The 126709-nt window shown below is 33.9% G+C and overlaps 4 protein-coding genes across 5 annotated transcripts; 2 read left to right on the top strand and 2 right to left on the bottom strand.

Annotated features, from left to right (window-relative positions):
• Positions 1 to 18165: 18165 nt before the first annotated feature.
• LOC128230289 (uncharacterized) lies at positions 18166 to 36533 on the bottom strand. Its single transcript, XM_052942437.1, has 6 exons — positions 36468 to 36533; positions 29078 to 29219; positions 25357 to 25548; positions 21820 to 21951; positions 19781 to 20058; positions 18166 to 19433 (listed from the first exon to the last, which is right to left on the bottom strand). The coding sequence occupies exons 2-6, from the start codon at positions 29180 to 29182 to the stop codon at positions 19331 to 19333; spliced, it is 810 nt and encodes a 269-aa protein (XP_052798397.1). The 5' UTR covers positions 29183 to 29219; positions 36468 to 36533; the 3' UTR covers positions 18166 to 19330.
• A 4270-nt stretch (positions 36534 to 40803) lies between these two features.
• On the bottom strand, positions 40804 to 69759 carry LOC128231324 (importin-7-like). 2 transcript variants are annotated; one of them, XM_052943987.1, is made up of 25 exons: positions 69575 to 69759; positions 68748 to 68829; positions 66850 to 67006; positions 65684 to 65842; positions 65157 to 65313; positions 62281 to 62370; positions 61812 to 61906; positions 61277 to 61347; positions 60780 to 60882; positions 60355 to 60500; positions 59584 to 59777; positions 59312 to 59401; positions 58238 to 58403; positions 57772 to 57932; positions 57076 to 57198; positions 56674 to 56740; positions 55162 to 55287; positions 54804 to 54901; positions 54340 to 54432; positions 53236 to 53456; positions 52677 to 52825; positions 51149 to 51288; positions 46379 to 46520; positions 44646 to 44762; positions 40804 to 43820 (listed from the first exon to the last, which is right to left on the bottom strand). In XM_052943987.1, the coding sequence occupies exons 1-25, from the start codon at positions 69656 to 69658 to the stop codon at positions 43735 to 43737; spliced, it is 3117 nt and encodes a 1038-aa protein (XP_052799947.1). In that variant the 5' UTR covers positions 69659 to 69759; the 3' UTR covers positions 40804 to 43734. The 2 variants fall into 2 exon arrangements, with proteins under 2 accessions (XP_052799947.1, XP_052799946.1); XM_052943986.1 differs by lacking the exon at positions 56674 to 56740 and adding an exon at positions 56079 to 56145.
• A 6653-nt stretch (positions 69760 to 76412) lies between these two features.
• On the top strand, positions 76413 to 82300 carry LOC128230342 (uncharacterized). The gene is made up of 5 exons (XM_052942532.1): positions 76413 to 76533; positions 79582 to 79658; positions 80289 to 80540; positions 80911 to 81054; positions 81811 to 82300. Coding segments are annotated over exons 1-5 (495 nt in total). The 5' UTR covers positions 76413 to 76531; the 3' UTR covers positions 81831 to 82300.
• Positions 82301 to 83525: 1225 nt separating this feature from the next.
• Positions 83526 to 86089, top strand: LOC128230705 (transcription initiation factor TFIID subunit 1-like). The gene is made up of 2 exons (XM_052943149.1): positions 83526 to 83560; positions 84901 to 86089. Exons 1-2 carry the CDS (start codon positions 83526 to 83528, stop codon positions 86087 to 86089), a joined length of 1224 nt encoding a protein of 407 aa, XP_052799109.1.
• Positions 86090 to 126709: the final 40620 nt, after the last annotated feature.

Below are 126709 nucleotides of genomic sequence, written 5' to 3'. Positions count from 1 at the left end.
ATTTCAGTGCATAGACGGACACTGTAAGAAATTTCTGACGCAAGCAAATATACCTGTTATGCATAGTACATTAAATACGCTAGCACACATCAAAACGTACAAGCTCTCTCATTAAATCAAAGTACTGAAAATTCTGCTGGAATTTGATTTGTATAATGAATATAAAATTTTGAATCTCGTTTTCGCCAGTAATTTATTCATATCATGGGACCAATCTAATATTGTTCTGAATGTTTTTTATGCTTCTTCAATGAAAATGGACGACATTGGTATATAAATCATTAAATTATGTTTATTCAATAGTTTTTATTGATCTTTAAAATCACACATTAACTAGAAAAAATCATGTTAGTCTCTGAAATGGAGGTTTCACACATTTCCAGTGAATACTGAATGCATCCAAAATGGATGAGTAAACCAAATCCAGTTCAAGTTTCATCTCAGCAAAAAAAAATGTCATATGTATTTTTCTTTATACTAAACTGTACTCTAAAATTCTGTCTGTATTTTCAACCTGACCAAAAGCTTTAAGTATCTAAGATTAGCGGTACACTGTTCCTGGAATTATGAGTTTTGTATTTAATTCAGTTTTGAATCGAACTGGAGTCTGAAACGGTCAGTTTTATGGTAAAATACACGGCCTACTGTTTTGGGGATTATTTTCAATTTCGTTAAGATATTTCGCATGGCCTATTGTACGTTTTTGATGTGTAACACCGTAAGTACTATTTATAACATTCATATTTGCATGCGCCAGAATGATCTTATGGTATGTTTATGCACCGAAGTGTAGTTAAAATGCTGGGAATCTCAAAATATGCATAAGTCCAAATTTGGAGAAAAGCTCCTGGCATCACAGTTTGTACAAAAATATGAAACGAAATCGTAACCAACCTGCAGTAAAAAGCAATCTTACACGAATCACGATGTCCGGTTTTCAAAGTATGAACATTTAATAACAATATCAGATGAATTATTTTATTCGCACATGTGTACAAAGAAGGACACAGCTGCACCACGAAAGTGTCGACAGTCCATTTTATTTTCACCACCGATAAGTGGTGGAGCTGGCGTTTAGTAGGAATGCATTATAAAAGCATTGTATAATACACTGATGTTTAAATACTTCAGAATATGTCTTAAATTCATATTAACAACGTTTCATGAAAATTTCGAAGCCTTAATATTTAAACGCATCATAAGTGAAATAGATTTCGATGCGTTGCGAAAATATTGGCATTGTTTGACGCTAACATCAGAACACATTCAGTAGTTAGAGCGTAGCAAAAGCAAAAAATAGTGCAGTAAAAGCTTAAATAAACATCAATTATATATACCTTTCGGGTTAACTTTGTAAAATAACAACAACAAAAATTACTTTCGTTGCATAGACGATCAAAATATTGCAACAGCAATTGATTGCTACAACATAAATAGTCACGTAAGGGTACCAAAACCTACACAGATGTGACATAAATAAACTAATTAACTACTTTTCATAAACAGATGTGATATTGAAAAATTCTGACGAGGACAGTGATAATTACTTATATAATGGTTAAATAATTACTATGCATTAGTTTTAAATTAAAGACGTCATACAAGTTTTACGTTCATGACTTAATATAGTCCATCTCCATTGGTTACACCATCTTGTATATATATATATACATATACATATATGTGTATTCTGTCTTTGCTGTCATGTGACGTTGATCGCCTGATAGGATTGGAACAACGCGCCTCCAAACATACGTCATCAATACATTGTTGGCTACTGATCCTGTCCTTTAATTTGCATTGTATGATTGATTTATACAGACACACACTCTGACCAAATATCATGAATACTAGCTAATTAGAAAACGTGACTGCTCGAATGTTAAAATACATATTTTGATGACGGGCAAAAGAAAACCGCAAGTTATACTACTGTACAAATCCGCATAAACATTATATCTCAGCAAGGAGAAAAACGCATGTGTATCATGTAGATTAATCATCTTTACACATTTATCAAACGGAGCAATTAAGTTTTATTTAAAGCCACACCTTGGAAGATGAAAGAGATAAAGTTTTATATGACATTTAATAAAGATGCAAAGACCTTTTTCACGTTCATCGCGCGAACAGCTCTAAAGAAATCTAATTAAAACAATATTCTAAATACATGCTTGGTGCAAGCCAGGTAGATCGAGTATTTATGTCATAAACTACTCTTATAACATATTTTATAACATAACTGGTGCGCATGAGTAATATAAATCCAAGCACTATTTTTTTATTTCAAGATTACTCCCAAATAAGTTGTACCACAGTTAATACAATGTTTTCAATCTACTGAAAAGGATGAAAAAATAACGAAAATAATGGTTTCTTAAGGCTTCCGTATTTGATTTGTAAGGAAAGATGCATAAAACACTGTATTTCTTCCTTTAGGGACGATAGTTGTTCACTGTTTATCTTTTAAGACCCACCGGTCATGTAATATTTGTGCATTTTCAGCCATTAAATACAGGGTTACAAATTTGTTACCAGTAATAAATATTTTCCATAAATGCATTATTTAATAAGTAGTTAAAGGGTTATCACTCAAAATTAATGTTTATTATACATGTGTATGTATTGATTTTAAATACGAGTATCACATAAAGACAAATGACTTAGATTGAAGACCAATCAAATATTTAATCTGATCCATTATGTAGAAAAAATAAAGGAAATGAACCGCTTTGATTGGTTTAAAGTTAAGTCGGTTAACTACTGAGAGACACTAATAAGATAAAGCAATGATTTAAAAAATAACAATCTGGATATTGGCTTCTAATTGGCTTCCTTAATAAAGACCTGTCTGTGAAAACACATGAAATGTTATATTTAAGTGCACACTATCAATTTATTGTTTAAACATTATATGTTTTTTTTTAGTAATTTATCATCAAAACAGACTTATAACCCTCCATATAACTATGCCATTAATATTATTGAGTAAAAAAGTTAAAAAAAAAAAAAAAAAATGACCTCAGCAAAACATCTTTGATATTCAAATGAAACTTTATGCACTTCATGACCATGTTTAAAAATTGATCGCCGTTTATTTTTTTCTTCAAAGATATTTCTTGTTATATATAATTAGTGTAACAACTATGCAAATAATGTAACCGCATCAACGACAAAGTGGGCTAAGATTGCCCTGTATCGCTCACCTGAGTGGATCTTTAGTTATTGCTATAATGAAAGGCCTTTAACTCTCAGTTGATTACAGCGATTTGGCTAGTTATCGAAACCGTCCGAGGTAATGAGCCCATACACACTCTGATCAAATTTGGTGATGATTGGACACATGCTTATAATACGTCCCGTCTTCTAACGGGCCTATAAAACATAACAAATGTGTATTTGTTACAAAGGGCCAAAACTCTTTTAATATTTAAGTTGGAGTTACAGAACTCACAAAAGAGCACATTTTTACTGTAGATAAGTTCATGAAGTTGATATCTTCAATGATTGTACAACAGAAAACTATCAAATTAATAATAATTAAAAATAATAATAATAATAATAATAATAATAATAATAATAATAATAATAATAATAAATAAATAAATAAATAAATAAATAAATAAATAAATAAATAAATAAATAAATAAATAAATAAATAAAATTAAAACTGTTTCATGTAACGGTCACATAAAGCACATGCGGTTTTATTGTCAATGGTTTCTAAAGAGAAGGGTTCGAAGTTTTCTTCATGCATTTTTTTATGAATCAACATAGAGTGAAGCAATTTAATTGAGGGTCACTTGGGGAAGATTTTTGTAAAGTCAAGTTTTTCAAAGCTTCAAAGTTGTTAATAATGACACCATATAGACATACATAGTGAAAAGTAGCCCCGCCCCTGGAAGCCATGTTAACGCATCAGCATGGGGTGATGGAATTTGACTCAGGGTCACCTAAGGAACATGTCTATGAAATTATTTTGAAATTTTGCCGACAGTTTCTGGGGAATTTTTGTTTGTTTTCATTTTGGTTTCCATGCTCTGCATGGAACCACTTTTATTAAAGAAATACGGAAGAGGATCACCCAAGGAACATTCCTGTAAAGTTAGGGTGTAATTTTCCTAGTTGTTTAGAAGGTGTTTAATGGAAAATGTTGACGGCGACGGCTGGCGGACAATCACCCTATCACAATAGTCTTCGTTCAGTAATTTGTACTCAGGTGAGCTAAAATCAGCAATGCTGAAGTTCACACATCTACTATTCAACATCAAATCACTCTGTTTCTGGAGGATGTTACTACATTTTTGGTTCTTGCATTCACGGATGTAATATCTATGTGCGCATCAATCAAAAAGACAAAACACCATGTGGTAATCCACCAGCTAGAAAGCAAATTCGCATCATTGAAAGCGATAGTGACACTGACTAAAGGTCTTTTAAAACTCCATCCTTAAGGAGACTTGAATCCAGATTACGTCACGCATTGCTCTTAGTATAGATTCTGTTGATTTGAATGAAAAGTTGGGTACAGCTCAGTTAATATTCATTTTCTTACTCCTTTCTTTTGGATTTTTAGAAAATATCACTAACGGACTTACTTTTATTTTCACAAGGAAACGATGACCAACTGACCTCAAAATTGAAAGGTTTCATCTGCTGGTCATGACCAACCTGTTTTCGCGGTTTTTGAACCCAGGGCCTAGGCCTTTTTCAGACATTGATTGGAAACCGTGGTGACGAACGGATGGACGGACAGACGATCAGATAGCGAGCTTAAATCAGCAATTCTTTGACAAGCTAGATGAAACAGCCGGATGCAGCCCAAGACTTTTCTGGAGATTGCTCAAGAAAAAAAGCATTCCAGATAACAAAGTTAATGAATTAGCATACGAATACACCAAAACAATAGACCCGTTTGTTAAAAGTGACCTATTTAAAACATATTAGTTTTATTATTAGTGAAGTATTCTTAAACCAAAATACAAAGACGAATTCGATAATTCAGTTTGCAACATTTAACATAATTAAACGAAGTGACGAATGATCCAAATTTGACAAAAAATCCTTAAGCTTACATCAATTAAATATTGCAATCAAATAGACAAAAACACGAAAAGCACCCAGGCATGACCATATTACTGCGGAGCACATCAAACATGGTGGATAAGCATTACGGACGTACACGATATACTGTGCAATAAGCGATACATATGCCTTTACCTACAGAAAGTTTTACAGAATTGTTCCATGTCAATTATTTCAGCTAAACACTAATAACATTACAATACATGTGAATGTGATTTTAGACTCAAAAGACTTGCTTTTGTAACGGTCCGCTGTAGGCGGCGGATGTGCGTTCATAATATTGTAACGGTCAGCTGTAGGCGGCGGATGTGCGTTCATCATAATGTAACGATCCGCTTTAGGCGGCGGATGTGCGTTCATAGTATAGCATTCCGTTATAGACGGAAGTACGTTTACAGTACGTATGTTAACTTGGTTGGTGTTATGCAAATTAGCAAAGCCCGGGCTCTGTGTGCATTGAGAATTTACCCTTCAGGGTCCAGCATGCTTTTCTCTGAAGGGATCTGTTGGCCTTGTTGACGTCGCACGTTACACTCTTAGATGTTATGGACGATATATATATATATATATATATATATATATATATATATATATATATATATATATATATATATATATATATATATATATATATAGTAACAAATTACTTCACAGGTGAAATTATGCAGATATATGGAATCAGGTTTTAATCCACATTTTCAACTTGTTATAGGATTTCAGTCCGCCTGTTATCAATATACAGATAATTGCTGTCTTTAATTATGGTATAACTTAAGTTCCGCTTACGATTAAACAACAATATCTTAAAGGCAATACACATATCAAGACGACGACTGATGGAAGACACCCTAAAGATATATGTTGTCCTTATTATTTGTAAATATGTTGTTATTACACATGATTGATTAAATTTTTCATTATTCTATACCATGCATTTCTGTAAATTGTATATATGATTTAATATTACTAATTACTGATTTACAATTAGTATTAAACACCGTTATAAATTTGGCAAATAGGTGCAATTCGACCTGATTTGCATGAATAAATGACATTTCTTTTCTATTTTCGGTAAATACATCGTAACCATTAATCTCTACAAATCTAAGGTATCAATATGATTTTCTTGTTATCCTAGACTATCATGTTGGTTTAAAAGATCAACTGATCCGGGACATTTAAGTTTTGATTTTAAACCGCATACATTGCGAGTCAAAAACTGCAAGGTTCTCGTGATCATAATATTTTTCATATTCTATTTTCCAGTTATTCTAGCTTCATTTAAATAATATGACGATACATTATACTCATAAACACACAATTTCACTACTAACGTATTAGGAAAACTTGTTTTATTTCCATTAGACAAAGAATTAGTATGCATGTATCCATCGGCTCAACACTTGATATTATATGGATTAACGTATAAATCATCCGTCAAAAAGTAATTATTACAGATTTTAAAAGGCAATCCATTTACTTATAAAAAAAATAAAGTTCGATTGATGTACATTGAAATTGTAAACATAATTATTATTGCAATTAACGGGATCAGACTCATTTAGTTTAGGGTTAATGTAATTCAATACAGAGCGATGATGCTATGCGTACAACAGATTTACCATTATAAAACATCTGATGAATGAGAATGCTATTACAGCAATAGGGGTCATAGATCAACAGTACCTTTCCATGCCTGTCCTAATATTGGAGACAGCCCACTGTGAGTGGAGGTTTGGCGGCGTATTTGTTGTTACAGTTTCAAATAAAACCAAAACCAGTTTAAATCGTGTTTTTTAAAGAAAACCGAAACCGATTTTTTAAACTATCGAAACCCCTACCAGTTGCAGTTTCATCGCTTCGTTCCATCCGAAAATTAGTTTACTTCGAAAACAACATGGCGAAAAGTGATCAACCACGTTTGTTGAAACCCAATATTTTTTATAACAATGCCTTATGATGTACCAATGAGCTAAATGAAAATGGTTATATTAGTAATTCACGGTGCAGCTCAGTAGCTACAGTAGCTCCGTCATGTTGCTGAAGCTGTACACAAAAACATGCATTTGTTACTTCAAGCAAAACTATCAAAACCGTTCCCGTTACTGCTGAAACCATTGAAACCAAAACTGAAACTGGTTCGGTTTCAACAAAAAGATTTCATGTGGCATCTTCAAAAAATTTGTGTATTGAGATGCAATCGTCATAATGTTTTAGTTTCTTTTGATATTGCAGATTTAAATCGTAAAACATTGTGATAAGTTGTGACTTCAACGACTAAATCATACTCAAACAATTTCACCCGAACATTAGCAGTGAAAAAACCCTTAATGAATCACATTCAGTTTGTTTACTGTAATTGGCACCTGATGTGTGTATAAATGTTCAATATTTTATTGTACAATGAATAACAATGCCATCGGAATGATATTTGTATATTCAATAAACAAACGTACGATCATTGACTGTTTTTTCATTGATCGGTATTTAAAACAAATACTTACCTGATAAAATTTCCTTTATTGTCATAATGCAAGTATGTTTTATTTTGAAAAAACAAACAAACCTAAATTTACTTCATAACAAACGTTCATCAATTACTGCTCTCTTAAACATAAACAGTCGATTCATTAAATAAGTTCAAGTTGACTTTTATTTGAACAATATTATGTTTGGTTAATAAGTTGTGTTAATACCAGACCTTTTTATCATAATGGTAATATTGTTTTAGAAAAAGTGTTTATGACCCCTGATCCGAAATACACAGCGCGGCATCGTGGCGCAGCAGATAACGCTATAAGGTAGAGCTAAAACAACATATCGTTAGTCAGTGCAAGAAATCAATATTTGGCTCGATGGTCTCAAAAGTTGGCTATGTTTTTTTTCAGGATAGATTTTCGAACTATGGGTTTATGCTAAACATAGAAAAAACAATTTGGTATGGCCTTATTGAAATAAAGCATCCAAACGAGTTCGGATTTGGGCCTCACCTAGTACAGTAGAATGAAACAGAAACAAACTAGAGCTGTCACAGGAGTGACGTATACCCCCAAATGCCGCCTGGACACAGGAATGGCAAAACATTCCTTTGAAAAGAGGCCATAACTCCAAGGTTACTGCCAAAACATGTTCAAATCTGTCAAGCCTTTCATGAGTTATCGTCCGGAAACCATTTTTCTATTTTTAGTAACAGTGACCTTGACCCCACCAGCCCCAATATCGAACTTGATCTGTATCTTCTGATGTTACACCTGTGTACCAAAAATTGTTCAAATCCGTTTAGCCTTTCATGAGTTATCGTCCGGAAACCGTTTTTCTTTTTTTAGTAACAGTGACCTTGACCTTGGCCCCACCAGCCCCAATATCGAACTTGACCTGTATCTTCTGATGTTACACCTGTGTACCATTTTTTTTTCAAATCTGTCAAGCCTTTCATGAGTTATCGTCCGGAAACCGTTTTTCTATTTTTAGTAACAGTTACCTTGACCTTGGCCCCACCAGCCCTAATATCGAACTTGACCTGTATCTTCTGATGTTACACCTGTGTACCAAATTATTTTTATATCTGTATAGCCTTTCATGAGTTATCGTCCGGAAACCATGAAAACCGACCGACCGTCCGACCGACAAGCTCACTAACTTGATCTGTATCTTCTGATGTTACACCTGTGTACCAAAAATTGTTCAAATCCGTCTAGCCTTTCATGAGTTATCGTCTGGAAACCGTTTTTCTTTTTTTAGTAACAGTGACCTTGACCTTGGCCCCACCAGCCCCAATATCGAACTTGACCTGTTTCTTCTGATGTTACACCCGTGTACTAAAACATTTTCAAATCTGTCAAGCCTTTCATGAGTTATCGTCCGGAAACCGTTTTTCTATTTTTAGTAACAGTGACCTTGACCTTGGCCCCACCAGCCCCAATATCGAACTTGACCTGTATCTTCTGATGTTACACCTGTGTACCAAAGTTTTTTCAAATCTGTCTAGCCTTTCGTGAGTTATCGTCCGGAAACCATGAAAACCGACCGACCGACAGACAGACCGACAGACAGACAGACCGACCGACCGACCGACCGACCGACCGACCGACAAGCTCACTCCTATATACCCCCTCAAACTTCGTTTGTGGGGGTATAATGAAACTGCTACAGATTTATAAACATTATAAATGTCTTTCAAATTGATGTATCATAGAAGAACACAAAAACTTCCCCCATTCATTTTTACTCTACCTCGATGCTTCACAGCAGCGTATTCATCAAAACCAAGCTTTAAACAACCAAATTCATATAAGATGATAGTGGATATGCATGCAAGAATTTAAATTATGTACTACTCTGTATAATGGTCTTTATTTATTAAACAATGTAATTCCACGAACTAAAGAAATATAATAATAACTTTAACCTGTATGTCTAAAAAAGAACAATAATTACCTGAGAAGTGTCTTATTTGAATAATTAATAAAGCAGCAATATATTCACTCTCGTTGCTAAAAATAGACAATAATTCCGATGTGACCTTTGAGAGCAAGGGAGACAATAAAGCAAGATTTGATGCCCTTGCTTTTAGAGTAAAGTTAACATAACTGTCAATGTTAACGATACGGAATTTTCACTCTGATAATTAAGAAGATAATGACCTTTTTTGTGTCTTTAATATATACAGCTAGAGGAATATGATATTTCAAATAGATTTATAAAACGTAAAACAGTAAGTCAGCTACTTTTTCCGTTCATGTCGGACAATCGGGACGCCTTGTAGTTTTGTGGATGGGCAACAAAGCTTCTTGGGACGATTCAATAAATTTTACTCAGTAGTTTCAGAAGAGATGGTGTGTTTTTCATAATCACAATTATACTTAAAACATTATCAATGTTCATATGACAGATAGATTCCGCATCGGTGCCGGGTAGAACCCACAATTGCCAAATGCAAATGTTGACGGAAATAATCCGCTATGCATCAGCACCGTGATGACGAAATTTAAATATGTGCAAATATGTCCCGCTTCTGGAGGTGGGGTAAATTTGCCTCCATTGTGTATTCTACGATTATAAACGCAAAACCTAATTCGCTTATGGGTTTATTTGGACTTTCGAATGAGTTTCCAGAAATTATTCGATATATTAAAATACAAAATTTTAGGAAGGAAAATAGTATGAATTATATATTATATTCAAACTTTTATCGAAATATCTCTGCAGAGTATTTTTTTATAAAATCGATAAACTACTTTTTTAACATTTTTTTGTTAATGTCTAATTTGACTATTTCTTTCTCAAATATTCAGAACTGCTCTAGCTTGAACCCGCATCCCTGAGACGGACGAAACGACTGAGCTAGCCGAGCAACTATGAGGCATTGATAATTAAGAGAAATACGTAATATTGTCTATTTGTGTTTACAAGTTTACCTCTGAGGTTCGTATAAAGCTATCAAATGAAGTGCTAATCTTTTGATGCTGTATGCAATACGTTGAAAGGAGCTGTCAACCTATTGCATATACACTCCATTCAGCATCTTCATTTAACTTTTGAAGTATTTAAGAAAAAAACTAACTTGATATTTATTTTGTTATTGCCGAAATAAACGCGTCCAAAATACCCCTAGAGAAAATTTGATTCCCTTGGGTATATCTAACCCCATGACCGCATGCCTACAGCCTTTCGTACTGTAAATTAATATGAGGTATCGTCAGAGCTCCTTTTTGACATGGCATGTTAAAAGAATGCATGCGCTGGAATTTCAAAATGGGTCGTCTGTTGTTTTGTGGTTTAATTGATTGCAATGTAAACGAGAATTTGAACGAAAGCGGAAGAATTTTCAATAGATCTTAGTTAGGAATTGAGGGGAATAGATATGTATAGATACGCAGAAAATGGAAATGCGTTGACTAAAAGGTACAGTCTAATGTTACCTACTACAAAAAGTCAAAACGTCCTCAGCCAATATCGGGTTTCATTCACAAGCAATAAACTTGCGATATGAAAGATGTTCATATATCCTAGTATATGTATAGATTTATAAGTTAGTGTTAGGAAACTAGATAATGATATTAACAATTAATCAATTTACATTACTTATTCTTAGGTAATGACAAGCACTTATCGGAAACAGTTTTGGGCCACTCAAAAAAAAATGGAATCGATTTTTAATGCCTGTGAACATAATTGTAAAAAAGTAAAATCACTGGCACTAAACTGAACAGAATTTGATAAATTATATCAACGTGTTCGCATTAATATAGCATTTTCTTAAATCATTAATAACAAAGTTTTTTTCATTCTTTTTTATTTTGTTCAAATTTCACTTTTTGCCCGATGTCTGACTCTACAAACATGAATTTTTATCAAGAGATGATAGATACAAATGTTCGAATTCATGGCTTAAACTTGATGGTTGTATAAGGTAAATGGTATACGATAATGATTTATTAAAATTGTGATATTTTATAACTTGTCCACCCAAATGACAATTTTATGCCGCTCTCACATATGGATCTTATCAAACTAAAATAACCTTGATAAGATTTCACGGTGCTCATGCCAAACGGCTTCTAGCGCTAAAAATGTATATTACATCCGCGACTTTATTTTACCAAGTATCACTCAATAAATAGTTTTATCTTTAGAAGTAATTATTGTGGAACTAATATCCCCAAAAACCACAAATTTAGTGAATATAATGAAGTGTTGTTATTGGAATTGCTTGTATCGTAAATACATTAAACATCTGTTGTACTGTCAAAAGTTTTAGTTCAACCAAATTATTTCAAGATTAAGAAAGAAATACTAGTTCTTATATTTAATGTTGGTGTAGCAATAATATCCCTCTACTCTTGTCGCTTTTTTATCAACGTGTCAGGGATAATTTTATTCAAAACCATGAAGGTAGAATTAACAGTGTTATACCATATGATAAATCACGTCACAAATGCTTCGTCTGAAGGCAACATTAAGCTTCGAATACTGAATTAAAACAAAGATAACTTTTCTTTTTCTTCACCATTTTAAATGAAACGAATTGCCGCTTAAAGAGCCCCGTTGTCGTTTTATATCCGGATAATTATTAGGTGATTAGGTTCCTCAAACACTTCGACAAACCTGTTTCCAAAATAATGTTTTGGCAGTGCTCCATCAGGCGGCTGTTTTGTGAAAAGGTTTGTCTAAGTGTATCAGGCGGCGGTTTTCTGAAAAGGTTTGTCTTAGTGTTATACTCAACTTTCCATCAAACCCTAGTAAAAGACCGAACGCGGGGCTAGGGAAGAGGTGTAGACTGCACCATGTTTCATTTAATATGGTGAATAAATGGTAAAGTTATCTTTGTTTAAAGTATTCACTTACGTAATTTACCACGTGGTATACACACACTGATTAATGACTCATCAACAGTAATATTTTAAAGATTTTTTTTGTGTTTGGATTTCAACCATATCTTCGCCTCTGGTAACAGTATTTCCCTCATGTTGACAATATGTACTGTCACACTGGAAGCCATGCAATATTTATATAATAATGCTTCTCGCTATATTTATATATATATATATATATATATATATATATATATATATATATATATATATATATATATATATATATATATATATATATATATATATAAGATAAATAAGAATGAAACTGGAATATTTAGCAAAGTTAAAATTGAAATAAATTGTTAAACTACTAAAACAAGTTATTTTTACTCGCTATATATAAGATAAATTAGAATGAAGCTGATATATTTAGCAAATTTAAAATTGAAATGTAATGTAAACTACTAAAACACGTTTTTTTTTTTAAATATGTCTGCTTCATTATAAACAACAATTTGTGATCGATCGCTATGTTTTCATGCACATAATTACATTTACAATTGGTCCTGGGCCATGTTTACCTAAATCATCGTGTAAATGTGGTACAACAGTTTAAAACGAAATAAATTGTGTTCTGTTCTGTAGTAACACTCTTTATAAAGGACCATGTAAATATGGCCGACAAGGCGCCATCTTGAAAACGAATGTCAGCCGATCCTGGATCTCAATATGTTTTCTAGTTCAAGAATTTGTAAACTCCGAACTATTAGCATTTTGCCAAGAAAATGATAAAGCATCACATTTTTTTATATATTGTTACCAGTGCAACCGATAAATACCATTGCACAATGCAACATTCGTACATCCATGTTTTCATTTAGTTTAATTTCTGGTTGGTCAAGGTGCTATATCTTCACGATTTGGTTACAGTTAATAAAAAAATGAACATATTGTCTTATTGATACAACTTAAAAAGGTTATGAATGTACGTAATAATGTTATAAAACGCAGTGTAAAAGAATTCATTTTGTGGATGATTGGCAAAATATCACAAAATAGAAGCCATTTATTATATGCTTTCCGGCGATTTGTAGAAATAATAAAAATGATATGTCAATTGGCAGTTGAAGCTGCTAGTAGCATACAATACGGAATACAAGTAGGCGCAACATTATGGTATATAATTTATATTTTCATGGACACCCCTCTTACCACAATGTAATGATTGGCACAATACTGTTTCTTGGTGTGTGGGATAATGTTGTCCATAATGTTAAGATAGATAAATAGGAAAATGGAAACACATTTGTGTTTTATATCTTTGAACATATTGCATGTTTTACTACAAACAATCGAATCGTATTTACCTTGGCTATGATCCAATGTTACCTTGTAAAAATCATGTATTTTGGATGCACACTTATTCTTTTTTAGAAAATATCGAAATAAGTATGATCAAAACTATCGTTTCATTGAATATAATGGGTTTTTTTTCCTTGAACGAGTATTTGAAACAAAAACAACAATTGTTGACAAACATCTAGACAAAAATACATACAGTTAAAGAAAGGAACACAGCTTCGGACAGACCTAAAGTCCGTTAACGCTAAACACTTTGATCACCCCTTTGTACTACACCGTGATAGAAACCTGAACGCATTGTGTAATTTTGATCAGCACAGATTGAAAATAAATAACATTCATTATGAAGCATAGTGAGTTTGTTTTGTCAAATGAAAAATTCACCAAATATTACGCATCAATTTCTATTTAAGGTGAGTCACAAGAGAAAAATCAATATAATAGCCGAAATATTTTGTAATAAATTATATCCCTAATCATCAAATAAAAATTAACGTGGCTACGGCATTTAGTAGTGGATTAAATAAATACAATATTTTCTAATTTAGATACAACGATTCAATACCAATAAAGGACAAATGCTTATTTTAAAACTTCTCAAATTTAAAACCAAAAAGAAACTCGGAGGGTAGCGAATAGAGAAGCAAGTTACAGCTCGTTGTGATAATTTAGGTGATTCTAAAACATTCAATAGAATTTACAAATAATCATGGTTTACTTTTATAAATATATTATTTACATCATCAGATAGATGACAAACCATATATAACACAAAGGCATCCATTGATCAACTAATTATTTGAATATTATTGTTTCACACCTTTTTGAGCCTTAACACTTTATATCTTTTATCCCATAAATAGTTTAAGTTAATTTCAAAACGCTGATGCATCTCAATTAAATTATAAATAAAATGCTCCAAAATTGTATAATTTTAATTCCCATCAACCATAATGGCTTAATAAATGCAATTTTGTCCTTTTTTATAATATAAAGATAAATTAGATCAAAGAGGCAACTACTAATTTCCTTTTTTTAAATTATTGTTTAACCTAAAATACAAGTCTGCTTTAACCTTCAAAAAGTATTAATTTATAGTGGCATATATATTTAGTTGTAGATTACGAATTATGCATAATTGAGTGACAAATGAATGTGATATCAATTTTAAAAGTGTTTTAGTAAATAATCTAGTCGACAATTCATAATTTAAATTAAAGTACATACAATTAAAGTACATAAGTTAAGAATACGTTTAAACATTTGTTAGCAAAATATTGTTTAAAAACAGTTAAAGATATGTAAAATTTGTATAGAAATAAATGAAAGTACTGCCTCGTGGATTAGCAATATGTGTATGTCAATTCCACTATGTTTGTTTACATTGTAAATTGGCATCTTCTTAAAGGGATTCGCTCATAGTTTGTACAATGCAATTTCTACAAAAAAAGTAATTACGGAATAAAGTGTGGCAAATCATAATGAGTGTCAAAATTAAGATATGGACAGCTGGAACCCCTCAACAAATATTGTCTTTAAAGATCACACTTTCGAATACCTTTACGCAAAACCATCAACTGTTAGGGTTCTTCTATCGTCCTCCAGTATTAAAGTATAACAGATACCCTCGTTACTGGAGATCATATTCTCGATTGTGTCAAGCAACTCTCAAAATACAAGATCGAAAATATTTGTACGCAATATGGTTTGTCACCACTGATTAAAATTGACACTCAATTCACAGAACATTTTCAATCACTTACTTTCTGATATACGAAGATAACCAGTCCTGCCTTTAAGAGGTAATTTGGAAAATCTCGGAAGGTTATTTTGAAGGCCTGCGTCTCTTATTGCAGATTTTAACTGGGATTCATGTATTGACCCTATTATAGATGTGTGCACGTCTAATTTTGCACACCAATTAATGCTGTTGTTTCGCGAATATATACTTTACAAAACTGTCAACATTCGATCATCAGATCTTCCTTGGTTCCACAGTGAAATCCGTACGTTTGTGTGTGCATGTTGGAAAATAGTCTTGTTTATATCTGATGGGGCATTCTTATCCCCAAATAGCAAAAGTTTTTAAGTGACGCAAATTTGTGGTTGAAGGCTAGTAAGCAATGCGATTCACTTGTCTTCTATTTGCCGACCAGAGAATCGCACTGCTTACTAGCATTAGGCCACAATTTTACGTCACTTGTGTAAGAAGTTATATTATTACAGCATACTGCCATAATTGGCGTAAAACGCATATCGTACCAGTTATTTTCGTATATTTCAATCACTTCGTACCAGCAGTAGTGTATCAAACAATTCCTGAAACATTTGTTTTCAATTATTTGTTCTCGCCATATCTCTAACAATGAAAACAGAAGAGAGACTTAGTAAAACCAATTATGGTTTATTCTCAATTCTGTGATTTACTCACTGTTTATGCATTTCATCACTCCTTATTTTGTATGTATGTTATGCATTTCTGTAGTTCAAATGCTTATTGACTCAATATTTGATGTACGTGAATTTAGCGGCCTAGCGGCGTGAAGTTAGCGGCCTAGCGGCGTGAAGTTGGCGGCATAGCGGCCTATTTTTTTCTCTATTTCCAAGCAATTGTTAATGCGTTTTTTTTAAAAACAATGATAAATCAAAGATTTTTATTCATACAGTTACATAGCGGCCTTAAATTGTTTTTTTATTCAGAACCTGTTTCTATACGTTTTAATTTAAAACAATAATAATTAACTGTTTTATGCACAAGCTACCACTCTGAAGCGTTTTTAACTTTTTTCAAAAAAGTCGATCAAGCACTTCAGCGGCCTAGCGGCGTGAAGTTAGCGGCCTGGCGGCCTAGCGGCCTAAAATAGTTTCCTATTTCAAAGCATGTAAACATCCATTTTCTTCTAAAACGCTTTTTTGAGAAAAAAAAATGAAAAACGCTTCAGTCATCTTCATCACTGTTGTAGAAGTCGTTGTTGACTTCACTGCAGTGGGTTGATACTCCACTAAAACCAAAATATTATTTTATACTTTAATTGCATCATTTCCTGCAATTCCGATATCATAGGAACTGGGAAAACTAATTTTGGTAAAAACATGAGCGAGTCCTTCTAAGCGAATGTTGTTTACCAACATTTAACCTATTAATACGTCTTCAATGGATAACCAAATGCTATTCCAGAATAGTTTATGCTTTAGTTAAAAAAGCGTGTGGATGTTTATTAACCAAATGTTTCTGAGTGTTTCCTTTCATAAAACAAATATAAGGCATAAACACTGTTGCAGCATTGCGCCGTGCCGATAAATGTTTCTAGAATTTTGATGTCATTTTAAATGACACCACCTTATTTTGATGCATCATATGATCCTAAAAGTATTTCTAATACATTATATTCTATATAGACGTGAAGAATAAATAAAAAGAGCTATACTTCATGTAGTTAGCAGTAAAGTCGACCCTTGGTTGCCTGGGCGACAAGTTTTACAGCACTTTTGTATTGGAACTAAGTTTAAAACGCAGGTGTTAACTTCATATAAATTGTTTAATGTATTATCTTACATTGGAAAATGATAACATGTTTTTCTTTTAGTCTTAGAACTTAGCGACTGCTCTTCGTAGAAAGAATTTGTCCTTCATCGCGATTGCACAAAATGTTGGTTTCTAAATTACTTGGCTTAAACCCCACCCACATGTGGAAGTAATCTTCCTCTTTTCGGCGACCATCTTTCTCAACAAGTCAAACGGGTTAGTAGACGGGGTCAAACCATAATGTAGCGCTTTAAGCGAGGGCTGACTCAAATGACTGACTGATGTTTTACTTTTCCACTTGAAAAATAATGGTTTTCAAACACTACGTGCAAACCAAGAAAAATAACTTCAATTATGCAATAAAGCTCAATCATGTTCTTTTTATAATGTGATATTTAGAAATTGAGGGAAGTTTAGAATATTTTCTTATTATGTAAATTGCGCTATTTTTAATGCATTCTAACTAAACGGTAGCTGGTTTTGGTGGGGGAATTATAAAGAGCATTGCCCTGAATATGGAAATTTATAGTGTAGTCTCTTTAAGGGACTCCCTCATGTTTTGTAAAATGCATTTGTTTTTATGACAAAATAAAGTGTGGCAATCAATAGGAGTGTTTAAACTAATATATACTGACGGCTGGAAGTCCACGATTTTGAATAGCGTCAGAAGAAGGTGATCAGTTTTGTTTTCAGTGTTCTCATTTTAAAACCAGGTTTTTAACATTATTTTTTTCGACAATTTCGATAACAAAGAGTAAAATAAGTGTAGTTTTAGTGTTTTCAGATGCATTACTGTGTAAAAAAATTCGGTCCAAATACATGAGCAAGTCCCTTTAAAATAGATGCCAAGGTGGGGCTAAATAAAAATAAATGTCATAAAGTCAAAACATTTTTAAAGCCTCATTCACATATATCTTCAAAATATATTGCATATCATCCATATATTGAAGGTCCTCAATAACTTATGACATATATTTCAATTGTTAAAGTAAGAAATACAACAACTTAAGACCTGATGTAACTGTTTTCTGGTTCCTGTTTTACAAATGATTTGATTTTATAAAATATTTAACATATGGTAATCTTGAACACAATATAGTAAAATTCAGTATGTTACAAATGAATGAGGATTATAATGAACCTTTCACAAAATGTTAAAGCATACATGTCCTGCCAAAATACACTTTACATTAATGAGCTTATAGATTATAAGCTATACTAAGCCATAAAGGTATGAAACCTTGTAGAATACATGCATAAATTAAACCTTTAAACAAGAAACTTGCATGAGTAATGCTGCACTCTCACAGATTCAACGTTTTGACAACTTTTTAATTTGTTGTCTTGGAACGAGCCAATTTTTGCGAAAATCCATGGAAACCAGTTATATAAGACTGCTGACAAAAAATTAGATCGCAGATTTTTATATTTAAGTTCAAAAATTGATGTTTTATGCATTTTTCTTAAACCGTTAATAATGGTTCAAGCCATAAAACATTAATTTTCGCACGGAAATATGAAAACCTACGATCTGATTTTTTGTCGGCAAACTTATATCATTGGTTTGCAGATCTTTTTACGCAAAAATTTGCTCTTTCCAAGACAAAAAATAAAAAAGTTGCAAAAATGGTAAATCTGTGAGAGTGCAACCTTTAAGCCTAAATCTATCTTTCTTTTATATTGGCAGATTTGCATGTTTGCAAGAATTAAACATTACTACTGGTACAATACAAATCTATATACTAAACTCGTATTACTAAATTTATACAACAAAAAACCAATATCGCAGTTTTAGTGACATTGATTAAGACAGACATCAAGTTGTCTGAAATAAGATTAAATTACAAAGTTAGCACAATATTTACAAACAAACCATTAACTATCAACAATAAAGTCATCAACTCATAACTATTAAAACCTTGAACTGAGACAACATCCAACAGTATAAAAAGTAAAAACCCAATAAAACTGTCAATATAAAACACTGTGCGCGAAGAAGCAAACGAGTGAACACAACGAGTGAACACTTTGATGAGTGAGATCAATAGTAGTCAGAGACATACGGACGGACATCGTGTAGGCCTTCCCAGGAAGGCTTACATTGGCAGCGTACAGTTCCCGATGAAGGACTTCTGTGACCCCCTCTGAAAATTATGGATATGAAAAACTTATAAACCTCAGATGATAAGGATATGTTAAACACATGAAGATGTTCAAGATGCTGTAGACTTGTGATCAAATAAACAGTGCATTTATGCTGACAGTTATACAAATCAGTGCATGTTCACAAAATTAAAATACAACAATATTAATTAAATACTTAAACGAAAATTCTATGAATAAAGTGAGCAAATGCTTATATCAAGTTATATGTACACTGTATGATTGTTATTTTGAAATTTTCTAAAGAAAACATTGAAAGAGGACCCATTTAAAGGCTACATTTTAATTTGAAGGAAGTTTCAACATCCTAGATATCGTATAAACTTACACACAGAACTGGTCACAATAGGCTGTGTTATACTGTTGAGGGTTTGGTGCCCCCTCTCCTTCCATAGATGCCATCATATTGCAAGCTGCCTCATACTCTGCATCCGTTTGAGGGTTTAGGGGGAGGATTGAGCCGGAGGGGTGGGGGAGGAACAAAGGGTTACTGTGAGCTCCGGGGATGTGAGGAGGGATGGGGGTGGTATTGGGAAAGGGGTTGAGATTCTGGGGAGGGGCGGCTGTAGAATACACCTCATCATTCAGATCCATGATCATGTCGTTCTGGAATATAAATTGTTCAATTTTAACGAGCACTTTGATATATCTTGAAGGTTGATTTAAGAAAGAAAGTTATGGATCAATCACTATTCTATTCCAGTTGTTCATAATAAATTAAATGACAAGTAAAGCTTTGTGGTTTACATAAATATTTGCCTTAAATGAGTTTGCTTATGTTTATGAATTATAATAATAGCCCTTACATTATAACAAATTGCTGGTACATGAATTGCATATTTTATTACAGTTTAATCATCAGGGCTTCTAAAAGTTTGAAATCTCAATAAGCCCAGTTGTGTGTTCAACAGGCACACCACCCAGTGTTATGGGGATGTGTGAATGACAAATCAGGTTTTTGTATTACAATTTTTACTGACTTGGTGGTTTTGGACCGAATATATATAAAAAATATATATATACAAATTTTTTCACCATTTTTGTTACTGAAATTGGTCGGGTGTGATGAAAATCAGTCCAATCTGGCAAATTGTCAGTTTTTAGAAGCCCTGATTATCATGAAAAATACACAGATTTTCTCAGTTAACAAATTTAAAAGCCATCAAAATAAAATGAAATTTAGATTTGGATGAAAAGTAACAAAAGCCGCCGTAAGACAGCATGCTCAACTACGCCGCTTTGACTTAGAAGGGAATACAATAATGATGTAATATTACCAAGTTTGGTCTCTTTATGTTAAACCTAACTAAAATTATTCGATAAAATGATAAAAACTGATATTGTTCAATTGTACAAATAATCAAGGACCTCTTTTTTATTCCTGACCAAACTATAAGCCGTAAACATTAATACCTCAAACTGCATTGCCAACACCACAATCCCCATATTTCAAACCCAACTCATCATTAAATAACACCTGAACACCTCGGCTATCTCCGCCATCCAACATCAGCCTCGGATGTTAAAGTAATTAATAATAATTAAATCAATGAATTTTAGTGTTTAACATGTAATTTTAATTAATGCATTTAAACTGATTCACAATATAATGCATTTTGGCATAAATCATTTAGTTTCCCAACTTAAACTTCACTGCAAAATTGAAATTACTACACCATCTACTCCTACTACTTATTATTATTATTTTATTATTAATAATAATAATAATAATAATAATAAAAATAATAATAATAATAATAATAATAATAATTAATAATAATTATAATAAAATAATATTAATAATTATCATCTTTATTTTGAAAAGGTAATTACACACTCTTGTCATAATCATAGAAAAAATCCTTAAACATTACATTAATTAACATTGTGGCCTTCTGCTTACAAAAAACATGCATTTCAAATATGATTGAAACGATTTCCACTACGCTCAAACATTCATTTAAATAAAATATATACGCAATTTTTCTGATTTTATTATCTAATATAATAATTCAATTCAATTTACTTCATGTACTTCTGACTTAGTATGAACTTAGTATATGTCATAAATATGCAACGTAATCTCTGCTTAATGGATACATTTTTGGGATTTAAATTTAAATGTTAACTTTTGTGCACTTGAATAACATCAGAATAATGACAAACACAGAGGGGCCATAAGGTAATTGAGCTAATACATATATATCACTGTAATATATGCATATATCTGAGACAAATTGCATTTTATCAAATGAATTAGGTTATTATTACGATACAAATTTAAATTTGAAAACATGTTGAAACATAGAAGTTTGCACATAATTAGTGTTTACTTATTATTTAACGCCCAAAAAAACTTATATGTACCTGATTGTTGTTAAGTTCTGCTCCTGCATTAAAACCAGAGACATTGTTGTTGAATATGCCGCAGTTGTTGTTGTTGTTGTTTCCATGGTCACCCGAAGAATCAGGAAGAGGTGGAACACGTGTATTCCAAACCTGAGAAGAGAAAGAAATGTTGAGAATGCAACATCGGCTTCCTACCTTGAGTAGTTCAGAATTGTCGTATAATGTATGGAATAATATCAGTCTATAATAAGAATAAAGCCTTGTAGTGCTTAATGCTTTATTGAATCCGATTTTATCCTTATAGATCTATCCCCTGCTCTTTGCTGGCCGTTCTAAGGGGACAAGGCGAACATGTATTGAATAGATAAAAAAATAGTTAATTATTGATGCAATATGTGTTTGTTGTCGGGTTTGTCTCTGATTGTCTTTTTGGTTTTAACCTTTGATCCTTGTTGCAAATAAACAAGATCAAGGTTACAGATCTTTGATGCTGGGCATGTGTGATTGTAGCAATACTCCACACTGCGGTTACTTCCCTTACAGTACAGTTATTCACTAGCAGCACAGAAATCACACGATGATAATCAAAATCCTGAGCAATATTGCATAAATACACTGTGTAAACAAACTTTAGAGCTGCCATAGGACAGCGCAATGAACTATACACACTTTGTTTTAGAAATTGATGCATAAATGATGTTATATATGCCGGTCAAAAACAATCAGAAAAAAAGAGTTAAAAACAGTCAATCAAGGGCCATAATCTCTATTTAGGTTAATACGGAGTTAAATAAACTAATATATTGTGTGATGGCCTTGAACAACAGTTCCTGTGTGAAGTATGAAGTCCAATGAATGAACATTTATTGAGATCTGTGAAGAAACCCCAATTTGCCCTAAAACATAAAACAAACTTTCAAAGTCAATCAAAGGCCATAATTTGTATTTAGGATAACATGGAGTTATGTAACCTAATTGTTTGATGGCCTGCAACAATTGTGTAACGTATGAAGTCCATTGAATAAAGGAGTAATTAGTGAAAATCTAAACTTGCTCTAAAACTATAACCTGACACTAAGTGCCCTAGAACTTTAAACTTAGTTTCCAAATCAATCAGGGGCCATAATTTGTATTTAGGATGATATGGAGTTACGGAACCTAATTATGTGAAGCGTGAAGTGAATTGAATGAACAGTATTGGGAGTTTGGAGTGAAAATGCCAACTTGCCCTAAAACTCTACCCAGACACCAACACTGAGATGAGTACTATAGCCCTCCTTCTTTTTTTAATAGTCATTATTATGTCAAATGACTGTTTCACTTTTAACCACATTGTTATTGTTGAATTCAGGCACCCCTCAATGAATGCCATTTATCAACACATTACCTAATTTACATGAAGGAACACATCATTTTTGTTTATCCTAATATTTGTGAAAAGATGATAACACAATGAAGAATTGATAATAGGTACACAGGGATACACAGTTATGTCCTAGAAGTTGGAACTGCCCATTGTCAATGGACAGTATTTTGCTCTATAAAGTATTTACTGAACAGTTATACCTATACAACATGTGACATAAAAAAGTATTGTCAGTTTTAATGGCCTCTTATTCCTTATTTCTGATCAAATAATAAAGTTTAATGGTAGAAATAAGAAGATGTGAATCAACTTCAAGCTCTAGGTAGAAGTACGGTAAGCTTCATTTTAGAGACCAAGAGAACTATGCCTAATGGATTTCAATTCACGACATCTTTGGTGAGGTGAAAACGGAGGACACATATACCACTAGTAGGCATTAGGCACTAGGGGCATTGTGAACTTGTAGCTGCTGGACTTTTTTCTATAATTTACATTTGTACTACTAAAATCTAAGAGGCAAGACCTTAGATTTTAGAAGTACAAATGTAAATTATAGAAAAAAGCCCAGCAGCTACAAGTTTACAATGTCTCTGTTTCAAGGCGCAAGTCTAAGGCCCAACAGACACTTCAACAATGGACAAACCCTATCCACAAGTTTGGATAAATGTTTTCCTTTACGAACAGGGTTTATAGGCTGACAATCAGCGTGGACATACCTTAAAACCTTTAAACTTAACTCTGTGCTCAACTACAATATGCAAACCCTTGAACAATAAAGTTATTCTTCATCTCAAAGTGTTTTCATTTTAATGAATTAAACAAAAATGTTGTTTGCTATTAACCGCTTTAAAGAAATTGATTTGCATATTTAACGTTTCAAATACATTTTATGGTTTAGTTTTGAAATATATGAGGGCCAATGAGTTCTTAATTCATTACAGTGAAATTGTTCTGCATTGGTTCCCTCTTTGCATAAGCAAAATACTGTTCTGTTCATAATATGCCAGGATAAAAACTGTTGAATTGTCGCCACAATTATGTAACATTTTGTTCTCACATGGTTTTCCAAGTATCGTCAATCAAATTAATACATCCATGGATGCATCTTACTTAAGCTTTCGTTAAAAAGGAACATACCATTTGTTGAACATTGTGTTTGACAAAAGCAAAGTTTTTGTGATCATATAAAGCTTTTTTCACAACTTAAATAAAGTTTGTCAGGGTGATTTTACTTCTTGTAAAATTTCAACTTAAACATGCTCAAGATGGCACTTATCGCTCCCCTGATTAGACAAAGGGGTCAAAAGTTATTGATCGGACAATATACTGGATGCCGCCTGCACCTAGATTGAAAAGTAGCCGAGCCCCTGGCAACCATGTTTGGTTTTTTTTTAAGAATCCACACAAACTTCATATAACTTTTGTATATTATCTTTGAACCTGCACATTAAAGTATGACAATAAATGTTTATGTTTTTAGATGTACTGATTAGAGTAACACCAACATCTTATAGAAAAAACATCATAAACTAGATTCCTAATTCGTGTACTAAAATAATCATAAAAACAGCCTGTTGTGCAATTAAATCTGAATACCTAATCATTGATGTGAACCATTCATTTCCTTGAAAGTACGTCAATATGGTTTGCGGTTGAGACATTTTTGCTTGAGGTAAGAGTTGTGAGAATGCGGCAATTTTATGGAAAAATATTTTATAAATCATATAAGAATACAACTTATTATGGACAATTGATTTATTTGCAAATAATGACGTCAATTAACTGAACCATGTCTGCAATCTCTTTTATAAAATATTTTTGTTGTTTCAAGTGCGTATATATTAATTATTATTATTTAGATTTGAACAACAGCTTTTGATAAATAAAGACATCAATCTTAACTGGGTTCTAATGGACGCACACACTGTCAGTACAAATAAACCAATATACCCATAAATATAGCTGATCCCAATCATTTTGACTTCACAATTCAGTGACAGAGGTTATTAATATGAAAGATTTCAATAAACTTTCTTTTCCAGCTTGAATGTTATTGATTTGATCACATGGTGTGTGCCAAAAAAAACAGGGAAAACCCATTATTTATTATAAGAAGATCCAGTAGTTTACATGCAAAATCATTATACATTTTAAAGGTATTTGTAAAGTGACATGTATGTATGTCATACCTGAGACTCCGCAAGGTGTCTGCATGGTTGTACCATGTCTGGACATGCCATATAGCCGTACTGACCATTGGGTATTCCCTGATCAGTGGGGCGGGGCTGGGTGTCTAGGGATTCCATTTCTGACTCCTCCCCCCCTTTACAGCTAAGCGATGTCACATGGTACTCCGTACATTGGCGCTTGCTTTTGGTAGTCTGAAATGTTGAGTGAATATGTTTTTGAAATTGGGTGGATTTAATGGTAATAACAAGTTTGCTTAGCATGAATGAATGTCGAAGCCTCCCATAGTCAGCATATGTATCTGTAATAGTATTTTTTAGGTATTACAATTGTGTATATAATAAATGTAAATGGACTGCAACAAATGCCCATGCCTGCAAATTACATTATGACAAACTGAGATGGCTAGAGAGGTCTGAAATAGAATTATACAAATAAATAAACGGTGTAAGATTTTTTCATTCTCAACATTTGTAACATTAAAATGGCATTTAAAATTCAATTTCAATTGATCGATCGATTTGCTTTACCTACTCAATTATGACTGTTTACAATGCCCTTGTAAACAAATGTAACTTAATCAGCAACAACAAACAACCAAAACATATGTTTTCCCATTTAAGATGTCTGTGGTTTTTTCATCAGTGCAAACTGTTAAAAACAATGCTGCTATCAATAATTCCTGCTCTTAAGCGAATCATCAAATTAAATATATGTTAAGTTTTGCCTTTGATAAAAAAAAAATCAACCTTACTGATGATAAAAATACCCATTAGTAAATGTCACAAACGAAAAAATCATCGATTGTTCTTAACGTAGACATTAGACACGAAATCAATAATGAAGAAAACTCTTGTCATTATTTAATTGCAATTATTCCTCATTTGATTCATCTTAAAATAAGTATGGTATAAAGATGTTCCTTAATGAAGCGGAAATACATTCCTACATTGTTTGACAGGAATGACATATGCAAAAACGTGTGGTGAACTGGAAGGCGTTTAAGGCATTAAAATTTTACAGAAATTCTTGCAATTTATCTAAAACCATAATAAGGTTTTTAAATATTCATTTCAAAGACCATTATTTGGTTAGATCAGGTTATCAAATAAGTTTTATCTTAGGTCTAAAGTCCAACAAATTTTTCATTTGAACAACATTTTCAAATGAGTGATTCTTACGTAACTGGATGGTGATAGATCTAGCACCTAAGTAGCTATTCATAATCTGATGGTGGTAATACATTTATTTTCATGTGACTTTTTTAAGATCTTAAAATAGCCAAATAGCCTTAAAGTAGGACTGTTGACCCAAAACAGCAAAAAATAGAACAACGTTTAATAAAAATGACCTACAAAAACCCAGTGATTTCCTCTCACAAGCATCGAATATTTCAATTAAAAGGGAGGGAACTCAATGTGATGTTTGATTTGATAAGTGTCAACATTTGTACACGTACGCTGATATTGTACTGAACATATGTGCCAATATAATATATAATACAATATAGTTGATAGAATGGTAAAATTGGATTATTCTTTGAAATAATTTAAGCACTGTTGCGTATGAAACTCACATCTGAAAAACCTTATAATAATAATATTCAATGGCATATATTGTGTCCAGTATTTTCAATCAGTTGAAAACTTGTATGACTAAGAAGAATGCATCAATATGCCATTTGTCCTTTTTGATGTACAAAGAGTACAGTAACTTTTCAACATGTAGCTTTAAATAAAAATAATAATAAAAACACCGAGAAAAACACAGTTCAACATCGTTTTTATTTTAGCATAATCATAATTATATGAAAAGCGTTTTTGTTTTTTTAAATCAATAAAAAATGCCAGCTTTCTTCGGATTTTTTAAAAAATATGAGAATATGTATAATTAATATTTTCCAACTGGCATGAAGCTAAACCAGTAAGGACTGTCCTCAATATTTACATACCCCGGTATATATTTATGTGCATTTATATGTCCAGGGATATTATGTGACTAGAAAATTTCTCCATTGGTTTAACAACTGTGAATATCTATATCAAGGTTGTTCAGCATCATGTCAATTGATATACAAAGTGAAAATCTTTAAATCACGACTTCATGATAATCACAGTTATATATTATATAAAAATGGTAATTATGAAGCATATAATTATAAGGATAATCTTTGAATTTATCTTCTTGTCATCTGACAATTTTATTTTATTTTATCAAAACAATGCAGTCTTCTTAAAACACAATAATTAAGATAATGGGTTATTCACTCAGTTTGTTATCACTCATATGAGAACATTCATCTTGCATCAAACAGTTTAACACATTTTGCTTATCTAAAAAAGGATCCGATTTTTTATAATACAGATGTAGCCACATTGATGCCATGAATCATTAATTTCATAACACACACAGAAAGACACGTATGTGTCCTGTTAATGTTCATTCTATCATTTGTAAGAACATAGATTAATTGATTTCGTTAAAGTCTTTGTTTATAATCATAAAATAATAATGATGTATTGTTTTTGGTTAAAAAAGAAAGAAGTACATGATCAACGCATGGCACCTATATACAATAGTTCATGCATTTCATTCAATCAATCAGGTATTTGAACTGGTTTTTTATAACTCTTGTAACTGTCAAAGTTCATATTAAATAGGATATTAAGATATCAATAAACAATTCCAGTTACAGTAAATATAATTCTTTAAATATGAACAAAATATACTGGTATCATTTTTGATAGAAACCAAATATTATCAAGAACACTTTCTGACTCATGAAATATATATATGTAACAATACACTCAAAGCTGAAAATTTATAATTATCTCATATAATAAATAACCAGGGATAATTCTAGTAAGCGATTTCAGTGAATTCTCGCATAAAAAAAACGTCCAAATCGCACGCAAATCACATAAATGCGAGATATTCTCACACTTGATGGCAGTTAGTGTATTTTGTGCCTTTTCACTTTTGTTGTTTTACAAAATTAAGCATATACGCTGATGGCTACTTGTTGTTAAATGAATAACGGACAAATTGCCTCCCCTACATTGAATGCCTTTGTCTTATCAAATATTTTGATTAATATCGTCCACATACTTGTTATCAAGCCTTATTTTGACCTGGAATAATTTTGCTTGTGAGGGTTACAACTGCATTTTAAAAGCGTCTACAATATTGGAAGCTTCAAAATATCAAATCAGAAAACGTGAAAATAATGGCTTAAATCCTATTTTTGCTCAATTATGATGACAGTAAAAATCAGATGATGAGAATCCATGCACCTAGTCTACAAGGTTTTGATATTAAAGTGTAAAAAAAAAAATGTCCAGGAAAATGTTTAATGTTCATGATGTCTGAACTGTTAACAAGTGTTTCCTTCTAGTCAAACAAGTGTGTATATATATAGAGAGAGAGAGATAGATACATTGATATATATTGTAAATATATTGATATTCATGAATAAAGCTACTGTTATATATTGTTTAATCACTGCATTATCCATGTATTATAAAAACCTCACTGAAATAAAAATTCTCTCACCAATTTTGGACAAATGGGGCCAATTCTCTCTTTGAATATCTGACAGAATTATCCCTGAATAACTAACATGACAATTATATTTTTTAAGAAATTTAATACATGGTTGGTTAAACTATTGTCCAATATAGTTGCTCCATTCATGCCAAACAAAAACAAATACATTCAACTTACAATGCTAGAATCCTGTTCTCCTAAGGAGCTTTTCCTCTTGCCACCAAAAACTTGAAATATCGGGGAATCTTCGCTTCTTCCCCAGGTGAAATTGGTTGCTGGCATGGTGTGGTCACCGGATTATACATGTACTGCAGCAAACCTGAAATATATTATCTAAATTAAGTTTTACTATCAGTAATCTGGCCCCAAAATTTCTCAAAAGTTTGTTAGCATTACAAGCTTAAGTAGCTATATTTCTTACTTAATCTTGAGTTTACTTAATAAAAATTAGTTTATCCTAATTATCATAAATAAAATTTCCCTTTAAAGTTCCATTATCCAAGGGCAGTAATGTCAGGTGCGTCCATGCTTCCCGGTTCATTGTTTTGAGTGGAAAACGTCCTCGATTCGGTGAGTATTACCACTGTTTTCTATATGTTTCAACGATAATTTTTAGAAAAGACCTTGTGCACCGAATGAAGAGCAATTGCTCGTTTACGAAAACACTTGTTTTAAATCAAAACAATGTTTGTATTAAAATATCTTGTGAAAACAATGCAGGTTCTTACTATGCTTCCCGACTCACTCAATGCATTTTTTGCTTTAAAACAACTATTTAATACCGTTTTCTTGTGTTCAAACCCCACCCGATGCTTTGTTTTGGACAATAACAGTATTGCTATTGTTTTCCGAATGCAGACAGCCAATTTTGGAGTTAAATCGGCTCATTTACGAAAATGCTTGCTGGTTCATTCTGTACTTTTTTAGAACCTATAGGTTCATCCCAAATTTGGAAGATCTTTGGCACATTGAAATAACAAATAAAAGGCGTCGATTTTTTTTAAAACTCATGTTTATGTTCCATAGCACCTCTAAAAAGGGTAATTTTGTGTAGGCAGTGTGTGAACAACACCTGATAAATCACGTCATATATGCTATGTCGGAAGGTAACATTTTGCTTAAAATGAAGACTTAAGTCGAAGATAACTTTTCAATCACAACACCATTTTAAATGTAACAAAGGGCAGTCTATGCCACCTTAGAGCCCCGCCTTCGTTGTATTACCGGAGTTTGATAATGTGATTAGTTTCAACAAACACCACGACAAACCTGTGTCCAAAATAATGTTTTGACAGTGCTCTGTCAGGCGGCCGTATTGTGAAAAGTTTTGTCGAAGTGTTTTAAGAAACTAAACTCTCAATCAAACACTGGTAAACGACCGCACGCGGGGCTCTGTTAGCGGCGTAGACTGCGCTATATTTCATTTAAAATGGTGAAGAAATAGGAAAGTTGTCTTTGTTAAAGTCTTCATTCGAAGCAAAAGTTTGTTTTTGGACGTAGCATTTATAACGTTATTTATCACGTGGTATACACTCACTGACAGGGCTCTCTATTTAAAGTAGAACTGTCATTATTTTAAAGGTTATATAGTAAGTCGAGACACGGTTATGTCCTTATATAAAACAGTTTTATCAACTAAGGTGTAACTTACAACATTTAAGACCTTAAATTGTTGACTGTTTCTTGCAGGTTGTCTCCCTTTTCATTTTGATTGCCAAAGTAAACATATAGCACACTGTTTAAGGTTAACTCTTAGTTCCTTTTCATTGTTATTTCCTAAAAAGGTAGTTTTAATTAATCCACAATTTTACCTTACATTATTACATAAGCAATTTTTAAAGGGGCTGTACTCTGTATGATGAAATAGCGAAAAAAAGAGAAAATTGTCGAAACCTGACATAAACTTCGTATCGATTTGTACAATGCATTGAAACTTACTAACTGAAGTATCACATAGTTCAAAACTAATTTATTTTTTCGCAGTTTTTCTATTAAAAAAGATTACTAGGTATGTCTACCTAGTGGAATTCTCTCTTGTAATGCGTGACTGGTTAGTCCATGTAATCACGTGATATGACCAAGTTAGGTATTTAGCTTAAATATTCCAACAGTTTAGGGTAAGCCTTCGTAGCACAGTGGATACCACACTGGACTACAATTTTGGCGACACCGGTTCCAACCCAGTCTCCTACTCGTTTTTTTTCTACAAATGTGATATGAAAGAGTAAAACATTTCTTAATAATTGTCCTGAATTTCTTCCCAGAAAAAAAAAACTTTTTGGTGCCAATCTGGTGTATAGTCTCTTTAATATATAAAGAACCTATATTTTTATTTTATCATCAAGTATGCAGAGTTCATTTATTATGCCGTTTATGTGGACTACCAGATTTGGGATGAACCTAGGTTCTAAAAATGTACAGAATGAACCAGCAAGCATTTTTGTAAATGAGCCGATTTAACTCCAAAATTGGCTGTCTGCATTCGGAAAACAATAGCAATACTGTTATTGTCCAAAACAAAGCATCGGGTGGGGTTTGTACACAAGAAAACGGTATTAAATAGTTGTTTTAAAGCAAAAAATGCATTGAGTGAGTCGGGAAGCATAGTAAGAACCTGCATTGTTTTCACAAGATATTTTAATACAAACATTATTTTGATCTAAAACAAGCGTTTTCATAAACGAGCAATTGCTCTTCATTCGGTGCACAAGGTCGTTTCTAAAAATTATCGTTGAAACATATAGAAAACAGTGGTAATACTCACCGAATCGAGGACGTTTTCCACTCAAAACAATGAACCGGGAAGCATGGACGCACCTGACATTACTGCCCTTGTTATCTTAAGAATGTAAATATTTCACAATTAAAACCAAAACAAAAATAAAGAGCTGAGCTTTATCCTATTAGAAGGGACTTAAGATGTTCTGAGAAATTAGGGCCACAATTCAAATTTTTGTGGATTGTTTTTTTTTTACAGTCAAGCTAGGGACATAACCTAACTTTTATTAAATACAGAATCATGGTCATTGCAAACATGTTAATATTGTCAGACAGGTTACAGGTGTACATAGTTCAATGTGATTATCTTCAATGGCTATAGACTTATGGCCAAGTTCAAGTTTGAGCATGGCTTTTTCGCTTTATCAAGGGGCATAACTTCAAAATCTTAGGCAGAGTTATGGGTCTTGCTACCCATGTGCATATCTGCACAATTAAAAATCGTGACAGTTTACAAATTATTGCAAGGTTGTTTTGTGCATGACGCTGGCGCCACCAAGGCTAGGACAATAAATACAAAGAAATCTTTGAATAATGGATGAGATCAAATACAAATGATCATTGATCATACATTGTTTTTACTTATAAATGAAATTCAAATTAATATTTAGATTATAGAACAAAAGAATTTGCATAATTTATGTTAATGATCTATAGCTATAAAAATATTGCTTTTGTATAGAATAATTATTAAATTCAAACATCCTTTCATTACACGTTCAAAACAAGGAAGATACAAATAAAAGCACTAAATTGTATTGGAATGAAAAGAACAAGTAAACAGAAAGAATTTGTAAACTAAAAATTAAAAAATATAAGGAAATCACAGTTTCCAATTTAATATTTATTGCTTGAAAAGTATATTATGATGACTTCTGAGTAATAATGATATCAAATGTCTTCAACATTATTGGAGAATGGAGGTTAATCATGATTGCATGTACGGGAAGTTAATCTTTTGCAGTTCAAACTAAAACAAATTTAAACAGTTATATAGGAAATAAAAAATATCTTTCTAGATTAGTTTCCTGTCTAGTTTGGCATTGGGTTACATGGACGTCAACATGGTAACCGTCACTACGGTACTACCGTGAAAAACGTCTTACTTAACATACAACTGAAGTGAGTAAAGCAAGTTCGTACAACCACAGTTATTTGAGAAATAATGATTCTTTTATACAGTTTATTTAAGTATTGATTATGCAAAAAACAATATTTTCACAATTTTCTAATAGCACAGATAAAAGGGAAGAGGTTATTTATAGACCAATTCATTTGATTGAAAAATCTGACAGTTGTTCAATAATGTTTGGATTTGATATGATTAATCATTCTTTAATTGTAATAAAACTGTCCAAAAATGATTTTTACTTTTAAAGCTGCACTCTCACAGATTGACCATTTTAACAACTTTTTTATTTTTTGTCTTGGAAAGAGCAAATTTTTGCATAAATATCTGCAAACCAATGATATAACAATGCTGACAAAAAATCAGATCGTTTCTGTTCGAAAATTAATGTTTTATGGCTTAAACCGTTACTAACCGTTTAAGAAAAATGCATAAAACATCAATTTTTTAACTGAAATATAAAAATCTGCGATCTTATTTTTGTAAGCAGTCTTATATAACTGGTTTCCATGGATTTTCGCAAAAAATGGCTCGTTCCAAGACTGTTAGACAAAAAATAAAAAAGTTGTCAAAACGTTCAAATTGTGAGAGTGCAGCTTTAAATTTGAATAAATCTGATTTACATAATAATAATATTGAAAAGTTAAGCAATAAGTTTTATTCTAAATCATTATTCATTTTTTGGTAAGAAGATGACCAAGAGAGAAAATATCTTTCATTTCATGAATAAAAGGTTTATTCTTCGGTTTGGTTTAAGTTATTCAATACGTAAATTGAATGGTCAATAATTATCCAACAAAGACTGTTGACCAATTAAATTGCTTACAATAACTAACCAAAAGATATCCTGTTGCAGTGAATTGTATAAACTGGGTAAGTCTTTGGTTAGGTTAAAGTTGCCAAAATATTTGTTGATTGGTCAATATTTATCCAAAAATCAATATTAACCAATGAAATTATTTAAAAGTGCAAACTAGCAAGTGTTCTTTATTTATTATTGGAAACTGTTTTTCCCCCTCAAAGTCATTGTGTCATTGACCTTAACTGATCCCAAAATAAATAAGGATCATCAACAAGTCATGACAAACTGGCATACCAAGTATGAAAATCCTGGATGCAAGCATTATTGAGTGGAATCCATTTTCCAGCTTAAGGTCCCCACCAACATACTGTTTATTTCACCTGAAGGTCATCGCAACCTCATATATGCCATATCCCCTCCGCAAGAGAAAAAATCCCCTGGAATTTTGAATCTTCCCCGGTCCCCTAGCGGAGATAAAAATTTAAAGAAGAAATGAAAAAAAAAAGACAATAATGACAAAGTGAAACCAAAGTCTGTGAGTGAGTTAAAATTGAAAGTAACAAACAACTCCAGTTGAGATCAAATGCCTTCAAGTTTTACAATAAATAACTAAGTTTTTTTGATATATGCCAAAAGGAACCATGATTATCAAGTGATAAAAATAAAAAGTATTTGTAATAATAATCAAAGGCAAACAAATGACTACTTGGAATTGAAATAAATAAATAATATTTATAATATCTATTTCAGTTTCTATTTGTCTGAAAGTCATCATTACTGATACTGATAGTAAGCAAATTTTCTCAATTAATTGACTTTGGAAGATAAGCTAATTAAATTGATTACCGTATTTCCTCGACTATAAGACAGGGAAAATTGGCCCCGATTTTTAACCTTAAAGTAGGGGGCCTGTCTTATAGGCAAGTCTATAAGAAATTCAAACTGAAGAATTAGAGTCAGAATCAGGAATATTCAACATAAGGTATTTGACTGACTGATTTATTGTCTGTTGATGACACCCCAATAAAAGTGACACGATCACACCCATCGGATTAAGACGACCATCTGCTTTGTTTCGCTACGATGAACACTCGATATAACGCTCGTTATCGGTCCAAAAACTTTGTTTTTCACAGGAAACATATTTTGCTACCTTTAAAATTAAAATATCTTGAACAAAAAATATTTAAAAAAATCAATTGTTATTTTTTCTACGTCGTCAATAAAACTTACTTTTTCCTTACTATAAGGCTTTGCATATATCATGCACATACATGTAACTGGCAGATTTCAATGCACATTTTATTAATCTTAACATTAAATTATCCGCAATCATCAATTGTTATTTATTTCTCAAAATTTAAGTCCCATCAACAATTTACTGCAATCCAAACAAACAGCTGCGAAAATTTAACTTATTAACACATGTAATGGAATTTATCCTGTTCGTCGGCTGCAGATCAAACAGTACAATTTGTGACGTAACAGCACGAGCTGTCTAAAGATCAAAGATGCACTGCAATGGTTTGTATGTAAATAGGTCAATCAAATACTGTGTGAACCCACTTAACTCACAAAATTGCGTCTAGGCTGGTTCATACATACCATACGATCGGAAAATAAAAATCAATAATCCTAAGCAAATGAACACATTTAGTTGATAATTGACTGTTTAGCTTGAACATTATCACAGACTTGGAGAATTTCAAGTGCTGAATTTGCTTTAAAAATCCACCTCGTCTTATAAAAGAGTCAAGACAAAAACGCCAGATTTCATGGGCAAAGTAAGGGGGTCGTCTTATAAGCGGATTGCCTTATAGTTGGGGAAATACGGTACATTTTATTTTTTATGACATATTTTGTTCTGCGAGTGCATTACACTATACAGTATTTCCATATGATATAACATGTACATGACCAACTAGCAAACCAAGTATAGTTAACTGTTTTTTCCCCTCTAGGTCATGGCGACCTTGACCTTTGACTTTCTGATCTCAACATCAATAGGGGTCATCTACTTGTCATGACCAAACTTCATATTATTTATTATGTACCTGGTATAAGACTACTCAAGTTATTGTGCAGAAACAAAGTGTGAGGTACAGACAGACTGACTGACTAATGGACAGGACAGAAACAATATGTCTCCCCAATTTTGTAGCAAACTGTTTTGTTTTGTATGCGTATTGAAATGCAGCCCCATACAATGAAAGCAGAGAACCAAACAGCAAAAGTTTGAGGCACAAATGTTTACTAAATGCATGGCTTGATTTGCGACTTTCGCTTACTTTAGTGGTGACCTTCATTTATATACAACCCATGAAGTAGTTGGAGCACAAACTTATCCTTCTTTGAACTGGTTATACGTATATTTGCATACAACATTGCACCCAAGACTTTATTAAGGTAATTTCATATTATGGATTTTAGCAAACATGTAACCGAATGCAGTTATATTCATATAGTTAATGTTAACTCAATAAAGTATGGTGGTTTCTGTTATTCATCAGTCTTTTGTTTTAAACTATTAATCATTTAAAGTTCATAAATAAAAAAAAACATTATTTATGGCCTCAATAACCCCTATATCTTGTTAATTACATTCTTTAACTCAATGGACAACTTGCGTTGCATCCCTCGTTTTAAAATTATACATAGGTTGTTGTTGTTGTTTTTATACAGAAACCAATGTTATTGTTAATTGGCAAGATCAGCAAAACAATATTTTGAAAGGGTAATGACTGCATTTGTCTCGACTTAAACATATTTTTGACCATGCCTCGTGTTTTACTTTAAAATATACACTGTAAATTTTTAATTTTAATGCGGAAAACGATTCTAATATCATTTAAAACAACCTTTTGTCTACAGAATTCGAATCCCCGGCATTTCCTTTTGTTTTGGTATGGTTCGCTTGATTTATATTTAATCGAATACGGCTACACACAACCAAATTTTAACGGATTTCAATGCACGGAGCAAACGGATGTGTATTCATGAAGTAAATTGCCATTCATTTATCCAAGTCTATTCAACACGTCGCCCTGTCACAACTATTGCAGAAAATGATAGAAACAAGCGATCACACAATACACATCAAAATAAAATGTCTCAATCTTCAAACTTCACGAGTTGGACAACCCTCCACAAAACCATGTCACGGAGCATTTCCGTTCATACAGGTGAATGCCATGGTGTGTACCAAGAATCCGAAGAAACCCTCTTTTTAAGCTTCACTCTCACAGATTGACAGTTTTAACATTTAAAAAAATGTCTCTGAAACAGCTGATTTCGAGTCAATGCGTTCAATTCAGTCATCTTAAAGCGTTGATACTTAACGCTTTTAAATAGCAATACAACTTCAATTTAAAAAGGTTAATATAAAAACCGCGATCGGCGTTTTTGTCGGCAGTCTTATATCACAAGTTCCAAACATTTACGTAAAAATGAGTTCATTCCAAGACTCATGAAAACAAGTTGTCAAACAGTCAATCTGTGCAGCTTTATATTCTGTAAGAATAACTAAATAAATAACCAATAAGAACAATCTGAATATCGCTTACTAAAATAAAGGGTTCAGATTCATATAAATGTACGTGAAAAATTCACTCCAGTAGATTTGACCGTCGCAATATATGTTCGACACCGCACAACCCCATGCCTTCGTGTTATTTTTATTTGACTAAAAATCGGTACTTTTGACCGCGACAGGTGATAAACGTTAAACGAAAAATGCATCATATTCCGTTTCTCCCCAATCATGAATAAGGTATGGAATGGATCAGTCGTGGATGTCGGACATGTGAAAAATGGTGCACCACATGCTTATGATATAATGATTAGTACAAACTTAACCATTTACAACAATAGCCATTTCCCCCACCGAATTTAGAATAGTATCAACTTTGCATTGTGAAAATTTAAAGGATAACATTAAAACAATGGACAGTAACTAAAAATACTGCACCCAGAGTTATGATTCTTGTGCAGTGCACCTCAATGGGATCTACCGATCTGTATATTAAGTTTGAAGTCAATATCTTAAAGACTTATAAATTATTATTCGGATAAGAAATAAGTATGGAAATTAACATTAAGGACGATCATTTAAAACACTACACGATATGGTTCTTTATATGGTGAGTTATACACTTTTCCTAAATTGTGAAGTTTGACGTAAATAGCTCAAAGACTCTTCAAGTTATGCCACGGACAAAACCCAAAGTAATCTATTAGAACTTCGCAAGGTTTTTCTTATATTTGATATTGATACGTTGGTTTTACCCCACGTGAGCCAGAATCGAACCTGATCTAGAATTGCCGCTGTTTACATACGCTGGTTTTACCCCACGTGAGCCAGAATCGAACCTGATCTAGAATTGCCGCTGTTTACATACGCTGGTTTTACCCCACGTGAGCCAGAATCGAACCTGATCTAGAATTGCCGCTGTTTACATACGTTGGTTTTACCCCACGTGAGCCAGAATCGAACCTGATCTAGAATTGCCGCTGTTTACATACGTTGGTTTTACCCCACCTGAGCCAGAATCGAACCTGATCTAGAATTGCCGCTGTATTAAAATAATAATTAATATACATACCGACGAAGTATCATTAGTTTTGGACTAAACTGTAGCCTCTTTAGTTTTAACAAGTGGAGGTTTTCATCTGACTTAATGACATAAAGGTTTTGGTCCAATGTAACCCAGTTCCGAACTTAAATTATTCTTTTTGAAAACTGTCAATTTCACCAAGCATCTATGATTTTGAGTTTAATTTATGACAATGTTCATGTTAACAAGATTTCATTGATTTTTGACATATTTATTGCTAAAAAGGATTTCTCTGTTTCGATAATGACCTTGTTTTTTACCCATATTTATGGAAACAATCATTCTGACCAAGTTTCATCGATCAAAAGTCGACGCCATATGAACCGGATCCGAAATTGACCTAGATTGCTTAGAGACAAACATTCTGACTACATTCTTTGAAATCGGACAATCATTTTGGTATCTTAAGAGTATTGATGAACCAATTGAAGATGACGAACATCCAACGAGATCAGTCGAGATAAAACTATAGGTCATTATATAATGGTTGTTATATCAATCCAGAGAAACCCAGTTCTGTCATATATTTTGACAGATACTTATGAAACTTTGCCTAAATCTTTGCTTAAATTGCCTTAATAACATTTCTTATGATTTGGATAGTCATCAAAGGTCAAGTAGTTACCTATCCTGGCTAAATCTTGAAACTGGATCATCTTGATGTATGAATTTATTACCAGACTATTCACAAATAATCTTCGTTCGCTTTGCCAAACCTTAACAAACAAGAACTGTTCAATGCCCCTGCAGATAAACATTTGTATTTTGGTTTATTTCATATATGGACAGATAACATTTTTAGTATATAACTCATTTTCATGATGACCTTCTCATGCAGTATGCAAATATTGTTTGCTTACATTCTTAAAGAAAATGTATGAGCAAACATATGGTAAGTCATTGCGAGTGGATGTAAACTCGTGTCTGTTGAACTTTAAAATGAGATTGTTGGGCTTTATTGAACATGAATGTATGCGAACACTTAACTAAATGTTAGATATTTCTTTGCTAAGTAATGATGTAGGTAAATGGTTTATTAACTATTGGAATCCTGGTATCCTTTTTCAACAGTGGCCATCAGCTGGTGGTGTTCAAACTGCCTCACAATATAGTAAGATGTTCCCAGGACCAGGTTTCATCAATAGTTATTGACCTGAACATTTGACACACTGGGTTCTGCTGGTCATTACCAACCTGCCTACCAGGTTTTGAGACCCATTGGCCTGAGCGTTGGTTAGTAATTAATCTGGAACAGATTTTCATCAAAGGGTCACCAATAATTTGACCTCAAATTCAATCGAACCAGCTTTTCAGCTTATGGTCACCACGACTTTGAATTCACAATTTATATGGTTCATATTTTGGTCATTAAAAACTGCTTACCAAGTTTGACGTACCTGGGCCCGAGCGTCCTTTAGTTATTGATCTCCAACAGATTTTCATCTTAAGGTCACCAATAAATTGACCATTGACCTCAAAATCAATAGCGTGTATCTACTGATGTTAATCATCAAATTGCCTACCAAGTTTGAAGTCCAATGAGAACAGCGTTCTACAGTTATTGATAGAAAACGTTGTTCAGCTCAATCACCACGAGGTTGACCTTTGACCAACTGAACGCAATATCAACAGGGTTCATATTCTTGTCATAACTAAATTGTCTAACCATTTTGCGGACCCTCGGAGCCAGCAAACATCAGTTGTTAGTCGAAAACGGGTTTTCATCTCAAGGTCACCACACTCTTTTGACCGACTTCACAAAATGGATCGAGTTCATCTGCTGGTCTTGATTAACATGCCAACCAAGATTGAAGTCGATTGGCACTAGCGTTCTTCAGTTATTGATCGGAAACGGAATTTCAGCTCAAGGTCTCGACATACGGCCTCAAATCAATATGGTTCATCTAGTTGCCATGAACAATCTGCCTACAAATGGGTCGCTGGGCCCCAGTGTTCTTCAGTCATTAATCGGAAACTGATTTTCAGCTGTCATGACCTTAATATTGACCCACTGACCTCAAAATCAAGTGTTCCATCAGATGATCAATACCAACACGTTTGGGTCCCTTGGCCTGAACGTTCTTTTTTTTTTTCAAGGAACAGTATGGATTATTATATGCTGCCTTTAAGGGTCATACTAACTCGAGAATTGAGGGAACTTGGTCCGTACAAGTTTTTCAACAACAATTTTTTTTTTGATGTGCTCCGTGCGGGATTATGATGTATAACTAGGCTTTTTAGCAGAATTTATAAAATTTGATCATAATGTTTCATCTTGTGACAAAAATTCTCTGCTTTTTTAATGGGATCAGGACTATTTTGAACGGGATACATGAAACCACTTAGGGTGCCAATAATTCATTTCAATTGCATTTAACCGTGAAATATTTGTATTAACTGAACATATAGATACATATTTACCAGTCTTTATTGTGGCAAAATCTTGATGAAAGGAGATTAACCTTTTTTCTCTCAGAAGTATGAAAGTACTCCTTGTTTATAATACGTTGTCTTTTAAATTTGGGATAACCATGCTTGTAAAATATACATACATTGCCAGTAAAAATATAAGAAAAGTTAATGTTGTTTTAGGTTTTAATATAGCACTTTATTTTGCAAATAAATCAAGTTAACAAGTGGGGATTCATATACAATAATAGAATGGATAATTAATTGGCAACATTTAAAGTTTAAATACATGGAGTTGACATAATTATCATTTTACATACATATTAATCAAATGATTGCATCACAGACACTGGTTGAGTCAGATTATTTAACAAATACATATGCCATTAATTAAACATTCAAAGTTTTACTAGCTAAATTAAAAATTACATATAACCATTATTTATTTATGTGTACAATAAATATGATGGTCTTGTGAATACATTGGATTGACAGTGAAACAGATCTTTTTACATGTGAAATAAACTACAGAAAAGTACATAACATAATATCATACAAATGCTACTTATTTTATCACCAGGTTGGAAAATAGTTCAAAGCCAAGAAAAATAACTTTAGAATTTCAGGTGCTATTTTAAATTGGGAGGGAGCCCGTGTTACTTATTCTTTTTTAGTTTTTCCACCCAAAAAATTAATTACCAATTTATCAACATATGCCTTATGAGTAAACTGTCTTCCAAGTTTAAAAATAACCCGATTTCTTGTCTAATAGATGATAATTGCCTTCTAAAAAATTGAATAGTCACATAAAACTATTTTCAAACATACTTATATATCTATTTTTCACTGGAAAACAGGTAAACGACAATTTTCACATTAAAATATTTATTAAAAAGAGGATGTGAAAAACAAATAAAGCAGTGCCTGAGAAACTTAACCTTATTTTTTGGCCTATGAAGATATAAACAGTGCAATTGTAATATAAATTGTTCCTTTAATCAAGGACAGTCCTTTGCTTTTTTGATACATAACAAATATTCCTTGACTGTCCAGTATTTTAAAAGTACTATAACAAACACAAACTGTAAGGTTTTATATGGAAGCATTTACACGAAATGTTTTGTTTTTCAAAATTACTGGAAAAAACCCTGACAGTAGTCGAAATTTGAATAGACCTGCAAGCCCTACACTTAACATAAAAATACATCTGTGCTTGTTGAAAATTGAGTTTTACTTAGCAGGGCTTGTTATAATGTTTCATGGCTCAAAGGTATGTGAACATTTTGGCTTCTTATTTAAGTATAATTTTGATGACTGCAACTAGTCATACATGTCGAGGGTCTACAGAAAGTTGGCTATCCATAAACAAAATATGACTAGTTTACACACAAATGCTGTTTAAGAAATAGCGAACTGGAAAAGGTCACAAAGATCATCAAGAGATGTTTAAACACATACAAAAGCAGATTTAAAAGAATATACACTTCAAACATTTTACTGTGGAATGATGCAGGAAATAATATGAACAAGCTAGCATGCAACATTATGATCAACCATACATATCTGTTTCTAAAATATTGCTTTAAAAGCATCATGGCTAACATATGAAAAACTCTTAATTTGATTTTTACAGTTTCCATTTCATTGAACAAAAGCACAATGGCCATTTACCAACAATCCATCCAAAATGACTACCTCCAGTAGCAACAAAGCCCCATTTCAGAACTAAAACACTTCTCAATAAGTGTTATTGTACTAAAGCTTTAACATGTATGTTCCCACTTAAAGCTACAATTGTACACTACACATTGTATGGTAGAATGAAAAACTCTATCACCATGTAATATAACTATTTTAAAATATGCATGGTTTATGTACAAAGACCCAATATTTGCAAATCGCAGTAAGCAGATACAATTTCAAACATTAAATACTTTAGCCATCAAATTTGTATTCCAGAAAAATATATCCAAATCATTTTTTTAACAACATGCAGTAACACAATTATACAAAAAAACAAATTGTGACAAAGCAGTTCTCAGCAGGACTCTCCATTAATTCATGTATTCCATGAAAAGAATATGGCAAGATGCTCTAATTATCCCATTCCCTTGACAAACACAATAAATGCTCCCTCCCCAACCCCAGTTGATTTTTTTATATATACATTTCATCATATTTTGAAGGGACCTGAAGGATTGTATCTGCTTACTATTCTAAAGAATAAACATGTAAATGCCTCTTAGGACTCTCATAGATTTGCATCAAAATGCTTCATCCATTTAACCACAATACACAAGGGCATTATATCCAGCAGGGTTGAAGCTTTTAATATCTAGTTTTAATACTACAATAATATGCAATACTTCCAGTCGGACAAGAAGTACAATTTCTCAAAAAGTTGCTATTTGCCCATCTATGAGAAAGTCCTTTATCTATTAATTTGGTAGAAATGTGTACACTATACTGGTATTCAAAAACCACATCTATATTGAAATCACAGTGGTATAAACACCCTAGATAACTGAAAGTAAACCCATTGATTTTTGTAAGAAAACCAAGTAGTCTGACTTAATTCAGTTAATTTTTTTATATCACTTCTCAAGAAAGCACAATCTTACGCTTTAGTTTGTAGGAATGCTTATTGAAAACCTAAGCATACAGCAGCTTAAACATACAGCATACAGTACAAGGAGTATAATAGGTGCCAGGTATTTTCCTCATCAACCCCTTTCTATTGCACAACACCCTTTTCAAGCTCACATCTTTAATCATATTATGTACAGGTTCAATTATTTTTTTCCGGCATACATTATTTTCATATTTCAATGTTTATCTTCAAATTTTTTCGGTCAACCAAGCAGTCTGACAAGTTTTACTCTGTGAAATTTGTCTAAATCTAACATATAATTTGAAGAACTACAAGCCATATTTTTCAAAATGATACAAATGTATCCATGAATGATCGATCGCAAACATGAAAAAAGGCCTATGACAGTGAATGACATGCGATTCAATTCGAAAACCTGGCGAACCTGATATGCAAACTGTCCAATGTTTGTGCAAAAATAAATACTCTAAGTTATTCTAGAGAAGGTTTTGTTCATCCTATCTGGCCAAAGTTGAACGTCTGTGGTACAGTGGGGTCGGAGAAGCTGTAGCCTCCACTCTCTTCTATCTTCTTGGATTCTGAAAATGTTTAAAAAATATATGCTTCAGTAAACATTTATTATAATTTAAAATTTAATGCTGAATAAAGGTTTTATATTTTAAAACAGACAAGACGCCTAGCCACCCTGATAAAAATATTCCAAACTCTTAAACCAATGCAGAGATTTACTAGTCACATCATAAGTCTGGACGAACAAATGTCAACAGACGTGATTTTATTATATACTATTTTGTCCAACAACTGTCTATGGAGTTAACGTGACATGAATGGGACCCTGGGAGACTCGCTCTACCTGGTCAGTTGTCAGAGGTGGTCAAATTAACCCATTGGATTAATCAACAATAAGCTATATTCATTGACAAAATGTCATCCCTATGAATCTTGGTTAATATGATGATGATTGAGAACCAGTGTCATGATAATTTAAAGCTAATATTGAAATATAATATTACTAGAATAAAGCCATGGCATTATGGGTTCTACCAGTGGAGTCAAGAATACTCATAAATCAACTGATAAACTTGCATATCTTGAGAACCTTCTGAAACCTTTATGAAATGACTCAACGTAAGCCTAACCCTACAGTGGATGAAAATAATGCAAGCCCGGGGGCTGTTTTCACTTGCTTCTTAAAATTTAGTTTTTCTGAGCCCGGGTCTAAGACTCGGGATATTAGTGAATACAGACCCAGTACTGGTAAAATGCTTTTCAGGTTTGCTCAAATTCTTAATTGTAGCAGGTGTTTTGTTACTTTTTATTATGCCAAGAACCATTGCGAGAACAGGCTTGTTCACTCATGTCTGCTTTAGAATACTGACTCCTCACACATCTTGCACACTAACCTGCAGCAGCCTTTCTCTGTTCAGCCAGTTTAAATACATCTTCCAACTGTTTGGTCTGTTCTGGGGTCAGGGTACTGGTCACCAGTGCGTACCAACCTGGGTCTACACTTTGCAGACCTATACAAAAGACACATATTGTGAAAGCAGGCTACAAAATTTAAATCATTCCAAAGGCTCCACAATACAACAATGTTTCAATAATCAATTATAACTGAAAATCTATCGAAATGGTCAGAACTGGAGACTATCAATAGTAATTATGTCATGATTAATTATTGAAATATATTTATTATATTTGTTCTTATTAGGGATGCAAACGAATATTCGAATATCCGATCAAACGTTTAGTATTCGAATGTCAAATCTGATATTCGAATATTCGATGTCTGATATTTTTTTTAAACCTTTTGCCTACAACTGTGTTGTATATATTCGCATTTTTTTGTTTTTACGATTGATCCCTGATGCCAGAGGGGTGAACGTGATGACACTATACATGTGCCATATGTTAATTAGAGACTATAAACAGTACCCGTAATTTTACGAAAATTGGGTATTAGAAAATTGACATCAAACAAGTTTCAATTATTTTCGGTAAATTTTAATGACCATGCCAATAAAGGATAAACGGAATCAGCCACCAAAGTGGTACGCTTAAGTGTTAGTTATGTGCTGTTAACTCATTAACTATGTTTTAATATAACGTCCGTGCGTTAAAATGTAACTGTATTGAATAGCGTTGTAGGACATTGTTGTACAATAGATGAGTAAAATATTCAGGGTTATTTTCGTTTAATTATTTAACTAATTCCCGAGTTAAGGTTTTGTTTTTCCATAGTTATATTTAGTAGAGATCAATCCCAGAACGAGACTGCGCGACCATCTGTTGGTGAATCATGACGTTCAACCGGGAATGTACAATCATGGCCTTGTTTACAAATATGAATGATGTTGAATTCAAATTTATTTTGGGGTTTTGTTTGTTCAAAATATTTTGCTCTTTGTTGGATTTATTTTTTGTAAATGGGGAATTTCAGAGTCTAATTTTGGGGAAGATCCCGGTTATTACAAAGGCCCTGGCTATTACTTTAGCGAATAATAACAGTACTTTACTACATTTCTTAAATATTCATTTTGGTTATGGAATATTCCATCGAAAGAATTACCGGATATTCGAATATCGATTTTGCCATTCGTTTGCATCCCTAGTTTTTATGATGCTAGATAATTGCAAAATAACAAAACAGAAAATTGAGGGAATAAGCAATTTGAAAGCAAGTGTTTGAACAACCATGAAAACAATCTAATATCATAAATCAATTGCTTTCAATCTCTGATATTAAAATCAAGTCCGGTTTCCAACACATTTCCACAAAGCAAACTTGAAAACAGTGAGAAAACAAACCAAAGTTTACATATAACAAAGCTCATGACTGCAAATACATACAGGAAATCAGTTACACGAAGAACAAAAGAATTGCAACCAGATGCTTACGCTGTTTTTATGCAGTTGATGGAAGTGAATAGCTTGACAATTATTTAAGTTATAGGCCTTTACACATACATGTGTATTGCCCCCGATAAATGTAACATGTGTGACGAATTTCATAGTTATAGCCATGGTTGACACTTTTGCATAATGACTACACTTACGTCACCAAGGCTGAAGACAATACCTAAACATTTTTCCTTAAAGTAGACTGACAAGTTAACAAGATAAACCAGGGGCATACCTTGGAGTATTTGTTTAAAGATGATGTACTCATCCACCAGACAGTTGTCATCATCAAGAGGCGTCTGATAGCTCTCCAAGGCCGTCTCCTCCGCCTCGTCATCAAGCGAGTCATCGTCACTGCTCTCATCATCATTGTTCACCTGCAGGGAATGACAGCAAATGTTCACTCAAAAGTTTTATAACACAAGCCATTATTATTTTCACTTAATATTAATACAGTAACTAACATTATGCAGCACTTACTGATATAAACAGGCACATGAACCTTTCTTTAAATACTGTAATGTAATGTTTGCCATTGCTTCAAAAAATAAGCTAAAATGTTTAGCATTTAATGAGAACAACATTGGTTTTTGTTTTCAAAACTATACACGTGGTCCAAATTTCATTGCTGAAGCTTCAAAATAAGACAAGTAGGTCAACAAGAGCTGTCACAGAGACAGCGCGCTCTACTATTCCGCCGCTTTTCAGTGTAAGGATTGAAAAGTTTCGGCCAAACATGCATGGATCACTGTTAGATTACATTTCAATGCAATACATGATGTGCTGAGATATTAACATAAATGTGGTAACATGGAAAATTTTAACCAGTTTCTTAAGTCTAATAATAAAGGTCCATTATTTGCAAAAGGGCCTATGCTCTACTGGCATGGCTTTTGTGGTCATATCAATCCAAAGCATGTATGTATGGGTAAAAGGCAACAGACATATAGTTTATGTTTTGTGTTTGGGTTACCTGAAAACGTAGCACGTTCAACATCTGAGCCCAGAAAGTATTGTAAGCAGATTAGTTGCATGAACTATTTTAATATGTGCCAAGTAAAAGTCATCTGACAAAAAAAAATGCTTTCAAAACCGTACTCATAGTAAAAATTTCTGTAGTTTTAAAAGTTAAAAAAATTTGGTCAAAAGGTCAAAGTCAAGGGCATCCTAGGACAACATTGATCAATTTGAACAAACATTCACAATCAATTGTGCTGAGATGGATGCAATAACACACAAAATGATTTTCAAACCTTTCCAGAATTATGTTTACCGAACCTGTGAACCCTGGGTGTGGCCAGTAATGACACCAGGTGCATAACTTACATTCACAACCAATTTTGTTAAGATGAATGCCCAAACTACAGAACTTAAAGCTAAAAAATGGCCTTTGGGCTTTCAACAAGAACAAGGCAGAGTAATTCACAAAATCAACTGCAGAAGCAAAAAGCAAATTGTCTCTCAAAATCCTAGACTTGCAAATTGTCTCCCTTAACTCTAGACTTGAATTTACATGTACATGTAAACTTGGCTAAAAATAGAATTCGCTCATGCAGACCTGGCTTAAAATAGAAAGCATTTCTTTAAAACTTTCATGGCCCATAATCTAAGCATTCATGGGCGGATCTGGCTGGTTTTCGAAAGGAACCCAGCTCTAATGGATATCTAGATACTGTACAAGTTTCATCGAGATACAATCAAAACTGAAGACTGTATTGTGTTCACAAGCAATTGTTTACAGCCGCACGAACGCACGGATGCACATACTATGTACACATTACCATCGCATAAGCTCTTCTGGCCTTTGGCCAGTAGAGCTAAAAAACAGTTATATATCTTAGTTATTCAATTATGTTTGGTGGTTGAATACCATTGTTTAAAGTCTCAATGCAATACATCAAGTAGTTGCTGAGATATTATTCTATCTGTGCTAACATGCAAGACCTTTACCAGAATTTCTAAGTCGCATAATAAAGGGGCAAAAATGATATAATATGAAAGATAGTTATCTTACTTGATAAAAGAAGATGGTTAAATGGGGCCATTATTTGAATTTAATGCAAACTAGTATTAGCTAACTTGGTTAATAAAGTAGGTTGGATGGTTGAGTACCATTGTATCAAGTCTCAATGCAATACCTCAAGTAGTTGCTGAGATATTAACCTATGTGTGCTTACACGCAAAACCTTAACCAGAATTTCTAAGTCGAATAATAAAGGGCAATTATTAACATTAATGCAAACTAGAGTTATCTAACTTGGTTAATTAAGTAGGTTGGATGGTTGAGTACCATTGTATCAAGTCTCAATGCAATAGGAGGGATTTACAACTACGTCATTGCTTTCTGCTATCTGTACCACGTGGTACACAATTTCCAGGACGGTCGTACAAGAAATGTAAACAATGGCTACTTCTGATAAGGTTTCTGCAGTAACATTCACTAGAAATAATCTTCCTGGTGCAAAGTTTCTCTCAGAAGTCAGTTGTTGAGATAAGTAATGGACACAGTGCTGCTGAGGTTTTACTTCATCTGGGAAAAGACCAGAACTAATTAACAGGTAAGCAAATTATGCAATCTACTGTATGTATATATATGTTTACATTAAAGAAAACGTATAATATTGTGATAATATGGTATGCTGTAGGTTCAACATATAAGATTTAGTCTAACAGCTGCATTGGAATTCTTTAATATATTGTAATATTGTTTCTAGCCCAGAATTGAGGTAAAATGCATATGAAATGGATATATATCAGTTGGTCAGAAACAGGTACACTTTCTCTGTCTTATCATACAGCTGATCTTCTCTGTGTGTCCTAATGTGTACTTGTGAATAGATGACATCTAACCAGATACTAAATGTATAAAATAGGTTTCGATGTTTTATGATTAAGAAATTAATTGCATTTATTTTTTTCAGATGCAGTGCCTGTATTAAAGCTGGGGAAGACAAGGTCATCATTGTGCCAGTTGATGACAGTTTATGCTAGTTGAACTATAAATGAATCAATGAAAAACAGTCCACAATGTCATGATTTATACAATAGCTGGTACACACATAGTACAAATAAATATATATACATCGATGTGTTGTCAATACAGATATTAAAATATGATACTAAATACATTCTTGTGTTTTGTTATAGAGTGTATGTATTAATTTCATTACGTCTCTGCATGCCGCTTAAAAATGGTAAAATGTGCAATTGCACTTTGTTTTACTGAAGGATGTCTTAAATACCCCATAAGCAATTACTAATTCGCCAGGCTCTTTGATGTGCGCAAACTGTGGGGCTATGACCATTTCATTGTCACTCTTGCTCCCTTTATCCACATCCGACAGAAACGTTATAGCACCAGAACTTGAATGCCCATAATACATCTCAAAGTTGCATTATTTGTGTACAAAGAATAAAAGATTAATATCATTTAGAAGCCGCACATACGACATATATTATCTTTGTTTTACAGTATTTTCCCCTATCTCTTTTTTGGACTCTCTTGAGTGGAATCAGGTTCACAGCTGGTCGATGTATTTAAATTTAATTTAATTTGGATTAATGATACATATGAGTAAGAATGTTCACACGTAATGGTTTTTCCTTAATTTTATAAGTCATCATGTATATGCATACACACATATGGCACATTTCTTCCTGCAAGACTTGATCAATCTGAATATTGTGTGTTTCTGTAGTAAGGTGAGTTGAATGGATGTTTGTCATACTGCAAGAGGGCCTTTGAAACTTCAATGTATTCTTTGATACAGATACCTCTTAGTGTTTAAGGCCTATCTGTTTTCGGAATATTTATCAACCTATCGTAAAATCTTCAATATATTGTAATCACCTTCAATAGTTCTAATAAAATTGTTTCTTATTTAATACCACAATAGTATGTAATATCAATATTTATTCAGTTATAAGGTTTCTATAAATTTAAGCAAAAAAAACAACAAAAAAATAATAATTTTATTTTGAAAAAAAAAATCTATCTGGCTAGATTACATTTAGTTTTCAAATTTCTGATGTATGAGTGTATGTTGCAAGCATAGGGTCTGTATGATCCTCAAAAGGTCCTTTTCCTCTAACAAAATGTTTACTGCAATTGTATGTCCACCTTTTAATTTAGCAACTGTGAAATCCTCTTGACCACGCGCACATATTAACCCTTTTCACTTAAATTTCATTTGTTTTAGGTTAAGGGAAAGGTATGAAATAAATATTTATTTTGTGTTATAACAGTTTTGTTTTTTAAGAGATAATGGATCCAAGTCCATACCCAATCCAGTGCAAATCTATGTTAAACAGGCCAGGTCGTACAAAGTTTGTACTACCTGTTACAGTTGCTATGGACTGTGCTTATCAGTAAATCTATTTTTAGCATATTGGCTGATTAGAAATCCCTCCTATACCTTAAGTAGTTGCTGACATATTAACCTATGTGTGCTTGCACGCAAAACCTTAACCAGAATTTCTAAGTCAAATAATAAAGGCCTATTATTTGCATTAAATGCAAACTAGAGTTATCTAACTTGGTTAATTAAGTAGGTTGGATGGTTGAGTACCATTGTATCAAGTCTCAATGCAATACCTCAGTTGTTGCTGAGATATTAACCTATGTGTGCTTGCATGCAAAACCTTAACCAAGGTGTGACACCAACACCGACGACGACATGGACGCTTGGGTGAGTAGTATAGCTCTCCATATTCTTCGAATAGTCGAGCTAAAAAGGTCACACAGTCAATGCTATCCAAGCACAACATTGATTTTTGTTTTTGAAACTGTACACTTATTTCAAAAATAAGGTTCAAAGGTCAAAGTCAAGTTTCACATTGACATGATTTTTTCTAATCTGTAAACATGGTCCAAATGTCATTATGAAAATTTCAAATGTAAGTTTTTCCTATAGGAAACTTGTGAACCTCTGGCCGTGGCCGTTTTGTTCCAAGGGGCATAGCTGGATGTGACTACAAAACGCCTCTTGATGAGACTACAACTTACAGATTTCTCCAGCTTCTCGAGGTACTGTTGGCCCTCTTCATCAACCTCATCCTCATCACTGGCCAATGCCTCCTGCTCGTAGTCAGCATCCTCATCATCACCGTCATCTTCGTCGTCGCTGTTCTCATTCTCTGCTCGAGCTACAATTAACCCTCAAGTGTTATAACATACAAATAATTTCATTAGGCCTAAAAAATGGTTTGGTTAGGGTGACATCGTTTTCAACAAGAGCGGTAACAGACAGCTATATCCCCCGCCTCATGGGGGCATTTTTTGTAACGAAAGCCAATCAATGGTAAGGGTAGTTTCTCAGGAACATAAGAAATGCGTAAAATTAAGAAAGGGCAATAACTCTTTCAAAAAAGGTCAAATTGCAAAAGCCTGACAATATGCGCTGAGTCACTATATAGTCATCAATCTGTGAAAGTTTGGTAGAAATCACATGAAAATGGTAAGAGGAGGTGCAAAGAAACCAATTTTAACGGTAAAAAAGGGGGCAATAACTCTTTAAAAAATGGCCGAATCGCAAAAGGCCAACAATATGCGCTGCTTCACTTTATAGTCATCAATCTGTGAAAGTTTGGCAGAAATCGCATGAAAATCATAAGAGGAGTTGCGAAGAAACCACTTTTAAATGTAAAATAAACAAAGGGCTATAACTCTTTCAAAAATGGTTGAATCGCAAAAGCCCGACAATATGCGCTGCGTGACTATATAGTCATCAATCTGTAAAAGTTTGGTAGAAATCTCATGAAAAACGTAAGAGGAGTTGCAAAGAAACCAATTTTAAATGTAAAATAACCAAAGGGCAATAACTCTTTCAAAAATGGTCAATTGCAAAAGCCAGACAAAATGCGCTGCTTCACTTTATGATCATCAATCTGTGAAAGTTTGGTAGAAATCGCATTAGAAATGTAAGAGGAGATGCAAAGAAATGAATGTGGGACGGACGGATGCACGCACGGAATCGCGCCTACCATTACTATATCCCCTCGCCATTTCAAGGCGGGGGATAAAAATAGGTAGGGTAGGTAGGGTTTTTTTTTATTAGAATGTTATTTTCCTCATTGGAGAATGTTGTTTAAGAAATCATCTGTATAAAGCATTCAAGGTTTTAAACTATGTATATAAACATACTTAAAAATAGGTTTTTTTTCCAAACTGACTATAAAAATTGTAGGGTTAGCACCTATTTTGTAGGTAGGGTCGGGTAACCAGAACCAAATGCATTTTTTTTAGGCCTTAGCTATACGGCCCTTATTCACTTACTTCCTGAGACTGAGTTACAGACTCAAGACATTGTTCATTATGTTTGTTGAAAAGAACAATATAAGTTGTTTTCCCATAAAGTTTGTATTTCTTAGTCTACTACAGACATGGTGAACTTGAGACAAATGATTAAAAGAAATTTCATTTAGGCTGACGAGAAAACATAACCACACAACAAATAAAACAACCGCTATGGTTAATCCTGTCGAATGACTTTTTCGCTTAAATAATTTTTAATGGCATTTCTCAGGTTTCTTACTTTCATAAGCTCGTTTGAGCCCACTGAAGAGTATAAGGGCAGCTGGAAGGATCTGTGCCCCTATTTCTGATACCTCAGCTGGCCGATTGGCTTCCACCATCGTCAGCAGGTTACACAGGCCCAGCACACTGATCTTTCGGTCATGGAGCCTGTAATAACATATATATATATAGCTTGTGTTGCTAGTAAAGCTGTACAAACTATATTTTACACTGATATATCCCACAGGAATGGCTGAAAGACAACAACATCAATACATTTTCCTTATAATGTTTCATAGTAATCATAGTCACATGTATGGGTATCAGTTATGTATTATGATTTAAATTATTTTGGGCAATACATTCCTGTTTCCTGCAAAAAAAAGACTGCTTTGTCAGTTTGTGACAATAGCCTCGTAGTAACAAATTTTGAACTCCTTGAATAAAATAGTGTGTCACAGGACAGATCCTATATAATTTTGAAGGGTTTGGGAAAATTATTTAAAAATGACATATTGTTTAAGACTTTTTTTTACAAAATCAAGCTTTGGTTATAATAGTGCGAGAGTCTAACTTACCCTAAAAAGCAGTCTACATCATGTATCCACTGTTTTAAGAATTGTTGCATCACAGATCCTTGAACATTTTCCATCTTGAGAGTTTTAAGAGTCTCTAACAATAAAGGAGTGTTATAATACAGGGCCGCTATCACAACTTGTAAACACATAGTCCGCAATTCCGATGTCACAACCTCTCGCGTGAGTCTTTCTAGCACTAATTCCACAAATGGTCGAACAATCTGAAACAGAAATTTACAAGAAATTTTGAAGAACCATCTTGGCATCTTTCTGAATTTAAGGAAGCATATATAAAAATAAGATTATGAGAACTATCTTTGAGAGCTATCTTAAAATACTACAGATATATTTAAAACATACAAAGCTACATTATTATGAATTCAGCAAAGATTCGTCAATGTAAACTGTCAGAAGAAATGTTACTCAAACACACTCCTATCATTTAAGAACTGAAACTGTAAGAAAACCCCCCAAGAAAAACAATCTTAAAGGGGCTGTACTCCGTATGATAAAATGGCGAAAAAAAAAGAAAATTGTTGAAAACTGACATAAACTTGGCATTGATGTGTAGATTGCATTGAAACTTACTTTAACTGAAGTACCACATAGTTTACAATTTATTCAAGTTTAGTAGTTACTTCATATTTTTCCATTTAAAAAAATATACTGGGTATGTCTACCAGGTAGAATTCATTCCTTATGCGTGATTGGCTCGTCGGTGTTATCACGTGATATTACCGAGGTAGGTGTATAGCTTAATTATGTCACCCAATTAGAGTAAGCCGTCGTAGCTCAGTGGATACGATGCTGGACTGCAATTTTGGCGACACAGGTTCCAACCTGGTCTCCGACACATTTTTTTTTTACAATTATGATATCAAAGCGTAACACATTTTATTAGATAATTGTCCTGAGATTTGTTACAGAAAAAAACTTTTTTGGTGCCAATCTGGTGTACAGTCCCTTTAACTTATTTTCTGAACTCTTCCATAACAAAATGAAGTTAATTTCCTACCAATACAAAGTCTTGTTTATCTCAACCAATGATCTACAATACTACTTCATGTTCAACTGTCTACAAAAATCAATCCTAGTTCAACTCACTGAGTTCACCTGTCCTGGACACTGTAGAAGGATAACCTCTAGCAACTTGGCAGCATGGCACTCTGCATCCTCCCCTACATCAGCTGCCAACACCTAAACAAAAGATAAATGCATCTAGATGTACTAACAATACAATTAAACCATACACTTTGCACTAAGGTTTGTCAGCTATGCTACTATAAAGAAGGCAGTATTTAAAATAAGCTGAAGTCAACAAGCTCTGTAATAGTAAGATGTTTGCCAGTCTTGTTCAGAATGGATTTTACATACAAATGAGGGCAGTCCTTTCCACATTTTGATGTTCCAGTAGCAATGTAAGGATTCAAGGTTGTTGAAGAAAGCCTGATAATAATAATAACTAAGAGCAATCATGTTCTTGCATTTGCAGTTAATTTGTCAATCTTCTGACATTACCTTTACAAATCTCTGTAGGAACAGGTCTGTTACACAACATAACAACCTACCTGTTTGCACATGTTGTAGATGGCCTCGAGGTGTTTGGGGTTGGATAGGAAGGTGGGCGTGTCCACTGTGATGTAGTTGTGTAGCGCTGGCATCATGTCTGCAAACATAAAGTTTTCTTAGAGTTCAATGATTGTCTATGTAGGTGTACATGCATAATTTAATCCTAACACATTTCAAGTACAGGCAAATATTCCATCTACTTTAGATCACAGAAAAGTGTACAAAGATTACTTCGCAAAGTTCGACAAAACTTTTGGTACTCACTCTGTGAAACATTACCATCTTTCACTGAATAAAATAATCCTATATAGCTTTCTTTGTATTTTAATGTTTGCATGCACAATCAAATCAAATCACCAGTGAAGTAGTCCACTCCATCCTTCTGGAACATGTCGTAAAGCATGCCGAACACTTGCCACATGTGAACAGTCACATGGGCACTAGTCAGACTGTAGATGAGAGATAATACCTCCTCGTAGAAGTCTGAAATGCATAAAATTTGTATTGTAGTACAATGTTTTTACAGTGAGGAAAGGTTAGACTTTTTTTTTCACAGATGAAAAAGATCTGACACAAAAGATAACTTTAAAATTGAATTATCAATTATGTTTTTACCTATAATTGGCTTGAAGCTAGACGAATTTACGTCAACTATTGGAGATTTTTTTATATATATCATTTCACAACAAAAGGAACCAAAACATAAAAATCAGAATGAACATTTATTATTATAACTAAATAGAAAATGTTGAAATCCTCCTGTACCATTACCATATATATATTGATCTTCATGGCATACAAGATAATGATCCTCATGGCATACAAGATAATGATCTTCATGGCATACAAGATAATATTTATTTAAAAGACATAAATACAATTAATTTTGCGAATTAATATTGAATTCACAGCAATAAACAAATCATTGTAAACAAATGAAAACCCCACTTGGTACACCGGACAGATTCTTAATAATTTAGAAAGCTTCTGATGGAAATAATTGCCAAAGCTCTGTGTAGTCAACTTCTAAAGATCCATGGAGTCAACATCCCAGGTTCCATTAAGTCATTATTGAAGTGGTTTGTTTTGTGGTTCGCACTTGCATACTTGCATGCATTTATCTTATGTAAAGAAATTCACCTATCTAATGCTGATTTAATCGTTAGGAGTAGCCAAAAAACAACAGAAAATATGTAACTTATAACATTTATAGAAATAAAGTTAGTAACAACATTCAGACACAGACAGCGAGCTTTTAGTTTCACAATACAAACCAATAATGTTCTGCTGTAGAATAACTCCCACCACATTGAGCACTATGCCCTCAAGTTGTAACATGATCTGTCAACACAAAACAACGCCCAATAGTTAGGTTGGATGCAGGAAGGAAACAAATCAATTAGCCCGGGGGGAAGGTGTCATAGGCCACACTATTATTTGGAGCCAAATAATTATAAGTCCAATTAACCACCGAAAGGAGAAAATCGTCCTTTAAATGAATAAATCTGAAGACTCATCAGCACTTGGGCTTGGCATTAAAATTTTAGCAAGCAGTGCTAATACCAATTTCAGAATTTGAGCAAGACAGCAAAGCATTTTTGCATTACAAGACTTGCAGGCTTGTGATTATTTTGAAAACCATCGAAACCATACAAGAGGCTGGTTATGGTCTAATTCCAGATGTTGAAGATAATTCTCCCTTGAACTACTCTTTTCCACCTACCCTGTAATTAATATTCATTTTTTTTGTCAATTTTCACCCCAAGAGTGTGATTTTTTGCCTGCTGCGACTACCTTCCCACCAGACTTATCTCGGTTAGTGAGAACAAATGTGCCCATGCCTAAACACTCTATCCCCTATGTACTGACCGCTCAACTGTCGCTGCATCACGACACCAACTATGTTTAGCACCAGTCCTTCTAATTGCAACATTATCTGTACAAATACAGCAATGTACACTGTTTGATGAGCAGCTACGGGTATTTTCATACTTTACATTTATCTTCACAAAAATGGATACACCAAACCTTGTTTTTATGACAGGAATGCTTAGTCAAATCACTTAACATGTTTAACATCAAAGATTTAGCAAATATTACTGATATAAACATCTGCATCTTCCTATTCATTTTTACAATCATATTATCAACGATCTAGCAAACTGCGTTCTTGAAGACATTAAATTGTTGGAACATATCTTATGAAATAACCAAATCTACTGTTACCTTGCAATACTTTTAACATTGATATATAAAGAAAAGGTTTCTTACATCTTTGTGTTCCTCCATGACAGTAAGGATTGTTTCCATGGTGTTGAGAATGCCTAGTGCTGTTATAGCCTTCTCCTCTGAGCCGTCAGAGTCTGTCTCCAACACTTGCGAAAATGTTGTTGCCTGAATGTAATGATCACCATTCAATTATATTTTGTGGATAAAAGTAAGGTTAGAAGTGGTTCTGAGCCCCTCAGGTTGACAAACAGGGTGTACATAGTAATTTTTTTAACAAGGTCCCAAAATGGTAAATAATCAAAGAGTTTTTCTTGGGTCCAAGGAATGTTGAAAATCAGTAACCCTAGCCAGACAATTGAGTTAGAAACTCACTGGATCAGAGAACAAACATTAATGTCAATTTATGATATGGTCATTTTTTTTATTTATAGATATCTTTACCCTAGAACAATCAATAGTAAAGTATCTATGTGTGTAAATTATGAATCTGAACTACAAAACTTCCTTTATCAACTAAAGACATTGAATATTCAAAATGAAATGCATGCACCAAAGGCTTGAACAGCTTATAATTGTCTATCCTGAAAAATAGCTGGGGTCTGTTTGATTAAGAGTATGATGGGTTCATGCCCAAAGCAGGGTAAATGGACTTGAACCCTTTTTAATTTGTTTCAAGTCATTTAAAAGTTCATTTTAAGCTACTTTCTTCTGTTTTGAAGCAAATGTCTGTCTCCCTACCAGATGTGACATCATCTCCACAGCAATGGGCGTCACTTCCTCGACATAGGTACACACAAGCCGCTGCATGGTTCCTGTCAGGTCATCGTTCTCCGTCTCTCGGATGATGTGCAGCAGCTCAAGTATCACAGTCTTAACGTGCGGCTTCATGTACTGCTTGGCTGGAAGAAAAATTTGCAGAGGATGATGGAATAAAATCACAGGTGAATTTGCCCAAGTTTCTAGATCTCATGTAAATATGATAAAAATAAGTATTTTCCAACAACAGACTTCTACAGTTTTGGATGTTGAAAATTCATACAATGCTGACATTGGCAGAGAGGGTTGATATAGCTAGAACCTGAATACTCTATCTAATACACTTAAAAAATAAGAGACTAAAGATCATGGTGCGGATTTTCACCAAACATTTTTTTCTTCAGGTACTGTAAGCAACCCCCCAGTAATCTTCCTACCATCCCCCTACCTTTTTCCTGATCAGAAATGAGCATCTGTAGAGCGATGGCGGCCTCTACGCGGACAGGCAACTCTTTGTCATTACACATACATGTCTTTGTACACTCAAGAGCCTGGTATAGGTGAGACTCCTGCTTGAACCGGAGCTCACTAAATACTCGCAACACCCAGCATGCCTACAAGGAAATAGTCCAAAGTAAAAAAACAAAACAATCACTGAGTGAAAAGTGAACAAATCTTAAGGGAATCTTTTTCATCATAATGCATAAGCTTCAAAATGACACTTTTTTTTTTATTATTTCCATTGAATAACACATTACCATTTGATGTAAAATGCAGGCCAACAATGCAAAATGTCTCGCAATTTTAATTAACACAGCTTGTTGAAATTTCAATTAGTTTGGCGTTAAAAATCAGCTTGCAGGGCTTTTTCTGCCCGTTTTGGGAAAAAGACCCTAGACATTTTGGGAAATTTTGTGTCGTGAAAATACGGAAATTGGGAAATTTTCCTTGGGGTGTAAATATCTATTGCAATAAATCATGACAGATAATATTTCATATCTCTGAATGTGATGAAAGCAATGATTTCTGAGTTCAATAAGGCAAAACAAATAAAATTGTTTGTTTAGGGTAACCTTCCCAAAATTTCTAGGTAGGTTAGGTAGGGATTTTTTTTTTTTTTTTTCAAAATCTGTTGTAAGTTCAGAGTGTTTTCTTGCACATGGCAGTCTTTCCTACATTACTGTCATTGCCTGACATTGTTTTATCATATAAACAATAATTCTGATTAAAATCTGCATTTATACGCCCTTCGTAACTCTCTATTCGCTAACGAATAGATACAAAAAAATATATTAGGGTTGGCGCATTTTTATAGGTAGGGTCGGGTTACCCGAAACGGATATTTTTTTTTTTTAGGCAAGCCCTGGCTTGTTTGTTTCCAAGCCTGAAATATTACAATTATATAATTCTTTTATATGTACATATGTACAGAAAATTGTGTTCCTATAAGAACCGTACTGACATAAGCTTTATAAACATCAAGAGCACCTCAAACCAGCATGATTTACACCTATGTGCTTACCCTAGCTCTAAGGAAACCATGAGGACTAACAAACTCTGGGTATACGTGGCTGACCAGCATCATCTCTGCCTGGTCCTTGTAGATCTTCCTCTGTAATAATATAAGCAATATTAGATGTTTAATTTAAATGCACATTCATTGAAGATTTGTTACCACAACAAATTGTCAGCTGACTTGGGAGTTTAAATGAGATAATAGCAACTTCAAATATAAACAAGCATCATCATTAATTTTTTTTCCTTTTTTTTTTAAAGTTACGATAGAATGTCTACCTTCAACAAGACCTCAGCTACAGCCCCAATCATATGTAGCGCCCCATCCTTTTGTCTGGGCTCTGTGTTACCCGATGTCATCAGCTGCATACAGAAGCCCATAGATTTCTGTAGAACCTCCTTCCTCTTGGATGCACACGAGTAGAACAACGTCTGAGCAGCAATCACAGGTGAAAGGAAGTCCTCAAAAACATCTGAAGAACATTGCAACATTTTAACTGATGCTACAGAGCACATTTTGAAAACTTATTTTGTATATCTGTACAACTCATTTCAAAGAATATCTTCAACAAAATTTTGAAGAAAAATGAACATTGAAGAACAATGCTTTAGTCTTCTTTAAATCAAGGGAAGACTGTAATTAACACCTCTCATATATCACAGACATGAAAAAGAACACATGAACTTGCAAATTATTCTCACTTTAAACTCTGATACACCACCACTCTATTTTACCATATTTTAAGTGTTTTCTTCGTATTTGTTTCTGGATTCATTTTCAATTTAGAATAGTAACCATAAAGCAGATCTCTTTCTGTGCCATAAAAAGAGTGCGGATAAACTATGACATTCAAATATACACACCCTACTCATTACTACACACACTACCCTTTCAATTGTCTATAATTACATAAACTCGGGTATCAGTTGCATCAACTATTAGACAATTAGTGTAAAGTCTGGACATAAGAAAGCAGTATTCACTTTGAACACATGTACGTACAAACTTTCAACACATGTTCTAATGCTAAACTTATGACATGAACATACCATATTTGAGGCGTATGTACTCCTGTGGGTCAGACTCCCACAGCTCCTCATCTGAATCATTGTGGCACATGAGTGGGAAGATCACCTCTTGAATCACAAGCTGTATGTGTGGCTTCATGAACTTCCAGGCAAATGCATGGCTTACTCTGGAAAATAGGTGCAGAGCAAAACTATGAATATTCCATGTGAAAAGAGGCCGGCCAATATTGATTTTTCATTCAAAGGAAACATTATCAATGATTTAAATTTCTTTATATCAACCTGTGAAGAATTTGGGCTTATCATTTGGTATACAAAAAAAGAAGAAGAAGAAGAAGAAGAAGTGGGAAAGCCTGTACGACTAATAAATTGAAAATAATAATTGCAGACTGGTCTAGTTAAAACGGCTAAACAGTTCAAGCATTTATCATCTGGTAATTACACACCCTTGGTTGAGGAAATTGAGTGACTGCTGTAGGACGCGAGGGGCGACATACATCTTCTGTCTGTATTGGTCTAATACCTTTAGTAGAACCTGCATCACCCCGCCTGAAACATACAGGAATATTCACACTGAACAACACAAAGACATGTGCACACTTAACAGACTACATACTAGTTTCTTCCCCCTTTCTACAGGTATATGTCCGAATATGCAGATTCTTTTCCTTCAATTGGTAGTGATAAAAAATGTAAATGTTCCTTAAGCATTGTTGTGGGGTCAACACTTTATTATCAGGTTACCAGCATGATTCAACAGCGGCAGTGTTTTTATTTGGTGACCCGGCGGGTTCCCTAGCGGATTGGCTGTTGTAATCCTGTCAGGATATTGGGTTTCTCGGATCACCTGATTACAGTTAGTGTCAAGCCGTGTTATTACTTCATAGGTAAGAAGATATGAGAACGAATTCATAACTTTCAATCACTAAAAAAAAGCTCTTACCACTGAAGGCTTTCAAATACCACTCAGCAAACTGGTTGTAATCTTTGGTGACGTTGCCTGGGCTTCCATACCTTAAACATTGTCAATAAATGTTACAATGTACATTTTTATGTAATGTAGTAATTTTTCTTTCAAAACACACTTTCGTTTTAATCTTCAGAATTCCTGCAAACAAGACTCTCGGAGTATTCATCAGTTGTTTCTCTTACAAAAGGGCCATATTTCAACAACAGTTAAAGCCAGAGTAATGTGCCTTGCTGTGCATATGTGTATTGCCTCTGGCAACAAGTTTCATTTGAATATCTTCAAACATGTTTGAGTTATGGTTTAAGTTTTGGCTATGTAAATAACATTACTTTTTTCTTCTGAAAAAAAAAACCAATAACAGACATACAAGTATTTAGTATTAAAACAATAGATTTCAAATCATTATTTTACATTTTCCCTATTTTAAGGACCTGAATATGAGTACTTCAAATGCAGCAGTCACAGGCATGCTTATAGAGTAATTAATACAAATTCAAAAGACACATACCTTTCAAAACTCCTGGACAGTATGTGTACAGCCCATTTCTTAACCTTCCACCAAGCAAGTTCTGGCCGGTCATCTTCATCTATCTGGTTTGTTTGCTGAAAAAGATAATTTTTTGGATTGTTTTATTTTCATACCAGAAAAAGGCCACAATTAATACTTAATTCACCAAAACAAGAGTTAGTGAAACATATCTGCCCAATCAGCCAACACTGGTAAAATATGAATGGGACTGGTAAAATTTTAACAAATTAGACAAAAAAATTAAAAGTATGAGAAATTGAGTTTTAAGGTTGTTAAAAGCTGGAAGATTTCCACAATGTCTGCTAGATAACAAAAACAAAACAACTGTTTCGGGCAAGTTGTTTCGGGCAAAGACATTACTTAGTGGCAACAACAGCTTTTAATTCTATCCCTACTAGAGTTTGATGAGCAAACAACTAAATTGAAAATCATAAGTCACTTCAGTTACCTCCGGCACAGGTCTGTCAACAATCTGTCTGATTAACTCCATCCACAGAGTGAACACTTCTTTCGAAACAAAGTCCAGGGGAAGATGGTTCTGAAAGAAGGTGGAATCATTGACAAAAACGCTTAAATTCTATGATAAGAAATCAATGTGTCAATAGCTATGTACCACCATATAGAATAACGATACACTTGGTCTAATATGATTTACGCCATTAAAACCTTCAACAACTTTCATGGTTACTTGCTAAGGTCAAGCCAGTTTGGCAAATGGCTTTTCAACTCCTCTCTCCATGAATTCATGCATAGATGTACTAGTATAGAATACAAACCTTATGTTTGTCTTGATTAGAACATCCATGCTAGAAGCATTTGGATGTGTACAACCAGACTAATTCATGTATCCTGACTTTAAAATTCAAAGCTGCAAAAAGGACAGCAAAGAACAGTTATGAACAGGAAAATCACAGTGAGTTTGTTTCCAAATGATTTTTTTTTGCGAGTTTTACTCAAAAACTGTTGTTTTACACGATTTTTTTGCGAGTTTTACTCTAAAACTGTTGTTTTAATGTTAGTCTTAGTAAGAACACCCTTGCTGCGAAACACAAGGATGTGTAAAACCAGACTTGTTCATGTATCCTGCATTTAAAATTCAAGGCTGCAAAAAAGACAGCAATGAACAGTTATGGACAGGAATTTTGCTGTATAATAACATGATATTTTAATCTATGAACCAATAGTTTGATAAACTTATGTTAGTCTTAGTTAGAACATCCATGCTAGAAGCATTTGGATGTGTACAACCAGACTTGTTCATGTATCCTGCATTTAAAATTCAAGGCTGCAAAAAGGACAGCAATGAACAGTTATGGACAGGAATTTTGCAGTGAGTTTGCTTCTGTTATTAGTTAATTTGTAGCACTGGAGCTCTACTTGTAACTCACAATTAAAACATCAATTGAACAGGAACGTCAGGGGGCCATTCTAGTGATAACTTTGTTCTATGTTAATTGACTTTGCTGTTTTATTACATCAAAGAGACGTCAACTTTGCCAACCTTTTCTCATGTAAACAATTACTACATGCTACTAAGAGCCATACTCATTAAAATATGTCACTGTAAATTCCCTATTAAAAACAAGAGGCCCAAAAGGGCCTATGCTCTACTGGCATGGCTTTTGTGGTCATATCAATCCAGAGCATGTATGTATGGGTAAAAGGCAACAGACATTTAGTTTATGTTTTGTGTTTGGGTTACCTGAAAACGTAGCACGTTCAACATCTGAGCCCAGAAAGTATTGTAAGCAGATTAGTTGCATGAACTATTTTAATATGTGCCAAGTAAAAGTCATCTGACAAAAAAAATGCTTTCAAAACTGTACTCATAGTAAAATTTTCTGTAGTTTTAAAAGTTAAAAAAAGTTGGTCAAAAGGTCAAAGTCAAGGGCATCCTAGGACAACATTGATCAATTTGAACAAACATTCACAATCAATTGTGCTGAGATGGATGCACGAGCACACAAAAAGATTTTCAAACCTTTCCAGATTTATGTTTACCAAACCTGTGAACCCTGGGTGTGGCCAGTAATGACACCAGGTGCATAACTTAAACATTCACAACCAATTTTGTTAAGATGAATGCGCAAACTACAGAACTTAAAGCTAAAAAATGGCCTTTGGGCTTTCAACAAGAACAAGGCAGAGTAATTCACAAAATCAACTGCAGAAGCAAAAAGCAAATTTTCTCTCAAAATCCTAGACTTGCAAATTGTCTCCCTTAACTCTAGACTTGAATTAACATATACATGTAAACTTGGCTAAAAATAGAATTCGCTCATGCAGACCTGGCTAAAAATAGAAAGCATTTCTTTAAAACTTTCATGGCCCATAATCTAGGCATTCATGGGCGGATCTTGCTGGTTTTCGAAAGGAACCAAGCTTTAATGGATATCTAGATACTGTACAAGTTTCATCAAGATATAATCAAAACTGAAGACTGTATCGTGTTCACAACCAATTGTTTACACAATAGCATTTTTTATACTATCAAGGGCCATAATCTAGGCATGCATGGGCGGATCTGGCTGGTTTTCGAAAGGAACCCAGCTCTAATGGATATCTAGATACTGTACAAGTTTCATCGAGATACAATCAAAACTGAAGACTGTATCGTGTTCACAAGCAATTGTTTACAGACGCACGGATGCACATACTACGTACACATTACCATCGCATAAGCTCTTCTGGCCTTTGGCCAGTAGAGCTAACAACTAAAAACAGTACATAATTGTTCTTTACCTTTCCTTAAGCACCCACAGAAAACAAAATATTCACCAAGCATAAGTAACACTATTTAAAATGGATTGATTTTACAATATTCTGTTCACTTGTTGTGAGATGCGGACAACACCTATCACACCATTCGATGGAATTTATTAAGCCTGCTTGGCTCTAAAGAAAAGTTTGCTTAAAAGGGACTTGTTCACAGATTTTATGTTGGCAACAATTCTTTTAACTTTTGTTAAAATTGAGTTATTACTTACTATTATGAACCAACCCCAACTGGCAGATATTCATCTGAAGTTCATCTGTGAACAAGTACCTTTTAAGCAAACTTTTCTTTAGAGCCAATCAGACCTAATGAATTCCATAGAATGGTGTGATAGGTGTTGTCCGCGTCTCACAACAAGAGGTCACAGAAATGATACCCAGGGAACTTTCTCACGGCCTTTCAAAAGGGAACCAAGATTTGAATTCCTCCAAGAAAATGGACTCGAGAGAGATTCATATCAGCTTTCAGCTGTCTCCACAATCAAAATAAAGTTAGTATAAACTGAAAAGTATCAGTCTGAAAACAGTTTCAGCTACACAAGTAAATACCTGAATGTAGGCGTAGAATATTTTCAGAATTTGTTTTTGCAGGAGCACGGATGCCTCGCTTGGGTCTGGTAGAAGCTGAGTGCCGCGTTGGTAACACAGAGGTAACAGGTGTCTCATCCCTTCATCCAAAATCGTGCGCTCTTCACTGCGCTTATACCTAGTGCAAGTTATAATACGTGTTTTAAACCTTTCAAGTCTAATAAAATAATAATAAAAAATGTCCTGTTTTTGAAAATGATGTTACCCTAACCAAGCCATTCTTTTGTTTGGCCTAATGTGGGTTTGTGTATCTCTGGCATTACAGTATCATTACAGACTTGTTTAGGGCAGAGTCCGACCTCATTACACAGTCATGCAGAATTTGATTGCCACCGTAAACACTAGTACAAACTTAGGTCTAAACAGCCAAAACAGTTATGCCCTCAGGAGAAGTGTTTCATCATACAGTATTTTCAAAATAGAACTTTTTCGTTCACCTTACTTAAACTAGGTCAGAATGATGAACAAAAGACGCCCTGACAACTTACTCGTAGACTTTCACCATTTGGTAAAGACTCATGAAGGCACCCATCCATGTTGCGTGATTATCCGACTGAATGTAGAAACCAACCTTCTCTGGGAAGTTTGGCCAGCGACCTGGGTAGTCATGCTTGATCATGGTGCTGATACACACACACAACTGAACTCTGAATGGGAAAGTCATATATTTTGATTTTAATATTGACATACCTTTTTAGAGTTGTATACATTGGTAGGAAAGTACATCAAATTTGATAAACTTGCCCTATTTTTTAAGAGTTCCGACACACAATTTGATGTTTTTCCAAACAAAAATATTTTAGATTTTATTTTAGATGAATAAGAAGAATGAAATAAACAGAGAACACCATGTGTCAGTGAAGTATAGCAATTTCTTCTTTTGCATTTCATTGAAATATTGAGTTTTATCAAAACATTGAAATATCAATTTGATAAGTTGAATGCTTGAACATTTGCTTTTGTACAAACTATTGCAGACGAAAACAAATTCTCCAGAATAAATTCACGAATTTATTGTCAAATAAATCTAAAAATATATATAAAAGAAACAGATCTGTCCATTTCAATGCATGATCGCACTTCATTTCATTTGTGATCAATTAAAAGCTGTATGTGCTTCGCCCCTCATGAAAATATTTTTTGTCTATGACACTCATGAAATCAAATACGATCTAACACTGAAATAAACAAATATCCTCTTTATATTTTCCCTCATGAACACAGTTAATATTGAACTCATGGCTTTTGGTGCTCACTCAATTAAATAATTGAAACAAATGCGCTGAAACAACAATTACCCTCTTTACCTTTTGCTCTATATATAAAATGAAAGTGTCCTAGTTTTCAATGAATTTGGTAATACTTGTTTACGACAGATATAGGGTTGAACTGACAACTTCAGATATTAGCAGGAAGCCTCATCTTATTTCAATCTCTGTGCACATGCGCACTAGACAGATTTTTACAATATTAACATCCAGTAAAAATGACAGTTGTCATAAGGATTCATATAAAATGGGAGATTTCATCTTTGGATATCAGTTTTACCCTGAAAAAACGTTCTTTGAAGATACGACAGACAGTTTGAAAATCTTCTGGCAATGCCTGACGTCTTTTCCCATACACCGCAACTTGCAACCTCATAATAATCTACCTGATTGGTTCTGGTGCATGAATTACAGCCTCAATGATATTGTTGCGGATTGTCAGTCGGTCTTGCTCATGGATGTTGAACGGTACAGGGTCACCTGGGTTCTCTGCCTCGCGATCCTGCCAAAACTGTGTGCACATGTTTTTCAAGTAGACAACACCTGTAACAAGAATCAAGGCACTGGACTTCAGTGCAAGGAATCTTATTTCACTTCCAAATGTGAAAGACATATAAGCAAAAAGTATATATTTATAGAATCACTATTTTAATTACTTTTATTTACAGGGTTCATACAGCCAGACAGGCAGAATAATCAAGGGAGTTTTCAAGGACCTTTTTTAAATTCTCAAGGACCGTATTTAATAAACAAGAGCTGTCACGGAGACAGCGCGCTCGACTACTCTGCCGCTTTTCAGTGTAAGGATTGAATAGTTTTGGCGAAACATGCATGGATCACTGTATTAAGTCTCAATTCAATAAATCAAGTAGTTGGGGGATATAGTGATACTAACCTCTATGTGCTTAAATGCAAAACCTTGACCAGAATTTCTATGTTGAATAATAAAGGCGCAAAATTTATATCATATGCAAGATAGAGTTATCTAACTTGATTAATTAAGAAGGCTGAATGGCTAAGAGCCCTTGTATAAAGTTTCAATGCAATACATGATGCATTTGCTGAGATGTTAACATATATGTGGTAAGATGCAAAACCTTAACCAGAATTTCTATTTCGAATAAAAAAAGGGCCATTATTTGAATTTTTGGCAAAATAAGAGTTATCTGATTTGGTTATTTAAGTAGATTGGATGGTTGAGTACTATTGTGTAAAGTCTCAATGCAATACATCAAGTAGTTGCTGAGATATTAACCTATGTGTGCTTACATGCAAAACCTTAAACCAAAATTTCTAAGTCAAATAATTAAGGCCCATAATTTGCATTATATTCAAAAGTGTTATCTAACTTTGTTAATTAAGCAGGTTGGATAGTTGGGAATACATATCTTAAGTATCAATGCAATGCATGATGCATTTGCTAAGATAATGACTTAAAGGTGCTTACATGCAAAACCTTAACCAAGGTGTGACGCCAACGCTTTGGGGAGAAGTATAGCTCTCCTTATTTTTCGAATAGTCAAGCTAAAAAACTATGGAAGTAACTTTGTAAGACATTTATTCGAAGACTACCATATATAGCAAGCTATCAAAATAACTCATATTTGTTACATATCAAATTATCAAACAAGACGTTGTCCTTCAAGTGTTAGTACTGGCCGTCTAGGTAGATTGAGCCAACTGCTTTGGCGGTGATGAAATGGCAAACATGTCTAGGGTACACATACTCACTGGCAGATTTGTCTTATCTTATCGACCTCACATGTGATTTAAGAGCATTGAACTATAACTTTAAGACAAAGTTTACACCCTGCTTTATATTTAATTTCCTTATCAACCAGGATAGGCTACAAGCCATTTTTTATTCAAAGTGCAAGATATTTTCACCGGTCTTCTTAAACAAAACAGAAACCAGACACAGAAATAAACTAAACAGGTGCTCATATTATTCGTCTAAAATATGTACATTAACCTAACCATTTCAAGCAACACCATCAGATTGGAATATCAAAGCGAGTGTCCAGTGAGATCACACTTTTTTTAAAACCTTTTCCAATATGGATACTTCATTCAGAGCCTTGCAATGATATTTAAGGAGTATTTCCACATATACAAGCACTTTTAAACAGTTTTAAAGGTAAAACAAGAATTCAAGTAGTTTTAAAAGTGTTTATAGCAAATTTAAGGACTTTTCATCCAGCAGCTGAAAAATCAAGTACTTTTTAAGTCTGTGCAAATCCTATTAAAATGTGTTCAGATAAAATGCATAAAAACCAAATATTACCAGCTTGTCGGACAGGCATGTCAATAGACTCCTCCATAACAACTTGCAATAGTATTGGCGCAAATCCAATAATTTTGTGAACCTGAAATGAATATTTAGTCAGTAACTATCATCAATAAATAACCTAGCATCCACATGGACAACGTTTATCCATTAATGGGGCATTTCTACCTTGTATGGTCTTCCATTAACAAGCACCTTATGACAACTTTGTATGAATATTTAAAAAGTGGGGGTGTGTCCAAGTCTGGGGGTGTGTCTTTCAGATGGAAGCCGGGTGATACTGACTGACCCAGAAGTGAATCAACATGTCAAACAGCCAATTATTGAATAAAGATATCAGTCGTTACGCCACATAATTTTATTTTTAGGTAGGTACAATACGTTGTAATTTTAGTATACAACTACTTCTAAAAGAATGTCGCAGCAAGTTGTAAAGCGATAAAATTTTCTTCAAAGCCTTTTATCAATAAAAAAATAACAGGAAATGATCTGTATTAACGATCAAAGAATGTAAACGAAACAACTATGACATGGCCTTCAATTAATTGTAGTATAACCATGCGTAAGTTCAACTTGTGTTCTCTTTTATACCCTAGTTCTCACTTTTCTGATGTGATTTGCCTCATCAGTGTTTTATTTTTTCACTAACAAGCCGGCGCGCACCGTTCATGTCAGTAACATACGGAAGAGGAGTTGACATTAAACAGAGATAGACAGATAACTGAAGAGTTTCCAATAACAAGTGAACACGAGTTTCTTTAAAAATATGTATGAAACACGTGTTGTTGGGAAATAGCTGCCATTTTGATTCAGTAATTTCTTACAATTTCTAGCTGTTTCTCAGCTTCCTCTCTCTGACTTGGGTCTAAAGTAGCCCTCAATACTTCAATTAACTTGTTTGCATCCATTTTTCCCGATCTAGTGGTAACTAAGACCACAAATTTTCGATTTGATTTTTTTCGAAAGATTTCGCGTGATCGGTGACCCCGTCCGCGCCAAGAAAGATAGAATGCCGTACGACAAGTCGCAAAAACCAGAAAATGATCCATACCACCACGGAGCAATAATCGATCTGACGGATAATGCCATTTTTTACTATTTTTTGCATTTTGTTTTTATTTAATAAGAGCTTAATTTAACACGGTTTATGTTATCTATTAATCTTGGACATTTTGGACGTGACGTAAAAATTCGTAGGTTCATGTTTTTGTTGGTGTTTTAACTGAGACTTTCACTACAGCGCTTAAATTGTATTATTTGCTATTTATCTATCTATCTTTGAATACTGCCGAACCCCTCTTTCGAGTATTACTGGCAGGTGCGCGTCGGACTGTTAGTAAAGTGAAAGAAAGAAATAAAAGATAACATTGTGAGACATGGAATAGAAAAACAAAATCCAGTCATGGTTAAAACATGTTAGTCGTGAGAACATTTTTAAAAAGTAAAATATGATAGTACGTAAAACTAATATTGTAAGCTTGACACTGCCTGTTTGAACCTATCAAGTTCTGTTGCTGGCAGAGTTGCTACATTGACGGGCAGGCTATTCCAAAGAACTATGCTATGGGGGTAAAAGGACCACTTGTGATAATCGGATTGGACTTGGATTTGCTGAAAGCTATGGGGATGAACGTGCCGGCTAAGTCTGACAGGCTTCTGGATATAGGGTGGAAGGTTAATGGCCACGATGTTGTGTAAGATTTTGAAGAACATGATGAGCCGCATGTCATTTCTGCGATATTCGAGTGACCGCCAGCCAAGGCTGTTTTGCATCTCAGTAACACTTGCAAGAGGGGAATAGTTGTATTTAACCCAGCGGATGGCTCTTCGCTGGACCATTTCGATTTTATTTTTATTTGACTGTGTGTAGGGGCTCCAGACTGTTGATGCATATTCAACTTGCGGGCGAACTAGGGTTTTGTAAGCCATAGCTTTCACAGATTCATTTCTTGTGGTAATGTTACGCTTAAGAAAGCCCAAGGTCTTATTGGCTGTTGCTGTTATTCTTGTAATGTGGGAGTTGTATGAAATATCTGATGAAAGGTCTAAGCCGAGATATTTTGCACAGGGGACAGATTGGAGTGTTTGACCATGGAGTATGTAATTGTGCTTAATGACTTTTTTGTTTTTGGTGATGTGGAGTACTTGACATTTAGAGGGGTTGAACTCCATGTCCCAATCTCTCTCCCATTGTTCCATACATGCCAGATCTTCCTGAAGCATTTGAGAGTCAGACAGTGAATTTATTGTAAGATAAACTGCCGTATCATCGGCAAAAAGTCGTATTTGGGATTGTACTGTAAGGGGAAGTGTATTTATATAGATCAGAAAGCAGAGGGGCCCAAGGACAGAGCCTTGGGGCACACCTGAAGTGACTGGTACTGCTCTAGATTGATCGCCCTCTAGGACAACTGTTTGGTTTCTACCAATAAGAAAAGATCTAGTCCAATTAAGAATCTGGGATGAAACACCATGTTCCTGAAATGTATATAGAAGTTTAAGATGGTTAACTTTATCGAAAGCTTTCGAAAAGTCTAGCAATATCAGATCTGTCTGTTTCCCTTTTGCCAGATTATTAACAAGAAATTAAAGTCTGTCAATTGAAGAAGCTGCGTTTCACAAGAACGCCGTTCTCGGAACCCATGCTGGAGGTCGTAAAGAATTTTGTTTTCTGTAAAGTGAGAAGATAGGGCAGACGCAACTATATGTTCGAGAGTTTTGCATAAGATACAGGTCAAAGAAATTGGGCGGTAATTTGCTGGGTCAGTGATGTCTCCTTTCTTAAAAAGAGGGCAAACAAATGCAGAAGTCCAATCAGATGGGATTTTTCCAGAAGACAAGGACTTTTGGAATAAGACTGACACAACATCAGCAATTTCATGGCTTAGTTCTTTTAAGACAACAGGTTTAAGGAGGTCAGGGCCAGAGGCCTTCCCAGTGTTAAGGTTTTTGAGAAGTTTTAGAACCCCATTTTTGTCAACAACTATGTCCTCATGGGGGTGTACTTACAAAACTGCAGGGGGTTTAGGCGACGGAGGTTTTGAAGACATAACTGTTTTAGAGACAATGGGGAAGCTGGAGAGAAAACAGATTGGAACTGTTTGTTGAGGATGTTAGCCTTGTCAGTGTTGTCTGTTTTCAAAGTGCCAGTTGTACTATCCATAAGTGGGGAAGATACTTGTGAGTCTTGCTTGGAGTTCTTTATTAGATTGTACAACTTTTTAGTAGAGAATTTGCTCTGAACTCCAGGTTCCAATTTTTCACAGTTTGAGATATCCAATATATTTTCAAGGTATCGGTCATATGACTGCTTAATTTGAATCTTTATAGTACATTTCAATTTCTTAAACTGTTTCCATATTTGGTGGTTTGTTTTATTTTGTTTGACTTTTTGATATAGTTTGTCCCGTTTACGCAATAGCTTTCTAATGGATTTATTAATCCAGGGAAGTGATCTTTTAGGTCGTATATGCTTGATAGGGATATAGGTTGCTATCCCTGTAGATATTGCACTTTTGAACCTCTGCCAAAGCTCCTCAACAGATATTTGTTCATGATTATGAAGGATGTCAACTTTAACTGTAGAGAAATATTTCCTGAATTCAGGCCAGTTAGCTTTGCTGTAAACGCTACATACTCTAGGTTTTTGTTTAAGAGAAGTCGGACGTGCACTAATGCTAGCAGAAACAATATCATGATCTGAGATTCCAGATATAATGTTTACTGATTGTACTAAGGTCGGATTGGAGAGTAGTAAGAGATCTAGGATATTTCCTTCTCGTGTGTACTCATTAACCATTTGTGTTAGATTAAAGTCACTTAAAATGTCAAGGAACTTGTCATATACAGCATGGTTGTAACCTGCTTGTAAAATTGGGTTATTTTCTGTGTCCCAAGATAGTTTTGGCAAGTTGAAGTCTCCAAGTATGATCTTCTGACCTTTAAGTTTTTGAGCAAGCAATAAGGATTTTTCCAATTCATAAATACTATCAATATCAAGTTCATGTGGCTTGTAGAAGCTAGATATATAAATTGGTTTGCTACCTGTGATTTCAAGTTTGATCCAGAGGATTTCACAGTTTGTATTCAGATTTGGTTGAACTGATGGAATTAAGTTGTTTTTTACAAGGATAAAGACCCCACCTCCCTTGCCTGATTTTCTATCCCGTCTGAATACTGTATACCCAAGACTTTCAGGAAAAATTTCAGAGGACTAATGGTCAGCAGTAAGCCATGACTCAGTACCGGCCACAATATCTGGGTTTTGGTCTGAAAGAAGGTTATGGAATTCATGTTTCTTCTTAACAATTGACTGGCAATTTACCAATAGAAATTTTAGTTTAGAAGCAAATCTTTTGATGTGTGGTTTTTGAGTTTCTGATTTTTGATTTAGAGGCGTATTTTCATGAGACAGGGCTGAAAAGCTGTTTGTCGAAGAGATTGATAAGATACTGGATGTGATAGAGTGGTTTGAATTATCGCACACTGTGCATGTCCAAGCAAAAGAAGCATCAGTGTGGATTAAGTCCTGGTACCATGAGTGTTCTAGGTTTTGGCACTGGATGTGAAACCATAGTCCACACTTGTCACATTCTACAGCTGGGTCAACATTTCTACTGTTCCAGGTACCTACATTATCGGTTTTTATGCAGAAACTTTGCTGTTGCTATATTTTGGGAATGAAGTATGAAATCAAGTCGTCCCAGGTTCATACGCGTATGTGTATAGTTATATTATTTTACATTGTATTATGTATAATTAAAGTGAAAAAACAACGGTGTATGCCCGAACGAGGCCGGTATGAACCCCGTACCTTTCGGCCCGATGTAAACACAACAACCGCGTCGCTTTAAAAGCTAGCATAACAGCAAGACTGTTGGAGGTGCCCTATACGGCTCACACGGCTCCTACCTGTTTTACCTTATTGCCGACCAGACCGAAACCCCCTAATATGGATGTACTGTCATGTACAGGTTCAGTAACCAACCCGTAAGCGCCCATTACATCCACACGCTACGAAATTACTTCACCATTTAAGTTAACGAAAGAGTGTATGCCCGAACGGGTGTTTGAAACCCCTTCCTTTCGACCCGAAGTCGACACCACAATCGCGTCGCCGCGGTATAAAAGCTAGCTCAACAGCTGTTGGAAGTGCACTATATACAGTTAACACTATACCCCCCTCCTCTTTTTTACCTTTTTACCGGGACCGGAACGGAACCCCCGTAACGTTGGTTTACTGACCTGTACCGGTTCCGTTACCACCCGTTTGCATGTAGGCTTAACGTAATTAATTCATCCTTTCCCTCTTCAACCTTGAGATCAGCTATGGAAATGCCCTAATATGCTGTTCCGACTGTCTTTGGAAACTTCATGTGGCAATCATACATAACAGATGACTTTTCCATATCATTCTAATCACTCACAATTTCAAACCCAGAACTCATGTCCATTAATTGTCCCGGAGTCTATTTACCTGATCGTTTCATCAATGAGATGTTTAAGATCGGCTAGACCAGAATATTCTGAGATGAAATTCCTTCCTTGTCTTCTGCATCAGTTTCTTTCTGGTTAACCGCGGCCGGTAATCCCTTCGATCTTGATCACAAGAACCATGCAGTAAATCCTTCCCTATGTAACGCATCTGAAAATCCTTCCAGACATGGCCCGTCGGTAAACCTGCTGGTTAATCAAGCCCCTATACCCTTCAAGATAAGAAACAACGGTAATCCCATGTTCCTTTGAGTGGGATCCAACCTCGTATTTCTGTTTGAGTTATATCCAACCCAATGGGACTTTGCCTAGCATTTCCGGAACCTTGGTCATTTTAAACCAAATGTCCTTTTAAGCACATCCAACTTCTGACTCAATTGACGCGAAAAAAAGAGTGTATGTCCAAACGGGAGCTCGAACCCAGTACCATTCGGCCCGCATGCAATCGACACTACAACCGCGTCGCTATAAAAGCTAGCTCAACAGCGAGGCTGTTGGAAGTGCCCTATACGGCTGACAACTCATAATGTACAAATTCCTCTACGCGTGTCTTTATGTTATCTCTTTTAGTGATGGTAAATAATGTATGAGTACAACGCTTGTTAAACATAAACAATATCTCACACTGGGCAGTCTTTAAACGGACATCATTATATTATCCCACTTTTTTTCCCGAATTAAACAAGTCAAAAAGGAATTAGTAGTTCGAGGATTTTTAAAGGATCTCTAGCGGACATTATCCATATAAACCTAATCTATGGGTAACGCAAACATACTTTTGATCAAGGCTATTGTTTTAGTCGAGCGTTTCCACTATCATGCATTTGGGTAAGAAGACGCCTTAAATCTCGAGGTCTACGCGTTGACTTGTTGCTTATTTTATTTCTTTATTTAAGAGTAAAAATGATAAACTGGTCAGAGCGGACAACGGGATAATCAACATTCACATTAAGAACGGAACGCTGCACCACCATACCGCTATGTTCATGGTAACGCATACAACGAAATGCATGACACTGCTGTTTGCAAATAAGCTGAAGAAACGATAGACAAACTTTAGTTTTTCATCAAAATTAATTCAAAACTCTATATATATGAATGCTTTGTGGGGTGCTGAGCCCACCACTTCATTAGTTAGTAGCACACATGCTACATAAATGAAAAGGCAAATCGCTGACGGCAGTGGAGCGTTGGACTGCGAGTCGGACAACCCGGGTTCGATTCCCGGGCGGACCAGGTCATTTCTGTTGTGATTGGTTATGATGTCCTTTCTACGACCATTCCGTGGCACTGTACCACTGCCCCTGGCATGTACATATGTTGTCAGTTTCTTGCAGAGGTGAAGGCACCTAGTACTGGTTCTGCCCAGGATAGGTGTGAAGTGGTTGAACTATCACTCTGGAATCCATCAATGTACTCACGCCGGGACCCGGAGTATAAACTACTAACACCACCAGCTGACGGCGGCAGACAGTTCTCATATCACTTTTTAAGTCAATAGAAAAGTCATAGATGTTGCACACATGATTCGAAATTCATTTCAAGGGGCGGCGCTAAAGCCAACATAAATCATTGCTTCAAAACCTTGAAAAAGGACCTTTTGCTGACAGTCATTTTACAAAGTACACAGTTTCATCATTAGTTTTAGCATTAATACAACTTTGAAGAAAATTATTTAACCTTATAATGCGCGAGAGTGTAATCTTTTATTATCAGGGAAAAACGGAGTACCCTCTGGCACTTGTTGCCTTGCCGAGACCACCATGCGCCGTCGGATATCACTTAATAAGCTCAGCCCGTAAATCAAACCCGACCCGCCTTTGTCAAGCTAGGAATCTCGTCTTATATATCGCTTATTGAATGACCACTCATGTAATATCCTATAGAGGCAGTAAAGAAAATCGGACGATATTTTCCTTAATGTGGTTGAAAAAAGATGGGCATAATTCAAGTTTATAACTTGCTCCGAGTCATATAGATCTGCTCCGATGCACTTACGAACACGCTTTATAAAATTATGACTCAATGTGAATGAAATCGTGTGTCGAAATAACAAATAATAAACACAAAATGTTAATGGTACCAATTTTGTGCATGTTCTATTTAATCTTTAGTTTATGTTTGGTTTATGATGTCGACTACTTTATGGCAATCATGTATACACGTTGTTAACCTTTGACCTTTCCCGGAAGTAAATATTTCCGTTATTCACCGAAATAGTATTAAAGTTTTAAGTTGTTCGAAAATATGTTGATGTTATTCAAATGAACTCTTCATAAGCACAAAACATGTAAGTTATTTTATCAATGGATCCGAATGGCAAAAAACATTTTGAACAGTGTTGCCAGTTATACATGTATAATATACTGTACATTAATATCAATGACATTAAACTAATTGTTAATCCGATCGTCCGTGGTGGGCCTAGGTAAAAAAATGTTTTTTCTCAATGAGAGATGGAATTGGATCTCTTCTATTTATTTAATATTGATGACTAATTTAACAGAAAAAAAACAGAACATTTATTTGACTTCATCATTACAAGATCAATACATATTTGTATCATACAAATCAATATGCAAACACACATGACGTGATATGTGTAACATAATTTTACTATGAATAACTTACAAATACTGCAACATAAAAAATGTTGAGAATTTATTTATTTTAATCTAACAAAGTGAATATGGTGTTTTGCTATGTCCATTTTTTATAAGTTGATATCATATCATAGCTATATATATACAGTAATTGGAGTAAACACATACAGTGCAGGGTTCTCAATGAGTTTCGGTAGAACAATCTCAAATAGTAAAGAACTGACCAGCTACTACTTATTCTACTTAAAAGTCACTTATTTTTCAACATTTGAACTGATTCAGGTGAACTGGCATTTGAACAGTACATGTCGGCCAGGTGCCAATTCTTATTGAGAACACTGCATTGTACAATTTCATATTTCCTATGAAGTATTTAATAGAAGCAATGGTTCATTTAATGGCAATGGTATAATAATGTTCATACTATAAAGGTACAAAGAATAAATAGTAAAAGATTTAATATTCAAACACAGCAGACATAGATAGTTATATCACAAATGATATGGTAGTGGTGTGTGCACTTATTTAGAGAAAGAATGGAAAAATAATATAAAAAGACAGCTGTGATATTTCATCAGTATTAATATATGTTATTAATACATACATTACGTATTATAAGAAGGAGTGTCTTAGGCTGAACGACTTATAGCTAATTTACATACAACTGTAACTGTATTGATTTTAGCTATTGCATTTACTTTGTTTGTAGTCGTTTGTTAAGATTAGACAACTATATATATGCAGCTTGAAATATGAATGTAACCAACATTATGCGTATAAAATAAATTTCTCAAAATTACTGTCTCTGTGATTTTTTATAATCTTGTTCCATCAATATGTACCATCAAAACTGTATTGTGTTTGTAAATATTCATTCTCATGTAGATATGTATGTATAACCATATACCATGTACATCTTCAGAAAATGGAGGAATATCCATAGCTATTTTTCTAATGAGTATTCACAGTATTACTTTGCATTAATTAAATATATATTTCACTATACTTCTGTATATACTTTTGGTGTCCACTGTGATTTTATGCAGGTGACAACTTAGTTACCTAGGAAAGTAATTGCCATGTACCTATATGGCTCAAATATCTTTTGTGTAGTTTGTTGTTTGATTCCTGAAACACAATTTATATAATTAGATTATGTTAGCCAGGTTCATATTTTAGTATGTATGAGATAGCAGTGCTCAAGCCAGGATTTGAAAAGGGCAGGATGCTTGGTCAAAAAGGGCACTTTTGCTGTGCATCAAATGAACCTTAATGGGGCAGGAAGTCTAAATGCAAGGGCCAAAGTTCAAATCATATTGTGAAGATGTTGTAACTACTTTCAATACTTATAGTTTGTTATCAATACCATAGCTGTTATCTTCGCTATACAGTCTTAAGTGTCATAATTATGTATATTCATGATATAGGTTCATATGTTCCTAATCTACATTTTTTTCTCCTCCGAACAACGTGTCTGTTCTTCGTTCTCTCGCTGCCTACTGCCAGAAAAAGGCAAAGGGGTGCCCAGCCCTGCTATTTCGGCCTAGCTGGATCATTCATTATGATTATAAACAATATATCAATACGTTAGGTATCTGTTTCAAAAAGGGGCATGTCAAACTTATTTCAAAACTTGTTTTTAATCTATGTGCATTTAGGTTTCGTTATAATAATAAATGATATGTCGAGTAATCATTTGCGCGCAGTTTCTACTTCTTTAATTGTTTTAGGTATTGTCATAACCTTACTGTCCTTGTTTTGGATAATAATAAATGATATGTCGAGTAATCATTTGCGCGCAGTTTCTACTTCTTTAATTGTTTTAGGTATTGTCATAACCTTACTGTCCTTGTTTTGGATAAACTTTGGCCATACTATCTGCCAAGTTTTTAGTAAAATTCTTTAAGTGACCCCACTCCTCACAAAACCGGAGGATAATGCTACGGTCATACTTGTTATTGCACTCGAAGTGTAGTGCTTTATCTTAAATACGTGGACATTTTTAGAACCCTGCTTTGAATCGAGAGCAATAAACAGGGATTAACTGCATATTAATACGATAATAAACGGAAATATACATATAAAAATGAGCAAAACCAATAATAAAACTTTATAGCACTTTGGATGTTTAGCGATTTAAATTACGTTCCTATGTTAGGAAAATCCTTTAAGAGCTTCCCTAACAAATAAACATAGATTTATCAATTCCATTTTATTTTTAAGTGTAAACATTTAAACACAGATGGTCAAGTTGGTTTCTTTCTCGTGGTAGTAAATATAAGGACAAATACAACAAAGTGAACTCGTCATCAACATTAATCGAATTGCATCACAATCTTTGATTTCTAGCCGTATTGGATGTATAGGCTGTCGTAATCTACAAAAATAAAGATGCTGATAGCAACCTATAACTGTAATTTGCAATAATACATAGATATCGTTCATCAATCATCCACACTAGACATTCACACTGCTTGGTTTAAGGAATTTAACTTCTATGCCTGTTCTCATTAGTCGTATCATTAATGTTTGCTTGTGTATTATAAATGTCACTGTTCGTATGCATAATGTGTGTTCTAGTCAATGTTTAATGATCTTCGTCATTGTTTTTTCTTTAGTGTGCAGTTTCTTTCTATGTGTGCATTTTTTTACATATTTTCTTGGAATAACATAAAACGGCACTTTGTTTTTAACGTTGAAAGGTTATTTCTGATGTTTGTTTTTCCATTTGACAGGCCGCTAGGTAGAAAGGGGGCGCTTCGAAGAACCGATGGGAACAACTATGGTGCCATACCGACAAATGACGATAGTGGTTGGTCGAATTTCCTTTGGTCTACATCTTATAATTATAAATCGACACAACCAACTTTTTTGTGTAAAGCAAGTAGATGACTTTGAAAAAATGGAGAGGGAAGTACGAATCAGTCGATGATATGGCATGCATACTTTTTTAAATGTTATCACGTCTCCTCAAAGGTTTGCGAATATATATTTCCATGGTACTGGGTCAAACATGGTTGATATATTTAGTCATTAAAATTACCAGGTTTTAGTTTAAACTTTATTTGTTTTACAACGATTGTGAAGAAATTAATATTAACTTACACTTAGTCCCTCTCGTTGGTACAAAATTGCGCGAGAGTGTCGTCTTTTATTGTGGGTGGAACCGGAGAACCCGGAAAAAAACACTGAGAAAACTCACTTGTCCAGCTTGGCGACCACCAACCAAACTCACCATGCGGACAGGCCGGAAATCGAACCCTTGTCGCCTTGTTGAGAAGTGAGTGCGCATACCACTGCGCTAATTGGATTAAATACCTAGACCTGGTTCTGTATTGGTGTAATTGTTTATAAGTTACTCAGAGCGGCAAGTAGAGACCACCTATTTTTATAACTTTAATGCAAAAACATCGGGACATGGGTATTAAACATTATATTACAGACAGCAATGGTATTGGCAGAACTTCTGACGATATGTACGGGCGTCATAGTCCACAACCGAATCCCCCGAGCGGACGTCTTAGCCCGAGGTTGGGTGGTAGTGTACCATCGAGGCCAAGTCAAGTCTCCCTAAATAACGACAAAATAAGCAAACTTAAGGAGCAAGTAAATGAAGTGAAAGGGATTATGAAGAACAATATTGAGAAAGTTATAGAACGAGGTGACAAAGTGGAGGAACTTAGTGGAAGAACTGGTTAGTTGGCTTGTTTTGATTTCAGAACTGTGTAACGTCGATCATATTTAGTTATGTCATGTTAAGGCCATTACGCATTTACAGTAGATTTGCTTTACAATACAAGGTCCTCAAAGCCTTAAGTATTTTTTATAAATAGCGTTATTCAGTGTGTGTATATATGAATGAATACTATGGGTATATGCTGCCCTTTGTTTCATTGGTGTAGTAAAAGAAATCTTTGATTTAGGTCTTTATTTTAAGCAAACTGTTAATTTCCGACATAGCATATATGACGTAATTTATCATGTGGTATAAATATACTGTTATTGTAAAACATAATTTAATTTTATTTGCATGTGTTTAATTGTTTCTATTTATTGCTTGTCAGAAAATTTGGCAGAAACGAGCGTACGCTTCCGGTCTAATGCTACCGACCTGCGTAAAAGCACTCAGTGTATGAACCGGAAGCTCATTTGTTGCATCGTCTGCGTTGTTGTTGTCGTGGTAACAGCAGTGACATTGATAGTATTGTGTAAGTGCAATATTGTTATATAAGTATTTAATGGAATGTTTAAAGCTTTATATTTGTGTATAATTGTGGAACAACTATAATTACTGTAAAACGATCATGAAACGGAAATCACTCCTTCAACTTCCACCATGTACGAACTGCGACCGCCTTAAAGGGACGCGCTCATGTTTTGGCACCCGAAATTAGTTTCTCAGTAATGCATCTGGAAACACTTAATAATTATTTTACTCTTTGATACCGAAATTGGAGACAAAAATACAATTTAAGTTTAAAAAACACCCTGGTTGTAGTGGGGAGCGAACCCACGCCGATGCATGGAAGAAATAAAATAGAAAACCGAACCTTATCCACTCCCCCACAGGGACTCATACTAAGATGACGGATATTTACACCTTTATTGCAAACATTGGTAGTATCATGTGATAATATCAACCAACCAATCATGATACAGCCTTTTGTTGCATCGCGTTACTAACATGGACTTCAAAGACAATACTTGAGCATATACCATATGTATCAACATTATGTTTAAGGGTTTCAGCCGTCGGTATATTTGTTTTAACGCCTTTAATGATTTGCCACACTTTATTTAGTAATACCCCACCCTCCCCTTTAAAAGTGCTCTTTAAAAACCATGAAGGTGTCCCTTTAATTATATATTTTTATGAAAACTACTTTTTCCATGTATCAGTGATGTAAATCTTTTTTCACGAGGTTGTTCCTTCTTTTTTCATCGATGATTTGTTTTTGTTTCAGTTTCCTTGAAAGTTATTTAGCCCAAGGCAATCTGCTGAATGACTGAAAATCAGAAGATAACCAGGAAGAATTGTCCGAATGTGTCAAAGAGATAAATTATTCAGGGATTTCTATAAGATTTTCACAATATCGCATCGTTTTATCTGTTATCTTTATCTGTTTTTAACTGTTGTTCTGTTTTAGATACATGCGTGCAGTTTGTGTTTTTATTATCATTATGCAGTGTGTTTTTATTAAGATATTTTCTCGGTAGACTTACCATAGCCATGGTGAGTGTTACAAGTTTGTGCAATATGCTTATCATAATTACATAAACTTTTTTTTGTTATGTTAATATATATTTGTTTGATGATTATTTAGCACACATGCTAGAGATCACTATACAATGCATGCAATGTGCCTTTTTTATAACATTTTTTAAACATTCCAGATGTAAGTTATATCTTTCTATTATTATAATTGATACTATTAAATGGCTTTCATACAAGAATCGCTGTTGGTTGTCAGTGAGTCTGAAATATTAAGGGCCATTCAGATATGACCCCTATTGCGCGATCCTTGGCCTTCTGACATACATTTGCTTTTATCGTTATATTGGGAGTTTCAGTCCAATGCTATTTCGGGAATTAATAATGAAACTGTCATGCTGACATCAATATTCCAGCTGGCTTATACTTTTAGTTGTTTTCCTAACACAGAACCTTTATGAACCATAATAATGAAAATATGATTCATTTTAGTAAACAAGTGTGCCGTTTTAAATACAAAAGTAAAAGTACACCGTGAATGCAGTTTTTTGTTATGGAAACCTGCGTAAAGAAATGTTCATAAAGCGTCAAGAAAATAATGCGCAAATGAGAATCTTTTTAAAGCCAGAAGTTTTGGAACAAATTGTATTGGTATTTTTATGCCCCGAAGGTTGGCATGTTCGAATCGCACCGCCCGTCCGTCAGTGCATGCGTCTGGCTCAATTTCTTGTGTCCGTGCTGTAACCTATTCTTATATCAACATATTTTTAAATAACATGCGTTCGACATACGAATACGACGTGCTGCATACATGACCCGAGTCCCTACCTCTTAGGTCAAGATCACACTTAGTGTTTGTTAAACTTTTTTTACTTTGGCACACTGCATATAATAACAGAGTATAGGTGGCCATGTCCGGGCTGTAACTTTCTCTTGTATGGATGAATTTTAAAATAACTTGCCACTTGTGATCGACTTACCAAGGCGACATGTCACGTGCAAGACCCGTGTCCCTACCTCTAATGTCAAGGTCACAGTTATTAACAAAGTATAGGTGGTCGTGTTCGTGTCTCTTGTATGGACATATTTTAAAATAACTTGCTTCATGTGTTCGACATACCAAGATGACGACCTGGAGCATGCCAGACCCGTGTCCCTACCTCTAAGGTCAAGGTCACATTTAGTGTTTGTTTACTGTGTATTGCTGAAATAAAGGCATGGATTATAGGTGGTTGTGTCAGCTTTTGCTTTCTCTTGTGTGGATTGACATTCCAAGACCACGTCTCGCGTGCACAAACAGTGTCTCCACCTCTTAGTTGGCCTAAGAGGTGGAGACACTGTTTGTCACAGTTATTATTTGTTTAGTATGGAACGCTGCAAATTATGACATTGAGAATAGGTGGTCGTACCCGGGCTGTTACTGTATCTTGTATGGACATATTTTGACAATTTGGTCACCAGCGTAGCATGGCATTTCACCGACAGGGCCGACGAGTGACCCAGTATGGTGAAACCGTCGAACGATAATCTCATCAACATTATTGGGCTTATTCACCATGCGATCCGGCCTATCCATTGGACACCGTGCGGGAGGAAACTAACATAATTAAAGTGTAATTCAAACATGCACAACTGATCTTGGGTTGCATTTCTGCTAAGAAATGGTAATAAGTTTATTAACTAAACATTTCTTTTTGGAAATAGTGACTTTACATACGTTTGTATTTGAAATCATTGTGTTGTATGAAAAAAATACGAGTCGTAGGTTGAATACTGATACGTTTTAGTCCTATCGTGCTATGCGTTGTTTTGAGTATAGATATATATTTTTTGCTTCAAGATTCGTCATTATACATCTGCCTTTTCAACTAAGTATTTTTGGAGCAAATGTACGTCCTTTTTACATAAACCAAGATATTGAGACAATAGAACATACAGGGACAAGCCCACCTGACCAAAATGTAGCCAAATTCAATGGGGAGACAAACCAACACTACAAAAGACAATCCAAAACTACCCAAGACTAACAAATACTACACCAGACAAACCAACACTACACAAGACAAACCAACACTACACAAGATAATCCAAAACTACACAAGACAAACAAACACTACACAAAATAAACCACCGCTACACAAGATAATCCAAAACTACACAAGACAAACCAACACTACACAAGATAATCCAAAACTACACAAGACAAACAAACACTACACAAAACAAACCAACACTACACAAGATAATCCAAAACTACACAAGACAAACAAACACTACACAAAACAAACCAACGCTACACAAGATAATCCAAAACTACACAAGACAAACCAACACTACACAAGATAATCCAAAACTACACAAGACAAACAAACACTACACAAAACAAACCAACACTACACAAGACAAACCAACACTACACAAGACAAACCAACACTACAGCAGACAAACCAACACTACTCAAAACAAACAAACTTAACACCAGACAAACCAACTTAACACAAGAAAAACCAACACTACACAAGACAAACCAACACTACAGCAGACAAACCAACACTACACCAGACAAACCAACACAACACAAGACAAACCAACACTACACAAGACAAACCAACACTACTCAAAACAAACAAACTTAACACCAGACAAACCAACTTAACACAAGACAAACCAACACTACAGCAGACAAACCAACACAACACAAGACAAACCAACACAACACAAGACAAACCAACACTACAGCAGACAAACCAACACTACACAAGACAAACCAACACTACACAAGACAAACCAACACTACTCAAAACAAACAAACTTAACACCAGACAAACCAACTTAACACAAGACAAACCAACACTACACAAGACAAACCAACACTACAGCAGACAAACCAACACAACACAAGACAAACCAACACTACAGCAGACAAACCAACACTACACCAGACAAACCAACACAACACAAGACAAACCAACACTACACAAGACAAACCAACACTACACAAGACAAACCAACACTACACCAGACAAACCAACACAACACAAGACAAACCAACACTACACAAGACAAACCAACACTACACCAGACAAACCAACACAACACATGACAAACCAACACTACAGCAGACAAACCAACACTACACCAGACAAACCAACACAACACAAGACAAACCAACACTACAGCAGACAAACCAACACTACACCAGACAAACCAACACAACACAAGACAAACCAACACTACACAAGACAAACCAACACTACACCAGACAAACCAACACAACACATGACAAACCAACACTACACAAGAAAAACCAACACAACACCAGACACACCAACACTACAGCAGACAAACCAACACAACACAAGACAAACCAACACTACAGCAGACAAACCAACACAACACAAGACAAACCAACACTACAGCAGACAAACCAACACTACACCAGACAAACCAACACTACACCAGACAAACCAACACTACACAAGACAAACCAACACTACACAAGACAAACCAACACTACACCAGACAAACCAACACAACACAAGACAAACCAACACTACACAAGACAAACCAACACTACACCAGACAAACCAACACAACACATGACAAACCAACACTACAGCAGACAAACCAACACTACACAAGACAAACCAACACAACACAAGACAAACCAACACTACAGCAGACAAACCAACACTACACCAGACAAACCAACACAACACAAGACAAACCAACACTACACAAGACAAACCAACACTACACCAGACAAACCAACACAACACATGACAAACCAACACTACACAAGACAAACCAACACAACACCAGACACACCAACACTTCAGCAGACAAACCAACACAACACAAGACAAACCAACACTACAGCAGACAAACCAACACAACACAAGACAAACCAACACTACACAAGACAAACCAACACAACACATGACAAACCAACACTACACAAGAAAAACCAACACAACACCAGACACACCAACACTTCAGCAGACAAACCAACACAACACAAGACAAACTAACACTACAGCAGACAAACCAACACAACACAAGACAAACCAACACTACACAAGACAAACCAACACTACACCAGACAAACCAACACAACACATGACAAACCAACACTACAGCAGACAAACCAACACTACACAAGACAAACCAACACTACACAAGACAAACCAACACTACACCAGACAAACCAACACTACACATGACAAACCAATACCACACAAGAAAAACCAACACAACACCAGACACACCAACACTACACAAGACAAACCACAGTACACACGAAAAACCAACACTACACACGACAGACCAACACTACACAAGACAAACCAACACTACACAAGACAAACCAACACTACACACGACAAACCAACACAAAACAAGACAAACCAACACTACAACAGACAAACCAACACTACACCAGACAATCCGACACTACACACGACAAACCGACACTACACAAGACAAACCAACACTACACAAGACAAACCAACACTACACCAGACAATCCGACACTACACACGACGCGGTTTTCGCGTTATGGCCAAATGTTGAAATCTGCACAACAACTCTGTCGCCGATGGCGCCTCCATTGAATTATAAATGGATGTGAATGCCTTAAATTTTACCATTTATTATAATGATGTCAACAATGAAAATGATAGTCCCGGCTTTCTTTCAAGTTGACTTTTGCAAAACAAATATATATTTCAGACTAACATACGTTATTCAAGCACAATATCATAGGTGTGGATAAATAAGAATAACATGTTTTCATATCAATATGCAAAATGAAATATGTAAGGATTCGTCTGCGTGAATCCCGTCTAAATTCCGCCAGTAAATCAAAGCACATTACAAACAAGTTTGTTTATAAGTGTTATAATGGAGATGTTGCAATTGATACCGCTCGAAAAGCAAGATATATATATATATGTGTGTGTGTGTGTGTGTGTGTGTGTGTGTGTGTGTGTGTGTGTGTGTGTGTGTGTGCGTACATGCGTGTATTCTTGCGTGTGTGCTTGCTCGCGTGCGTTCGTCCGTGCTTGCGTGTGTGTGTATATTTGACCTTAATGCTATAATATTGTAAGTGTTTATTTAATTTACTATATAATGTACTTGTACAGCCAAGTGATCTTAAACGCTCAATCAAATCGAGACTGCTAAGCTTATACATTCAAAACGTCTCTGTTTCATAATTTTATTAAAACATCTACCGAGATCTGCGGCGAATCATGTATTCTAGTAAGTGCTTATTTCTGTCTGAGTTTGAACGATGAACATTTATCTTGAACAGGCAAATGCTATCTATTAAAGGGATATTACAAGTGAGTTTCATAATTAAGTCATTTTCCAGATTCATTCGCATGCACCGGAGGGAGCAATATATCTCTGTCTCGTTTAAAAAGTAATAATTGGATATCGGTGATGTTTAGAAATTTAATCCTTACGATAGCATGCTTCAAAAATAGCTCCAACTTTTTTCTGTGGTTAAGATTACCAAAGTTATTTAACGATGTTCATTTCGTTATAGAGTGGAAACCTTAGGGAGAAGACTATCAGCAAAGATCTACTGTGATACGATTCAAAAGCACAAGGACCAAAACCACAACAAGGAATAAACAAAACATCAAACTACTCGCTACTTCCCTTGCTGTAGGTAATCGCTACCACCATGCATATCACGTGATGACGATCAAAGTCACGTGACGTCAAAACAATTTCAACTCGCTTTCGTTTAAAATATTTTTTTTATTTTAAAACTTTGAAAACAATTTTATTTAATTAAACTTATATGACCTATTGCGTAAATACCTGTTAAAAGCTAAACAAATAAATAAAACACACATACACATACTTACGCACGCACGCACAGACCCCCCCCCCCCACACACACACACATACACACTAACTAATATAGCTGACATTCAGCTATTTAAGGACGTGGTGGCGGAGATCATCTCTGTTTGTCAAGATAAATCACTGCATAGTTGTTGAAAGTTGAAAGTTTTATTAGTCAAGGTTAAATTTTAGCATCTGACAAAACAATTAATGCAATAAACAATATCATCATTAAAACATTTTTAAAACAAAATGTCAGTGATAATGATAATGGGTAAGATGGAATATACAAAAAAAATCAAAGATGGAGAATGAGACAAATTATTATGATTATAAAGTTATATAGTGTGAACAAGGAACACTGGCATAAAAAATGATCTAAACAAAGACATTATTCTTTTTAAGGAATGAACTGCGGGCTTGATGTCATTATCGGGGTATGAACGCAATCCTTCGGACTCCACACACTTTGACCAGCACACTTGCGTTCATATCTCCGATAATGACATCAAGCCCGCAATTCATTACTTATATTTACACCAATAGTTCATTATTTCATTCAATAATTGTTTAAAAAAAACTTCACTTCATTTAAGAAAACCTTGCAGTAACTCTTTCCTACCCATTCTGTAAATAGAACGACCCGACTGTAACCGGAAGCATTTTTTGAAATGACGTCACAATAACGCGGGAAAAGATCAGCCACTTGAAATCACTTTTAAACGTAAAATTCAAACACTTTAGGCAACTATTCATTTAAAATTTAAAAAATAATACTTTCTAAATTGTTGATTTATATTTTACGGAACCTGCTGACACAATACAAACAATAACAGTATCAATATTTTTCATGTATATTGTTATGCAATGAATTGCGATCCGAACATATCCGAAGATGTTGCGTTCATCGGTTGATGAACGCAATTGCCGAAAGGCAGTTCATTTAAGGAATGGAAGTTGAGGTGTAAATATTACAGAGTAAAGATAATCTTAACAAAAATAATTTATTTGTACTATTCATAAGGTGATCAATTTTTTAAGCGTTAGGATTATTGTTATAATAAGCGTCATTATATATTTTTTTCTATCTGAATTGAAAAATGAACATTGGAAGATAAAGTGAAATTCATCATCTATTACATCGTGGTTAACATCGCATAAATTACATGATCTACTATTTCTTTCCATATTCAAAAATGTTCTTTTTTCAATAGGCAGTTTATGATAACAGTTCGAGCAAGGTTAGAGGATAATACATGAACATAATTTTCAATTGAAAATTCTTTTTTAAAGATGCGATAATTTAGACATTTACTTGATTGATCTATTGTGCTTAAACAGTTTGGAATATACTGGCCACGAAGTCGATGTTTAACAAGGTTTTTGAAAGCAACTGGAGAACTAACATGTTGATGTAACCCAAAGTTTGACAATCTAAGGCTATTTTAAGTGGTATGTATAAAATGAATCCAGCTAAAATTTGAAACGTTGTCAGCATACATATTAAGCAAGGTAATATATGAGAATTTCGAATGTTTAGACATAACAACATTAAACCAATGAGAAATAATTTTACTTTTAATACGTACAGAAATTGATAAAATGCCAAGTTATCCATATACCATACATTTTGGAGTAGACTGCTTTAGGTTGTGGATAAGTTTACAAAACTTAAACAGCAAGCGATCAATTAATTCCAGGTTTTTTATTCCCATACTACTGATCCATACATAAGAATAGGGGCTATAATTGACTCAAAAAGACTCAGCTGCATATCAGTAGGCAATATTATTTACGAGCCTTGTTAACAACTGAAAACCTAGCCTATCTAGATTGATTGATAAGATACTTGTTTGTGTCATTCAATTTCCATTATAAGAGAATTTAACTCCAAGATATGAGAACTTATCAACAAGTTCAATATTATTACCATCAAAAAACAAATTTGGCATATTTCTTAGTCCTCTTTTGTTCTTCCAAAATATAACTATCTTTGTTTTAGCTGTTTTACTTGTAAACCCCAGCTCTGGCAGTATTCAGACATAGCGTTCAAAGCGGATTGTAATTCCTCCTTATTTTCAGCCAGAATAACTGTATAATAATAGTTAAATGACTTCAATAATACAATAAAATCATCATCACTAAGGTATTTTTCAACATCATCACAGGCTGTTTGTAAACCATTACACTGAGTCAACATAAAATCACTTAAATCATTCAAAAATAATGAGAACAACACAGGAGACAAGTTTTCACATTGACGGACACCGGACTAACTCGTAAAAAAAGACAATTTGTTATTTGAAATAACACAAGACTAAGCTTTATCATACATATTGTAAATAGTTTTAGGAGATTGACATTACATTTATAAACACGTAAATGTTGGGGTTATCGCCCTGGAAAGGTCCACTAAAACAGAATGTCGATGTGGTTAAGGGCTTTCATCAATGAATGTCATAGTATATTTTTCCGATTGATAAAATCATAAAAAAATATCTCGTAATAATTGCCCGATAATAAAAAACTGTATTAAATTGTTGACAATAACGTAATGAAACTGCACGTGTGTTGGGTTTTTTACTCGTTGTAAACGTTTTGTTTTATAATTTTGATAAAACAGACATAGAGCATCCCATGTTTGACTCTGCTAATTAAGCAAACATCAATCATGGAAGCATGAAATACATCATAGGAACCAGAACATCTGAACTATTTCCGTTAACACGTTGTGCTATGTACGTATTTCTCTTGTTTCACAATGCAGTAGCGGCTTCGGCCATCCATCTGCACGGAACAGGAGATTTGTTTTTAATGAACTTCGTAAGGTCAACGTCGGTGTTTCAAAGTATTTAAAAAATATAAATACGAGGAAAGAAAACAACAACAAAACACACCTTCCTGAAAAGGGATAGTTTTCAGTATTTGTCGACAGTTATCATATAAGAGCAATACTTTCAATGTTCTGTTTGTTAACAGATATCATTTAAGTGCAAACTTGTCAACGCACTCTTAACATGTTCATAAATCAAATAAAAAATCCGCATTTGCCCCAAAGTCACGTCTTAAGCACGAGTGAATGAAATAATTTCCAAATGGGAAATAAAGCAGGTGTTTCAATTTCCTGTCATTATATTTCTTTCTGATTCGGTGGTGATCATATTATTATTACTTTCCATGAACTATATTTCCCAAAACAGTTTTAGTATAACTAGTTTCCACATCGGTTTAGCTTAGATGTAAGCTTTTTATTTGGGGGGGGGGGGGGTAAAAGTATTTCTTAAAAATCAGTATTACGTTGTTCGGGTGTTGATGGGAATACAGTTAATCTACGATCGCTCGAGACGCCGGAGACAGAGCCAAAACCTCGAGGGAACCGATGTTTCGAACGACCCGAATTTCAATTTTCCAGTCTGTTATGAAATATCTTTCAGTGTATTTTAAGTTTGAAGTCATCAAACCGACTGTTTACTAAGACACCGATTATGTGTTGCGTTGTGGAAATCCCTCATATGTTCAAAGGCTGTCGTATACTGAATGTAAAAGAAATAACAATAAATGAATAAATAGAAATGTTTATTTTAACAAAATTGCCATATTGCAAAGCAAAGTGACAAAAAGTCTTTTCAGAGATTCCGATATTGGATCGATATGGTAGAGTTAATTCGTATTTTTATTACTCATTTACATTTCTCACAATTAACTACTTGTCATTATCTCCTCATAGTTATCTTCTCAAATGCCCTTAAACAGTGATAAACGGTTTTTCACACCTTATCAAATTGCCTTTCAACTGTCATTGCAACTTGCGAAAATTTTAACACAATTGTTTGTTCATTTTGGAACATGCGTTCGGGAAAAAGATTGAAATTATGACCTCGAGGGAGCCATAAGGTTTTGTGCATGATTTGTGTACCTGGGACCGACTATATTGCTCGACTCCTCGACATGTTTAGGTTTTGATGGAGCCTAGGTATAATTTATATGAACATAGATGGAAAAATGTTCGGGACCAAGCTCCGACCTCGAGGGACCGCCTGTTCTCGAACGACCGCTTGTTCGATCGACCGCAGTTTTACTGTATCAGCAACAAATGTTTTGCAGAATTACATGACTGAGGAACGTATTTCGTGTAATGGCGACTACCTTTTCTGAAATGGACACGACGCATACCATACTCACTTTGGCTCACAGGCCGGGCACTATATCAGTACCCGTGTTCTTTTCTATATAACTTTCAACGGATCAATTAAAGTAGTAAATTAATATTGTTATAAATAAAGTTTGCGAAAGTTGTCGGGTTCAATTTCTGAACGTGTCATACCAAAAAAACTTTGTAAACATGTTGGAACTCTATGTGTCTCTCCTTCAGTTTCTTTTTGACAATAGCCTTGTGCTTCTAGAAATGATTTTGGCCTGTTTTTTTTTTACTACTGAGAATGTCCCTGTAGTTTTCATAAGTATTATTGAAATCAACGATGATTTCAAAATATCCAATATCAAAATTAATGCCCTGTAGTAATACGAACAGCTTACCTGAAGTTGGTGAAAATAGGTGAGTTAGTACACAAAAAGCGATATATTGCGTATTTCGGGTTTGAAATATCCTTGGAAATCAGACAGCAGGATATTAGTGTTTATATTAAGTCAATTTACAGTTTATTATACGTTTATTACGGAGGGTTCAAGATCTTAGACCGAGCAAATCCATTGCCAAAATATTGCTTTTCATGCATATCTTTTAATGCTGGGAATACAAGCAATTTACATGTGTTTATTTGTTTGATATATCTATACTCACTCGATTTCTGTGAAGGATAAATATCTTGCTCTAGATATTCAGCAATGGTGATTTCATGTTTAAATGCTTCTTGTTACTAATTTGGATCATGCAATAAATTAGAGGTTATATTTGGAATTATACCAGTCTCGTATGACTCTACACATCACGTGGTCCATTCGTCTTTTGTTTGTTAAAAGGGGTTCCAAACGGATGAACAGGTATTTGTTTATCTTCTTTTAAAAAAAGGAAATGTCCATGCTTGCATTATTACATGTATTGCAATGCGTTGCTCATTGTTGATGCCTTATCTATTGATCCAATAAGTGACATTTTTATAAGATATGAACGTTTTAGCAGCATTTCATTTTTAAAAAGAATCATCAGACTTCAAGAATGGAGGTACATATTTTTTTCTTATCTATCTCAATCTATATACCCACAGAAAGTAAATTATTTAGTTATTGAAAAATGTTTACGTATTTTCTAAATAAAACTTGTTGTTGTTTATGGTATTGGATGCGTTTTTTACACGCTCATGTATTTTACAAATCGAAGGCTAAGCAAATGATGGGTATATCATAAAATATAATTAATACTGCGTTTTGATCCGGGAGGTTGTATTTAACTTGGGTGGATTTTTGCAGATTTCTTTATCACTAAGAGCTCGCCGATTAAAATCAAAATCTGCAAAAAATCAACGAGAATCAAATTCGACCACTTTTATCAAAATCCAGTACTAGAAACCCCTTTATTATACATGCATACATTTAATTTGCAAAAATCCACGAGAATCAAATTCGACCACTTGGATCAAAACCTAGTACTAGAAACCCCTTTATTATACATGCATACATTTAAGTCTCTGTTTTTTAATGAAGTCATTTTCACGTCGCACAATGATACTTGTAATGATATGACGCCAGCAGAGTAGAACAATACGCAGCAGTTTTCCCATTGGATTTAATTTAGTCGAATACCTTCGGGAAATTGTTCTTATTTAGTATTGTTACAGGAAATATAACACAAACCAGGAACATTTTTCCACACACAATGTAGGTGTTCCTGGTGAAATATCTATGACATAGATATTAAAAACTTTAAACCTTTAAAGCCACATAAGCTGCAATTTTTGTATTAACAGTGAAATAGAGAATAATTCAGATAATTTTGAAAAAAAAAACATTTATAGGAAAGAGGGATAGAAATTGAATTAGTTCTATATATATAAAGATAACAAAGAAAAGTTGAAAAAGTACATAAGGCCACAAAATTTGAATTAGGGACCTCTGCGTTGGTAGTCAGCAACCTTATCGACTGTGCAAATGAGGGTTTATACACTCAATTTGGTTTTGTATAGAATAAAAAGTACTGTGTTTCTTCTTGTTTAAGGAGAATTGAACACACTTTAAACCAAAGCTATCATTTTTGCCAACATTAATCACTTTGATAAACTTTTTCTTATTAAAGATTATGTGATATTGTCAAAATCATGACGGAAGATTGCAGATCAGTTTGAAGTTCAGATAATAGTAGCAATACAACTACATCTATCTTAACCAATGTATTATAATAATTGTTACAAGCATGTACATGGCGACCTATAAACTTTGGCTTTAACGTCAGACATATATTACATGGCACACACGCAGTCTAGTCAATATCGTTTTAAAGAATTTGGAATAAAGTGCCTGACATTTTACCATGCACTTCTAAGTCTTCTTTATGGATTATTGCTTATGGTGTATTTAACGGACAAAACTTGACATTTGAGACAACTGGTATATTCTTTGTTTAGTTAAAGGAAAGAGTTGCATGACAATATATTACTTTTTTTGCTATTTCGTTTTGTTTAGGACAACAAATAAGTAAATAAACACATAATAAATATGCGAGAGTATTTATTGACAAAACATCCAAGGTTATAAATACGATGATTGATGTTGACGAAAAAATCATCGTGTCGTTTACAGAACCGTAGTGAAATCTGCTGAATTTTTCTAATGTTTCTATACACGAGAGAAAGTATACTCAATATTGCTAAATGCAATCAACGAGTTATTTTACCAGGCATTAATCTTTCACGGCAATCATCCACTACATAATTATCAAGTGTTAAAAAGAGTGTCAAAATTGAACTAATTATAGGAAATGGCATGTAATTATTTGAAATGTTGGTGATTTCAGTTATATTTCTAAGGGAAAAAAGACATTTTCGGAATTTGTGTTAAAACTGAAGAAAATAAATCGCTCTATAACAAAAAGTATGCTTCACCTTGATAAATGTATTCATTGAAACATTGTGTTGTGTTAATATATATCAGAATATGTTTCAGTTGCTTTAAGAGAATTTTCATAACTTATTTTGAAAGAATAGAATACAATATAAACTACAAGCCCGGAAGGCGAACTATAGCAAATACCCTCTTTAAAGTCACAATGCTGCGGCTAAACACTAACTCCATGAGAGACAAACAGCGTACAAATCAACATGACAGACCGCGCAAGAATACAAATATCCTTTATCAATAAACGTTGAAGTTACTGCCTTGGAACGGTCAGCAAAAGAGGAGAGCAATGGAAAGTTTAATGTGTTTCGTTGCCCACAATGCTATGCCTACCACTGAAAATGTTTTTCAAAGGCACCCCACCGGCTAACCGATATTTTAATGTAAAGCCCGTGATGCTGAAAGACCAGAACAATAAGGTACATTGGTGAAGAAGTATGGGGCATTTAACGTATGACAAATGGACTGGGTTCGGACTGAAAAAGAGATAAGATAGAAATTCTCTATTGCACTCGTTTACAGAAATTTTGATTACTCTATCAAAGATTTTTTTTCTTGAAGCTACTAACTGTTGTTTTTTTGCATCAAATGTTTGTTCAACTGGCTTAGTCTTCAACTCACTGTACACAATCGCAGATGAGAACATCTGTTAATTAATTGCAATGTAAAACGTAAAAAAAACCGTGTGTGGCCTTGTCTTGTTTTTGTTGCGCTTGAGCTCCGCATAATTGAGATATTTTACTGAAATACCATCAAAAGTTTTGTACATTTAGTGAGAAAGGAATAGTATTGATGCATGTGCAAGACAAAGAAGATGACTGCTTTTCCTAGAGGAATTTTTCCTGTAGTTTTACAAAATGTATATCGTTTTGTCATAAGTGTTGCAATTAAGGGCTCAGGCCCACGTGTATAGTGTATTATTTATGTTAAACGTGTATTTACAAATCGTGTAGTTACTGTATGAACTTGTATAATGCTATTTATGCAAGTTTTGCGTGCACAGGTGTTAGGTACTTGCATAAGTTTACATTAGATATAGCGTGAAATTGCAAATCGCATTGGCGATACTTGATTCTTAAATGACCCTTAATCAAACCTTCTTTGAATTATCGTTTAAAGGTAGTTTTGATTTTATAAATAAATGATTTATTCTTTCCCGACACCCGTTACTTGAACACTCGCCAAGTTTCCTGGAATTGAGCTCTTCCATCCACTGTGCAGATAGTCGAGTTAAATAAACATATCATAAACTCGTGGAATTCTAATTTCATACTAAGAAGTTAAAAATTACTAAATGGGTTTTGACGAAAATACTGTGAGTAGTTATGATAACAAAACAATGAGTGAACACACCCATGAAAATATTTTTTTTATCAATTAAAGACATGTTTCACCAAGTGTATTCATCTATGTGTCAGCAAATGAGACTCCTGGAGTCTTAACAAGTTTATTTTGATGTAATTGAAAACCATATATAGCTGCTTGCCATGCTTTAATTCGTTTTTCTTCATGCTTATTTAAGAATCCCCTCACACTGCTTTCAGATTGCATTCACTATCGACATTTTTTAATAGACAATCTGGGACGAGAAGATGCCAAAGACATTGAGCTTCACTCTCTTACCGGTTAAATTGATCAATTGCTTACCGATTTTTTTGAAAAATGTTTTTAGTTTAAGGAAACTTCATCCAAAAATTGCCGGAAGAAAATATCAAAAACTAACGACTTGCCAGTTAAATTGTGAAAGTGTATTGGATATTATTTTGATTTATCATTGCAGGTCTTGTCTTTAAATTGCTTACGGAATATTCAACTTTGTTTAAAGGATCCTGCTTATAAAGTTGTAAAATCTATTTTAAGTTATAAAAATGCTACACACATCTGTGAAAATGAATCTCAGGGACATGATAGATTTGTTAATTAAACTTAAACTTAAATAAAAACTGTAATCAATTTTCGTTAATAACGCAATAAAAATGCACGTTTGTTGGTATGTTTTTATTGTTCTAAACGTTTTATTTTAGAATTTTGATCAAACGAATATAGAGCATTCCGTGTTTGAATCTGGTTATTTGCAAAACTAGGTAAAGCAAACATCAATCATTGTACCATGAAAAACATCATAGGAGCCGGAACATCTGAACTATTTCCGTCAACACACTGTGCTATGTACGTATTCCTCGTATGTTTCACAAAGCAGTAGCGCCTTCGGCCTTTATTCTGCACGGATCAGATTTTTTGTTTTTATGTACTTCTTGAGGTCAACGTCGTTTCACTGCTAGGCGTTCGGAGTATTTCGGAACAATTACTGAAATTAGAATAATAAGTACTATATTAAATAAAGACAACAACAAACAATACAAACATTCCAGCAAAGGGATAGTTTTCAGTATTTGATGCATCTCATCATATGAGTGTTATACTTTCAATTTTCTTTTTGTTCTCTATAATCAAGTGCAAACTTGTCCATTACACTTAAAATGTTGATATTTAAAACAGAAATCCGTATTTGCCCCAAAGTGACGTGTAAAGCACAAATAAATCAAGCAACTTCTAAATAGGAAATAAAGCAGATGTTGACGAAAATACTGTGAGTAGTTATGATAACAAAACAATGAGTGAACACACCTTTGTTGGAAGATATATTAATCTTACTTTCCAAGAATTATATTGCCCATATTGTTTATGCATATATAACTTTTTTCCACAACGTTTCAGCTTAAATCTTCGTTTTAATGTTAGGGGGGTGGAGGTAACAAAAATCATTTTTTTCTTCAATATAACATTACTATGAGAAACGTATTTGGTGTAATACTCTTACTTGATGATGCGTCAGTTCTGGTGACTGCCTCAACTAAAATGGATAAGACGCTTACCATACTTACTTCGACTAACAGGCCAGGAACTTTATCCAAACATGGGTGTTTTTTCTGTAAATAAAACATATCAATTTAAGTGGTATCTTGATTGTTAAAGATTGCGGAAGTTCCCGGGTTCAATTTCTGGACGTGTCAAACCAAAATACTTTACAAATCTGTTTGAACGATATGTGTCTCTCGTTCAGTTTCTTTTTTACCATAGCCTTCTAGACAGGACTTTGGCCTGTTTATTTTAACTACTAAGAATGTCCCTGAGTTTTCATTGTATTATTGAAAAGAACGACGATGATTTCAAAGTATCCAAGAAAATAAATGCCCAATAGTTTTATGTACAGCGTACTTGACGCTGATGAAGCTGTGTGAGTTTGTGCATAAAAACGCGATATATATTGCGTATTTCGGGTTTGAAATATTCTTGGAAATCAGTCAGCAGGATATTAGTGTTTATATAAAGTCAATTTACAGTTTATTATACGTTTATTACAGAGCGATCAAGATCTTCGACGGAGCAAAATCATTGCCAAAATATTGTTTTTCATGCATTTCTTTTAATGCTGGAAATACAAGCAATTTATGTGTGTTTATTTGTTTGATATATCTGACTCGGATACTGTGAAGGATCTCTTGAACTAGATATCAGCAATTGATATTTCATATTTACATGCTTCTTGTTACTACTTTGGATCATGCAATTCGATAGAGATTATCCATGGAATAATAATTATACCTGGTCGAGTATGATTCTATACATCACGTGGTTCATTCGTCTTCTTTTTCTGTTAAAAGGGGTTCCAAACGGATGAAAAGGTATTAATTATTAAATTTTCAAAGAAACTATCCGTATTAACATTCTTACATAAACTTAAATGCGGTGCTCATTGTTGATGCTTTATCAATTGATCAGATAGTTTTAATATCAAAATGAGATTTCCATAAGACATGCACTTTATCAATTGACCCAATATTTTAAATACCAAAATGTCATTTTCATTAGATATGAACTTTACCAATTGATCCAATATTTTAAATACCAAAATGACATTTTCAAACGATATGAACGTTTTAGCAGCATTTCATTTTTAAAAATAATCATCAAACTTCCAGAATGGAAGTGCATTTTGTTTACTTTCTTGCATTTTTATCTATCTCAATTTATATACACACATAACGTCAACTATTTTATGCGTTATGAAAAAGAATACGTATTTTCTAAATAACACTCATTGAAGATTAAGTTCAAGGTATTAATTTATACATTTTTACACATTAATGTATTATGCACATGTCGAAGGCTATGCCAAAGAATTACACTGAGTAACGTCAATCTGGCGCTGAACCTTCGATGTGGACTTTTCTAAAGATTTGATTTTAAATATTGAAAGCATAAGCATTTTAGCTATAGAACTGTTTGCTTTCTTCTATATTGTCTGCGTTCTCTCTGGGAATGCCTCGAATAAAGAGTTGAGTGTGGTTTTCCGTATGCTCCGTTTACGTATTCTTGTTTTTCAAATAAATTAATGCTGATATTGCAATACAATAGGACTATTAGTACTGCGTTAACATCTGCAAAAATCTACGACAGTCGAAGACTACGTTCCGGATCATCACTAATAATTATACTGGTTAAATCACGTTAAAGTACATTGTTTTCAAAATAAATGTTATTTTAATGACAAACTTTTTTGTTTTATAACGGCATTTAAACAACGTGCAAAGAAACGCTTATGACGTCAGCAGAGTGGAATTCAGCCGTATTGCTCAGGAGTGGTATACGGACTACCATATTTTGCGATATGTATTGCTTGTAGATTATGATGGGTATATAATAAAATAAAGTTACTAATACTGAGTTTTGATTCGGATGCTTGTATTCGAGTGGAATTTTGCAGATTCTGATATCACGAGGAACTCGCCGATTAAAATCAAAATCTACGAAAATCCACGAGATTCAAATTCGATCACTTCCCAGTCGTTTTATATATCAATTTTGTCAATTATTCCACACGTTATTATATATTTAGTTCTTATTGCTATTATTTAGTAATTTTTAAGCGTGGAAGACGCATATTGCTATGAAATGTTACAGGAAATATAACACGAACCAGGAACACTTGTACACACACAATTTATGTGTCTGATGAAATATATATGCCATAGATATTAAAAACTTAAAATCTTTAAAGCCGCATAAGCTACATTTTGTATATAAACAAAAGTAGAATAATTCAGATAATTTGCAAAACCTTTACAGGTAAGAATGTTAGAAAATTGAATTAGTACTATTTATGAAAATATAACAAAGAACTGGTGAAAACGTACCTACGGGCGCAAGATTCGAATAAGGTACCACTTGATCGGAAGTCAGCAATGCTATCGACCTTGTCAATGAGGACATGTACTCAAATGGGTTTTAAATAGCACATACGGTATTTCATTTTTTGTTTTTTTTTGTTTTAGAAAAAAGGAAAAGCTATCATTTTTGAAAACATATATCACTTGGCTGAGCCTTTTCTTAAGAAAAGTTAATGTGATAGTGACGATATCTTGATGGTAGAATGAAGATCAGTTGGAAGTTAAGAGATAATAATAACAAAAGAACTACATATATTTTAATAAATCGTACTAAAATGCTTGCTTTAAGCATTCACATGAAAACCTTCAAACATTGGCTTATACTTCCGCAATATAATGTTTATTTCGCTTTATAGAATTTCGATGAAAGTGTCTGCCATTTTACAATGCACATATAAGTCTTCTTTATGGAATATTGCTTTTGGTGTAATTAACGGACAAAACGTTTTGACATTTGATACATCTGGTAATTATTGTTTTTTAGTTTGAGGAAAGAGTTGTATAACAATATACAACGTTTTTTTTTCTTTTGGATAGGATACCAAATAAGTAAATACACGCAGACATGGAAGAATATAATACGATATAAACAACAGGGACAAGCCCGGTAGGCGAAATATGGCAAATGCCCTCTTAAAATTCACAATGCTGAGGCTCACTTATTGAGAGAAAAGCAGCCTACAAAACAACACGTACATACCACGCAGAGAGACAAACAGCCTACAAAACAACACGTACATACCACGCAGAGAGACAAACAGCCTACAAAACAACACGTACATACCACGCAGAGAGACAAACAGCCTACAAAACAACACGTACATACCACGCAGAGAGACAAACAGCCTACAAAACAACACGTCCATACCACGCAGAGAGACAAACAGCCTACAAAACAACACGTACATACCACGCAGAGAGACAAACAGCCTTCAAAACAACACGTCCATACCACGCAGAGAGACAAACAGCCTTCAAAACAACACGTCCATACCACGCAGAGAGACAAACAGCCTACAAAACAACACGTACATACCACGCAGAGAGACAAACAGCCTACAAAACAACACGTACATCCCACGCAGAGAGACAAACAGCCTTCAAAACAACACGTACATACCACGCAGAGAGACAAACAGCCTACAAAACAACACGTACATACCACGCAGAGAGACAAACAGCCTACAAAACAACACGTAAATACCACGCAGAGAGACAAACAGCCTACAAAACAACACGTACATACCACGCAGAGAGACAAACAGCCTACAAAACAACACGTACATACCACGCAGAGAGACAAACAGCCTTCAAAACAACACGTACAAACCACGCAGAGAGACAAACAGCCTACAAAACAACACGTACATCCCACGCAGAGAGACAAACAGCCTACAAAACAACACGTACATACCACGCAAGAATACAAATATATTCATCAATAAATGTTTTTTTGGCATCAAGTGTTCGTTCAACTGGCTTAGTCTTCAACACCAACACAAACTCATGTGAAAACATCTGTTTAATTGTTTGCATGCAAAAAAACGTGTGTGGCCATCTTGTACTTGTTACGCTTGAGCTCCACATAATTGAGAAATATCACTGAAATACGATCACAAGTTTGGTACATGTAGTGGGAAATGAATGGTAATGATGCGTGTGCAAGAAGATGATTGTTTTTCCTAGAGGATAGAGCATCAAGACAAACAGCCTACAAAACAACACGTACATACCACGCAGAGAGACAAACAGCCTACAAAACAACACGTACATACCACGCAGAGAGACAAACAGCCTTCAAAACAACACGTACAAACCACGCAGAGAGACAAACAGCCTACAAAACAACACGTACATCCCACGCAGAGAGACAAACAGCCTACAAAACAACACGTACATACCACGCAAGAATACAAATATATTCATCAATAAATGTTTTTTGGCATCAAGTGTTCGTTCAACTGGCTTAGTCTTCGACACCAACACAAACTCATGTGAAAACATCTGTTTAATTGTTTGCATGCAAAAAAACGTGTGTGGCCATCTTGTACTTGTTACGCTTGAGCTCCACATAATTGAGAAATATCACTGAAATACGATCACAAGTTTGGTACATGTAGTGGGAAATGAATGGTAATGATGCGTGTGCAAGAAGATGATTGTTTTTCCTAGAGGATAGAGCATCAAGTGTTCGTTCAACTGGCTTAGTCTACAACACCAACACAAACTCATGTGAAAACATCTGTTTAATTGTTTGCATGCAATGTAAAACGTTAAAAACGTGTGTGGCCATCTTGTACTTGTTACGCTTGAGCTCCACATAATTGAGAAATATCACTGAAATACGATCACAAGTTTGGTACATGTAGTGGGAAATGAATGGTAATGATGCGTGTGCAAGAAGATGATTGTTTTTCCTAGAGGATTATTCCTGTAGTTCTTCAAAATGTATATCGTTTTGTCATAGGCGTGGCAATTAAATACGGCTAAAGCCCGCGTTTATAATGTATTATTTAAGTAACATGTATTTACAAATCGTGTAGTAACTGTATGAACATGTATAAAGCAATTTATGCAAGTTTTGCATGCAGAGGAGATAGGTGCTTTCATGATTTTACTTAAGATATAGCGTAAAATTGCCAATAGCATTGGGTATACTTGATTCTAAATGACCCGTAATATATTATTTTTAATTATAGTTTGAAGGTAGATTTGTTTTCATAAATTAATGATTTTTTCCGACATCCGTTACTTGAACATTCGCCAAGTTTCGTGGCATTGAGTTCTTCAGTTGACTGTGCACATAGTCAAGTTAAATGAACATATCATAAACTCATGGAATTTCAATTTCTTACTAAGAGGTTACAATTACTAAATGGATTTTGACGAAAATACTGTGAGTAGTTATGATAACAAAACAATGAGTATATACACACATGAAAAGATTCTTAAATCAATTAAAGACATATTAATTCACCCTTGCGTAAGTTCATTCATCTATGTTGTCAGTCAATGAGGCTCCTTGAGTGTTAACATATTTATTTTGATATAATTGAAAACCATATAAAGCTTCTTGCCATGCTATAATTCGTTTTACTTCATGTTTATTTAGGAATTCCCTCACACTGGTTTCAGATTGCTTCCGCGACCGATATATTTCAATAGACTGGCGACAATCTGGGACGAGAAGATACCAAAGACAATGAGCTTCACTCTCTTACCGGTTGAATTGATCAATTGCTTACTGATTGTTTTGTTTAAGGAAAAATTCTACAAACGTCTGTGAAAATGAATCTCAGGGATATGATAGATTTGTTAATTAAATTGTTTGGAGGATACGAAAGATTAAATTCACGAGTAAAATATTTACTTTTGGTGTTCACGAGGTGAATTTTATTGCGATCTTACAATTAAATAAACAATTATCCTCTATTTAATTGCACCTGTTTTTGATTTAGTTAATATGGTTTTTCAATTGTGATTTTTAAAAAGTGTGAAGAATGTACAAATTAAACATCTCCCAAAATATTTATGATATGTGTTTCATTTTAGCACCTTGATGTTTTAATAAAGCATGCCCTTGAATGTAGGGTGCACAAAAATGCACTGACCTCATTATTAGCAAACAAAGATATACTATGAACGCTGTGGAATCTTATCTGAACCACAGGTGTTCGTAACAGTGCCTGGATACAGTAATACATACTTATTTCATATTTTCTTTTCTTTTTTTTCTTTTTTTTTAAATTATTTATTTATTTCGGTCAAAATAGTGAATACATGTCATTTAAAAAATTATTCCACAATTGTTCATGAAAGAAAATTAGTATAATATATATAAATAAATATAAGGTAAACATGTGCAAAAAATCATCAATTCCAAACGGACCTAATCAATAGAGCATAGTTCCTAAAATTATTGAGATAATCTAATAATTTATACTGTTCTGATAAGGTAAGATTCCCATCTACAAGAAAAATATAACTTTTATGCTAGTAAGATTAACCTTTACGGCATATTCAAACAAAATGCACCGACCAGAAACTGAAAATCGCCATTACGAAAGAACCGGGAGGTTGAAAAACAACGGATCCCCCCCCCCTAAAACACGTTAAAAACAGACTGACATGCAAACATTGCACATGCATTAGAAAGAGAAGCTTAAAATATCATTCCTACCGATAAAAACTCGTTGATTAAGACGCGTATTTATCCAAATAGAACGTTTTTTGTTGCAGTATTTCTATGCTCTATTGATTAGGTCCGTTTGGGATTGATGATTTTTTGCACATGTTTACCTTATAATTAATTATATATTATACTAATTTTCTTTCATGAAAAATTGTGGAATAATTTTTAAAATGACATATATTCACTTTTTGACCAAAAAAAAAAAAAAAAAAAAAAATATTAAAAAAAAAAAAATTTGAATTACTGTATCCAGGCAATGTGACGAGCACCTTTGATCTGAACTGTTTTTGGGCAAGGCAAGTTGACACAAAATAATAACTTCAATTTCTTCACGCAACATTTCTATAATAATATCACCAGACTGATAAAAGCAAATTATCATAAGTGATGATTAATAAGAATAACATGTTTTCACATAAGTATTCATATTAATACGCCAATAAAATATTTAAGGTTTCGTCTGCGTGAATTCCGTCAAATATCCGCCAGTAAATCAAAGCATACTAACAACAGCTAGATAGCTTTCTAATTTGTTATTTAAAAATGTTATTAGGGAATTGTTTGCAACTGATATCCCTTGAAAATCAACGATACCGAATCACCTCTATGTAACAGTATTGTGAGTGTTTATATAATATAACTTTCGGCGCAGGAGTGATATAACCCCATGCAATAATTTTCATATATAACTAGTGTAATAACTATGCAAATTAGATAACCGCATCACAGAAAAATGTATTCATACGCGCTGTCAAAAACGTAAACAAACATTAGAAACGATATTTCAAACGAAATCATGTCGTTGTCATCAAACTCAGCTCCGCGATGACATGAATGGTGAAGAAGGCTGGGCGTAATCCAAACAAACACCACCCTGATCACAGCGTCAGAAAATACCTCCTCCAGAAATAGAATGACAGCAGTGTTCCTGTGAACTAGATTATGCAAACATCGATACACAAGAACATTGAATCTATAAACAACTATAGCCTCATACATCCAAATCAACACAAGGAAATGTCCTGCATCCTGTACTCAAGAGAAAATACTCTAAGTCTACGTCCTCGCAAAATGCTCATTCTAGGCAGTTCGCCAGCAATGCTCAAGTTTACACAGTGTCACAGTCACTGATTCCACATGAAATCTCACTTTTTCTGGTGGATATTACAACATGTATGTAGCTCCAATTCACGGAGGTAATGTCCTTGTGCACACCCAATAAAATGACAAAAAACATGCTGTAATCGACCAGCTACATAGCAAGTTCGCACAATTGAAAGCGACTGTGACGCTGACTTAATATGCTCTTTTTAAACTTCAACCGCCAACTTACATGCACACACTCGCGTGATTACTAATGACGTCACGTAGTTATAACATTGCTCTTATTATTGATTTGCTTGATTTAAATGGATTGAAATATATATTTTTATTGTTTAAAAGTGACACCTTTGAAAATCGGTTGATAATTGAGACATGATTTATGTTTTTTATTGTTAATAAAATGATTTTATGTCGGGCTATTTTCTTTCCTTCGGATGAATCATCCTAATAACACACAATGTAAACTATTCGCACTCTGACACGATAATGTCTATTGAAGAAACTTTGACCTAGATTTCGGGCGTAAATGAATTATGCTATAAATAGAATCTCACATGAGTGTTTATTTTGTATCAAATTTATTTAACTCGTCATTTAAAGCGATAAAAACTCGGCAGAGCCTCGATTTTATCGTTTAAAAATGAACTCGTTTAATAAATTCAATAGAAAATAAACACTCATTTGAGATTCTCTATATATTCCTTACTATGTAATGTGCTTTTACAGCCAAATGGTCTTAAACGCTCACTCAAACCGAGATTGCTAAGCTTGTGCATTCAAAACATTTCTCTTTCATAATTTATTAAAAAAACTGCGGCGAATCATGTATTCCATTAAATGATTAATGTGTCTGAGTTTGAACGATGGCCATTTATCTTGAACAAGCAGACGCTATCTATTAAAGGGGTATTACAAATGAGTTCTATAATTAAGACTCTTTCCAGTTCCACTCGCATGTCAGGTTTTCATTACCGGAGGGAGCAATATCACTGTCCCGTTTAAAAAGTAATGATTGGATACCGGTGATTTTTAGAAATTTAATCCTTACGATAGCATATTTCGACAATAGATCCGATATTTTCTTTGGTTAAGATTACCCAAGTCATTTAACGATGTTCATTTCGTTTTTAAGCGTTATTGAAAAAGTATACGTATTTTCAAAATAACACTTACTGTAGACTAGGTTCAAGGTATTGAATTCATACATTTTTACACATTGGTGTATTATACACATGTCGAAGGCTAAGCGAACGATTTACACTGAGTAACGTCCGTCTGGCGCTAAACCTTATATATGGATTTTTCTAAAGATTTGTTGCTTCTTTACTTGAAAACATAAGCATTTGAATTTTAGCTATAACACTGTTTGCTTTCTGCCATATATATCACTCTGCAATAAAGTGTTGAGTGTGGTTTTCTGTACGCTCTGTTTATGAATTCTTGTTATTCAACACTATTAACGCTGGTATTGCAATACACTAGGGATATTAGTACTGCGTTTTGATCCGGAAGGTTGTATTCGACTCGATTTGATTTACACAGACTCGGATTTCACGAGGCGCAAGCCGAGTCAAACCAATATCTGCAAAAATCCACGACAGTCGAATACATTTATCTTAATAAAACGAACTGTAATTTTGGTTATAAGCATGCACATGGCAACCTTAAACCGTTGGCTTATATGTTGGACATATAATAATTATATGGCACACAAACGGCTAGTAAATTTCGCTTTACAGAATCTTGATAAAAGTGTCTGACATTTTACCATGCACTTATAAGTCTTCTTTATGGAATATTGCTTATGGTGTGTTTAACTGACAAAACTTGACATTTGATATATCTGGTATATTTCTTTTGTTCAAGGAACGAGTTATATGACAATATATAACGTTTTTGCTTTGGATAGGATACCAAATAACCAAATAAACGCAGACATAATTAACTATTCGAGAGACAATTTGTCATAAACATACAAACGTTCAAATACGATGATCGATGGGAAGAAATCATTGTGTACTTTAAGCCCGTGATACCGGAGGTACAGAACAATAAGATACACCGTGGAAGAAGTACGGAACATTTTACGTCTGACAAATAGAACTTTTACAGATATGTTGTTGTTTAAAAGTGTTCTCTCATTTTTAACTATGCCTCCATTTAGTTTCATAAGAACTGGACAGTGTTCAGACGAAACGAAAAAGAGAATAGAAAAGCACTGTTTCACCTTGTTACAATGATAATGTTACCCTTTTAAATATTTTTTTCGAGAAGCTACTGACTCGTTTTGTCATCAAGTGTCCGTGTGGCTTGTATTTGTTGCGCTTGATCTTCGCATAATTGAGATATGTCACTATATATGTATGTATCGATAAATGAACTGTTATGATGAATGTGTAAGACAAAGAAGATCACTATTTTTCCGACAGGATTGGTCCCTGTACTTCTGCAAAATGTCATATCATCATGTCATAAGTGTGGCAATTAAACACGGATTATTAATATTTGTATACTGTATCATTTCTTTATTATTTACAAATTATGTAGTAACTGTATTAACATGTGTAAAGCTATTTATGCAAGTAGTGCGTGCTAAGTAGTAGGGTAATTGCATGATTTTACTTCAAATATAGCGTGAAACTGCACATTGCATTGGCGATACTTGATTCTTAAACTGAACCTTAATAACACTTGTTTTGAATAATTGTTCGAATGTAGTTTTTTTTAAATACATTAATGATTTATTCTTTCCCGACATCCGATACTTGAACACTCACCAAGTTTCTTGGAATTGAGTTCCTCCAGCGACGGTGTAGATAGTCAAGTTTTATAAACAAAGTATAAACTCGTCGAATTTGTATCAAGTAGTAAAAATTACGCGATGGATTTTGACGAAATTATTGTAAGTAGTTAGTAAACAAACCAATTGAAACATTATTTTTATTGATTAAAGAAATGTTTCACCATAGCGTAGGTTCATTCGTCTATGTTGTCAGTCCGTGAGATTCCTGGCGTGTTTACAGATGTTTTGTTTTATTCAATTGAAATCCTTCTTGCCATTTTTTTAATTCGTTTTATTTCATGTTTATTGAAGACTCCTCAGACTGCTTTCAAATTGCTTTTACGACCGATATATTTTCATAGCATAACGACAATCTGGGATGCGCAATATACGTAGATGCTTAACAAGGTATTGTTTATAATCATGCACGTGACAATTCCTTGGTAAATGAACATGATGTAAACATACATTGATAATCAAAACATGAGAAGAAGTTACCCAATTTTTTTTTATATTCTTCTAGACATGAGGCATTAACTGGTATGTAAAACATATTGTAAAAACTATTGCTTAATATGATGTATTCAATATATGAAGATTGGCTTCTTATACAAACGGTTCCAGGAAAGACCCATTTCACGCAACTTATAAATCATGCTTAATCATTTATCTTAAATAATTGTAGATACGTAGATATAAAATAATGTGTTACGCGATTGTAAAGCTTCTCTACAAGTCTCGTCAGACAGCCAAAGATGCAACAGTCTCCGGGCTTCCTGGAAACAAGTCTCGTCAGACAGCCACAGATGTAACAGTCTTCGTTTTCATATTATACAGTGCATTTTGTCTCACAATATTTCAGATATGGCCATTTGCAGAGACCGTGATATTTCTCTTTTCTATCATTTAAAATAAAAACATGGTAAAAATGACGAAGTTATACAGTTGAAAAGTAATATATTGACAATTGCTTTTGTAAAACATGTTCAAGGTCGAGAAAGGGATAGTGAAATTATGAGGGATACCATCATAAGTTAGGTAAGCAAACTCACAATACAGCAAGTCATTTACTTACTAACGTTATAAAAACGTGGGAACTTACCAGTACACTTAGGACATAAACACTGAACCAATTGCTTGCATGAAAGTATTTCAGAAACACATTTCTAAATATTTGCACTCTTGAAATAATGGCATGTCTCTTCCGCATCGAGCCATTCTACTATGGATTACAAAGTATTTCCATTGACCCCTTTAAAAGACAGACATGCTGACATATGATACAACTGTAACGGTCTTGTTTGAGTTGTAAGATGAGTTGCATGGCTTTTCTTTCCGTTCGGTTTTTTCGTTTCTGATAGCAGCCAATAAACGAATCGACACAATGAATAATGCAAAAAAAAGACGATGCCAAAGATATTGAGCTACAATTTCTCCGAGATTTCAGTGATTGTATGCCCTTAATTTCAAACTTTATCTTTCTCATGAATAACTTCTTCAGCGCGATAAAAGCCTAGTTTATGCAATTTCTGGCATGTTTACCCAGGCTATGTTTCCCCTGTGTATTCATGTCCTGGTGTCATAGAATGATGCCAAATTTTCTATATACTGTAATAGGTCTACATTACAATACCTCTGATTAGTGGGGGAGGGGGTATTTATAGAAGGCTTAAAGGCTTTAAAGTACAGTACAAGCAAACTGGCTTAACCCCGGTGTCTCCTGTGGGTACATAACCTTATTATTAGTAAAGAAATAATTACGGTGAAGTTAATGTAGCTCATTTGGTTTAATTAATTTGAATTAGGGGTTTTAAACGTGTATAAGAGTGTTCCAATAGTACATTCGAAACAACAGGGACTAGCCTAGTTACATATCATATCAAACACATACTTCATAAGAATTCATCAGAATATGAATGCAATTAAAGGAATATAAGTTCATCTAATGAAGTGCAAAATGAGTATAAATAGTATTGTCTTTTGTTGTTGCATATGCGTACTGGACAGTGTTTCAATTCTAAAATAGTATGAACATGCTCTAAGAACGTTAATGTTTAAGGACTGAGTCGTGAAAAGGAAACGGAAAATATGGCCTTTTCGCAATAATAAAATACTAAGAGGCTGCTGCTGTTTGCTCCTTGACTAGATGGTCTTAAGCGTGCTTACGAACTATTTAACTGATATATCGCTGGTATTGTCAATCTAATCTAAGTTAAAACATCTAAGGAAATGGTTCGGTTAGGTTTGTTAATTAATATCGAGTCTTATTTCATTGGTAAAAGGAAATGAAAGATTTCATGTGATGGTAATTAATCGATGGTAAGATGGTAAAATACAAATCAATACCTTACGGATCGATTACTCTCTTAGTTTCTGTTAAGTAGACGTTATGTACTTACAATCCTCCAACATAAATGAAGTTGACACTCATATAAGAGTCCAAACGGGTTTGAAGAGATAACACCATTGAAATGTTAATTTGCTGTTTTCAGCATTGGAATCAAGTGTGAGAGAGATACCAACACGATTTGAAAATAACATTAAATTTTAAATAGTTGTGATTTTTGGAATCGTTACATACAAAAATCTGATAGCTTGCTCAAAGAGTATATCAAACCGAGTGTGTCATGCACATTTGCAATATGTGCTGGGAACCACCTACATCGACCGTCTCTTCACACATTCTAAGCTTGTTGCTGTTACTATAATAAATATAATGTATATAATCCCATTGTTATTCGTTCGTAAACATTGCTGTCACTTTTATTTATGTGACGCCAAAAACTCCTAATTAGTGACCATTGCCTAATACACCTTTAAACTTGACATTGTCAACATATGTAGAAAATAGGAATAACGCGATCGATATACGTAGATGCTTTCTAAGGCAAATATTGGTTATTAGCATGCACGTGACAAAACCTTGGTAAACGAACACGACATAAAACTGCTGAACAGTACTTAATAAAGTAGTCACTTGATTTGACATTATGATATTTTATTCGTCTGCAATTGAGACATTTACTTTTCTGTATAAACAGTTGTATACATTATTGTTTTTGATTTATTTAACAGGCAAAGCTTGGCATTTTATACCGTGGAAGAGCTTTATCACGATACTGTATTCAATAATTGTAAATCATGCGAGTGAAATAGGCTTTTTGCATGTATTTTGAATAATAGTAAATTTTGTATAATGTGTCTCTTATGCAAATGTTGTCCTACATTCAATCAATAGCGTAACAGTCTCCTGGCTTTCTGGAACCAATTATCTTAAGTGTCTTAAAGTTGGGGAAATACAAATAGATGTAATGTAACTGTAAATCATATTAAAACCACTACGTGCAAATTTTAAACAGGAAATTTAAGTCTTTTTCTAGATGTTTTAGGAATAAGTCTTCGATTATTGGTTGTTATTTGCTTAGTACTAATGATAAACTTTATGATAGATCATATTCGAAATGTATCCGATGTTATTTAGGTTATCAATATGAATTTCCTCTGTTTGAGAAAACATTTGCTTTAGGTTGAAACTATATGTCTGTATACTGAAAGTTATATAAACTAGATATTTATAATTACTTTGGTAAAACTTTTTGCTCAATGTTGAGAAAGGGATAGTGAAACATTTAAGGGTACCATCATTAAGTCAGGTACCCAAACTTACAATACAGCTTGTTATTTCATGTTAAGGTAATAAAACACGAGTTTTCAACATGGTTAATAAAACAACAATTGCTTGTATGAAAGAATTCAGCAAAACATTATAAAAGTTTTGCGAAATACAATATATAACTGTTTTGAGTTGTAAGATGGGTTCACTACCAAAGATTGTTTTTAGAATATATATATATATAAATCCAACCAATGCTTTTCCATTGATTTTGATCAGTTTGTCTTCTTCTTTTGATAGTGATTATACTTGTTAGTGGCCATTTGGAAAGTTTTATATTCCTTAGAAAAAGTTGGTAACATGGTTACTAAAAGCCACCTAATAATTAAAACAGTAAATGAACACGCTAAAGAAATATCATTATGTCCACCACCTTAACAAAGTAAATTGGCATTCTCCTTAAGCTCCTTAATGCATGATAAGACCGATCATTTGTGTAATTGGTTGAAATCTGCAACATGTAGTGAATCCGAATGATTTGCAAGGACGTTATAATTAAATTTGAATAAAGCTGTTTTATCGTAAACATCAGAAGTTATAAATGAGTGGCGTCTGAAAAAAGTACTTTGTTCATATTTGGATATATGTCACGATTGTGACATAAAACTATTTTCGTATGCAGGTGCGTTTTTGTACTAATATTGGCGTTGCGTTTTTGTACGAACATTGGCGTTGCGTTTTTGTACGAACATTATTACCAATTTTCAAGCGAATGTTTTTTCTAATAAGAAGTGATCCTTCAAAAGGTTCAAAAATTGAAATTGCAAACTGAAAGTAGAACATCTCTTTTTAAATTAATCCCCCAAAAGAGCAATTAAAACACGCTATTACTCTATGTTAACCATTTAAACGAGACAAAATCTACCGTATAAACTAAACACACTCCTGATGGTATCGTTTTTGTTTAAAACCCGTTTGTTCATATCAGCTAAGCCGCCACTTAAGTTATTGGAAATTGGACTGAGAAATAGAACAGGAAAAAATTTCACTCTGTAACAAGAGTAACCGATGAGGATACCTTTTTCATTAAATATTTTTCTTGGGGCTTCTATCAATTTTCTGTTTTGCTGGCTTATATTTATACCTATAAGGTAAGAATATGCTTTTGAACGAATCGTAAACAACGTTAAATTATGTTTAAGAGTTTGTATAAAGTAATAAATGTTTGTTAATGTATTGACCATAATAATGTATTGATATTTTAAGAGTGAAGACGACGTCTGTACATTTTATTTGCATGTGTTCGCTGAAAGATAGGTACAAATAGCATTCAACAATGAAAATAATATTATTTTAATTTTTAATAATGTATATAATATTTGGATATCGTACATTAGTTCCTGATCATTTTAAAGCCTCAATCTGACAGACAATAGGTTTCCCATTATTGTTGTCTTGATGTAAAGCAACAAACTATATGATAGTTTTAGTCTCTAGACGCAACGGAGAAGTTATTCTCACAGAATAATTTAATTCAATTCAATATTCATATTTGTTTTGGAACTGATAAAACTTTTATCAAGACTTGTTAACATTTATAAAAAAAAAAAACGTTTTACTTTACGAGTAAAAATCAGATCCTTATATACAGATTGAAAATGTTGAAGTACATTTTACCAAACAAATCCTCAAATTCTATCAATAAATTGTTTATTTCCTTTACATATTTAATCAACATCTTTGAAATAATCTAATGTTGACAAATACATGCTTAAACTATCATAGGGGAAATCAGAGTCTCTTTTAACGAATCAAGGTCACCAATTAGATTCGTCGAATGGATATAACCCGACGTCGAGGGTAAATAAGCCCTTCCCTCTCCCCCCTCCCCCCCCAAAAAAAAAAGATGAAAACTAAAAACAAAGTTATGTGTTTTAAAATTTGAATAATATAACAAATCATAAGATTGAAAAAAAAAATCATAACAATTTATTATGGAAAGGAAATCATCTGGATAGACTCAAATATAGTTCGACGTATTAATTTGACTGGGTAAGTTTGATAAATGATACAATGGAAACTACAGTGATATGCCCAGAAGCCAAGAGATACACAAATACACCGTTTAAAGGAACAATGCAGAGGTCAAATAGGCACACAACGATAAACGTTTGAGTTTCCGCTAAGGAAAGTAAAGAGGAATCCACTGAATGTTAAAGTGAGTTTTATGGACGGCAATGATATGCCTACCACTGTAAATTATTTTCAATAACAACCCACCGACTTACCGGCTTACCCTTATTGTATTTTATTTTCCGTGCTGCCGAAGGAACCAAACAATTGATGAGTATGTGGACGAAAAACGGGTTTATTTAAGGCTTACACGGAACGTTTGCAGAAGTTAATGATTAGCTTTTAAACAAACATTTTTTTTCTTGAAGCTACTGCCTTTATCTCTTTAATTTAAGATTTAAGTATTTAATCAAAAGCGTAGATTTCAACATACTGTACGCGAAGTCGTAGGTAGGCATCTGTTTTATGTTTTGCATCCATTTTGAAACGTTAAAATGTTCTGTGACCATTGTGTGCTTGTTGCGTTTGCATTTGAGATATGTCACTGAAAACCATCACAAGTTTGACACGTGTATTGATAAACAAATGGTGATGATGCTGTTTTTCCGACCGGAGTTGTTATTGTAGTTACTACCCATTCACGTCAGTGTTGCAATTAAATACGCCGCATGTCCTTGAGTATAACGTTTTATTTTGATAACTTGTTTGAATGAAGTGAAACTGAAAATAGTATTGACAATATTTGATTCTTAATCTGACCCTTTGTAACATGTTTTCTGAATAACTGTTAGAAGGTAGAGGCATTTTAAATGTATTAATGATTTATTCTTTCCCAACATCCACTACTAACATTTGCCAAGTTTACTGGAAATTAATTCCTCAAACGACGATGCAGATTTTCAATTTTAATAAAAATATAATAAACTTATCGAGTTTTAATTGCTATAAAGCAGATAGAATTACTAATTGGATTTTAACGGAATTAATGTGAGTAGTCATGACAATAAAACAGTGAGTGAACAAACACAAGAAATGATTCATTAATCATTTTCAGACATGTTTCCCCCTTTCTTTAGTTTATTCGTCGGTGTTGTCAGTCAGTGATATTTTAAATGTGTTTACATTTTATTTTTATTGAAATGAGACCATAATAAGCTGCTTGCAATGCTTTAATTCTTTTAATTTCATGTAAATAATGCCCTGAGGCTACTTTCAGATTGCGTTCACGACCGAAATATTTTGATAGCAAAATGACACGAGACGATGCCGAAAACAATGAGTTTCCATCATTACCAGTTGTTTTTATCAATTCAATGCCTACCGCGATATTTTTTGATAGTTTTTCAATCCAAAATTTGTCTGGAGGAATCTCCATCCAAAATTTGTCTGAAGAAAATAAACAAGCACTTGAGACTTGCCAGTTGAATTTTAATATTGTATTTGATATCATTTTGATGTAACATCTGTTTAACATCCTTCATTGCTTACGGAGTATTTAACCCAGTTTGAAGGGTCTGGCTAGTCCTAGTTGTATTGAGAAAACTGTTTTCATTTATAGAAATGCCGCAAACGTATGTGTAACTGAGTCTCAGGAATCCGATTATTTTGTTAATTCAAATGGTTTGAACGAGATGGTTATTCATCTTTAATAAACAAAGAAGTCATTTGGATCCGCGTTATAAAGTCAATTATCGCCAGGTGTTCTGTTAAGTACATGTATGATAACTACTACTGTCCATATTCATATATTCGTCCATGCGAGTGTTAAGTACGTACACAAAATGACATTACAATTTTTTTTAAACTTACATTATTTTTGACTATTGCTTATTTAATGTTTTATGATGGCGTTACATACACACTGCAAATATACCTGTGATTTTATAATACGAAAAGTAGTCGATCACAATGGGTAAAACTAACTTACGTTTTATTTTTTGTTTAAAACATCTTAAATGTTACAATGATTTCTGCAATTTGCCAAATGCTTTATAGGTCTTATTCTTTGAATTCTCAATAATCGAAGGGAGTTCATATCCTTGTTTAAATATATTGATATACGACAATATCCAAGATACACAATTCATAATGACTAAGATGTTTGATTGTTGTTATCACATTTCGTTTTATCAACTGTTCCAAATACGAATACGATATAATCTTTAAAGTGAGACTCTTATTTAAAATCAATACTTACACGTTTATAACAAACATACATTTGAGTGATAAACCTTTTCCTATTACTAAATAATGCATTTATGGAAAATATTCTATACTGATAACAATTTAAAAGCTGTAAACGTAGTTTTCGACATTTATTCATCCTTTTTAGAATATGTTTAAACATTTGTATTCATTGTGGTAAAAATTATTTTTCGAGTAAGAGTGTATCTTTACAATTTTAAATGTCTTAGCTTAAAAAACAAACAAAGAACTTTGTGAAAGAAATGAAGCAATACACGAAGAAGCTAGATAAGGCAACATACGATTTGTAAATGAGCAAGCCCTTGACAATTATCTTTGCAAAAACATACATAGAGAAACATAGTTTAAGAAAGTATTAACTAAATGTAGCATTATATTTTCTTCTAGATGTAAGGCATTTACGGTTTTGTTTAAACTATTGCCTACGATATATTTAGCTGACGAAGATTGGCATTTTATACAAATGATACCAAATAAAATAAAATAAAAAAACGCCGCCCTAACTGTCCAAACTGGTTATCAAACACTAGCATATCTTCCTAAACAGCGTTCTCGTTTGCCCCCCTTAAGGATTTTAATAAATATGTTCAAGAAGATCAATAATTATTTAGTCAATACATTATTTCACAGTCGCCAAATTTTATTTTAAGGCGAAAATTGAATTCACGTGCGAACATTCTACGGACCGAAAAATGATAATCGATAATCGACCCGGGCCGCAAAATTGATATTCGCTGAGTCATGCAAATAATCGCGGAATCCCTGTACAAATGTGTTACTATATATTGTAACACATGTTTTAATAAGTTATCATGTTTCCAACTTACTCGACGATCCAAGCATAACTGAACATATGCTCAAATGTTAAAAGTATTGATATTTTTTCGATATACAATCCTTCCGCAACGATCCAAACAACAACAAAAAACAACAACAACAAAAACACCAACGAAAACAACAACAATAACAACAACAATAACAACAACAACAAAAACAAAACAAAAAACAATAACAACAACAAAAACAACATAAGCAACAACAACAACAACAACAACAACATTTACCTTTATTGCATAGACGAACAAAATTAACTACATTTCGTAAAGATATGTGATATTAGAAACTCCCACCGGGATCAGTGAGGATTACTTTTGTCAAAGTAAATTATGATTAATCATAAATATTACATTAAAGAAGTCATAGAGTTCTTATGTTTTACACATATTGAAAATAAAACTGCATTTTTATCGTTATTATCAGAAGTAAAATTGTTTGGCCTCAATGTTTGGGAAAATGTGAATCGTAACAGAATAAGGACGAGGACCACGAGTTACTATCAACAGTTTATCAATGAAATTCATAAAATGGACACTGTGATTTGACAGTATAGGATTATGTTGAAATTAATCTATATTCAAAGCCACCGAATGTTTAAAATAAAAAAAAATATACGGAAGAAATAAACAGACTGAAAATTGTGGAAGTATACACATCCACTTTTGGTTGGATTTGATCAATCAATCAGTTTTTCATGGATAAATGAATAAGGAAATATCTGTGTTGTGATGAGATGTGAATGTGATAATGTTTTGTTTTTGTTGTTTTTCAATTCATGGAATATCTACACTATTATATACTTATAGGTAAGTGATTTTTGAAAGTTTTAATAAAATAATCGGCAAATGCACCCAATATTTACAACTATAGAATTATTTGATTGCAATAATTCCCGATATTTCAATTTAATTGTATGTGTACGAAATTAGGTATTTAATCGTTGTTTATTAAAGAAGCATCAGACAAGGATGTAGTGGAAACGATCCCCGAATCCTTTTGTCACATAAAGAACAATATCTTTCTTCATAAGGGGTATTATTCCAGCGTTCAATTTCAATGGGAACTTTTATGTATTGATTTTATAAGTCTTTAAAAGGATATGACATGTCTTGAGGGGATACATTACAAGTAAGGCTCAAACTGCATATGCTTCCTGATGACGCGACATTTCCTTTATTTGAAATTTACATGGATTCTGACATTCTGATTCTGTTTTCATAAATTGTTCCAATAAAGCTTGTTTACTAATCTTGGAACGTGCTGACTTTCATACGGATATGAGATTCCTGAGCTGTTATAAAGTAAATATTTTATTGTATTTACCCATTTAAATTGGATCGAGTAGTGGAGCATTGAATTATATACAATAAAAGAGTACTCATATTTATTACCTAGCCTAAATGATTATAAAATGATATCAGTTGAGTTTTCCATGCAACATGAATGGAATCTCTCAGTGCAATTTATATTTTCTTCAAGGCCCCAGACCTCACAAGACTATGTTAGGATGGGCACTATTGTGTGTTCAAGCAGTTTAAGCTGAAGATCAATACGTAAATCTGAATTATTTATTTGTTTAAACAGGATATGCATTTCTGTGTTAGGTTGATCTGACACGTTTTATTTTGGTTTTGTTAAAGCTGCCTGATGGGGTAAAATATATACCAAGATATTTATAATTGTCCACAATTTCTAACTTTGTTTTGTTTAGCATAAACTTGAATCGTGGCTAAAATCTTCGATTAGAGCCAAAAACCAGAACTTTGGTTTTTGCGGGATTAACTTGTCCATGCATTATAATATATTGCTTTAAGATTTTGTTCAACGGCATAGTTTTCAACACTGTATGCGAGGTCGAGGTAAGCATATATTTCATGTTCTGTATGCATTGTTAAATGTTAATATGAGTTATGACCATCGTAGACTTGCGTTTGACCGATATGTCACTTACATACCACCACAAGGTTGGTACAGTATTGATAAATGCATAGTAATGGTGCGTGTGCTTCTTGTTTGTTCGTATGTCCGCCATTTTGATTGTTGTGCAACTTCAAAAGATCACTTTGTTTCTAACGCATTTTTTTCCTGTAGTTCTACAAAATGAATATATGTATATTGAATGATTTCTGTTACATATACAAATTTTCGACTCACTGTTTGACCATCTATGAACCTATATTTCCAATCAGTTAAGTTAGGCAAAGGATGAAACACTTGCAGTTGCTGCTCATAGAATCGGCGGTTCTTGATTCTTAAATTTACCCCTGATAAGATCTATAATGAAAAATATTGTTTGGAGTTTAACTCATGAACATTATTTTTTATCAAATTGACATGTTTCAAGCTTACGTAAGTCGATGCTTTTACTCGGTCAGATTTCGAGCGTGTTAACATGATGCTTTGGTTTAATCGAGACTTTTCCATGCTTTAACTCAATATCCATTGCTTATCAAACAATGCACTTTAATTGCTTTCACGACTGATACGTTTCGATTAACTAGCGACAATCTGGGACGGGACGATGCCAAAGACAATGGTTTTCAATTTCTTACCGGTTGTTTTCGATTTTTTAATATATTTTCAGTTGATGGAAACTTCATCCTAAATTTCGCGGAAGCAAATCTGCTATCACTAACTACTGATGCTTTGAAATGTTGTATTGGATATTAATTTGATATAATAATTATAAAAGGTTGATGTCATCCATTGATTATTGATATTTAACATTAAGCTTGAAAAGTCAGCCTAATGGAAAACTGTTTTCAGTAATAGAAATGCTGCAAAAGTCAGTGGGGAAGAGTCTCAGGGATCTGACAGTTTGATTGATTTAAATAGGGTGAACACACAAACTATTAATGAGATGGTATTTATTTTAAATGTTAAAGAACCCTAGGGGTGTCTTCTTAAAGATCGGTTACCACCTAGCACGTCATGCACACAACTATCGACGTCACTTGTTTTAATGTTCAAGTGCATGGATATTATTAAAAAAATTTAGTTATGTGCCAACAAACACTTTAAATTCGCCGAAGATGCTGTAATTTCCAATTTGCAATTCGTCTCGGCAAACTTCTTAGACGTGGGCTTAAACAATAAAGTACTTTTTTAAAATTCGGAAACAAGAGGTGCAATAACTACGACACAAATTGATCAATTTGTTATGACCTTAAGAAAAGTATTTACATAGTTTAGCTATATATATATATATATATATATATATATATATATATATATATATATATATATATATATATATATATATATATATATATATATATATATATATATATATATATATATATATATATATATATATATATATTCCTATAGACGTAAGACATTCATTGTTCTCTATTAAGCATTTCTTACGATGTCTTTAACATACGAAGCTTGACATTTTATACAAATGCTACAAGAAACTTAATCACACAGCTGCCTTCAATAGTTGAACATCATGCTTTTGAAATAAGCTTTTAGCATTTATTTTAAACAGTTGCAGATTCATGCACATTCATAATGTGTCTATAACATGACGTTCAAACATTCTACGCAAATGTTATAAAGTCAATGACGTAACAATTGTCAGGCTTTCTGGACACAAGTTTCTCAAGTGCACTGAAGCCGATGAAATAAAAAATGCAATATAACTACTAATGATATTAAATCGTTCACTGCTTATTATTTTTTTTAGGATTTTAAAATGTTTGTCTAAATGTTGTTGGAATATGACTTTGGTTATAACTTCTTATTTGCTTACAACTGATCTAAACTTTTAAAAAACTACTCTAATTTAAAATACATTCTGTGTCCTTTAACTTATCAATCTATGTGACAAACTATCGCTTTATGTCGAATCAACCTGTCTGTGAATTGAGCGTTTTACACACAATATTTGGAGAAGAGCGGACAATGAAAAAGAGTTCACTTTCTTAATTTTTATTAAATTTCATCAAAATGTGTTATACTTGTGTTTGTACACATATCGTACGCTTTATTTGTTTTGATCATTAAAGTTAAAAGAGTCAAACATAATAATGCATTAAAGTTTAAATAGTTCGCATATATTGTGTCCCTTTAACTTTAAACAGTTAAGCATATATACTCCAACAACGGAATACGAATCTTAACCATTTGCAATGTATTATGATAACTTTATATCAGACCAAAATATATTTTATGAGGCTAAGGTAGTTTTGGGCTATTTGACTTTTGGACGAATCTTCATTCAAAGTTCTATCAAAAAATGTTGGTGATTCATACATAGTTTAAAAGGTAAGTTAAACACTAAAATCGAATTTTGTGTTTCAAAAAAGTGCAATCATAGCAATATCACCATTTGAACATTAGCATTTGGTATGTCAATCTCATTGTTGTATTACAGAACGGCACTTGTAGTGTATTCACCGAAGAGATAATGCCACTGCTACTGCCAGTTCAACATAATAACGTATAATAAAATTTCATTTTTAAAATGTTTAAGTAGTTTGAACGGCCAACAGGGCAGAATTATATTCATATGCATATTTCAACAAGATAAGACATTCAATGAACAAAACAGCTTGGAATATCAAAACATAAGAAAGTTATGGCCTTTCATATTCATCCTTTATTCGTCTTGGCCTTACAAACTATATATGTATTATTGTGGTAGTAAGTCGCTTGATTATGCTCAAACTTTGTGTATAGGGAATCTAAAAATATCTATTGAAATACATATTGTTTAAACTATACTATGTAAACTTAAAATTTAAAAAGCGTTTTAAAGGTTGCCAACATATTCGGCAAAAACATCTACAGCATGAAACCCTACAGCATAAAACGAAGCAGTTATTTGCCGGTATATTTTGTTTAAGCTTGTACTTAGCTGCCACATAAGTTATTGGAAATTGGACAAGGTTCGGACTGAAGAGAACTCTTTACTCTGTTGCCATAGTAATCGCCGTGATTACCCTTACATAGAATATGTTCAGGGAGTTTCTACCCTAGGATTTTACTCATCGAGATTTTGTTAAGTTGGCTTAGTCGGATACCAATAAGGTAAGATTTTGTTTTGCAAGAGCCTTCAACAAAGCAAATATAGGTTTTAAAATTTATATTAACTACTAAATATGTATTCATTTATTGGTCCTTATTTGCAAAAAACTAAAGTAAGTGCAGTGATGTCAAAAAACATTTTATTGGTACAATCCAATGGATTTTTAGTTTTACCTCGTAAAATACTCAGAGCAAACAAGTCGGGCTAGTCTGTTATTGTATTGTGCTGTTGAAAAAAAATATGCATAAACATCAATCTATGTTATAAATCATAACTCAAAACCGTTCAAGATATTTAAATTTAATTGGAATTTGGTACATGTACCAGTGTTTCCAAAGAACACACGTGTATAACTATGTGTAATTAATTGTCAAGTTACACCCTTGATAGTTGGAAAAAATCATGCATAGACTTAACCTTGGCCATAACACAATACCTGTTCAAGATATTCACTTGCAACTTTGAACATATTTTACTAGTGTCATTATTCATATGTGTAGCAAGGCCAATAACTCTGGCTTCAATAACTGTATATTTGTGCTCCTCCGTGGTGCGGAATCTTTAACTTTACCAGTACATGATAATCAATCAAAATAATTACCGTGCGCTTAACGTAGTTTTCAGTAAGTGAGCACAAATCAGTCAGTAAAAAAAGAACTCAAATGTCACTATTGCAGTAACATCTTCCTCAATATACTGAGTGTCTACCTATTTTTTTTAATTCAATTTGAGTTCTAATTCGTTCTGGTGGCATAAATAATGAAATTCATTTCATTTGTTTTATGACATAGATTAATTGGAGAAAAAAGCCTTAACCTATCATTCTGCTTATAACGTCTGACACATTTTGCAACAAATCACATAACAATTTATATGCAAATTGAAATCCCTTGTATAGGTTGCAAATCATGCAGTCGCTGAAATCTTAGACGCATAACAGTAAAAAGGTGCTTACTGCTTCAATGTCAGTAAAAATCGTTTCAATTCACCCATTGCATTGTGCCTTATGCAGCTCGAGAATGCCATTACAAATAATATAGTCAATCGCTTCAAACTAGTTTATTATGTATTAAGTTTATTATCTTATGTGGCTAAGTAGCTTCATATACTGGACCGTAACATTATGATCTACTTACCGCAGTTACAACGATAAACTTTTGTCGATAAAAGTTCTTTCATTAAAAAGTAAAGGAACTATTTCCGGTTGTTGTTGCTCTCCAGGGATAAATCCCATGTTTTATTTGTAATACATGATATATGAGTGTAGCATGTTTGTGTATGGCACAATTACTCGCTTCTAACCTCTTTTATCTTTACAGACATGCATGTTTGTGTATGGCACAATTACTCGCTTCTAACCTCTTTTATCTTTACAGACATCATTTGAGAGCAAACTTTAAGTTCTATTTCGACGTATATGAGAGGAAACGATGAGTAGTTTATAAATTACTCTTACATATATTTCATTAATGTCATTTTGATCTGTGTGGTGTCCATTGCCTTTGGCATCTGGGAAACAAATTGTTGGCAAATGTTTCATGTTCTGCGTGTTTTTTTTCTGACATTATTTGAGTTTATCATGTGTATTATACTGTAATTACATATGTAACATGTTTTTGGTCAAGAATTACGTATTAAAGACAAATATGTTTTCAGTTTTAGCTGCTGAAGTTAATTTTTCTGAAAGTATGTAAGAACAAATTAAATGTTTCGCAAGCCTGAAAACGCATGCATGTTCTCAAGTTGACAAAACATTGGCAATGCAGTCATAACATGTTATATCTTTTTTTCCATTTTAACAGATTTCTTTCTCAAAAAATAATATGCACTTCGAACAAGTCATTGACATATGAAAAGGCTGTTAAAACGTGAATAAAGAAGGTTTGTTGAAAACGTATTCAATATAACATGTAAATCGGGATCAAATACCAGCTACTTAGTACTACAAACAAATGAACATTTTCCAATTAACCATGTGCTCTGAACTTGAGTAATCGGCACATCTATTCAATCGTAGGGCTTTCATCAGTCAAACATGCCATTGCACTCAGTCGTTAACAGTGCAACGTAAACAGACAGATAAATTTGTGCACCATTAATTGAAAACCGAGTTTCATTTTCGCAAAAATGGATCTGAGATCAACTATGTTGTCCTTTCTTTTTATCTGATATTCTGCTTATTGCAATGTAGGATTTACAAGGTTGTGCTATTGCATCAAGTGGATCGTTTGTTTCTTATAATATTGCGTAGTCTGTATATTATATGAGCATGTTTTTTGTCTTGGTTCCATACTACATAATATAAACAAATAAACATGGTGATATATCCCTGATGTTGTTTTTTGTTGTACGTTACCATACAATTGAAACTAAAGGGCCAAGCTCAGCAGCTCAAAAGTGAATATGATCATATTTAGAGGAACAAACATAAAAACATACTCATTTAAAGACATATCGATAAAGAAATTCACTTACGTTCATGAGTTTTAAAACAATTGACAATGTACTTGTCTTTGAGTTACAATACTCAATCTATTCCCGTTTGAATGAAGATAAAATGATATCGCATAAATGAACATTGCGCTTGAGTATACCTCAATTACGTGTATGGTCGTGTATAACGAATTACACTAGCGGATTCATGCCTAAAATCGTCATACTTTTGATTTCAATACAGGAGAAGAAAAGTAATGACGTGCGCCCCAAAGGCACATTTTCGGACTAGAAATTGTTAAAATTCTCCTCGGGGAAGAGCCCCAAACCTCCCTATCCAACACTTTTAACCAAAATAAATTTCGTCTCTGAGCGAGGGGCGCAAGGCAAAAGAGTTAGACCCTAAGTAAAGCTCCATCTAACGTCGAAACCTGGACCCGCCCCTGAATTACACTTTAAATGTGTTCCAAGCACTCCGTTTCTCCCGTAAACCTCAACCCCTCCCCCACCACCACACGCACACGCACACGCACACACACACACACACACACACACACACACGTCTACACTCTTTCGTAACATCGTGTAAACGGCAGTGATTGAGATAATGTTGTAACAACTTGTTTCACACTCATTCTTAAACAAATAATTTTAAACTAAGATATGCAGGGCTGAGATTGAGCCATCGCAAACCAGTTTAAACTGTCAGTGAGTTCCTACTTTGTTTTCAGTAAACGTTCCAATGCGGTTTCCAAAACATTTGCCTATGCCGATTGTATGATAGTTGCGTTATGTGTGTCGTCTTGTAGAGTTTCATCTATTGATTTGTGTTTGGCATAGAGTCATTAAATAATAAGTTGGATAAATTTAAGGCCATGGAGCTTATGAAAGTGTTCCTTTAAATGCTTTCTCCTTACTGAGGAATATTGCAATATAGTTGCATTGCTGAAACAAAAGGTTCTACCACGCCTCGGGAAATGTCTATCGTATTAGAACTCCAAATATAGGTATTGCATATTTGAGTCCTCCTTTTTTCTAGCTAGGAAGTAATGGAAATAAAAACAATATCAAATAAACAGTTTATTATGCTGGAAGAACACCTGTCCATTCAAATCCATACAATGGCATTTTACCGACCTCATTTTCTTCTGCTGCTGCATGAAAATTACTCTGCATTTGGGTTCAGGCGTTGTGAAGATTCCTGGTGTATCGTAGGCTACCGGGCTGTTCCTGTAGTTACCATGTTTTTATTTGTGTTAATTTTGCAAGCCAACCTTCATTGAATTCGTGTTTACATTATTAAAATGCAATCTAGTTTAGTATTTATAAGGAACGCATCTGATACAAATGCTTCCAATAAACGTTCAAATGACAAATACATCGTTTCTTGCATTTATTTATTATGATTTCGCTTTTGGTTTTGCAATACCTCATTTAAACAAATGTTCTTCAAATCTTATTTCACAGTTATATTTGTTTTAGATGACTCCATAATAACAGTTTTGACTAAGTAATAATGAATCATTTTGTCAAACAAGAACGGCTACTTCAAATATTGTAAACACTACACATTGAATGTTGAAGCACACACATGTTTTAATGTGAACTTGAATGGAAATACTTTTGATTTGCTTGTATTTGTGACAAGAGTATAATCATGAGGGAGAACAAGTATGTCAACCGATGATCGTGAAGATTATTATTATCTTCCATGGCCGAGAGTGTGAGATAGGTTCATCCCGACCCGAGCGTAGGATGTTTTGCGGAAACGAGGTTTATCGACACTCTGAGCGAGGGTTAGGATGAACCTATCTTACACGAGCGGCTAAGGAAGATGCTTTTCACCCAACTCAGTTAGACAAAATTAAGTAGAAATGTTATTTTGCTGGAACTTTTTTGTGCGTAGTGAAAATAAATGCGTATGGGTATGTGATCATTCGTGGTTGTCATGTATATGCGCGTAGTGATTTAGATTACGTTAATAGTCAAATCGGTCTTTAAATAGTTCTAAGGAGAGTGAAGCATTATTTCTTGAAAGGTGCGTGAAAACTTTTTTTATGGTGACATTTGAAGCGAGAAATAATTTATTAGCATTCAAAAAATATTGCCACAAGACAGGGTTTCTACGATGCTTCAGACAACAGTCTTCAACAAGGGAGGTAATAACAATGTGATGACCAATGAGTTCCATATGGGTACTTGTTTTATCTTTGCCCGTG

The sequence above is a fragment of the Mya arenaria genome, chromosome 4 (assembly GCF_026914265.1).
Source record: "Mya arenaria isolate MELC-2E11 chromosome 4, ASM2691426v1".
Classification (NCBI taxonomy): domain Eukaryota; kingdom Metazoa; phylum Mollusca; class Bivalvia; order Myida; family Myidae; genus Mya; species Mya arenaria.
Note: the sequence above shows the minus strand (reverse complement) of the source record. Positions and strands in the feature narration are given on the sequence as shown.

Excerpts from the sequence above, each read along its gene's own strand:
- LOC128230289 (XM_052942437.1), bottom strand. The coding sequence starts at position 29,182 with ATGCCAGCAACCAATTTCACCTGGGGAAGAAGCGAAGATTCCCCGATA. Across the intron at positions 21,952-25,356 it reads GACACCTTGCGGAGTCTCAG|GTTTGGAATACACGTGTTCC; the intron begins GTATGACATACA and ends TTCTCTTCTCAG. Across the intron at positions 20,059-21,819 it reads CAGAACTTAACAACAATCAG|AACGACATGATCATGGATCT; the intron begins GTACATATAAGT and ends TTTATATTCCAG.
- LOC128231324 (XM_052943987.1), bottom strand. The coding sequence starts at position 69,658 with ATGGATGCAAACAAGTTAATTGAAGTATTGAGGGCTACTTTAGACCCA. Across the intron at positions 65,843-66,849 it reads CATGCACCAGAACCAATCAG|AGTTCAGTTGTGTGTGTGTA; the intron begins GTAGATTATTAT and ends TTTCCCATTCAG. Across the intron at positions 60,501-60,779 it reads CTCAATTTCCTCAACCAAGG|AGTAAGCCATGCATTTGCCT; the intron begins GTGTGTAATTAC and ends CCTATTTTCCAG.
- LOC128230342 (XM_052942532.1), top strand. Across the intron at positions 79,659-80,288 it reads ACCGACAAATGACGATAGTG|ACAGCAATGGTATTGGCAGA; the intron begins GTTGGTCGAATT and ends ATTATATTACAG. Across the intron at positions 81,055-81,810 it reads AGTGACATTGATAGTATTGT|TTTCCTTGAAAGTTATTTAG; the intron begins GTAAGTGCAATA and ends TTTTTGTTTCAG.
- LOC128230705 (XM_052943149.1), top strand. The coding sequence starts at position 83,526 with ATGGCATTTCACCGACAGGGCCGACGAGTGACCCA. Across the intron at positions 83,561-84,900 it reads CAGGGCCGACGAGTGACCCA|ACAAACCAACACTACACAAG; the intron begins GTATGGTGAAAC and ends ACTTAACACAAG.